The sequence below is a fragment of the Ambystoma mexicanum genome, chromosome 5q (genome assembly GCF_040938575.1).
Source record: "Ambystoma mexicanum isolate Mex_15411 chromosome 5q, UKY_AmexF1_1, whole genome shotgun sequence".
Lineage (NCBI taxonomy): Eukaryota > Metazoa > Chordata > Amphibia > Caudata > Ambystomatidae > Ambystoma > Ambystoma mexicanum.
Window position 1 is genome coordinate 405,705,382 of NC_090933.1, and position 144,179 is coordinate 405,849,560.

Here is a 144,179-nt window from a genome sequence, read left to right on the forward strand (position 1 = left end):
CTCCCTGGGGGCGCTCCCGTGCCCACCCGCCGGTAGTTGAGGTAACCCCCCGGGCCGTGCCAAAGGCGCCTCGCGCCCTCTAGGGAGACTTTCTTTGAATTGGAGACAATGTGCTAATTTCACCCAAAAGACACCAAAGGCTCTGGTGACAAAGAGGCGGCTAAGTGGATTACGACCCCCCCCCCCCCCCCCCCCGCGGCCGGGCCCGTCTCGCAGGCTGCGCGGCCCGCTCGCTGATTAGGGGCCCTAATGTCATCAGTGGGGCGGGCAGCGGGCCCCAGGCTGGGCTCCCCTCGGACCGCGGGCAGGGTCTCACAGAGGGGGAGGGGTGGGCTGCTGAGTGCTTCGGTTCATACGAATTAGACGCCACACGCGCTGGCTATTCATATGAAAACCACCCGTTATGTGATAGAACCCTCTGGCTATTAAGCGCGTTATAAATACGCAACTAAGACATATTCCTGTAACAGCGCCTCGATGCCCCCGGGCTGTGTCCGCGCTTTAAACATGCACATAAATAAATAATAAAATAAATAAATAAATGTGTCACTTCTACACATTGTCGACATTACACGTGTATCTATAATTACCTCTCCACGTGTATACCTATACATATATACGCGCATTGCAAGTAGTCAGATCATATTCCAGTAGAATATCATACTATAATGTGACGCATTTAATTAAATAATATACTATTTTGTATTTTATTATTTTAAAGTATATTGGTGTGCGCACGGGATAATGTTGCATTGCATAACGATCACCCTTTAGATCAGAACACGTGGGCTGGTTCGGCCACGGAACAGACCCGCGGCTCTTTTTCCGGGGGACGCAATCGCCGGCTTTTGCTCTGGTTCTCGGGTTCGCCGCAGAAGGCAAACGGCGCTAATAACTCGACCCCCTCCAAAAACGCAAATCGGAACGAAAACCGTGGAGGCGGCTGGTCTAAACCTCTCGCGGGTGTGCACAGATATTCTGAATTAAACGGGGAAGAAATCAGAACTCTCCAGAGGCAGGCGGGCCAATATTCAGGTCCATTTTTCCGAATTTGACACAATTCCCATTCTGCCTCGTGGCCCCAACCCCACCCTCCCCTTCCCTAAAAACCCACACAGGGATTCAAGCGCCGGCACTGGCCGTAAACCCCCTCCACCCCCCCCCCCCCCCCGCCCACACACACAAAAATGTACTCAAAACTGAGTGAATATTCATGGCAATCTATCAAATCTATCATTCGTACGACACGAACCCTATCCTGCCCCACGCTTTAATTTGATTTTACAGTCGTAAAAACCGACTTGGGCTACAGACGCTGGGGTCCACTTACAACCCCCCCACCCCAGCCCCCCATGCACACAGTCACACACTCTCAAATTCCAAACCCCAAAGCTCTCGTTGCCGCCTGCGTTGTGCCCGGCGCTGGGTGTCCGCGGACGGTGCCCTTGCTCACAGCCCTGGAGTCAGTCCCCCACTGCAGGCTGACCCCCGGGGGGGAGCCCAGATGTATCAGTGCCCCTTCACTTTCCCCGCTACGCGCCCTATCAGTTTGTACACGGATTGAGATCAACGTGGGCGCGGGGCTGAGGTGACGCAAGGCGCCCTTTCTCCTCTCTGTGGAGTGTGTGACGTGCCCCGGCCGCCACAGAGTCACCTCAGTAGCAGGCACTGCCAGGTGAGGCCACGGGTGGCACAGCCTGGCCCGTGTGTGTGTGTGTGTATGGAGTCGCGGAACTGTGGCCAGAAAACGGCCCTGTCAAGCGATTCCTGTCTGTGCGGATCATTCATAATTACACATCTCGAGGATGCAACACACACATTCGTGCCCGCCGGCGGCGGCCCCGGCTGCAGGGGTCCGGGGGCTTCCTTCCCAAGACTGTGCGACGGCGCAGACAGGCCATTGCGCCAATGGCGTGTACTTGGCAGTCAAGCGCCTGGAGGCCGCATTTGGCGCTGTTTAACAGTGCCCCCCCCCCGGGGCTTACCATTCCACACTCGCATCTTCCTTAGACAATTAACCGTTTGGGGGTCTTCTGCCACCAACCCAGCGCCTACCTCGCGAATCGACACATTCTGCGCGCATTCCGAGCCCAGACACGCATATGGCCTGTGACCTGCCGATCCCGCTTATATATGAGAAGTACCCTGGGATACAATGGCAGGGAGGGTGGGGGGAATACTACCCTACATTTAATGAGGGGCATTTTCAACCCGGGAGAGCGGGGCCCTTCGCGCATTGCAGTGTGGGCGCAGTTCCTTCTGTCTGAGTCGCTTAGCTCAATGATGCCTGCTATTAATACAAGCCCCCTCGCCCCCGACCCCCAATCTGTTTCACGGGTTCAGGGCAGCTTGAATTTTAAAATGAACAGTGTTCTTTTCGGGAAAATCTGTCTCGGGAAAGCCAACCTTACTGAAAGCGCAGGCTCCGATATGAGCCCTGCGCTGCCGCAGGCGCGGGCAGTGCCAGTGACGGGCAGGACTCAGGTTCAAAATCCAATATCTTTATTGCCAGGACCACTGACGCCGCATCCATGGAGCACCAACACATCGGATTTTATTCTGTCTCCACTTACATTCTTTTTAAATTGAAAGACTTTCAGCTGTGCAAACATTCACCCATTTAGGGGGAAAATACTATTATTCATTTTCTAGCTGAGACAAAAGGCCACGCGAAACTTTAAGCACTTGTGGCTGGAACGCTCCACGTTCGTTACAAGCAATATTTTTGAAAATGTTGCATTGTTTTATTTTATTTTGTTTTTCTGCGCACAAAGTACATTTTTACACACGTTTTATACATACACATATACAATACAAATCTAAACGAAACTAAAAATACAACTAGAATAAAAGAAACACAATTTGACACGTTGAAAACGCTGCTCTTCGAAACAGTGCCCTTTGTGCTGCAAAGCCGGACAGGTGCAGAGAAGGCGTGGTGTGTCCTGCAGTGTGTGCTTGTTAGATGGACCCACAGTCTCAGGGTACACAAGAACGCGCTCTCCAGCACTCTCAGGCGGAGCTATCCTTATTTATTTATTTTGTATTTCGGTGTACTATTTATCCTCATGAAAGGCCTTGTACACACATCCAACAAACCAGTGAGTAGCCTCTCAATGGAATAACGCATAATAGACATCTTTCCGGGCAGCAACATCACACCACATAAACCCTTCAAGATAGCGAAAACCACACCACTTATTTATTGTTCAGGAAGACCCCCCCCCCCCACCCCCTCCGCACCCCACCGGGAGCAGGCCAGACCTATCGATGCACCCCACTCATTATCAGGGGCACAGCCACACCTTCCAACGCCTGACGTGCGGCGCAATAGTCAGAGGTCATTTCATGGGTCCTGTACACAGGTGCACGTGTGAGAAGATGGGCTATTGTTATTGGTGGCGGTATAGCGCACCTCTACCATCAGCATGGCCGCGAGGCGCTGCACTGTACCGTTTTATGAGACGCTACCTTGAGAGCTCACGGCAACGCACACTGCAGACTTACCATGATGTATATCTTATATGCAAAATAAATACAAGTAAAAAATAAAATTAAAAAAAAACAAGTATTGCATAGAACTCAAACATGTTATTAACGTTGATTCGCAGGATGCAGGCACTTGGCCTTATTCAATTGAATTCGTTTGCAGATGACTGTTTTGGGGAATTTTAATGTGATATTTCCTTGTGCCCGTGGAAATTGATTGTGGGATATGATGTCTAGGGAAATGTGCCTCATTAAGACTTGGTCTATACATGTATTTTACTTCGAACTATATTTATTTATTTAGCATTCATGTGTGTATCATAATATCAAATTGTAAAGGTTGATTTTTTTTTATTTGATCAAACACAATTAAAAACACGTTTTCAATAGAAAGCCTATTGAGAAACGCTTTGTAGATCTGTCCCCCATAATTACCGGGGAGAGCAACATCCCAGCTGCAATGCTCATACATGTAGTAGACACATAGAAAGGCATTTGTACATTAAGTAACCAAACACCATAATCGTGATTCGGCAGCTTCGGGCTGTTTGCCCCTGTTCCTGGCCCGCTGCTATTTTATTCTCCCCTTGGTAAGTGGGGGTCACCTGTATGTATGGCTGGGCAGAATCAACCCTCAGTGCATTCCTCCGAACCCCACAAGATGGAAGGTAGGACATTAAGACCCAGAATCTGGAACATGTTCTGAAAGGGGCGACCTGGTGGCTGAGGATCCACAAGCTCTCACAGAGCGAGAATGTGGCCCAGAATCTGGAACAGGTTCTGCAAGGTGCAACATTGTGGCTCGGGATCCACAGGCTCTTGAAGGTATGACAGTGTGACTCAGACTCTGGAGCAGGGTCTGGAAGGTGCCACCTCCTGGCTCGGGATCCACAGGCTCTAGAAGGTATGACAGTGTGACTCAGACTCTGGAACAGGGTTTGGAAGGTGCCACCTCCTGGTTCAGGATCCACTGGCTTTAGAAGGTATGAGTGTGACTCAGAATCTGGAACAGGTTCTGGAAGGGGTGACTCGGTGGCAGAGGATCCACAAGCTCTCGAGGTGCAACAATGTGGCCAGAATCTGGAACAGGTTCTGCAAGGTGCAACATTGTGGCTCAGGATCCACAAGCTCTACAAGGTATGAAAGTGTGACTCAGGCTCTGGAACAGGTTCTGGAAGGTGCCACCTCCTGGCTCAGGATACACAGGCTCTAGAAGGTATGACAGTGTGACTCAGAATCTGGAACAGGTTCTGGAAGGGGCGACCTGGTGGCAGAGGATCCACAAGCTCTCAAGGTGCAACAATGTGGCCCAGGATCTGGAACATGTTCTGCAAGGTGCAACATCGTGGCTCAGGATCCACAGGCTTTTAGAAGGTATGACAGTGTGAATCTCACTCTGGAACAGGTTCTGGAAGGTGCCACTTCCTGGCTCAGGATCCACAGGCTCTAGAAGGTATGACAGTGTGGCTCAGAATCTGGAACAGGTTCTGGAAGGTGCCACCTCGGGGCTCAGGATCTACTGGCTCTAGAAGGTATGACAGTGTGACTCAGAATCTGGAACAGGTTCTGGAAGGGGCGACCTGGTGGCAGAGGATCCACAAGCTCTCAAGGTGCAACAATGTGGCCCAGGATCTGGAACATGTTCTGCAAGGTGCAACATCGTGGCTCAGGATCCACAGGCTCTAGAAGGTATGGCAGTGTGACTCTCACTCTGGAACAGGTTCTGATAGGTGCCACTTCCTGGCTCAGGATCCACAGGCTCCAGAAGGTATGACAGTGTTAATCAGAATCTGGAACGGGTTCTGGAAGGTTCTACCTCAGGGCTCAGGATCTACTGGCTCTAGAAGATATGACAGTGTGACTCAGAATCTGGAACAGGTTCTGGAAGGTGCAACACCATGACTCTGAATCTGCAGGCTTTAGGAAGTGCAACAATGTGGTTCTGAATCCGGCACCGATTGTTGAAGGTTCAACCTCATGGCTCAGGATTCACAGTTTCTAGAAGGCGCAACAATGTGGTTCAGAATCGTTCAGAATCTGGAACGGTTATTGGAAGCTACAACCTGGTGACTGAGAATCCACAAGCTCTAGGATGTGGGACATTCAGGCTAAGACTCTGGAACGAGTTCTGAAAGGTGAAGCATTGTGGCTCAGGATCACAGGCTCCAGGAGGGCTGTGACTAAGAATCCTGGACAGGTGACTCATGCGCCACAAATTCCAGGAGGTGTGACATTGTGGCTAAGAATCCTGGACACATCATGAAGTTGTGATATCTTGCCGCAGAATCACCACTTTCCAGAAGGTGGGACACTGTTCCTCTGACTCCTGTAGAGATTCTGGACAAAGAGACATTGTGGCTCAGAATGCTGGAGACATTGCGACTCAAAATATTGGGCAGGTTCTGGAAGGTGGGAGATTGTGGCCTAGGATCCCCAGGTTCTGGAAGCTTTGACATTGTGGCTCAGAATCCTGCAGAGCTACTGGAAGGTGGGGCATGGCTCAGAATATTGGCCAGGTCCAGGAAGTTGGAACATTGTGGCTCGGAATATTGGGAAGGTTCTGGAAGGAAGGGCATTGTGACTTAGGATCAACAGGTTCTTGAAGCTGGGGCATTCTGGCTCTGAATGTTGGAGAGGTTATGTATGGAGGGGCACTGTGGTCAGGGATCCACAGGTTCTGGACGCTGTGACATTGTGGCTCAGAATCCCGGAGAGCTACTGGAAGGTGGGACATTGTGGCTCAGAATATTGGGCAGGTTTTGGAAGGAGGTGAATTGCGGCTCAGGATCCACAGATTCTGGAATGTGGGATATGGCTCAGACTCCACTGGTTCCTGGAGATGGGCAACTGTGGTTTAGAATCGTGGACAGGTTCTGGAAGGTTGGACACCATTGCTCACAATCCTGGACAGATTGTATAAGTGGAACATTGTGGTGGAAAATGCTGGACAGTTCTGGAATAGGAGGGGTTGCGGCTCAAAATCCTGGACAAGCTCTGGAAAGTGTGAGTTTCATACGGCGCCATACACGAAGAAAGACGAAAAGCACTGCCCTGTAACAGAAAGACCACTCTCTGGAGATAAAGGTTAATGGACTTGTTTTGCACGGTTGAAAGTGACTTTGCACTGCTGAAAAGTGACTCTGCACTGCCGACACAAACCCTGATTCATGGAACTGTGCAAAGTGTATTTTTGCCGTGCATAGTCATTTTGTACTGCAAAAATTACCACTTGCACTAACTGTGCACTGCAAACATACACTTTACACGGTTCCATGAATCAGGGGTTGGGTTGGCAGTTTAAAGTCACTTTTCAGCAGTGCAAAGTCACTTTGAACCGGGCAAAAATTCCACGAAACGGGCCCAAAGGCTTGAATTTGAGCTAATTGGTCTAACCACAATCCTTGCTCATAAGTCTCTGAAATGGGGCAGAGCTACTAGTGATGACTACTGCGGGGCCACCTTGCATTTCTGACTTGGCTGAAAGGGCCATATATATATATAGAAGAGCGTATGTAATAGAAAAAATCTGAAATCAAATCAAACACATCAATTCACCACAATACAAACAATAATACATATCTAAAAATGCAGTAAAATCAAAAATTAGAGATGCAATTGTAAAGCTGAATTTGAACCCGTATCCATGGTGATGTATCCATTCATTGCTCATTAGTTTGGCCCCGCCAACTTGCCAACCTTTTGTCCCAGCCACCGTCTCTATAGATGTATATGTGCATTTCGGGGCCTTACAGTATTGAAAGCACCCTTCCTATGCGCGTGTAGTACAGCATATACGGTACGTGAATGGCGAGTCCTGGGAGTGCAGCCAGACACAGCTAAAGTGACAGAAACCCATAAATAAATGCGCAATGGAATAAGACGGGCGCATCCCGCCTCTGGTCGGATAAAAAGGGAAAGCTGCGAGTTCTGCCCTGATATTGCTGCCGGCCCCCCGTGTGACCCGGCCTGCCCCTCAGGTGAACCCTGCCTGGCATGGGGTGGCGCGGGCGCCTGTGGGCTGGCAGTGCCCCCTCCCCCGGTTCTGACTGCCAGCCTGCCTGTCTCCTAGCCTTGTGGGGGGTGAGGGGGGGGGCTGCTGCTGCACCCCCGCGGGGCCTGCTGGGCGCCCCTGGGCGAGGGAATCCAATCAGAGCTGCGGCGGCGGCGGCGGGAGGGGGCGGGAGGCGCCGCCCCTCCCTCCCATTGCCCTCCCTCCCTCCTCCCCCTGCCGCCAGGCTCTGCGCTCCCTTCCCCTCGGCTGTTAGTAGCCGCCTGCAGTCCCCGGCTCGCACTCCCAGCGCTCTCCGGCCGCGCCGCCGCTCTTCCGCACTGGGTGCCCCCCGAGCCGCCTCTGCCGCCTCTGCCGCCGCCCATGGCCCTGCTGCCGCTGCTGCCGCTGCTGCCCGCGCCCGCACAGGTCTGTTGGCCCCCTCTGGCTGCGGCGCGGGGTTATCTCTCCTCCGCGTAGCCTTATCTCCCCAGAGGGGCGGATTACACGCCTATCTGCTGCGAACCATTCCAATGTGGTTATCTGCGAGAGAAATGGGCCCGGGTGGGGTCTGCGGGGAAGGCTTTTGGCTCAGCAGACAGGACGTGTTTTTTTCTTTTTTTTCTCTTTATCATCTCTTTCGCGGATCTTGGCAGGTTCTGTCACTCGTGGGTCAGGATCTGCTGCTGCCTGTGCATCTCTGTTGGTGGTACCTGCTGGAATGGGTTACATGCCATTGGACCCCTCAGCCCAGGCGCCCCCCCTGCTCCTGTTCCACCTACCTTCACTCTGTCTATAAGCCCCCATCCAAAGCGCCAGTCCGTACCCTGCACCCAGCCTCCACTGCCTGTCAGCTGCCCTCCTGCCCCGTGCTCAGATACCCACGTCCCTTACTGCCAGCTCTCCCCCTCCCATGCCACTCTGTGACTGAAGTCATGAGCGTTGCCTGCTTCCTTCCCTCTGCCCAGCTCTCCCGTGCCCTGCCGGTGGTGCGCTTGCCCGCCCCAGACCTGCCAGCTGGCAGCCTATGGCCTGCATGACTTTTTCCACACCTGCGCCCTGTCTGCCCATTACCCCCTTGCCCTGTTCCCTTAGCACTCACTGCCTTGATTGCCCCTCCCCCGTTGCCATAACCTGCCCGTGGCCAGCTCTGCCACCCCCCCTGCCTGACCCCCCACTCGTGCCCATCACCCCGTGGCCCTGCCAGCAGGACCCACAGCCCTGACCGCCCCTCTATCCCCCCGCCCCCCCAGGCCCTGCCTGCGTTAGTCAGAGGTCTGGGCTTGCAGCGGAGTGTAAAGCTTCCGGGAGGCGCTGAGTACACGGCACGGCCTGGCACCGGCTTTCACCCAAGGTACACTTTCTTCCCACCTCCCTCTCTCCCTCCCTCCCTCCCTCTCTCTCTCCGGGCGCCTCCAGCGGTTCTCCGGCCCCTGCGGCCCGGCAGCGAGGAAGGAAGCCGGCCTTCAGCTGACTGCGCGTTTCCGTCTGTCCTGGAGGAAATGGGGGCCCGCACACGCATATGGGATTCAGCGGGACCCCACCACCCACAGTATCTATGTGATTAGCCCTCTCAGAATCTAGTGCAGGGTGCACTGAAAATCATGGACAGATGGCATTTGTTTAATCACAGTTTGTTTTCAGTTTGGAAATTGAGTTGGTGCAGCTTCAGCGGGAGAGAAGTGTTGATACACGTGTAAGCTTCTCTCTGGTCTCCCAGACAATATGGCAACATTTGGGAGTACTGGGAGGAAGCGGGTGCAGCACGAAGGGGGAAAGTTGCACCAATTCGCCGAGGACTAGTTCAGGGGGAGGAATAGGGCGCAGCCTTTTGGGGTGGGAGGGCGAGCAGGCATGACACTGGCACCAGGGAGAGGACCCCCCCCCCCCCATTGTCTGGTCCTGTTAATGACCTCTGCTGCCTGATCCCATTATCCCGCGCCCAGAGAGGGGAGACAGGCCTGATTAAAGCTGCCTTTTGTTTACACCAGTTGAAATGAAGCTCATTAGGAGGGGGGGCATTTGTCTAGGCCTGGGTGCTCTCATTTGGGCTATGTCTTCTGCAGCAGCAGTTTGCCTGTCTCGGAAGGTCCGTGCAGTGCAGCACTGTGGCATAGCGTTTTCGGTCAGTCCTAATACACGGCTGCTTGTGTACATGTTTAGACTGGGCTATCCCTGGTTTACTAACGTCCGCCTTTTCTTGTGTCTTTTTCTATAGGACTGAGCGGACTGCCCGTCGCCCCCTCCCGCCACCCCACCAGCTGGATGGACCTGAATGAAGTCAGCTGGTCTGTGGTGAAGAGGTTGCCCGCCAGCCCCTACTATCACCACTTCGCCAACAGCAGCAGGGAGCCGGACCACTCCTCTTCCTCCCCGTCCTCGTCCTCCTGCTGCTCCCAGGGCGACACCAGCTCCTCCAGGACCCCGCAGTTGGACACCGAGGGGGCCCTCCCGCCCTCCGCCGAGGGCCGCTCCGCGAGCACCCCGTACCTCCACTTCGGACCCGTGGCACCGCACCCCTCCACTGGGCTCAACTCGGAGGACATCCTCTTCTTCACGGACTTGGACCAGACCAACAAGCTGATCGTGTCCAGCCGGGGGCCGAGGCCGGGCCTCTACTCGGAGCAGGCCGAGGACATGTACCAGACGCTGGCCCTCTCGGCGGGCCAGGGCCCGGCCGCCTACGACGCCGGCGGTGGCAGCTTCATGCACTCCGCGGCCAGCTCCCCCGTCTACGTGCCCACCACCCGCGTGGGCTCCATGATCTCCGGCATCAACTACCTCCAGGGCGGCGGGGTGAGCCAGCCTGGACACCCGGGCAGCGGCTGGGCCCAGGCCGCCTCCGAGAGCTCGCCCTACAGCAGCGGGGGCAACCCACACGGGCCCGGACGCTTCGCCTACTCCCCCAGCCCGCCCATGGCCAACGGCGCCCCCAGGGACGGTGGCTACGGCGCCGGCTTGGGCGTCAGCCCCAGGGACCAGTACAGCTCTCTGGCGCGGCCCCTGAACGGCTCCTATGCCAGCCCTTACAGCCCGTACATGGGCCCGCAGCTGAGTGCGGCCTGGCCCACGGGACACTTCGAGAACTCCATGCTACACAGCCTGCAGAACCGGGCGCCCATGCCCGTGCGGGGCCCCGGAGGAGGTAAGCACGCCGAGTATGCATGGGCGACTGACTGGCACAGGGTGCACGCTGCTTCTCTCTCTCCAGGTGTTGCCATGCTTGACAGAAAAGTGACAGTTCTGGGGACATAGTATGATTATCTGGGGCAGTAGTGTGCATTCTAGTGCCAGGTTACATGTCTAGTGGTATTTCTTTCTCACGTGTAGCGCTTGTATTATTCTAACTGACTATTGACGCATTTACGAATTGCTGTGGTTCTGCGGCAGTTACACGAGCTGCCCGAGTTCTGATGCATTTTTATTCTCAGACAGAATTGATGGAAGTTTTGTTCCACTCGACTGGCGAGTCTTAGCAAAGTCCTGGCACTCTGGCACGTACTTAGTAGACTGAACACATAAATACACACCATTGTTTCTGAACTACACCCACTTTATTGTGGGCCCCGGCCGCTTCTTACTTAAACAATGAACGCAGCAGCGCCGCTGTTTAATTTAATTTAAACATTGAGGGCCCGATTCATGGAATATTTACCGGTTTGCACTGCTGAAAAGTGACTTTGCACTTCCGACACAAACCCCGATTCATGGAACCTTGCCGATTCATGGAACCTTGCAAAGTGTATTTTTGCAGTGCAAAGTCAGCGCATGGTCATTTTTGCAGTACAAAAATACACTTTGCACGGTTCCATGAATCAGGGTTTGTGTTGGCAGTGCACAGTCACTTTTCAGCAGTGCAAAGTCATCTTGAACCGGCAAATATTCCATGAATCCGGCCCTTAGTTTCGGGGTAAACAACTTTAGCAGATGGAACGCTTCCACGGACCTTGTAATAAGTGACTTGCTGCTATAAAACATCACATACGCCATTTCCCATTTACGCCTGAAAACGACAGGTTGAAAAGCTCGAGATGCCTTCACCTTTTCTGCAAATACCTGAAATAAATGCTACCGCCTCAGTGTGAGGTCGGTGCTTATGTGTGGGTAGGCTCAGACAGGGATAACAGCACACAGGCGGTGGCGTGGGTAACACGGTGGCTGAGAAACGCATATCTCCTTATGTCACTTGTTGCCAGAAACTCTTTCAGAAGTACTTGGAGCGTCACATTGTCCACAACGTTTGTGGCGAATAGCGCGTTCAAATGCACACGAGCTACATGTCATTGCTTACAAATACCAGTTGCACGTTGCATTCGCTCATCAAACTGGCACCCAATCTCGTCCTGAAGTCACCCACACTACTCAAATAGTCCAGCCATTCGAGAAATGGCAAATCTAACAGTCCGAGCCCACCTTTAGGCGATTGTAGTTAAAGAAAACGATGTGTACGGGTCCGCGAACACAGCCCGGATTGCGGGGCGCGCTCTGTGTCATGTTATTTTTAGTTGCGCGTATAGCGTGGATGCAATCCAGGACTTTTGGGGTCTCGGGGTTAGAATAGAGGCACAAGTCTTTGTTTATCCCTAAACTAAGCTACTTTCCGATTACATAGTGTACCGGCCAGCTACTTATAGCGCCGCCTCTCCGCCGTGGTGCAACCGCGTTCCCTTTTTCCTTCTTCGCCCCACTCGTCTCTGACAGCCTGTAGAGATAGCCGTGCACGTTTGTGCTTTACGGCGCTTTGAAAGCGCCCCTCTTCCCCAGAAAAAGCAGTGCTCTTTTGTGCGTTATTGTTCTTCATTCTAGGGGTCATGCTGCCGTTTTGGGGGGTAACATGTGCTTTACAAATTATAATAAATACATTACAATTATAAATAATATCACGTCATGCTTCGTTCCGGATTCCCAAGGCTTCCAAGCGCTGCAATAATGGCTCTTGTCGTTTCCCAGTGTAATTGTTCTCTGTATCAGAAAGCACCCCAGTGGTGCCATTGGAATGTCGTGAGAGGCTGCATGCTTTCTACTGCCCCTTACAGTGGCTAGACACCACTTTTCAGCTTAATGAATCCGATGGGATCGTCCACCCACAAAACCGAGAAAGCCAGTCACTGTCCAAGATGATAGCCGCAGTGAACATCTATGGGAACGGTTTAGATTTTTGGAATTTCAGGGTCAATGTGTTGCCTCGTTCATTATTATGAAAATCCGATTGGTTGAGAGCAGCCCTGGTTGTAAGCCAGCCAGATAACGTTCAAGGCCAGAATGAATTTGGTTGAATAGTAGTTTAAACCGTTGACCAACGTACAGGTTTGAGCCATGGGAGAAAGGGAGGACAACTCCTAGCACAGTGGGACCTGCAAGCCTTGGGTCGGCACTTGGTAGCCATCGATTGTTATGTAATGTGAAAAGGTTCTTGTACCGTGCACTGTTGCCTCCTGCCTGGTCTCTTGGCGCTCTGGCGGATCTGTAATGCAAGGAGGATGCGGGGATTTGTAGATGGACCGAGCGGGGGAAGAGCATGTGAGCTGTGATGTGCTGTTGGTAGCTTCAGGTTGGAGAAACCAGCCTCTGAGCGTAGGCGCTTTTTCGGTTGTTAGGCATCATGTGGTGTTGACGTAAGAATGTGTATGGTTTGTTTCTTTGTCAGGGAATTGACACATGGTAGCAATTGATCAGTGCATGGTAGCTATGAGTTGTTGCATGGTAGCCACGGGCCAGTGCATGGGAAGCAGGGATTAGCGTATCCTAGCCAAAGAGCAGTGCATAGAAGCCCTGGATTGCCGCATGGTAATAACAGCATGCCAACAAAGAAGACTCCACAAATTGCACTTGACCTCTGGTAAAGTCAAACGTCATCTCAATCTCCTAAATTAGAGCATGCTAGCCATGGATTGATGCATAGTAGCCATGTGCCAGCACATGGTATGTATGGTTTTCTGCATGGAAGGCATGGGTCAGCACATGGTAGACATGGGTCACAATGGCATGGCAATTGGAGCAATGTAGCTATGGATCGGTGCATGGTAGAGATTGATCAGTTCATGGTAGCCGTGGGTGTGATCATGATAGGCATGAATCGGCGCATGCTAGCCATGGATTGGTACCTATTATTCACGGATCGGCACATGTTAATTGGAACATGGTAGCCATGGATCGGGCCAGTGAAGTCATGGATCAGTGCATTGGTAGATATGAGTATGTGTATGGTAGTGATGGTTGGTGCCATGAAGGCATCAATCAGTGTATGATTGCCATAGATTGTTGCATGGAAGCCACTGATCGGCACATGGTATTTGGAGCAGGGTAGCCATGGGTCTGGTCAATGTAGCCATGGATCTGTGCATGCAGTCATGGATTGGGGCATTGTAGCAATGGATCAGTGCATTGGGAGCTATGAGAATGTGTATGGTAGAGATTGGCTGGTGCCATGAAGGCATCAATAGGTGCATGATAGACACTGATCGGCACATGGTAATTGGAGCATGGTAGCCATGGATCGGGCCAGTGAAATCATGGGTTGGTGCCCGGTAGTCGTAGTCATTTAGATTTTTGAGTTACCTATGAAAGAGTAGCAAGGTTCGAGGAAGAGACCTTCCCCGGCCAGTCTTTATCTGAACATGGCTTTAGGTTTATATAAGCGCCCTGATGTTACTGTGACCGCATTGTTGTCAACCTTTGGAACACGTAAGAAGGCAAGACTCTGCTGCCAGCTATCTGTACCTGTCCCACAGCTTAAACACAGATGATGGATGGGCAGGGGGACAGACGCCCCCCAGAGGTGGGCTGTGGACGCCTCCCTGGGTGCAGCGAGATAAAGGTTTCAGGGGTCAGAGGCCGCGCGTCTCTCAGCTCGGCGTGGTGGTAGGCCTTTCCAGTGCCGGATCAAGGGAGGGCTGCGCGCCCGCGATCCTGACCCCCATAAACAGGTTCCAGTGCTGCGTGGAAGGCAGCAAGACTCGCTGGACTAATGTTCAGGATAGGTGGGGGGGAGTGGCTACCCACAAAGAGGTCAGAATATGCTTTGACTTTGGAATACATGTGCCGTGACCTCACTGTCTCTGTATCCTTAGGACGTCTTGTGACCTCACTATTAATAGAACATCCTGCGACCTCATTAATGACAAGGACCTACCTGCGCACTAGTAACGCACTCTTACTGTGACCTTACATGCCATTGCGTCCTCACGGGCCAATGCGACCTCACGTTTTACTCTGGCCCTGTTACCACACTAGTCGTGACTATGGCCCCACTGCTCGCTGTGATTTCACTACGGTCGTGGACACAGACAGTGACTTCACTAGTCACAGTGTCCTCTTTAGTGGTAGAGGACTCAATAGGGGCTGTGACCTCACATTTTACTGTGCCGTCCTATAACCAGTGACTATGACCCCTTGGTTACCGCGACGCACCCGTGGTTGTGGACTCGGTGGTCGATGTGACCTCACAAGTCACTGGGCCATATTCGTGGTATTTTTTCCACGGTGCAAAATGATTTTGCACTGCCAACGAACAACCTGATTCATGGAACAGTGCAAAGTGTCTTTTTTCCGGGTAAAGTTTTTGCCGGGCAAAAATACACTTTGCACAGTTCCATGAATTAGGGTGGAGCAGTTCAACGTGTTTTTTAGCAACGCAAAATGACGTTGCACGGCAAAAATACACTTTGCACAGTTCCATGAATCGGAGTTTGAGTTGGAAGTGCAACTCACTTTTCAGCTGTGCAAAAAATTCAATGAATCGGGCCCACTGTGTCCTCACGGGTGACTGTGAACTGTTCAACTCGGTGGTCGTTGAGAAACGAGTGTTCTCTGCAGTAGGAATACTAAAAACCGTACCCATTAAAAAACAAAACACAGCGGCTAAAATAAAAAACGCACCTGGCTACTTTGAAAACAACGGCAAAGAAGTGAAATTGGAAAATAGAGGAAGTGGATTGTGAACACGGAAAGCAAGCCTTGATGCTGAGTTGTTCATGGGCGGTGAAGTGGAAGGCAACAGGCTCCACTGAAAGTGGGCCTACTAACCCGTTTACTGGCTGTCGGGAAAGTACATCTAGGATTGAAAGTCAATTCACCCCTCACCCCCTTCCAAAACATAGGCAGATTATTATGGAAAATGTTTCGTAAAGTTTTGCCAAATCGGACGCATGCGAAAGAGGGATGCACAATTGTTCAAAATACACTAGTCGTTAAATTAATTAGTACGGCGCCCATACTATGGCCAGGCCCTCGAAGACAGGGCTAGCGACATAGTACATATGACTAGTGGCATAGTACATATGTCAGACTGGTGTTTGGGGTTTCCAGGAATTGCTGAATTATCTTGGTTGCCCGCGGTTACCCAGGCGTGAGGCTCCGTGATATATCCTTTCGGGGCTGCCAGACAGTGCTTGATGTGTTAGACGCCATTGAAACGCGTCATTAAGGCCCACCAGGGGCGAGACTGTTCCAAAGGGGATGTGTAGAGAAAGTCTGCTGAAATGGTAAGGGCCGCGGGCCGCATGTCTCTAGTATTGGCCCCAGGGTGACACATTCGCGGTGACCTTTCAGCGTTTCCGCCGACGCTGAGAGTTTACTTTCCCGCGTCCTTTTCACCGGAAGTGGCGCGAGCCTCGTTGTTGAAGTCTTTGCGCGAGTTCTTCCCCTGACCTACTCGCGCGCTACCAGGAAGCCCCGGGCTCGTTTCCCGAGGCATGGGCGTAATTTGAGGGGGTGGGGGGGCTGGAACTGAAGCGAACCCCACGGGACGCCATGTTCAGTTCCCCGGCTCCCCCGCCACCTCGCCCGTTGCCTCGCGCTCACTGGCCGTGACATGGCGTCCTGTAGGGTTCAGTTCCAGGCCGCGCGCTTCACGGCGGAATACGCGGTGTGTGCTGCGCCTCCCCGCCAGTATCCCTCCGCGGGGCCGCCAGTATCCCTCCGCGGGGCCTGTAAACGACGCACTTGCCTCCACAGACTCCTCACATTCAGGTTAAAACACCGAAGAGCGCCTTGCTGTTCCATGTTTTGCTGTTCTGGCATATGTTCTCAAGAAAATCAGAAGAAAATTAATCTTAAGGGAAAGGATAGAATTATTGGCTGTCTGTAATAGTTTTAAGAGTCACCTGTTGGGTTGCATTTGTGAACTCCGAATCCATGGTAATTCTGTTGAATTAGCTCCACACAGATGCAATCATACTCACTCATACATGTATTCGTCTGTAAGATGCTGCCACGTGGTTCATGCCCAGAACCTAGTGCGGCCTTCATCTGGGTTCTATCAAATTGGAAGAGGTAGTAATTGTGTACCTCAGATGCGTCAGGCTACATCCACAGAGTTCTAAAAAGAAGTAGAGGGCCAACATTGCCTACTTTACGAGAGCAAAAAGTGAGGCAGCCGTTTTCCATTCATTTATCAGCCATGGACCCCATGCTGGTGGAAAAGCTGCCATAGGAAACAATGGATAGTGACATGTTTTTTCCACCAGCTTGGCGTCCACGGCCTACACAGCTTCTGGTGGTATGTTGTACCTCTAGTTCTTTATTAGAACTCTATGGATACACCTTACTCTGGTGTTTCCGGTCAGAGCGTGCGCAGCCCTGTGGCCCAGTGGCTGACGTCATGAACCAGAAAGACATGGGCCCAACGGGGGCGCCTCATCTTGGTGTATTCAATCCAGCGCTGCCTGGTGGTTTCGCAGACATTTCGCCCAATCTTGGTGGTTTAAAGGGGAAGTCCTCCACGATGTTCTATTAGCAGCCCTGTGATGGCACTACCATTCCCAGTCACCTCTGCCAGAGTTTCTGTGTACCAGTGTGCATCACACCTACATATTATACATAGTACATTCCCAAATATCTATAACACATCACACAAGCCATGTCAAAGTGCAATACAAATATAACATGCTGTTCTTTTCAAATAAATTATACATCGCTTATACCTGGCCTGTTGAGAATATAGAGAAAGACCAGCAATAAACAATTACACATTCAGTAGACTTGAGGGCATGATTCACAAACGTGTTTTACAATGGCGCAATACCGTTGGAAAACGCTTTGCAAATCAGTCCCGAATTTTAAAATTGAATGGCACATTTTCAACAACAGTGCGTATGGTCATCACGCAACCCCATTAAAGGCAATAAATAAACACGTGTTTAAGCACATTGACATAGATGAGTAAATCGTAATGACAGAAGTGAATACGCAGGGTGTGCAGTTTAGTAAGACAGGGCGGTCGGGGCACATGGAGATTCAAAATGCACAGAATTAAACAAAGGGGTGGGTGGGCATGGTAAGGGAGCGTTGGTGATGACGATAAAGTCTGTGCTCATATATGTACATATACTCCACACACACACATTCAATTAGATATGAGAAAACCCTTTTAAATGTAAAAAAGTGAAGCTTAATCTAAAAATAAAATAAGGTCTTTAAAGAGTTAGAATAAAAGCTTTAAGGCACAAATACTCACTGCATATCCCTAGAAATTCAACCATGAAACTCGAAGTATAAACGCTCAATCCATAGCACTACACATCCAACCTTAACATTTGCTTCTTCGAGTATTAGACAGGTTACAGAAATACCATTGTTGAAGTGAGTGTTAAGGTTGGGTTTGTAGTGGTATGGACTGAGCGTTTATACTTCGAGTTTCACGGTTGAATTTGTAGGGATATGCAGTGAGTATTTTTACCTTAAAACTGTTATTCCCAATCTTTGTAGTCTTTATTTTTTGTTAGATTAACCTCAATTCTTTATTTTAAACGTTTTTTTTTAATGTTTTATGTGTATAGCTATAATCACTGACTTATTATATGTGTATGCCAGGAAAGCCCCACAGAAGCTATCATACAGCGGTACTTCCCACGATGTCGGTGGTTAATATAGGGAAGATTTAAGCAAGAAATCAACACCATAATGCTTGCCTCCCTGCTCTCTAAGTGAGTGCTTTATTGGTGGCGGAGATTAGTGGGATGGCAGAGGCCTTATGCAAGCTAGACACTGAGGCACCACTATTGGCTGATTGGAAATAGTTTAATGAATTACAGGAGTCTCGGGGACAGAGATAAGGCAGCTCATATCCAGTAGATAGTCCTATGAGGCGCCCCCGCTCCCACACACCAAAGGCCCGTCTGGTAGTTAGCGGTGTGTGGTCCCTTAAACTGGGAGAACAGTTCACAAAGGGAGGTTGTGCGTGTTTTTGGCCTACTGAACGTTGATCAATAAGTGTGGAACCACGCTACAGCTGCAGGCTGGGTTCCCGAAGATCTTATGATATGAGGGTTTTTTACTGCCTAAATTTGGCGTAAAAGATTTTTTATGGTGTAAAAAAAGTCATTCCTAATTCCAAAGTGAGTATTTTTTTAGGCATGTCGACACTTATTTTAACTCTTAACAGATAATGTTTAGTATTTTGCGCCTAGTAGTTTAGGATGTTGAAAAGATATATCTTTGCCTTAGAGTTCCTCTTCAGACGAGGCCGTACTACGAGTACAGCTCCTTCCTGTGGCACTGCCCGGCTGGCACCATTGATCAGAGCGTATAATGCAGAGCTGCGCGGCTGGAAGCATCCTGGGCTCCTAGGCATCCGAAGTTTCCTAGGTCTGGCTGAGAGTAGGGATTCACTGTCAGCTTTAAGGGAGTACACGTGGCTGGGATGGTGGCTACCCGTAGGGCTGGTGACTGGCAGACACTGGTCAGTATTTGTATTACTCCGCCTTGGGCGCTTTGCTTCACGCCCTAGCTTACTCTGGCTACCAGGAAAAAGTGCTCTGAATGTTTTGCTCTTTGGTGGGCCGACAAGACACGAGTACCACAGAAATGTCACTCAATTAATGTCATCCGCTATTTTAAAGCAAATCTCGATGTCCACCCTCAGTGCCAACTTTTCGGCTGATCTTTAGGAATGCAAAACGTGTGTTGGTCTAGAAGAAAATATATTCTGTGCAGGTGATGGGGCCATCTAATGGGCATTTGTATAGCGCCTTTCACCCCTGGTATGGTCCGAACGCACTGTAGGTTGGACGCTCTTGGTGGGGGTGTAGTCCAGGTATGGGAAATTCGTCAGAGAGAAATAGAGTGCGTGTGTGGCCTTGGCCAGTATGGAGGTTGGTAGGGGTGGCCACGTGCCTGCTAGTCACCCATGTACAGCAGGCATGTGGGTGGGTGCGGAGAGGTAGCTCCTAGAGTATGTGAGCAGCAGGCAGACTTTCATCGCGGGGGTAGCTGCATTCTAGTGCCACAGGTGTTGTGCAAAGAAACTCGTGTCATCAATGTGTATTGCCCCGTGCAGCACGCGCACGAAGAGCATTGTGGTGGCACAGTCCGGTTCGGTGTCAGGGCCCCCACGGGGAATGTGCTAGAAGCATATTTCCATGCCACAACTTGGAGTGGAGGATATTTGCATATTTCTTGGTCGCTCTGCAATGGTTGCTGGGACTAGGGGCACAGCTCTCATCGCCGGTGGCTGTTCCGTGGAATATGTGGACTGGGTTTGCCTTTCTCGGACGGGATCATGTTTGGTGTGTGTTATTCGCTGTTACTGTGACCCGTCACACACAAAAACACCCCACGTGTTCGGCACTCCTAACACCTGAATGGCCTTCTGCCTTAATGGATGGCGGGGAGGGGGGTGGGGGGCATGGCGTGGCTGTTGGGCCAGTTGTAAAGGAGGCCCTCCGTTTGTTGGAAGTGTGTGGGGGAGGCTGATTCGGATACGCTGTGGCACCCTTCTGTAATGGCTCAGGTGGACGATAAATCTAAACTGTACAGAGTCATTGCCTATAGTTATGATTCATTCGAACGTTTCCATCCAGCACATGTTGGTGTTTACATGGAGCTGGGACGGGTTCTTAATCACCATTGCCAATGGGAAGGGGAAGAACGCGTGCTGAACTCGGTCCTTTTCACTCATTATCCGGGTCGCCTCCAGTGAACACATTATTCTCACTGGCTCCTCTTGGTATTAAATAAAGCCTCTTCAAAGAGAACCCCCCCCCCCCCCCCCCGCCGCTCTCCTTGCTTCTTTATGCATGCAAACGGGGCATAATTTACCAAGGCGTTTTTCAAAGGGGAACGAACCTCCCATTGAAGAACGCGTTGTGAATCCGTCGTGCGGGCTTTTGGGACAGGTCTGAGCCCCTTGGGGCCGCAGAAGCATTGCACTGAGCAGAGTTCGCGGGTGCACTGCACGGGGCTGGCCTGCAGAGCCCAGGACCGGTCTGTAAGGAAATGCGGGGTTGGGGCCACCATCAGGGCTACTGACTGCTTCCCACTCAATGCCCAGGCACCAGTCCGCGGACCGGGAACCCTGCTGGGCGCGGGGCACGCTTTGTGGGGGTCACGTGCCGCCACAAATGTACACTTATCGCGGTATTATGTGGAGACGCGGCGTCCTGTGCCACGTTATGAGCTCCTGGCGCACTTTTCAGGCATTGACAGATTCACTTAAATGCCGCATTTGGCTGTGAGACGGGAACTTCCATCTGGATGAGGGAATATAGACACACTTTGTGCGAGGGTCCCTGCGTGCTTGCGGTGAAAGGGCACTCCGATAAAATGCCCCGGTCGCCGGGCAGGGGCCCCTTGAAACCCAGCCCCGGCTCTTGTCCATAATCCTCCACACACGGTCCTTTGGGTGGCCGCTCAGTGCAAACACAGCATGTTTGGTTCGCCAGTTAATCTTTGCAGAAAGTCCATTTTCACGTCGTTTAGTTTACGACGCAATTGTTAAGAATTACATGGCACAGCGCCGAACCCTCCACGGGTTTATGGCGTTATTTATGCCCTGGGTTCGCCATCACCTGGCGCCCCGCGAGGGTGGGCTGCGGGCAGCTGGCAGTGACTGTTTAACCCGGTGTCCTTGAGGTGTGTCTGTTTGTGTGCCGTGGGGGCGGGGCGCGCGGGGTCACAGCAGAGTCCAGGGCAGGGCGCTCACCCTGGAGGAGTACTTCGGTCACCTCTGAAACATGTCTCTGAAACCTGCAGGCCCAAGGTGTGTTTTAGCCCCTCCAATGCTTATCTGTTCTGTGTTATATTGTTATGGTGTCGCTCTGGGAAGTGGGACTGCATCCCGCACACGCACCCACAATGTCGAGGTATTGTGTGTTATACTTGACAGTGTGTTTTATTTATGGCATAAAACGGCAATGGAGGAGCTTGTAATATGCATTTAGGGCCGATTCAGGGATTTTCTTTGTACGGACCAAAGTGAATTTGCACTGCTGAAAAGTGACTCTGCACTGCCGACACAAACCCTGATTCATGGAAATGTGCAAAGTGCATTTTTGCTGTGCAAAGTCCGAGCATAGACATTTAGGGCCTACTTCACAGAAGCATTTCATAGTGGCAAACCCCATTGGAAAACGCTCTGTGAATCAGGGCTCAATTTTTGCAGCGCAAAATGACTGCGCAAAGTCACTTTGGACCGTGCAGAAAATTCCCTGAATCCGAGCCCTCTATGACTAGATAGATGTTGCGTTGTGACCCAAAGTTCCGTGCATGACATCAGCCATGACCTCACAGCCATTCATTCACCACTACAATGGACATTACTTAGCACGTAAGAAAGGATGTTTTATGGAATACGCGAATGCACACGTAATCTCCTCTTTCTGCTCTAAGCAGTCGGGTCGGGGTGTATATTCGGTGGCTGTCACGGCGTGGCCTCGCGTTGCAGCACCTCTTGCGCGCTTGACAGTGCTGTAGATACCGTTTCATGGCACTCGGCGTATTGCCCAGGGAGGATGAAAGGCTGAGTCACGCTGTGGGGAAATGCCCTGCTAAAGCCTAGCCCACTCAGCTGTCTGTCCTTACAGCTCCCGCGGTCCATCGTAATAGGGCTTGGTGGATACGCTTGATAGCTCTCGGCGTATTGCCCAGTGAGGATAAAAGGCTGAGCCACGTTGTGGGGGAGATGTCTCGTTAGAGCTAGCCCACCCGGCTGTCTGCCCTTACATAGGGTGACCAGACAGTCCGGGGAAATCGCCCTCCGTCCCGGGAGTTTTTTCATTTTTGAAACCCCGTCCGGGGTTTGCATGTTTGGGGGGGGCTACGGTAATTAAAACCGTAATTATTTTTCACAACACTTTCAGAATTATGAAGTTGGAGGTTTGACTCGAACCCCCAACCTCTCAGGTACAAAGCAGAACACTTACTGACTGTGGGAAATTGTTGTACAGCAAGCCAAGTAATATCAATTAGAGCTAACGCTCGTTTTGAATTAACATGCCACGATTCACAAACAAAACTACACAAATTAGATTATATACAGTTTATAGAAAGGAGAAGTGCTGGAAATATGGTTGGGGGTGGTTGTGGGAGCGTGTTGGGGGAGGGGCGGTAATTGGTGGGCTGCGATGGGGTAGTCCCTCTTTTATGTTGTTGGCCATCCCGGTTTTCTGTTTTGAAAATCTGGTCACCCTACCCTTACAGCTCCCGCAGTCCCTCGTAATCGGGCTTTGTGGATACCGTTTAATAGCACTCGGCGTATTAGCCAGCGAGGATAAAAGTCGGAGTCGCGTTGGGGGGGTGGGGGGGAGGGGGGAGGGAGGATGCCCTGTTAGAGCCCAGCCCACCCGGTTTTCTGTCCTACAGCTACCGCGGTCCCCCGTAATAGGGCTTGGTGGGTGCTGGGAATAAACCTACTGCAGACGCACGGCTCCGACATCACAACAAGAGCATAGCTAGCTATTTAAAAAAAAAAAGTCAAAAAAAGGGTATGTTCGGAATGCGGGAAGCCCTAGAGCCCCCCTCCCTCCCAGTACGAACATTTAGGGGTAAAGGGAGTGTCGGCCTGAGCTGCCTCTGAAATCCACGTGTACTGCTCCTCGAGGGAAGCCTGGTTCTGCTTTTAAAGAACACCCGCGTTATTTATTGACGGGATCCGTTGGCGCGTAAAGACAATAACGCGAACAAAGAGAGAGAAACCTCGCGGAAACGGCCCTTCCTATCAAGAAATGAATGCGCCGGGCTCACGGCCACCGCGGTGCCCCACAGCGCCCTCGGGGAGGAGTGACCGGCACGGAGGCGAGTCCCACCGAGCGCCACCCGTGGCTCCCCGGGGCCTCTCGGCGCTGGACACCGTTTCCGCCGCATTAGAGGGATTCATATCCCGCACGTCTCAGGGAATCCCCTACGCGGACGCGCGCCTCCATCAGAAAAGCCCGATATGCGTTTACGTCGCGGCCGGGTCCCTTGGGTGTGTTATAGTAAAGAAGGGGCGTCCGCCCGTTCGATGTTGACATTACATCCATGGCTGCCCCCATCAATAAAGACATTAAATGATCAGGGCAGGGCTCACATGGGGGGGCGGGGAATAGATGGATCGATGGCTACATAAATGGCCATATAGGTAGATTGATATATTCCTAGATCCATCGATGCATGCACAGATCGGTAGATAGGCACTGGTTGATAGCTGCCGATATGTCCCTGGGTTGAGACATCGATACGTATACGCTGACTGGACTGATATAGCTGGATAGCGGCACACACGGATCGCGGGTATGGGTGCACGGGCTGCATGCTGTGATTGGCCCCCGGCTGCCTCGCGGGGGCGCGGCGTGACATGCGTGCCACGCCGAGTCTGCCCGCTGGGTCTGCTCGGGCCGTCCTGGGATGGGGGGCAGGGGAGAGGAGCCCGCCCCCTCCCCGCTCACGCGGCCGCTGGGCGCTTTTCTGATCGGCTGCGCGGCTCTCCACGCACTGCGCGTACACTGCGCGTATAGAATCCTATTCCTTGCCCTGCCCTAGGCGTACGCAATCGGGTACTTTGAACATTTTGTGGTGTGTTGGGATTGTCAGTCTGAGGGTCCGAAAAATTGCATTTCTGAAACAAAACGAATTGCCAACAGTCTCGACATTTTCAAGTTCGTTGATTCTTTGCACTATTTAGATTTTGAAATTGCTTAATTTCATAAACTATTTATTTGTAAACATTGACTATTTTGTAATTATGAACTGATTTATTTTTCACGAATTGTTTATCTAGAAATGGAACCGCATTCTTCAGTTGTTTATTTTAAATTATAAATTTCCGTTTTTTACACCGTTTTATTTTTTTTTAGCAATTTTTGTGTGGCGAAAAAGTTTCAGAAAACGACGATGATTTAAAAAAATCCAATGCGCATTTTTCTTAGTATGTGGTTTCTTGCCGGGTGCTGCGATGTGTCGTTTAATGCCCCTAATTGAAGTTTGTACTTAGTTCGTTCATAAAATGAAATAGCTCCGAAAGGGGGGCACTTTCATCGGCAATATGCAGGCAGCCCGCAGTCCCGGGTTCAACTCCTAGTTTGGGATTAACCCACTACACTTCCAAGGATGTCACATTAAATTGATAGTCACAACGATTATAGCGCTTAGAAACAAGATCAAGCTGGTATTAAAGCGTGTCACCCGTTCTTTTGTTAGTTTCGTCTTGTTAGGGGTCTGAGTGTGTGTATTCTTTAAAGTGCCCCCTGCCAGTTATTGGTTTAATGTATTTTGGTTTGTGGTAGATGTGTGTCTGGAGTTTCTTAACTGTGTGGACCTACCTGTTGTAATCAAAGCACAGTCTGATGCAGTTGTGTATAGTTTCTTGATTGTGTTGACATTTTGGTATTTTGTGTCTTTGTGCTGTCTGGAAGTTTTGTCAGTCACATTTGACCAAACCCACCACAGTCATTCACTGCTTCTGCCCCCTCTCTGCACCTGCAGGCTTTTGAGCCCGACACCCTGTCTCCCGCCACCCACCATAGTGCCCTGAAGCAGTCATCCGATAGGGTCGGTGCTTTATAAAAGCTTAGAGTGAAATGAATTTTGTATGTGGACTTCAGTGTAATTGTGCTGTATACTTTGTGTTGCCTGTGGCACTGGATTGACTTTTTGTTGTCTGCCTGCTCTTATGCTGTCATCTTCTCGTTGCTTTTTTAAAGTGCCCGCATCTTGTGAAATCTTTTATAAAAACAGTAATGCAGTTGTACATCTGTATTGTCTGTGGTGTGTCTGTGTCACTTCGTGTGCACTTCGTGTGCTTTTTGTGCATTTGGGCTGGACTGTGAGTTTCAATACAACGTTTTCTGCATTCTTAGATCTGTGCATTGTTGTTATTATTAACATAACTTAAAATAACATGGTTGGTTGGCCTATGCTGACGATTTGATGATCTTAGACTGTGGAATGGTCCAATCGGTTGCCAAGATTGATAGAGTCTCCAAGAATAGACAGTGGCCCGCAATATGGAGATTACTAATGCAAAATCTAAAGCGATATCATCTAATAAATCAGGCAGATTGGCCAAATGTTCCTGGTGCATCAAAAAAATATAAAAGTAGACCAGGTTAGACAAGTGACCAATCGGGGATTCACTCTCTACAATCACATATCACTTTAAAGTTACAAAACGGCTCGTAGCAAAAAAGAAGGTCAGTTTCAGATATGCAAAGTTTTCTATGTTGCCGTTCATCAGATGTTACAAAATGTTGGTGATCTCGGCAATTTGATGTGGTTTGGAGTTTGCGGATCATGGCCTTATTAAGAAATGGAATAACTGAGGCCTAGTGTGGCGAGGAGTTCTCTCTCTCTCTCTCTCTCTCTCTCTCTCTCTCTCTCTCTCTCTCTCTCTCTCCCTCTCCCTCTCTCTCTCTCTCTCTCTCTCTCTCTCTCTCTCTGTAAATATACACAAGCTCGCACTCGTACCCTGGTCCGCTGCGATCACATGGAATAGGATGCAGACTTATCAAAATAATCGATACTACCAGAGATTTTTTATAGGAAAGCTTGCCCTAGAAGCAGAAAAGGGTACATCTCAAGTCACCCATGAGTGTATGCAGGATTGCGCTCCTATCCTAGGAGCACCGGGGTAGAAGTCGAACTGTTAATCAGGAATCGGGTGAAAGCAAAAAACAGTCGATGAGAGCTGGAATGGGGTGTGAGGAGAGATTGGTTCTTGAAGTTTCATTTGTATAAGGACATTGCAAAAGAACCGAAAAAGGTTGATGGTCTTCCCCAGCACTTACCTAGTTCCCCAACCTCACCTGGAGAAATCAGTCCTTTAGGTCAAAGTTATTGCCCAACCAAGACATTCTAAGGGCCTAATTCACAGAACGTTTAGTGCGCAGCAAAGTGACTTTGCACTGCAAAAGGACTCTATGCACCACGCTAAATGGGCCTAATTCACAAAAAAGCACCCTATGCTACAAGCTACTTTTTTTGTGAATTAGGCAAATTTTAGCGCAGTGCAAAGTCACTTTGCTCCACGCGAAACGTTCTGTGAAGTAGGCCCCCAGTATCCGGGCTCGAGAAACCAGTGTAGTAAGCAAATAGGTTTTGGATATTGATAAATGCTCAGGCCTTTTTGGTTAGAAATATGCGAAACGGTCAATATAAAATGGAAATATTTTAAGTATGATAATGTAATGAACATTATTGTAGGTACATTTTAAGACTCGTATGAAGACATACATGTGTTTTGTTGTTTTTATTGTTAAGGTTTCATTTTAACTTGTGAACAATAAAATGGGACCCATGCAATACAACGTGCAGCTGTAGGTCTCGTTTTCTTTATGTGCTTTGTTTGTTAGAGGGGAGTTGTGTGCCTTTGTTGCCAGTTTATATACAGGGCCTGATATACATGGGAAAGTCCCATTTAAAACAAGTTTCTAAATCAGGCCCAGAGTGTGCCTTGTCTGTGCCATTGGACCTGCTTCACAAAGCGGCCGTCAAATGAGCGTTCCCATTGGAGAACGCTTTGTGAATGTATTGTGTGCGTGCTTTTCAGGATTATTGTATGTGTGTTTATGCGCGTGTGTGCGGTCAAGGGCACAGGTGTGTTTTTTTAGTTCATTGTGTTGTGATGCGTAGCAAGAGATGCTCAGCGTGAGGTGCCTGGCTCGCCACTATGCTGTGTTCTGTGCACGCCTCTCATTGGTACTGGAGTGACCCCGTTTTTTTCCCTTGCTCCCCAGAGCTCTTGGACGACCTGTCGGAGAGCCGAGAGTGTGTGAACTGCGGGTCCATCCAGACGCCCCTCTGGAGAAGGGATGGCACCGGGCACTACCTATGCAACGCCTGCGGTCTCTACAGCAAGATGAACGGCCTCAGCAGGCCGCTTATCAAACCCCAGAAGCGAGTGGTGAGTACCTACACAGCTGGGAAGCGGGGTGTGTGAGTGGGGGGGGGGCTGGTGGGGGTGCACATGAAACTTACAGGTTACCTTCACTGGCGAGTCGCGACCAGGTACTGTCACGTGCACGCCAGGGGTGGGGCGGGGGGCATCATGGCAGACAGGGCACCGCCTGAGAGTCTCATATCATGTAAAGTTTTACCCACTGCTAAACAGTACAGCAAATTCACTCTGCAGCGTTGTTGGCGCTTGCGTGAAGCACTGTGTGCCGCGGCAAAACGTGCACAGAGTGAACCGGAAGTGCACGCAGTGCAAACTGCGTCACTGTTTCTGCCTCAGGCGCAGCCCGGGACTCTGGTAGGCGACCGAGGCGCAGCTGTCAATCATCGCGAGGTTGTGCTGATGAAACGTGGGCTGATGGCAGCAGTGACTTAACAAAATTATGTATGTCTTTTTACTACAATTTAAAAAAAGAGTATTTGATTTTAGGAGCACTTTCACCAAACTTTAGAGACCATAAGCTGAAAAGAAAAACACAATTGGAGGTTTCTCTTTTTACGCAGCCCTGCTTGAATAACAAGCAACCCCTGCCCCAAAAAACATTTTTGGTGATGTCTCTTTGGGTTTTCAGACCTAAGACACGTTATTCACTAGGCAATCTCCTTTTAGAGCAAAAATTCAATAATACTAAGATCTTGCAGGGGCCACGTAGACCACCCCCGCGCCGCTCCTCTGCAACCAAAATGAGTGTTAGTGCAACAGAGGTATCTTTCCTGCATAAGGCATGGAGCTTTCATTCAATTTATTTAAACAATGTTCTCCCGACTAACCCCGTCCCTTTTACAACGTAGCGAAAATCACCTGTGTTCATGTCCATCAGATAGCTTAGTTGACTAAGCGCTTACTGCAGAGATCTGTGTTCCCTTTTGATGTCAGAGATCTCATTCCCAGTAAGAGCGACACAGCTTTTCATCCTTCATAAATTAAAATATACAGTAGCACATAACTGGTTAATTATAACAGCTGTAATCTGCAGTACGGGGACGCGATGGCAGCAAGGGATATGCAAGGACAATGTGTCATTATTGACCAAGACCTTAATCTTTTAGGCCTTTGGGACAGGCATCTGGGCATATTTCGCTTTATTGAGTATTGTGGGGGCCTATAGCATTTAGGGTCTCTGTGAGGAACGGCAGTCCGCCGGCCGCGCCCCCAGAATGCAGGAACGCGCGCCCCAGTGCTCGCCCCCGCGCGCCCAGAGGCATTTGCTGCCAGCAGTCGGTAGGAAGGAGATGTGAGTTGGGCCCAAGCGCCTTGTCTGCCACCTCGGGCCGAGACACGGCGCTGTCTGCCGGTGTTTGTTGTCTTGCCGCAAAGTCGCGAAGGGAAGCGGCACGCACAGCGGCGTGTTTATTAAATTACCACGCAGCGCCCGGGTCAATCAGCGTGACCCCGGCTGCTAGCGAGCCATTGGCCTAATTAGGCCTCTAATTAAGAGCGCATTGTGTGTGCTGATGTGAAAAGTGCGCACTTCCCGGGCAGCCCCCCTTCCTTCAAAAAGGAGGCCGAAGGGCACTGCACCCTGAGCGCGCCCCGCGGCCCCGCGGCCTGATGTGGGGCGCATCTGAATACACACTGCAAATGTGTATCGGCACAGAGGCCAGGAGGCACCGCAGGGTCACCTTCATTGTCACACAAGAGTGAAGGCTGCGGCGCCATGCTAGGCAGGCTGAAATAAAAAGCGACTGACGGACAGTAGACAGGCACGCACTGACCCATCCACACACAGGGCAGGGCACTGATAGAAGTCTGGCAGGCAGACAGGGACAGACGAACACACACGTCCATAAGGCCACCATGACAGAATGCTGCTAGACATAGAATGCAAAGGTAAACACAGGGAGAGGCTAGCGGAGCTCTACCCGGTGTGAATTGCTCTGGGTAGCATTTTAGTTCATAGTTTTTTTAGCTCTTCTCTATTATTACAGATGGGTGAGGGGTTCTAGCCATTTCAACATCTGGTTTGACCCCGCCCCTGAAATACAACACTGCAGTCCAAACTGCTAAACACGTCACTCTTTTCATGGGCACGGAACCAGCCAGTAGGCGTGGCTGAAACTGTTGCTGGAGGAGGCATTTCCAACCATCACATTTTGCTTTTCTGAGCGTTTGGGGGCATGCCTCGACCTATAGCGAACCTTTCATCTCCAGATGTCATTGCCTGCAACTCCCATCATCCTTCACCAGTGACTATGCTGAGTGGGGCTGACAGGAGTTGTGTTGCAGTTCATACCACCTGCAGCGTGGCTGCTGGTCTCCTAGACATTGGCCATGTTTGCCGTGTTGAGGCCCTCAAACTAGGCTCCACTGAGGGGGTCAAAAAGGCTTCCTTTTATTTTACTGCACATAGGTTAATGTTGATGTTAAAGGTTTTTATACCGTGCAAAGGTGTCCCTTGCCTGCTCTCTCTGCGCTCTGGCGGTGCTGTGAAAAAGGAGGGGAGGTAGATAGCTTAGTGGGAGGAGCAGGAGAAAGATGTGCTGTTGGCAGCTTCAGTTGGGATGCACCCTTCACTGCGCTTGGGCGCGAGATTCGGGAGGTGGATGTCATGTGGTGTTGTGTGTGCTATGTGTTGTTGCAGTGTTGTGAAGGGTGTGCGGTTTGCTGTGCTGAGGAGGTCTGGTTGGTTTAGGTGTATGCGGAGGGTTGATTGTTAGTAACACTTTGGGTTGTTAGTGGTTGTGGCTGATCTTCTTCAGATTTTCCGGTTTATTGGTTGTATCTTCCCTTCTTCTTTGTGCTCTTTCTAGTTGTATCAGTAAAGTCACCTCTGAGTGAAGGGTTCTTGCGCTACTCTGCTACTCTGTCTGTTGCCTGAATTTTGAGTGCAGTCCGTATTTCTGTCTAAATGCTTGTTCTTAGCCCAGAGAGTGATCAGCGGGGCAGGGAGTTTGTTAACTGGATTCCCTAGGGTGGTTAAGTTCTAGTGGGGGCGTAGTTAGTGTTTGGTCAAGTTCCCTCTTGTTGGCGTTACTCGTGGTATGCCTGGGGGGTGACCCTCCCTTTCCCATTTCCATCCCTGGGTTTTCCTTGGCCTGCGTCCCTGGCCTTACCGTTTCTGGCTTATCACTCTGTCTTTTCTGGGGCTTTATGTTGGATGGGCAGGTTTGTGGAGGGGTGGGGTGCTTCTCTTTCCGGTCCTATCCCTCAATCTTGTTTTTCCTGTGCTTGGTTTCGGGAGGTGTGCAGGTGTCGTTCAGCCAGCTTCATTGTACTCAGAGTTGACGAGCCAGGTTTTCAGCAGTTTCCTGAATTTTGTATGGTTCAAATTTCTCTCGGAATGGAGTTCCATAGATCTGTAGCTAAGCAGGAGAATGCTGAGCTGTTCAGTTTTTTCTTCCAGTACCATTTGGGTTCAAGACGGATGTCGTTGCACGATCTCAGGGTTCTAGCTGGTTTGTAGATGGAGAATTTCTTTTGAATAAGAGTTGTGCCTTTGCAGTTCCCACTAGACTGCTTCCCTTTTGTGTTGGGGTCATGCCTTTTTAAGTAGCCTCCAAAAAGATGAAGCAATGCCTATTGGAGGGTGGGGGGGGGTTGGCTTACATCAATAAAAGTCCCATGACTGTGCTACATCCAGGGTATAAAAAACATAGGACAGTGGTATGCTACATTTTTAATGAAAGGCTTTCCTCTTCAGAAAAGGTCTTACACTATTATATGGTAATAGAAAGGCACAGAGTGATTTAGATTTAGAACCACACCACAACTCTTCTCACCTCAAAGAAAACTATACAATTTCAGTCTAGAAGCCGCCATGATGTCGCACCATCACCAACTAAACTTCCTTACCGACCTGTTCTTCTGCTAAGGTCTCCCCAGGGTTGGAGAGCACCAGACAGAAAGGAATATTGACTGCATGCAGGCCTCGTGTGCTTAGAGTGGCTGTCTGTGGAAGCGGTCTGGAAACTGTGCGCGTCCCCTTTTATCATTCTTACTATATGGCCCACATTGAAGATGTGGAGCAATTCATTATGGAGTGTCCTAAATATTTACATCGACGGAGGAAGTGGCAAAGCCAGGCTGGAAGGGGCGTGCTTCTGTTTTTACCCGGGGGTGGCGGGGGGGGCAGCCCGGCACAGTTCTATGCGTGCTCCTCATATGAGAAGGAGGCCCTGACATTACATTCTGTGCAGTAAACATGCTCATTGTCTCTGCCTGGAATCTATCCCAGACCATTTCAGGATCATAGAAATGGTTCTGGCTGAATAGAAATATTGATTGCTCTATTATATCTTGTCAAGACATGCGTCCAAAATACGAGACGCCTTTATCTGTTTGACTGTGTGGGTATCATCTATATATAAGAATAATTATTTTATTGATTGTACATATTTGACATAACGCAGACAGCAAGGGTACTACTCACTGAGCAAATAGCGCTCACATTTGATGAATGATGCAAAATGCATTGTCTTGCGCTTAGTGTACGGCAATCAATGGCCACACTTCTCTGCATCTCACCTTGCGCTTCTGGGAATTCCTGCCAGGAGTGTCTACACAAAATGGACATCTTGATGAAGCGACATTAAGACAACTGGTTACTGAGCAAGCACGCCATTCCACGAAAGCTCACAAGTATGTAAAAGAAATGACTGTGTTAGCCTAATCAACTCGTTTTATTCTGGATCGACATTTTATTGAACCCTTGGCTAACACTGTACAAGCGAAATACATATATATTTCATTTTCACTGAACAAACTTTAGTTAAGTGACAGTTAAGGTGATCAGATTTAATGCAACGAAACCCTTGAAATTCCGTGGGGAGTGCTGATCAGCTTAACTTCACGTCCCCCCTCTTGATGACTACTGGGTTCTAATGATGTGTTATTTATATAGCGCTTACGCCTACGCGCTTTACATAGAACACATATACACCCAATCTCACCCAACGAAGACGGTACTCATTTATCAACCTCAGAAGGATGAAAGGCTGACTTTGCCTTGCAGGGATTTGAATCTGCAGATCACACACAAATCGCAGCAGTGTGCGCTCCACCCACTGAGCTGTCTTGCCAGCTTCTCATTTTGTTTGTCATTGTGAATCCCACCTGTTATGTATGTGCTCATGGGCTTTGCAACAGGGCAGGGCCCCGAGTCAAACTTTTCATCACATCCCACATCCGCTGAATTTCAAGGGTCATGTTGTGTTAAATCTGATCACCTTAACTGTCCCCTAATTAACGTTTTTTCAGTGAATTTGAAAGGTTTTGTTATACCATAGTTTATCCAAAGCCACTAGCCATGGCCTTTGGCCACAGCCTTTGGCCACAGCCTTTGGACAGTGTCCACTTTGCATGTTCCACCAATAGGTTTCTTTACAAGCCGTAGCCTTCGGCTGTGGCCACTGTACATGTTCCACCTATAGGTTTCCTCAGGAACCACTAGCCATGGCATTCGGACCTGTCCACTTTACATGTTGCACCAATACATTTATTCGGGGCCCACTAGCCATAGACTTTGCCCATGGCCAGTACACCAATAGGTTTCACTTTACACGCTCCAGCTATAACATTTCTTTTTTTTTTTTAACTCTTTTCCCATTCCTTCTGTATTTCGCTTGTCCTATGCCCGCGGTTATCCATAATTAACTACTCATAATCGCGGTTATCCCTGGGTCGAACTGTGGTTATCCGTAAACATTTGGAAAATCCCAAACTCTTCCCTGCCCTCACAGGCACTCACCAAGTGCCCCCTCCTCTTGCCATTGCCCCCCTACTCACCTCGTGTTTTTTTCCCTCTTTAGCCCCGACCATTAACCCGTCACTCTTGTTTCGTGTGACGCACTTTCATTCCAGCTCATGCCTTCCGTTGTAGCCGCGGTTATCTTGCAGGATTCCCGCAAGATAACCGCGGTTATACAAAAGCGGTCGAAATGTAACTCTGTCCCCATGACCTCCCCCAACTCCCCAATTTCACACAGTGTCCTCTTTCCCCCTCCCCACCTCTAGCCTGATGCAATTCCATCCTTTTTTCATTTCTGAAAAGCCTCTCTGCTGGAATTCACCAAGGAAGATTTAGCTATATTTTAACAACTACCAGACGGAATAACCCCAGACTACCCCCAGGAAACAAGGTCAATGCTTCGTGCTCAAGTTGTTTCTTATTTGGTCCAATCCCATCCAGCGGTTTTTGCCCTGCGCTGCGCAGAAATGTGGACCTTTTATCTATGGGAACATGAATGGGAGTAAAAGGAAAACAGCGTTTTTTTTGCTTTAATAACATTTTCATTTTGTAGCGAATGTTTCCCAAAATGTCCAGTCTTGGAAGTGGGGGGGGGGGGGAGTTTGTCGGGACAAATATGTCCTGCAAGTCAAAAGTTATTAGTAATAACATTTTCAGGTTTCCAAGGAATTAGCTACGCACCTTAACTATAGTGCAGCCGCTGCACTATAATATATATATATATATATCAAATATATAGTGTAGGAGCACTATGCATAATTGCACTTTCCATCAGAAATTGAAATGGTATTTTCTTTTGTAACATTTGAAATCCTGGCATATTGGTCACCAATGTTTACCTAAAATGCAGTCCTGTTTGTAGACTTTTAGCAAGATTGCTGCAGGTTTTTATATTTTAAAATGATGTTGCCGGGTTTCTCTTTGCCATGGACTTTACTTGGGAACCCTCGGGGCACATTTTCCCCGCACCAGCATGTTTCACCATTTCACACACACATGGGTCATGCGCTGAACTGGCGCTCTCTTCAAACATTGAACAAATGTGTAGCCATTTTAGGGCCAAAAATGCTCCCAATCATGTTTTGAGAATCCCTCATTCTTTCGGATATTTAGGTTTGCCGTCCGCCAACAAGGAGAAGTGCAAAGTAGCAGAGAACACCCCCTCCCCCCCCCGCTTGCACAGAGGCGCGCAATGTACACGGACGCAATCATTACCTTATTTCTGTTTGGCCTTCGCTTTCCTTAGGCAAGAACATGCAGAACACCGTGGGCATATGTTGGACACTTTCCATTACATATACAGTGTTACACACACGCAAACTTTCACTTTCCATTCTATTTTTGTTCCTTTTAATCAATGTGACAAACAAGAATTCTTTGCTCCCTTTTGGCTTTATTACACTTTGCACCCACATGACACAGCTGTGCACGCGTCCTTTCATTACTGTTATCAAGCGCATGGACACCGTTGCTGTACCCCAGACTTTATTCTTTGCAAGGGATTTTGCACAGAATCCATTTCATGGCACATTTCTTGGAATCAACTGCCCCATTTGCCACCACTTTCTTTCACTTACCTCTTTACTTTCTGTTTTACGCACAAGAGTTAACCATACCATAGGGCCTGGTTTACAAAAATATTTGCACACAGGAAAACATGTTTATAAATCTGGTCCATATACTTTTATATTACCTTAAAACATCCCTGAATAGTCAGAAAGATATTATAGTAATTGTTAGTATTAATTAGGGTGTTCATCCTGCGCCAGCTCGCCGCCTCCAGTAGTCTCCGCGCGCGTAATCCTTGCCCGAGTCAAGGTGCATTAGGTCCGGCCCAGGGACAGAAGGGTCTTGGTCTGCGCAGGATGCACTAACCACAAAATGGAGTATTCCCAGAAGAAGGAGGAGCGTAGACGTCACATCAGGTGAGGAGTATGAGAATCTGTGAAAGGTGGAGATTGGTGCAACATATATGCAAAGTGCGTATCCTAGGTATATTGTGAGCACGGTTGACCAGGGCCCTCCCAATGGATGGGCCATGTCTTTTTAAAAGGTCTAGATAACTAGGCTGCTCAAGGCAGAGGTCGCATGTCCTAGGTATTTGTGTTGCTTGGTTCTGTACCGTTTTACTGACAAGAATTCTCTCAAATTAATTTACTTTGCGGGAATTCTGCAGACAAAACTCATTGATTTTTAAAAAATGATTTGGGGTGTTCCCCTGCCCAAGCCCCCCTTTCCCTACACTAATTATCCTTCCTCAAGCAGCTCCTCACCCTTTCACCCTCTTTCATCTCCTCTATTTTTTTCCAATGAGTTTTCAGGAGAATTTTTTGGAATTAAATACTTCGAAATCATTCCTGTGGGCAAAAGGACAGCATACGGTGTTGCTTATAAGGTCAAATAAAGGATGAAGGGCAGGGGCGCATGTGCAGAACAGAGTAGGAGGCGATCTGGCATTTGTTCGGCGCACATCCGTCTACGTGCACATCAGCACTCTTTCATTCACATTCTCATTGTGTGAAACACACGTGCATGATCGCACATCGTTTCAGAATTCCGATTGTGTTACCATTCTCACACACATGATGCACGGCTTGCTTGCTTACTGCTATCACACGTGTGCCTTATACACGGATGTTTTAATTGATATGATTCCAGTAGATATCACACAGAACCCCGTTCGCGAGGAATGCCTTTCAAATGTCAGCAGCGTTTTGCCCAATTTTAAAATGCGCGCAGGTCACGCGATGAACTGGTGCACACTGCAGTGCATACCCTGTGCAGTGTGTGTCTGTCACTTTACCGAAAACAGCTTCAAAAGCTTCGACTTTTATTTGGGGAATTGGTCATTTATTTAGAGCTGTGTCCCCGCTCCCCCCACACAAAAACGGATGTGTATATTCAATGGGCCTCATTTAGAGCGTGTATTTCAATGGGATGGCGCCGCCATTGTGAAACAGAGCGCAATGCCTCCGTGGACGTGTCCGTTCCCACAAACTAACATGTTAACATTCATACAATTTTAGAGTACTCATTTGTATTTTTCATTCAATATCCTAAAAGAAACATGTTCACAGCACACCTTAGACAGCTCTCAGACAGACGTATGTGCTCACACATATATGCTTTCATTCACTTTTCATTATATGTTGGTCTCTTTTATTTACTATGTGGCACTTGTATGCATGACAAAAAACATACCATTTGGCTCTTTGTGTGTTCTCACACATATGACTGGAAGCAGTTGTGAACATGTTGTCTGATTTGCATTGTCACACACCTGAATATTATGTGAAAGAATACACACACAGAAAACACAGACACTTGATTTACAGAGCGTTTTCAATAGGATGTAACCATTGAAAAAGGCTTTGGTAAATCAGGCCATGTCTCTGTCTCCCACAAGCACATGCCAACACAAGTGCATACACAGAGACGCCCAACAGGGCTTGAACTCTGCACTGCATGTTACAATGCTGCACTTAATCTTTTGTTTTGTGACGTAATGTGAAGTGCTCCTATATGGTGCAACATCTGCTTTTCCCCAAAACTCTTGGTGCATGGAATGAGCTCCCGTTAGCTACAAAAAAAACCGATCCAATCACTTGACCTTTAGGAAGGCCATTAAGACCTACTTGTTCTAGTAGACTGGTTATGGTTCGTTCCTTGCCCTCTAGCGGCAAGATACCCTTGGGTGACCGTGCGCTGTAAAAGTTCCCCTAAAATAACATAACATGGTTCTCCAAGAGAGGGGCAGGGGGATTGGAGAAGCACAAGGGGATTATATGAAAGCTGAGGTGTTGATGGATGCAGGCCGAAAGTACCCGGCTTGTGTTTTTCTGGGGTGCATAGAGTGGTTTGTGATGGTAACACTTGGTTGTTAGTGTATATCGGGAGACAGCCCGGAATCGATTATTAACTGGAAGAGTCACTGGGCTGGAACTAGTGTTTGTGTGTGGCAGGGGGTAGAGGGGTTGCCAAGCCACGCAGAGAGTGCTCCCCCCGAGTCTTTAGGGGGTCAGCGTGGTGGGATACCAGGGGCATTAGGCTGCAGTATGCATGGGTCTCAGTGCTTATTTTGTTCCCCATTTCTTTTACCCTTAAATTAATCACCAACATTGTTCAGTATTGAGTCTGCCCTTAGTTTCATTGGTATTTTTAAAACAAGGCTATGCGTTGTTGTTTTGCGGGCATTGTCGACTTGCATTAGTATTGCCCAATATATGAGACTTTTAAGTGACAATTGACTACTTCTTTTTATGCTGGAGAGGGTTTGAAATTGAGGGGTGCTGGGAGCTATTTAGCTCCTGCTTCTAGCCTAGGAGAGCTTGGTTAGCTTGAAAGCAACAGCTACCAGGAGCTACTTTTGGCTCCCCAGACGGTTGGGTCCTTACAACAATGCATACATGTCACCATCTTGGAGTATTTGGGAATGGGACTAAAGAAGAATTAGGACACATCTATTACCCATTTAAACATATTGAATCATTTATAAAGGTGCGCCTCTCATTAAGAAGCCAGATTTGCCGTGTGCTGGGTATTCGCTCCTAACTCCCCAGCGGAAGCTAGTGCCTACTGGGTGCTGCCTTAAACCCAGGAGCTGGTTTTAGCCCTTCGTCACCGGATTTTAATTTCGAACCGTGCTGGATAATTACATGTTTCTAGGAGGGGCGGCAGATACTGAGATTAAGAGTAGACCCATGCATTTATTTTTTCTTGATGTACATAGATTTCGATGCCGGCATGCAGGCGGATGCTGAAATGCGGAGCTCTGCCTAGTGCAAGCTGCTAGAGTGACAGTGCGCGCGGCAGGCCGCTGCCTCGATGAATGGAACAGAGAGCGCTTTCATGACCTTCCTGTGTACGAGGCTGGGCTTCACGTATGATCCCTGGCTCGCGCTCTCAGAAAGCTCTTTGTTACACGGCGGTTCCTGATACAAACCCGCCCGTACCTTGGCTTCAAACTCCAGAGGTTAGGTCATAAATGGCTCGTTTACAACACGGACCTTTGCTACCGCACGTTAAAGTTCACGTTGGCACGCTGGGAGGAACGGCATGACGTCACACGCCAGCGTGGCCCTTAATCGGCAGTTTCTTTCCAAGTTTCAAATTGAGGGGATATTCGATCGAATGTTGTACATGTTATAACGTAGAATAGGTGTCTATGGATATTTGCACAGTCACATTACTCATATCGTGAGTGTCAAACCAAAGGCAGCCCGGCAGCGACCCTCCCGTGTGCAGGAGCGTTAGTTGGATCAGTTCCCGTCAACAAAAAGGGAAATACTGCCCCACGCAGCTCTAGCTTTGGCAGCATTGGCGCGCTACTAAATGGCCATATTTCCATTGCTCTTGTCCGCATCGTGCCTCCTCGCTGAAAATGAACTGCGACAGAGGGAGCGCCTTCGGGTACCTGTTTTGTGTGGTTGGGGACCACTGCAGCTGCCGCGCCCCATTAGTTATGTTGTGTTGCTATGCTTTGGTGGTGCATTGCATCGCCCCCTAGTACTTTCAGGGCAGCGTTCCATGTCACGTCATATCAAACAGTGACAGTGATCTGACCTTCATACTAATTAAACCAAACGGCAGATGGGCAGCTTACGACATTTTGCGATTTTTTAGTGGCCTTTCTGAACATGTCTAGCCTATTTGATACATTTTATGTTTTCCGTTTTGTTATGCATGCACACAATTGCTGTACGCTGGATGGTGTGCATATAGTGCAGTATTGGGGCGTGCATTTAATTTAGCTGTTCAGCCTTTTTCCAAGTGCTTTATTTGAGTGGAGCGATAGCCTGACCAGGGAGCAGGACATAATGGTAATAGTCTCCGAGCAGTTCACGCAAGACTTACATCGGGTACCACGAGGGTGGCAAGCGTACAGTTTGCAGAAGATGTGAGATTACATGATGGCCCCAGTGTGTACGGAGGCCATTGACTTCCTGGATACTCTTCCTGTTTTAATATCGGCTGTCATTTTGTATCAAGATTTACATCTCTATGTGATGACGTCATTGCCATGCCAATTAAGTAAAGCAATGCATTGATTTTTTGTCAGAATCTGACCATATGGGTCTTATGTTGAAAATAATTTATATTTCTCTAACCCACGGGGATAGAATAGATTTTCTGAAATGCAATATATGGATGGTCTGTGTACCATGTAGGGATGGGCTATTCAATAGTGACATCCAATCAGGTTGCCAGGATATCACAATTAGCACATGGAGGTTGTTATTGACTTCCTGTCTGCCAATTAGAAAGTTCGGAATGCAGCCAGTAACTGCTGGTATTTAATGCACTCCAAACATTCCTGCCTCAGAAGCAGACAGGAATATAACACAACACATTTCTCTGCATTCAAGAAACAGCCAGACAATTTCCCAGCCGCATTTCTTCTTCCTAGACTTTGGGGGACACATTTCCAATAGGCGCATTTTAATGCAAACACCCTGAAACAGTGACAAAGGCTCTCACTTTCGTATCGAGCAACCGTTTATTTGTACATTTTACCGAATGCAAGCCCATGTTAAGACAGTGGCTGCTCAACTAATCTTACAATTAAAATGTGTACATTATAATGACAAACTTGGATTTTAACATTACATTATAAAATCATATTTGCTTTATTAACAGGGTTTGGGCCTGATTTACAAAAGCCTTCTTCAATGGCACAGTCCCATTGGAAAACGTTTTGCAAACCAGGCCCTTTGTCTCTTCAGTTTACTCACTATCACAATAACATGTTATACTTCTGAGCCACAACACGAAAACCTACATTGCTAATGCCGCTATTTGCTAATAGGATTTAGACCTTGGGAGGGGTCACCAGTTCTTGGGATTATGACCCTTGCACAACGCATGGCCCTTACTTTGCCTCAGGTCATTATCTCATGATAATGACCCATCCCTCAGTCTATGTAGCAATATTAATATATGTATGAGAAAGGGACGACGATAGGAGGTAGCGTGTAAATTGTAGACTATCAACCCAGGAGGTCCTGAACTCTAGTCCTGGCTTCACCACCCGGCTCAATGGTGGAATCCGGGGCAATTTACTCTATTTGCCATCGCCCCTGTTCCAATAATTGCTAAATGTGTGAGCGATTAGAAACAATCCAGCTCCAGTTAAGAAATTAATCAATAACTGTAATTTACAGGTGTGCTATGTTTTGTTAGGTCAAGAGTTGACCAAGGTCTGGATACCCCTGGCGGGGCCATAATAGACCACTCACCGGACAAGCCTTGCACCAGTCATCACTGTGGGGGGTCTGCCAGTGCCAAGGCCTGTCCGGAGAGCGGCGTGTTATGCCCCCGCCGGGGGTATCCAGACCTTGGTCTGCGAGTGATTAGGGAAAGGACAAGATAGGATTTCATATCTAATGGAGGGTGATTTCGAGGTGGGGGTCTCAGCGGGTACATTATTTCCAACTCATCCACCACAGGCGTTGCGCGGTGGCGTAAGGAAGAATAAGGGAAACGCCCATGTGTTCTGGGAGACTAGCTCAAGCTGGTATTTGTTTCCTGGGCCCTTTGTACACACTCCCCACGTGTCAAGCTTTTCAGTGCAAACAAACAAGAACACATTTTGAGTTGCTGTCCCCCTCCCTTTAGGTCGCTCGCCCACCCAAGGACAGTTCAGATTTCGATAAGCGGAAGACTCATGTTTATCAGATTTTGTTTTCCCCAAAAGCTGCTCTCTGTAGTTTGTCAGGAGTTGGCACCCATGAGCCAAACCAAGCAGACACAACAGTGCTCCACAGGGCTCTGATACAGAACTGCATTGCAATAGCATGGCTGGAAATGAAGGAGAGCCCGCCTCCTGCTCCCTACACTCAAATGGTATGCAAACTATATTGTCCCCAAATGCACGTCATATGTGTGATAACGGTCCACCAGCTATAGATCAGAATTCAGAATTCAGTTTCCCTGTTATCCGTTTTTTTAGTGGTTTTTACACATAAATACAGATAGAAATAATTATGTTTCCTTTCATCGTTTATTTGTAAAAATTGACAAAAGCACGAATGCAGGTCCCTTGCTCACCTCTCCAAGTTACCAATCACGTCTCGCAGGCGGCCAATGTCTGCACAATGAAACACGACAGAGAGGAGCAGAACGATATGTGGAGACCTTTAAATTGCTACAGCTTTGCTGCCCAGAGCAGCAATTGCAGGAGCAGCCGATTGATTTTAATGTAAAAATGGGTTATGGCTCGGGGTGCAGGAGCCCAGGGGAACCCAGTCCTGTGAGCACCCAATAAAGGCCTCGAAGCGTTAACATGAAGGGCCCGATTCAGGGAATATTTGCCCTATTCAAAGTGACTCTGCACTGCCGACACAACCCCTGATTCATGGAACCGTGCAAAGTGCATTTTTGCGGTGCAAAGTCCGGGCAAAGATATTTTCTACAGCAAAAATGACTATGCACTGACTTTGCACTGCAAAATTACACTTTGCACGGTTCCATGAATCAGGGTTTGTGTCGGCAGCGCAAAGTCACTTTTCAGCAGTGCAAATTCACTTTGAAATGGGCAAATATTGCATGAATCGGGCACATCATGTTGAAAAATACAAGTGGCAGCTTAATTTTTTTACAAAGAAAAAAATAAATATGGGTAAATGCACATAAAATGAACAAACAACAAATCTGATTAAATATATAGAAAAAAAATAAATACCATACAATCGAGAGCAGTATATGCCAGTCAATGAGGATTTTTTTGGCCATAAAGCACAAGTCCTCTTGCCAAACGCTGTGCCCCGAAGGCCCATGTGACATGTGTTCATTTGTAAAGTGCAACATTCACCATTTCCATTTGGTGGTGACTACCGGCACGGAAGTCGGGGTTTTTTTCTCTCGCTATCCTTACAATGTGCTTGACGGGAGAACATTATTCTGTATAATACCAAACGAAGTAGTCTACCAGGGCCTTTGTGTCCGAAACGCTGCCAATTGCCTTGTGAAAAATGCAGCCATATGCATGCTACTGCACCCAGGTGCTTTAACTGATTGTGGAAGGTGACGGCGCGTGGGGGGTGGGTCTATTTTCATCTATTTCCTGTCACTATTTGTCCACTGACATCACTGCTAGGGGGTGATAATATAATTGGACAGATGTGCTGTCACGTCCAGACACGTGCAACCTATTTATTGTATACTAATAATGAAGCGGTTGGATTGTTCATTGTGTAACAGGAGTAGTAATAAATCATTTTTAAAAAATGGTTTTGCTCCTAGAAACATTCACGCATTATAAATAGATGCCTTTCCCTGGGCAAGTTTATTTTTGTGTCGTGAAAACTGTTGTTTGCGCCAGAAAGCTCAGTTAGAGCAGAGCGTCATATAGCCCGGGACATCTGCGCGGACTTCCTTCGAAATTGCATGAACATGTAATAGAAAGCGATGACTAGGTGAGGTCGACGAAGGGGCCACGAAGCCGCCGGCATATGGCGCTGCATAAGACGCCACCCATCATACATAGCATACGGTGGGGGTTCTCAAAGGAACGTGTTTGGACCCACACCTTGCCCCTAGAATGAGGTGTCCCCCGTTCCATAGTTACGAGTGCAGACTTCCGCCTGTGCCACTTATCAGAGGTGCCCACGCCTGCGCTGTCCGCAATGGACCCATGGGTCACTCTCGCACCCGAGGGCGGTTATTGGCCAATCGCAGATCTTAGCACACGCGTGTTCATCAAAGGATTGAGGTTAAAGCTCAACTTGTCTAATTTTAGCAAAGCCATTATGCAAGAATTAGACAAAGCAATGATTCATTCAGTGTGCTTTTCTGGAGGGATGCAAATTAAGCTGCTGCACAAACTCCCCCCCCCCCTTTTATTGATTCTAAAGCAGCACACTTAAGCCCCGATTTATTCTACACATCTCCCTCTTCTCATCTCTGCTTTCAGTGCGTTCACCTCGCGCCCTCCACTCCTGCACCCCCTTCGTACCACTATCATTTCCCGTCTCTCTCCCCAGACTTACCTTTCCCGCAGCACCTCATCCCTGCCCGACTCACACTTGTGCATCATGTGTGTCGCACTTCACCCAATGGGGGAAGAGCGAAGATTCAGCCAATCAGGTTTCTGTCTGACTCTTAAATAACAGCATCAGGCACACGCCGATTGGATGAATAATCATGTCATTCTTTTCATACCATTACCTCTTCCCCCTCCCATCACCCATTTACATTTTTTTGCCAAAACCTTAAGGCCTCAAGACTGTGACCTAAGCTTCAATGCCCTAGTAATTACTTTTGAAAGTGTCATAATGTGTACACATTAGGCTTTGCACACTAGTACGTTAGACTAGACCCGGGCCGAAGTCTTTTTACCATGTCTCTTCTTAATGTAACATTATGCATAGGTTTTGTATGTGTTCATCCAAGCTATTTGCTTGACCCTTATGACAAAAGGGTATTGGCTGATCACCCGAAGAAGGGCTCATTCTTTGAGCCACTGGACACCTGCTCTGTGAGACTTGTCTCTGTTTCCTCTTTTGTGTGTTGTGTGTATAGGTTCCTCTGCAGACATTTTTAAGCCTTACTTGTATTTACCTCGGGTTTTGAGATAGTGTGTCAGCCCTTCAGAACAAGATGTAGATTCAACAACATTACCTAAGTATGGCCTGCATATATACTAGCTACCCCACAGAAAGCCATTCTGTCTGGCGCTGAACCAGGGCGGGTGTCGATTTCCTCTATCTGAGGCGGGGGGGGGGGGGGGGGGGTAGATCGAGTAGCTGTACAATTAATACAATATGGGTTTTTTTTTTTGCTACCCACTTCGAGAAAGCTCCAAAGTTGTTTCTTTCCACCTGGATTGACTGTGGTACTTGGTGCTGCATGCTGCCCGCCGCCATGTTATATTCTGGTGACTAGTGGTGCCATGGCTATTGCACCTTTGTATCCCACTATAGCAGACACAGAGGTATCCTTGAAGGAAAGGAGGTTCTCTGCCAGGGATAGTGAATGGGACGGAAGCCATGCACTCGCTGAGGATCTGGTGACAGCCACCGGGTGGGGGAGCTCTTCTTCCCCTTCAAGTGGGGGTAGGCACTCCGGCGGGAATGAGGGAGTGGCATGGAGATGTGGTGAGCCAGACTGGGCGGGCAGATGATAAGTAGAGTGAGAAGATGGGGAGATTGTGGTGATCGCGTGATATGATGGGGAGGTAACATGAAATACGCATTTGGGGGATATCCCCTCTGTTCCAATCAATTGTTTAGATTACATTTAATTTATCGGTAATGTATACAGCACTTTATGCCGGACCCCTCCATCTTCTACTTGAGGACAACTGCACATAATGCCATGCAGGTTTCATCATATGAATACACGGGCCCCATAACATATCACACACATGCCAAGAATGGGGCAAAATGCATGTAGATATTGTTTACTCACCCCAAAACACAGGGAAGGACTTCATGCCACTTATGTGTAAGAAAGCCCCTCATCTTTCTGCTGTGGGAAAGAAGACTTTTCCTTTAATCAGAGGACAAGGGCAGCTGTGCTGGGCGGGTCAGAGTCATTTGCCCAGAGGGAGACAGCATGAAACATCAAGAGCATTTCATTCTTAATGACTGGCTAAAAAAATAAAAATGTTCACTGGCATGCAGTTAGTTATTTAATTGTGTACATTCAAAACTCTGTTGATCTTCTAAATCTTAAAGGGGATCCCACCGGCTCATTTTCTATAAATGATATTTATGTCTAAACAGGGGCCTTTTTCATGGCTCTCAAAGATGCAACCCAGCGGTGATGAACCTTGGTGGGAATTGTGTGTAGTGTACCCCCCCTCTTAAGAAGGAAGGATTTCCTTCATAACCACTCTGTGATGCCCTGAGCATCAGATGTGGCATGAGGGGTTGGGGGAGCGGGGAGGGGGCGGGGGGGACTATGAGCCATCGACCAGTGTGCCCATCCACTGCACGGGAATCACATGTTGGGTGTCTACGAGGCTATCGACCATCCCTGCATATACAATGGCAAACACTATTAAGTACTGGTTGTTTTGAGATAATTAGAGTGGCTAACCAGGGCTATAGCAGATTATTTTCTCTATGCTTTTCTTAATGTTGGGCAGTGTGAAGCAGCAGCACCGCTGCATAGGTCAGACACGAATAACCTATGCCATAAAATAACCATTTAATCCTGTAGGTATTTGTTCACAAATCAAAACCAGCATGAACCCGTCTTAGATCATTTTGGGGACAAAGAATGTTACAAATGATTTAAGTAATGTTTCTCACTATCCAGCAATTTCTCAGGGCAGCATTTTCCATCAATGCTTAGCTTGTCTGTGTCATTACATGAGGGGACAGGTCTTCTTAACCGATCCAGTCCAAAGACGCCACAAAAGTCTCAGTCTGATGCCGAAACTCTATGCGGCGCCCCCTTTGCAGTAGCCGAGCAACCCCACATCTCCATGCAGGTCCCACCTCAGTTCCCTAAACCAATGCAGTTTGGCTAAGCTTGACTCTGGGGAACGAATAAACTAAAAGTAGATCAGCGGCAAGACGAGACAGGGATCGGACACGCGTAAACATTACAATACGCGGCATAGCTGGGTATAGCCATTCCAAATCAATGGGTGGGGTTGAAATGGAATCTCCTGTTGTACAGCTGCTTGCTTCTCTAGAAATCAAGCTCTTGCATCCTTTTCTGTCTCAACATTGCATTGCATGTACACAGATTTGCGAGCCACTGCTTTAGAAGTCCCATTGATTGAATCCCAGGGATCTGCAAGCGAGCCATCTATGGAGATCTGATGGCCTCTGGGAGTTATTTAATTATGTATTCCAATGCGCGCCTGTATTCGAATCATTATGTTTTCGTAAGGTGCAACATCGATCTTAAGGAAGATCAAGAAGGCCTTTGATTAACAGTCATGCATTTGTCTCCTCTCCTTTTATTCTGTAGCCTTCCTCGAGGCGGATCGGCTTGTTATGCTCCAACTGTCATACGTCCACGACCACCCTATGGCGTCGGAACGCAGAAGGGGAGCCAGTATGCAACGCCTGTGGACTTTACATGAAATTACATGGGGTAAGAGCTGCCACCTGCATGGCATTGTAGATGCCAGTGTTGTCCATCGGCTGAGGCAGGGGCATCGGATTGGGAATGGAAATCTGCCAATGTTGGGTGTTTTTTAATGTATAAAAAGTGCCGTGTAGCCAGCAATCTTTGGAAACGTCCTTTATTCAGACCTGGGAAGGCACGAGCAATTTCACCTTGCCTTGAACTTCTCAGGAGTTCCTTTTAATTTTGGCTCCTGGGTGGTGCTTGAACACCACCTGGCGTGAGCCAAAACCTATGCAGTGGAGTATGGCCAGACGGAGAAATGACAATCACGGGCGGATACACATTTGTAATGCTTTGGCCAGGCTCCCGCTTCCCTAGACTCGATGTCATTGATTGCCACACCTTGAAGCGATGATCCAGAGGTGTCTAATGAAAATGCATTCACATTATTTACATGATGTGACAAGGTGCATCATAGCCCGAGGTCAGGTCATTTGTGTCGCTGAGGTGCTTTCAGATAGACAGAATGCCTTAGAGGAAACTGTCTTAGCAACACCGCTTGCATGAGGTGCAAGCTGTCTCAGGGTCATAGGTGAGAGTAGCAATGCAGCGGAACCCACCCGCGTCCGCATTGCACAAGAGGGGAGTCCAGCATGGCTGCTTTCTCCTCCGGCCTTGCAAGCTGCCGCTTCAATCTTAAGGCAACAGCCAAAACTGAGATCCTTGCCAATTCTTTTTAAAAGTTATTGCTGTTATTCTTATTCGTGCTTCCCGGGCCACTCAGCTCTCAGCGCTGTCCCTAGGGTTTGAGGTTGGTCAGACTTTCTCAAGATTGCAAGGAACAAACACAGCACAGCATGTTGGCAGTACTAAGATTACCCTCTTCATAGCTGCAAGACTCGTATAGCGCATCCTGGCAGGTGAAAAATGGAGTTGTTGGGTGACCTTGAGTACGATATGCTTTCTACAAGGGGTGAACGTCATTGAATGCATTCATTTGCCAGGGAGTGCTATGTAGTATGCGCTAGACCAAGCAGTGCGCTCTTGAAGGCCTCCTTGGGCATAGACCTACATTATTGCAAAGCTACACACATTCCACACTGGGACGGGCTCACATGGCTGTGCGCTTCTGGTGCATTCATTTACTGCAGTGTTGAAGGTTTGGCCGGCATTAGTGCATTATCCATGGCTACAGTTTGAATGTCTGGCAAGAGAAAGTTATGGCACACCAAAACATAAAAGTGCATTGTATTATTTTGGTAGTAGATGGAGGTGACCTGGTCAAATGCAGTAGGAAGATGGGGGCTAGAAAAGGAAAGACGTGTCTGCAGGCATAACATCTAAACGAGGCTGTGCAGCAAGGGAATGAGATTATTAAGCATAATGAGATAATGGCAACATATTAAAAAGAAGTGACATGGACTTACTCAGGAGCCAAAACCTTTTGTTTTTTATTTGAGCATTAGCTTTCCATTTGGTGCATATGGTAAAAATTGCACTGGCCATTTATATCACGCCTAGTGCCGCAGTCCTCCAGCTTCTAAGCGCAGGACCGGGTATCAAAACCATGTTGCATGGCATCGGTGTACAGTCTTTATGACGAGTCTTTTATGAAGACATGCTTTCATACCGAAACTTTTATAACGAAAACACATCATGAGACTATGTTTGGGTGGGTTAAAGGGTTAAATCTTTTCGGGAAACGGTTGGGGTGGGTTTTTAGGGGTGGTAAATTGGGGTTTTGGGGGTAGCCCCCAAAAAATGTAAAATAAATGTTATGTTTTTTTTCGTTATAAAGGTTTCGGTATATGTCCATTCCGTATAAAGGGGTCGTTATAAAGACATGTAACCCATGGCATCGTCTTGTTCCGCTCACGCCCTACCGGAGAGCCACCTTTCCAAAGAGCCCATAGGAAGCAACGGCATTGTAGTCTTGTGATTAGCTTCTTATATTAATATGGAGATGTTTGTTGTGCAGGTGCCCAGGCCGCTCGCTATGAAAAAAGAAGGAATCCAAACGAGAAAGCGGAAACCGAAGAACCTGAATAAATCCAAGGGCTCCTCGGGTAAGTCAGACGCCCTTGAGGAGGTGCCGCCGTGCCGCGGTGCGGAACGATGGCGCAGGCATGTTTCTAACTTCTTACCACCGCTCTTGCAGGCAGCAACAACTCCGTTCCTATGACTCCAACTTCCACGTCGTCCACAAACTCCGATGACTGCGGGAAGAACGCGTCGCCGACCACACAAAGTACAGCCTCCGGGGTAGGTGTCGCCGCGATATCTGTCTCCCGGATCTCCAGATATGCAAGGTTATCGCCGCTGTAATCTTATCTAGCCATGTACTTATCTAAACAAATGTTTTGGTTTTGTGATCAGATAGGAGGTGCCATTTACAAGCACAGAGAGTGGCACACTTAAGTGGTGCGCAAATCTTGGAGAAGGGCCTTTATGGATACACAACACTAAATCTGACGTCACACAATAGGATTGCTTCCCTGCGCATGCTATCAGTAAATTCTGTTCCCTTCCCGTCGCCCTTCTTCTTTCGCTCACATTCGTGGTGGCCCATGCTTCTCAAATAGCGGCGCTTTTGCTCCCTGCCTTCTCATCTTTATTTTAGTTTGGATTTTTGTAGCTTGCCCAAATTGTAGTAAGTACATTCCTGGAGGAGAAGAAAATCACAGTGCTAAAATACAAGGTGGACGTGTGAAAGTCAATTGGCCTTTTAAGGGCGCTCCAAGTAGCCCTGCTTTAGGTTTGCAGTGGAATCTGCTGAAGGGCAGTGCAGTTCGGATTTCTAGGGGGCTAGGGCTAGTTTGGGTAAGTGAAAGGCAAGGGAGCGGTCGCCATGATGATTTCCATGGAACTTTGGAAGACTGAGCAGGTTCAGGGAGGCCGATCTGCGCTTCCTGGGCGGGGCATATTTCTTTGTGTTGGACGTGGGGTGGATCGAATGTCAGTTGGAAAAGCTTTTGGGGAGGATTGTGAGGATGCAACTTGCCAATGAAAAAGTTCAACCCAGGTCATAATTCAGTAGGAGTGCAGACATCTAAACACACGGAAGTGGCGTGTGTATCATTCCACATTCTCCCCTGTGCTTCCTGCTTCTCTCTAGCAGAAGCAAAAACTACTATAAGAAATACTGTTAATACCAGGTCCTTAGTTCCATCTCAAATCAGGGCCATCTCTTAACTGTCCTCTAGGTGTCGCTGTTACAATATGATCTGCCTACTTCCTTTACCAAATGGCGGAAGGAGTTCACCTTGTTTAATTAGTTGATATTTTTTTTCTGGTTGACGTATTTTAAGAACATTTAATGCAACACAGTCTAATTGTGCAGCCACACCCCCTTCTTACGTGAGCTCTGAGCCCACTCAGGGAGTCAGTTTAGCCTGTTCACCTTTGCTGGGTACTATGAACACATAGAATTCAATCGTGCTAGCATGACGCAGTACACTCTCACCGGGTCATAAAATCTAAACAAGGTTAGGGACGTGCAAATGGTTCTTTGTACGCAACACTTGACAAATTAGACATGAATGTGTTGGTGGTGCCAGCAGACCTGGCAACTGCGCCTTTGTGTTAGTGTCTGAGCCATTGGCCTTTGAATGTGGACCACGTGTTCCTTGTTCGTGGGTGTTAATTTGCAGGACACGTGACTGCTTCCTTGTGTTTGGACCTCTCTTGGGGTTCGTGTCTCCAGTGGGAGTCTGCTTTTGTGTGAATTCGATGGCAGCAATGAGCTTTATTGGTGAGCCAGCGTGTGCTCTGATCACTGCCTGCAGGGGAAGTAGCAGCTGTCGGTTGCCGGGGTCCTTCCTTCCTGTGCCCAGCGCATGCTTTCAACCTGTTGTGAGGCCACCGGAGATTGGCAGTAGCCAAACATCACTCGGGCAATGGATAGGCATGTGTTGCTTCTCCACCCCTGACCCGCCCAACCAGAGGTAGTAGAAATACGGCACTGGAAATATTGTTACCCGGGTGGCATGTGCAATACTTTAACTTGCGCAGATTTAGAAAATGGTGTTTGACAACCATTTCAGTAGGAAGTTAAATGATAATAATAATAATAATAATAATAATAATTTGGCGTTTATATAGCGCCACGAACCCTCAGGTATCTGAGCGCTGCTTATTATTACCCACGGTGTGTGGTGCTCATTTATCGACCTCGGAAGGATGAAAGGCTGAGCGCTTTACTCGCTTTGCCACTTGACCGGCTGTGATCAATCTACTTGATCACCGGCTTATGTCTTTAAACCACATCTGCCTGATGCTCTAATTGATTGGCTCCATTGTGTATTGTTGTGTTTATCAATCCCGGGATGACCCTCTCAATGTTTTTACCCTGGGGTCCATCCTTTGGTTTCTAGTAGATTTAGAAAATACATTTTACATCGAGTCCCGCTATGGGAGGGCTTCAAACATGATTTTTCAGCAAGCGCCAGGGATTCCCATACACATTACTTTTGATGAGTAGCCATCGTTTTAATGTCATCTTTCTAAGGCGATCCGTAACATCAGACAGGAACACGGGAGTCACTGGGACGGCAGTAGATATGACAGCAGAGTTGCTTGTGAACCAGATGCCAGCATTTAGTGTGTGGCAGTACAGTGGTTTAATACACACATCCTTACAGTTCAGGCTGTGTGTAGGTATCTTACAAGCCAGCATTCTGATGCAATGCAATACATTATAATACACTAAGATAATTGCCAAAGCTGGATTATACATATTATAGCTATTTTTTAGCCTGCATCCACCTGGGTTTGTTGTATATGGACTATATAGCCAGACACTCGGGGCTTGGTCTTCTGTGTGCCTTATTTTGGGGATCCGCCGGGTATGCTGCTGCTTTTTCTGCTGTTTTGCAGTTCCCACCCAACAGGATTGCCATCTTTTGCTCATTGTCTACCCGCAGGAAATCTTAGATTTTTGTTGAACCGTCTCTAAGGTAGCATCTCCTGATGGCGTCATACTTGCTGCAGTGAATAAGGAAGTCCGTTTTATCACCGATAAATGTCCTGTGACTTTCAGTGCCTTGTGGCGTGGAATTCCCTTTTCATAATTTTCCTCAAGACTGATTTGGCCTATAATAGTTTTTTTCCTTGCCTATCTGGGACTGATAAGTCCTCCTTTCACTTCCACGAGGCAGGTCAAGAATTTCAAGTATCTTCTTTCTATTTCTAGGAGGAGTGGGTTCCTTGCAAGTCCTAACCCGCGGGCATTGTTTGGTACATGTCTGTGGACTTTGAGTAACTCTTTACATGCTTTCAGTGGATTTGTCCCATTTTGGTGGTCTCGATTTTGGGTTGTTCACCATTTTTGTATCCTAGGTTGGAGGCCACTAGCATGTTGTCTGTCATGGTGTTTCCATACAGCAGCTGCTTCTCAGTCCTGTGCTGCCACCCAACACTTTTGAGTTCACTGGTGGCTGAGCCAATATTTTGATGCGTTAGCATTTAACTCCCTGACAGTGGTCATACATGTGGAAGCCTTTAGTGGGCTGTGCCACAGCAATGTGCGTGTTTGCCACTCCCTATGTGCTGCCATGTGTTGCATTGTGGAGCACAAGGAATCTGCGGAGAGTTACTGCGCTGCTGCAGATCAGTTTAGTCAGGAATTGAGTTCCGGTGCTGGATCGCATCCACCTCCCGCAGTCTGAAGACCGACCAGGGTTAAAAATAAACAAAATGGAACCGCTCACCACAAGGATGGGAGATTTACTGAACACCAAAGAGAGATCGACGCATTTCGAACTTGCAGGGGCTTTCTCAAGTTGCTGGGGGCCATTGGGGCTTTGTGCTGTTACATTGTATCTGGATACCTGCATCTTTTTTGGTTTGTTCATTTTGACCGGCATGTTGTTGCCTGACTGTTGCTTTGCCATGTCAATTCTTAACTTTTTGCCGTCCTGTCACCTATTTCGGGCTTATATTATAATGTTTTCAGGGCTCTGTTGTTTGGACTGATGTTGTCTTAGATGCACTTTTTAGTGAGGTTTTGGGGACACTAAGTTGCCCCCCACCCCCGCTTCCCCGTGTTCATTGAGTCTAGGGAACACGCCCCTGATCCCTTGGTGCGCGCTTATTGCACGCCAGATAATGGTCGCTGCTGACCGCCCTGGCACATGTTTCGTTGTTACTGTGTCTATGGTGAACAGGTTCTGCGGGGAGTACTCTGCATGGGTAATTCTTTTGTTTATGTGAGTACCTGTGCTCCCTGGTGTTTTTGGTGCCTGCTATGTGGTTATGCTTGCGCTTAGTGGCGAATGCACCATTTGGTACCACTGTAGGGTGATTTGTGTTTCCAAATACAGTGGAAAAAAAAACAGAAAATGCCATCGCATCATAAGATACATTGAACATAAAACGAATGGAAGGGCTGTATAGGCACCTTTCTAAAGTAGGAATCCGTTTGATGACCCAGCAAACAGTAGAATGCAGTTGCATGTGCAGGATCTCCTTCCTGAATATGCATGCAGCAGATGTACATATAATGGAAACATCTGCACATTCACTGGGAACAACGAGCTCATCCCTCCTGAGGAGCCCGGCATTTCGGCCATGTTAGAATGGTAAAACGCCATCAAAGGGACACAAGTCCGAGGCAAGGCGCGTGAGCAAGCAGAAGACCTCCTGATTGGAAGGGAGCCACAGAACCGAGTAGGAGGCATACGAATGCAAAGGACAAGGAGCAGAAAAGGGTCCCTCTCGTGACAGAGAGAGATCTATAGCCAGACTCTCTTACTGCAAAGAGTGAGACATGCTCTGCGTGCTTCCAGGTAGGCCACGCATGGTCCTAGATGGCCTCCCTCCATGGCCTCTGCTTTGAGTGTCCTATTGGGGCTTCCTCCTGGCTGCAGCCATCTACAGAATGAAGGAAGAGCCGAAAGAGTCCAGTGTCTCACTGCCAGACACACTAAACTGCAGTGTAACGGGCCGATGAGGATTGCACACCGCCTTTGCGTGATCGGATTAGACATTCGGAGCTACTGAGAGCATTTCTGTATATTGTCCTCTATAGACTGCACTGTATATTGTCCTCTATATACTCCACACTGTATATCGTCCTCTATAGACTCTGCACTGTATACTCTATAGACTGCACTGTATATTGTCCTCTATAGACTCTTCACTGTCTATCATCCTCTATAGACTCCACACTGAATATTGGCCCTCTATAGACTCTGCACTGTATATTGTCCTCTATAGACTCTGCACTGTATCCTCAATAGACTCTGCACTGTATATTGTCCTCTATAGACTCTGCAATGTATATCGTCCTCTAAAGACTCCACACGTATATTGCCCTCTATACACTCTGCACTGTATATTGTCCTCTATAGGCTGCACTGTATATTGTCCTCTATAGACTCCACACTGTATATCGTCCTCTATAGACTCGGCACTGTATCTTCTATAGACTCTGCACTGTATATTGTCCTCTATAGACTCCGCACTGTATATCATCCTCTATAGACTCTGCACTGTATCTTCTATAGACTCTGCACTGTATATTGTCCTCTATAGACTCCGCACTGTATCCTCTATAGACTCTGCACTATATATCGTCCTCTATGGACTCCGCACTATATATCATCCTCTATAGACTCCACACTGTATATTGCCCTCTATAGACTCCACAGTGTATCCTCTATAGACTCTGCACTGTATATCGTCCTCTATAGACTCTGCACTGTATATTGTCCTCTATAGACTCTGCACTGTATATCGTCCTCTATAGACTCTGCACTGTATCCTATATAGACTTTGCACTATATATCGTCCTCTATGTACTCCGCACTATATATCATCCTCTATAGACTCCGCACTGTATATTGTCCTCTATAGACTCCACAGTGTATCCTCTATAGACTCTGCACTGTATATCGTCCTCTATAGACTCTGCACTATTTGGGAATGAGGATTTGTGTCTCATTTGGTTGCAGCCATGTTGCACAGGTCCTAGATTTAGATCTGTTGTGGTAGTGATAGTGCATTTCTTAGCAACTAAGATGTGTGATGGCGACTATTACACCTTCATGTGAAGGAAAATAAATACAGGAATAGCAGTGAAACCATCAAAAGGGATGATGGGAGAGGCGGATGGGTGAAGAAGCAGTGGAGGTCTCATGGCCCCTTGGTGTGATGTTGGACTCCATGGTAAGGCACTGGGTTCCGTGCCACCGCATTGTCTGCCCTCCTGGTCGCTGTTGCCAGACACTCTGCAACAGGTGCTCTGCTGCATGGGAGGGCAGGCATACGTCTCCTTTCAGCTATGCGGGGCACCCGGAGGGAGGACCAACACAGGCTGAGACCTCTGCTGCCACTGAGGGTGCGGGCTCCTGGCTTTGCCCTTATTTATTTATTCAGGCTAGGGATTTCCACAGCACTTTACGCGCTTCACAAAGAGTGATCATTATTTGTCGGCCAATAATGTAAGCTCTCAGTATAGTTGTTAGCCTAGTGCCTTCATTCCATGCTTATTTTTTTCACATAGAAAAATATATTAAATTAAGCAATAAGAAACAAGAATGGGTGCGTTTGTGCATGTAGCAAGAACAGAGTTAGTTGCAAAATGTGCACGAAATGCAAAGTGCAAAGACTGAAAAGGGACCAAGATGACAAAGTAAAAAATGACACTGTTGGCTCCACCTGACAACGATCAGATGGCCGGGTGCTCTGAGCCAACCGCCATGAGCAAACAGGACGAGGGCATTATGCGCGAGCCGCACAGGGACGCAAATCACGCCACAGCATGGCGAACTCATGGGTGGTGCAAAGGCCACAGGGGGGTCTGTGGACAGTGTCGCGGGCGACATATCTTCGGACAGTTACACTCGCCCTATGCGGTTCTGTTGGCTGAGCGAAGGCTGCTGGCGCTAGACAGCTGCAGTTAGCACAGTGCAATACGATTGGCTCTTCTTCTGCAAACCTCTGCTGGGTCTGCACTAGGTGAGCAGTGGGCCCCAGGAAAGACTGCATCTTCTTGCGATTATATCGAGAAGGGAATCATTTATTTATCTGCATTTACTTCTCCATTTATTCCAGTTTGGGATTTGCTAGGATGTGGACGGACGCAGCATGCAAAGCCTGCCACAATCCTCCTCCCTTACGCTGAGTTCCCTTCTATAGGAACCTATCCACACGTTGTGTGCGCATTCCACTCTTAAATGGGGGCGGGGGGCTCTGCCATTGTAAGAGTGACAGGAAAGATCGCCCCCACCCCAACTCCATCCTTCTTCGAGGAATTGGCCCAGGTCGATGCTTTCCAGTGCATGAACCTACCGCTGGAAGAAGGAGGAGCTTTGAGGACCCTCGCCACTCTCTTCAGGCTTTGAGGGCGCAGGAGGATACAGGATGCAGCCCACCCACACTACAACTAGCATTAGAAGTCCCCCTGGCACTATTGCACCCTCCAAAAGACCCTTCTGTATTTCTGAGGGGGGGTGACTGTGGGGCAGCGCCTTTGGGCCAACATGCCCACCTTACAAACTCATCTTCGCCACAAACACAATCACCACTTTAGACATGGCATATCTGAAACCGAGTGGCCGCAGCGGTGGCCCGCGAGGAGCACCGCTGCGCGCATACTGGCAGTGAAGCGCAAGGGTAGGATGATTACGGGACCCATCCTGGGAAAAGCAGAGGGTCCTCTGCATGGAAGCAGGTGCTACCTTGGGAGGTGACTGCGCGCTCAGTCTGGAAATTGGTGGGTTGCTACTATTAGACGTAATAGTGCTATTCATGGCAGGCGTCTCATCAAAGGAAATACTGGCATTGGCATGAAACATGTGCATGAAAACTACAGAAAAAGATGAACATGTAGAATGCAAAACAAAACAGTAACTAAGTCTGAAAAAAGAAAATGTAAAGGAAGAAGTGGAATTAGACATATAGCTTACCTGTGCCACACATATATGACTCTACTGCACCTGGAAAATGCAATCACGCGTGCCCTCTTAAGCAGTTCATGAGGCTTGATGTATGTCCATTATGGACCTGGTGCAATCCAGAAACTACACCAGTTTATTTTGCCTCGTTCGGGTCGGATTCACCGAGCGTTTTCCGATGGGACTGCGCGATTATAAAGCGCTTCTGTGAGTCAGGCCCTTTCTATCTCTGGATTTGCTCCCTTTGGCTACTCATGCGTTCTTCGTCACTGCCACACAGCAGGGGCACCCTCATTATGCACCCCTTTGATCTTGTCTGACTTCCATGCAGGAGCCAACACAGTACTCAAGAGTGCAAAACGTGCCCTACATTGACTCCTGCCAAGGAGGAGGTGCGAATGGCTGGGGTCACTGGAAGTAACTTCCTGTTTTGCTTCTAGCGGGCTGGTGCACTTCCATGATCAAGCCGGAACTCGTTAAGCAGTTAGGTGCATTTTAAGATGCGCTGCACTTTTAGTTACCAGGAAGCCATCCTATTGTATGACCCATTTGTGGAAACTGTGGCAACTAGGCTTTGTGTTCACAGCACATGCTTATCGTACAGCAAGTATCACATTTTACTTGGTGTTGGGTTTCTTTGCTTTTCTGCTTTTCAATGGTACGTGAGGGGGTTTCTGAAGTCCCAAGAAGGAGCACGAATATGTGACGGCATTTGCAGTAAGCTCGATTGCTTAGTCACTCACTCACTCAGTGCTGTGGGAGTTGAGCCTGTCGTTGTTACTCCACCTAGGGTGACTGTCAGCACACATTAGCACCTGATTTGTCCCCCATATCCAATCATAGGGCTCAGAATACAGGTTTTACTTCCACCCTGGCTCCTCTAGTCATGCATAGAACTGGTAAAGGGACTTCGAGGGCACCGCTCTCCATTCTGCACGGCGGCCATGTTGTTTGAAGTCGCTTTTTTTATTTTTTTTACCGAGGCAACAGATCGCGCTCAATATGCAAGCCATTTACTTCGCCAGAAAATAGAGTCATATCGCCTGAGACATCATGCCGTGGTGCTAATAGGTACAAGCTCCTGGCCAGTGGGTTTTCCTGGCTGGTAACGGTGCTGGCAATGTTGCTGAAGGCCCCTGCTTCACTCAGACGCTGCTGCAAGCCTGGAAAGGCTGGCTGCAAGCTCCTGGATTTTTGCTTAAGGCAAACATTCGAGAAGTCTAACCCGGCAACTGCGGCGGAAACAGCAGGGGGGTGATATGCTGTCCCCTGGCACACGTTACAAGAGTGGAAACCTTCATCAGAGGGAAACTGGGAAAAGTAGGACGTTTTGATGAGAAGCATGCATTCTCGTGTAGGGAAGCGCCCAAAGAAGAGACCAAGTTGGCAAGTAGGTGTTAGTGACCAAGGGGACTCCATGGTGCCAACGGTCACGTAACCTTCCTGCCGCCTTGCCTTGTTTCGTTGTTCTATCTTGGGCGCTGGTCTGCCCTACACAGGCATCTCCAAAGGCCTTTCAGCCGAAGCCTAAAACCACGGCAGCAGAAAAGTTGGCAGGGCTGGCAGGGAGGAGGCGGGATAAGGGCGGATGTGAGGCACCACCAGTGAGGACTTATCAGCCGAGCCTGGGCGCCGCACAGCACTGGCTGGCACCGCGCACTGATTTTGTTGTTTGCCCTGTGACAGATTTATCAAGCGGGCAGGTCCCAGGTGGAGGCCCTGCCGAGTGCCACACACACCCTCACAGGCCAGCACACACATGTGCAGTGAATCAGGCCGGTCCATATCACGGGGAGACAGCTCCTTGGAATACGTTATTCGTGACTCACAGTTCCTTCATCCAAGAGAAACAGAGGCTATCAGCCCGCCATTGCTGTGGAAGCAGGCCTGAGCCTTCCAAAGTCGGGGATAGTTTTTTTAAACACTAAGAGCCCGATTCATGGAATATTTGCCCGGTTCAAAGTGAATTGGCACTGCTGAAAAGTGACTTCGCACTGCCGACACAAACCCCGATTCATGGAACTGTGCAAAGTGTATTTTTGCCATGCAAAGTCCGTGCAAAGTCATTTTGAATTGCACACATGACTTTGTGCACTGCAAAAATACACTTTGCACCACTCTGTGAATTAGGACCGGTGGAATGTGTTTTTGGCAGGGCAAAGTCACTTTGGTCCGTGCTAAACGTTCATGAAGTAGGCCCTTAATCCCTGTCCTGAGAATTACTAGGAGCCCGTGCTTGCCTGCGCACGATGGCGGAAAAACTCTTTCCCAGACGTTTTGATGTAATTATATATAACACCTGTTTAATAAAAAGACATGATCTGTAAAACACATATTTAATGAAGGTGCTTGTGTGCCGTATCCTTCTGGAATTGTAAATACCCTATTGCATACTAGTAATCACTGCTTCACCCTTGCGCACCACATCCCACAGTACACTGCCGCTGCTGGCCTCTAGGAGCTATCCTCCCTTACTGGCCATCATTATGCTCCTTATATGGATTCCTTACTATCTCACACTCTTACTTCTGCACCCCCAAGCATTGGCCCTTCATCATCACTCCTGGTCTACGGTCGCCACAGTCCATCCATGGGCCCCACCCAGTCCCTCAGCTCTTATGCGCACACTCGCTAGTGGGGTCCCCCCGCTGACATTACCGGATATTCCTATGCACATCCGATTGCTGGGCACCACATTGTTCCGCACAACCGTTCCCAGGCTTTATGCAGCACATTGGGCCCCACACTGTCCCACGGGGACACTGCAGCGCACTCCATCGCATAGCCCCACAATGTCTCATGGGGCACTGCTGATGGGCCCTATATGGCACACTCCAGCACGCATCCACATAGTGTCCTACAGTATCACTGCTGGTATCTACCTGGCACTGCCCCCCTCCACATTAGTGAGCGGCATACTGACACAGCGCGCCACTGTTGGCTTCTATTTGGCACTCTTCCTTTACTGAGCAGCAAGCTCCCCCGCAGTGCCACTGCTGGGCACTACATGGGCCACTCCCACACAATCCCCTGGTGCCACTGCTGTGCCAGGCCCCATATGGCGCACTCCATCCCATAGCCCCACAATATCCCACAGTGCCACACACTCCAGCCCTGAACGACCCATTGCCACACAGAGCCACTGCTGGCTCCTATTTGGCACACTTACACCACTAAACCACATGCTAGCGTACAGTGCCACTGCTGGGTATTATATGGCATAGTCCAATCGCTGCACGGCACACCATTCCACACTACACCTGCTGGGCTGTGTACACTACACCCAGTCTGCTCTCCTCACCGTGAACTTTGATTCTATTGGAGGTGATTGCTGGTGCGCAGCTGCTCGGACCTTGATGCTGAAATCATATTATGGTATTCCTTTCTTTGTTGTTTATTTGTACTTTTAATGTATTTGCACTTTTAATTAAGAGCGTATCAAGCACACACTACTAACTAAATGATTGTGTGCAATGTATTTTCTATAAATAGAATGGACTATAAGATCCTTGTCTTGGTGACCAGGGATTCGGGAAGTGAGTACATATGTCCATGGATTATCGGTACTTCTGATAGGCTGTTGAAGTTGACATGCTAGCTCACCGGGCCAATGGGCCGGCTGCAGACAGCATTATGTATCTTTTCAATCCCACCAGTGGGCTCGCACCTAATCCTTGCTCGAAGGCCAGCAGAAGTCCGCAATAGATAAACCCAACACGTTATTATTAATATGGCGAACAGTTTATATGGGCGGAAAAAGCTATAATATTAATAGCATAGCACTACCTGTCTCATAAGGCAGTTTTCGAAAGCTAGATAAATGCGGGGTCAAACTGGGGTATAACATTTGCTCTGGCAACGCTGAATGGCATTCTGTTTCACTGGTATACAAGGGGGTGTTTTTAGTAAAATGTGTTGCAATTAGAGCATTTTAAAGAATATTTCTTCAGTAACAATGGTCAAAAGTACCAGGTGTGAGGTGAGGTAAATGATCAGAGTGGACGCCTTTGGTCAAAAAAACGGGCCCACACTATCGTAGTAGTCCTGCACCTCAGGCATTGCCCTACTGCCCCTTTGGCCAGTCCGAGTCCGGCTAAATGGCAACCCAGTGCCACGCCTCTTGTGTCTGGCCTGGGTAAGGGCGAGTCTGTGCCCGAGGCATTGGGGCACTGAGGACCTCTGGCACACACAGCGTGCAGCAGGCTTTGCCATCTGGGCTGACAAACCGCAGAATAACCCGGCCCAACAGCAGCCGCGTACCATTCTGGATGTTTCCATCTTCTCTCCACCCCCGTGGAGCAGATAAGCTTCAAACGATGCGCCCCACCCTCGCGCTCTGCCCGGCTGCAGGGAGGGCAGCATCCTCTAGTTCAATGCCAAGGGAAAAACAGGTCGGGCGGGGATCTATTTTTGTCACGCCACCTAAAAAACAAACGGTTCATCTTCGAAATCTTGCCGTGTTTTGTAAACCTAGTCAAGTCGGCATCGCCGGTGGCGCGCACATCAAGCGATGGTTCTGGAATCAGCACGAGCAGGTGCAGAGGGAGGGGCGCTGGAAAATCACACTCACCGGTGTTATTTCCACCAGGAACCCACTTGCTTAAAATGTGCACATTTTACTAGCCTGTTTACAAAGAACAGTTCCCAACACGAAATAGGTTTGAAGTCCTGCCATCCGGTCAATGGGTCTGCTAGTTTAATAACGTGGGGGTTCGTTCACCATGCCATGGACGTAACTTTGGGCCTTCCAAGGGCCCCCCTTCGGCGCCGAGACCCTGGGGCCCCTGCACATATGCTGCCTTGATGCTCTCTCTGTTTACTGCGCCTGTCTGAGCCTAGCAACATGCTACAGTATCTGAAAGCGCTCAGGCCAACGGGAACGGTGGCAAACCCCAGTTTCAGAAACCCCCAGCCTGGGCCACCTGGCGCTAGCTCAGCATTGTCTGTTGGGCGGCCGGCACAGACATCTTGTGGTCTTGGGTGGCCGGCACACAAATCTTGTCTTGGGTGGCCGGCACAGACATCTTGTGGTCTTGGGCAACCAGCACAGACATCTTGTGGTCTTCTGTCGGTTTCCTGGCACTTGTATTTTGCCCTTTATCGCCATGATCTCCATAAGAAACTATCAGCCCTCTCCCCCCAATTTGAAGTTTTTCTTCCGTTAAGGGAGATCTTCATTGTAGTAAAAACCATATAATATAATATAATAATGAGACAGTAATATGATAATGAGAGCTCTTTCTCAATATGTCAAGAGGCATCGTGTGCAACACAGTGGGTGAAGCTTGTCTGTGAGGTGACAAGTTATTGCTATTTGTTAGCGCACATACGCCACCCTAATGAAATTGGAACACTGATATATGTCCCAATTTCTCAGCGATCTCTTATTGTTCTTGATATCCCCGGGTAGCTTGGATTCCCTCCCTGGTGGCGAGGCGAGATATCATCGCATTGTTGTCGTGTTGCTGAAGCCAGTGTAGAAAGGGGGAAATATGAACCCACTCATATAATATGAGGTCACATCCGTGGTATCACAGATTGTGGAACTTAACGAGTGACCCAACCAGAGGCATAGAAAGGGTAGGGCCTGAGCCGGCAAGGCCCACCCAAAATCTGGACATGCCCTCTCAGCAGCGCTGTGTGAGCATGCACTGATGTTGACGTCACTGCAGTGTGCCCAACTACATTAGCTTCAAGCCCCACTTGTTAGACAATCCTGGTTACGCCTCTGGACCCAACATTCTCCTGTCTCCACAGTTTCATTTCTAGATGTATGGAGATATAGCAACACAAACCACATTATGTACAATGATGTCATATTATACAAAGACAAGTAGGACCCCTTCACCAGCTATTAACTATAGCTGGGCCAATTAGAATGCTCAGAATGCTGTATTTCACTCATTATATAAATCGCATTTGCACCCGGGGGACATCGCTCAGCCAATCAGGTGGCTGGAACAGTGGCCGAGAATACACAATCCCCGCCCGCTGTACCCTGCCCCGGGTGTTTTCTTTTGTTCCTTTTTTTCTTTCGAGAGGCAACAATGAGCCTCTCGCTGTTGCCTACCCACCCCCTCTACTTACCTGCGGAAATGGAGCCTTGCACTCCGGTCCCGGAGCTCCTCCTGTCTAGCCGCCACCACAGATATGGAAAAGGACCCTATTGCCTTTTCCATATGGCGGCAGACATCTTTTTTAAAACTTTGTTTTTTTCTTTTTTCTTTGGGAGGTCGGCCGCGCTAGCAGAGCGGATCTCCCGACGAAAAATTGTGAAAGCCATTTGCACCCTGGACGAACCCCGGGGTGCGAATGGCTTTCATGCCCTGCCAGTCGGGCAGACATGGCCTTTAATGACCCTCCTGGTAGGGCATGAAAGTCATATTCCTCGCATTCCAAATTGCTCTGTCACTGCCTCCAATCCTGCCCCCCTAACCACCGTCTGCTCAATCCACTGCCTGTGCCAATTCCCCACCCGCATCTACCGCTACCCCTACACTTAGCCTTTGAGTATAGCACTACGCTCCTGCAATCCTTTTTCTGTCAGACAGCACAGGAAAACTGTTTCACGTCCAAATGGTTGACTAGGTCAACTCGCTCGGTGGCCATCTTGGATTCGGGTCAATTCTTCATTGCATTGTCATAGCCATTGAGCATTATTTGATTGGTGGCCACCTTTCATTAGTTTTCATATGAATGCACGATTTGACACTTGTTTTTCTCCTTCAAATAGGGTACACAAAGGAGAAAATAGAGAGACATATCACATATGCCGATAGCCTTCTACACCTTGGGGAGGAGGAGTTATGATCACTATGGATAATGCCCTTCCCAACTTATTGCCCCGGGTCATACATTAACTTTGGGGTGGGCATTATTCTACAGTATGCCCCCTCAGTTTACAAGGCTTAGATAGCCAAGGATTCCGCTTGTTCACTTACATACCAAATACACCCGCCTAAGTGGCCACAGACAAGTCATCTTATACACATTGGACACTTACCTGGGCCATTTCAGCACTTTTGTCCGGATGGTTAATTTTACTCTCTTTTACTTTGCATCCCAACCATGCTTTGGGGAATATTTGTAAAAGAGCTGCGGTGCGACAAGTTGCAGATTGCACTGCCACCAGTTATTATAAGTCAGAGACTATATAAAAAGAAAAAAACTCCTTCCTTCCTTCCTTCCTTCCTTCCTTCCTTCCTTCCTTCCTTCCTTCCTTCCTTCCTTCCTTCCTTCCTTCCTTCCTTCCTTCCTTCCTTCCTTCCTTCCTTCCTTCCTTCCTTTCCCTTCCTTCCTTCCTTCCTTCCTTCCTTCCTTCCTTCCTTCCTTCCTTCCTTCCTCTCTCGTTTCCTTCCTTCCTTCCTTCCTTCCTTCCTTCCTTCCTTCCTTCCTTCCTTCCTTCCTTCCTTCCTTCCTTCCTTCCTTCCTTCCTTCCTTCCTTCCTTCCTTCCTTCTTTCCTCTCTCGTTTCTTTCCTTCCTTCCTTCCTTCCTTCCTTCCTTCCTTCCTTCCTTCCTTCCTTCCTTCCTTCCTTCCTTCCTTCCTTCCTTCCTTCCTTCCTTCCTTCTTTCCTCTCTCGTTTCTTTCCTTCCTTCCTTCCTTCCTTCCTTCCTTCCTTCCTTCCTTCCTTCCTTCCTTCCTTCCTTCCTTCCTTCCTTCCTTCCTTCCTTCCTTCCTTCCTTCCTTCCTTCCTTCCTTCCTTCCTTCCTTCCTTCCTTCTTCCTCCCCCCACCAGTCCTCTGTGTTTCTTCATCATCTCTGGATCCATCTCTTCTTCAGTATTCAGCCTTAGGCAAAATGTTTGGTGACCTACCTTTATTTTCAAATATCCCTGTTATATTGTTACACTTTGTTTATTTGTTCACATTTGTCTCTCACTTCTATAAGGACATTACAATTGAAATGAATCTGTTGTGTGTGTATTAAAGTCATGCACATAAAACTGATGGCACACTTCTTGGTTTTTTTTTCATCTAGGTAAGTTCATCAGTGATGTCCGCCCATCCACAGAGCACGACCAGCCCAGAAAACCATGCACTCAAGTATGAAGTTCAAGATGGTCTGTACGGAGGCGTGAGCTTGGCCTCCACAGCGGAAGTTTCAGCGTCTGTGAGGCAGGACCCATGGTGTGCCCTGGCTCTGGCTTGATCTTTGAAAACAAACTTTTGATTGGTGCAGAGCACTGTAGCCTTCGCCTCCTTACGTCAAGCAATACAAGCGGCCGCATGGGCAGAAGAACATTCCTCTGGCACTGTGGGGTTTCATGCTCTCAGACTGAAATCAATGTGCACATTCTCATCTATGCAAAATCCTGAGGCAAATGGGCCTTTATGAGGGTGCATCAGGGCAACACCGACAGAAATCGAAAGAGCCTAGTCGCCCTTCTTGGATCCCTGACGGACACCAAAGACGCTGCATCATTTCATATTTCCTATTCATTTCCTTCGGTTATTTTCAAAACTTCTTTATAGTGAAGGGTTTCTGCATCCCACCATCCAGATGCCCCCCAGTATGTTCTGCCCTCTGCAACAGATGATTGATTGCCGCACCACATAGACCATACTACTGAGATTGCTGCACTCCCTTCCACCGCATCCTCCCGTTGGACAAAAGACTCACTGTCTGACCTCTGTGCACAGCCAACACCGGTCACGCCCTCTGCATGACACCACCACAAGCATGATGGCTGCCTAGAAACGTCAGCAGACCGCATCTCCTCTGGAACCCCATCCATGAGTCCAGCCTTCTGCACGCATCCTTAGGCCCACTGCAGCACGGCCATTCTGGTAAAGCGCAAAATCCTCCCCCGCTGCATCACAGAGCGTCACTTCCTTTCGTATTTGCATATTTTACAACGCCCCCAAGGCTCCATTGTACAATGAATTTAGATCATCAGTGAGCTACAGATTGCGAGAAGCAAATCTCCTTGTGCATAAACAATTTCAGAGATCTTGTCCTCAAAGCTTTCTTTTTTAAACTTGATCATGGATTCAGCAAGCTCAGGGCCAGCTACTGGCAATGCCAGTCACGGCTCAGAAAGAAGAGGACAGGACTTCCTGGCAGCGATGAGAGTTCGTCAGTGGGAACCAAGCTAGGGCAGCTTTTCTGAGGAACAGATCTGGATTTGTCTTGGGTTAAAATTGCTCGAACGAGGCCTATGGGGCTCGTCGCCATTTTGTCTTCCCCCAGCATTGCCACTGCTGCAAAAGGTATGGGAGACCCGAGAGCGGACTCGCGCGTGGGCGCTTTCCCAACTGGTACCAACTCTTTTGTGGCTCAGTTTTTCCGAACGTCCTCGCGTTCTTCACTAAGCTGTCATCGGTCAGAAAATGTTAAACAGGGTAGCAAACAGATACTTTTCTTCCATATAATATTTGTTCCAAGTGCAATTTGTGCTGCAGCAATCAGTGTTAAATCCTTTGCATAAGATTTAACCACTTTTTTTGTAATGAATGTAAACAGTTTAACTTAATGGTACTATAATAATTTAAAAAAATAAAAGCTGTGGGGGGCATCCCTGTGAGTATCATGTCTGGCAAAAAAAACAAAAAAAAAATCTCACCCCGCCGCCGTTTCCAATTGTTAGTTTTTTTTGTTGTAAGAACAAATCTTCTCTCAGGAAAATTGTCTTTATCCATTTTTCAAATGGGGTTTTGTACAAACAAATACACCTGATTCCCCACTCTTTTGCTGTTGGATAACTATGTGCCAGAAAGCTGAAAAAAGCTGAAACAAAACTGTACTACCTAGCTGATAAATATGTAAATACTTCTTAAGATATTGGCGCATCTCTGGTGTTTTATTGGTTGCAATCTGTATAGATTGACTGACCCTTCACTCGGTTGGTTACTTTTTTTTAAAAATGGGATGTCATTTGAAAGTTATTTCATCAGAGTTTTAAAAATAAATGGTTATTGTTTTTTTTCTGTACAACCGTGGTTCTTCCTTCTTGTTTTCCCATTCTATTCTGGCAAACACGTTATTTGCTAAGAAAAAGGACAAAGAAAGTGTTAAGAACAAGGGACATTACATTTGCTTATGATTGTGAGCAAGGGACCGTTACCCGGGTTGTGTTAGAAGGGCATTTGTTAGCTTGCCACCGCCAGGCATGCCGCCTTGTAGCGCTGTGTGAAGTCGGCTGGTGCGTGCATGCGGCAGTTGATACGAAAGTAGAGCGCTAACTCAACTCCAGAGTCAGTTCAGTGTGTCACGCCACCAAACCCTTGTAGCACGGAGAGGTAAGTGGGGGGACACAGTGGTATTTATCAGCCGCCACACAGAAAAGGTACACCAACTTTGTTCTGTGCATTCTTGTTATAGCACAGCATGCCACGCCATCCAATTCCTGTGGTAGTGCCTCGTGCCACTCCATTTTAACATTGCATGCCACTCCTTCTCATTCTTGATATAACACTGCACGCCACTCCATCTCATTCCTGTGGTAGTGCCTCATGCTACTCCATTTTAACACTGCACGCCACTCCATCTCATTCATGGCATAACACTGCATGCCACCCCATCTCATTCCTGTGGTAGTGCCTCATGCTACTCCATTTTAACATTGCACGCCACTCCATCTCATTCTTGATATAACACTGCATGCCACTCCATCTCATTCCTGTGGTAGTGCCTCATGCTACTCCATTTTAACACTGCACGCCACTCCATCTCATTCATGGCATAACACTGCATGCCACTCCATCTCATTCCTGCGGTAGTGCCTCATGCTACTCCATTTTAACACTGCACGCCACTCCATCTCATTCATGGCATAACGCTGCATGCCACTCCATCTCATTCCTGCGGTAGTGCCTCATGCTACTCCATTTTAACACTGCACGCCACTCCATCTCATTCATGGCATAACACTGCATGCCACCCCATCTCATTCCTGTGGTAGTGCCTCATGCTACTCCATTTTAACATTGCATGCCACTCCATCTCATTCTTGATATAACGCTGCATGCCACTCCATCTCATTCCTGTGGTAGTGCCTCATGCTACTCCATTTTAACACTGCACGCCACTCCATCTCATTCATGGCATAACGCTGCATGCCACTCCATCTCATTCCTGCGGTAGTGCCTCATGCTACTCCATTTTAACACTGCACACCACTCCATCTCATTCATGGCATAACGCTGCATGCCACTCCATCTCATTCCTGCGGTAGTGCCTCATGCTACTCCATTTTAACACTGCACGCCACACCATCTCATTCATGGCATAACACTGCACGCCACACCATCTCATTCATGGCATAACGCTGCATGCCACTCCATCTCATTCCTGTGGTAGTGCCACATGCTACTCCATTTTAACACTGCACGCCACACCATCTCATTCATGGCATAACACTGCATGCCACACCATCTCATTCATGGCATAACACTGCACGCCACACCATCTCATTCATGGCATAACACTGCACGCCACACCATCTCATTCATGGCATAACACTGCACGCCACACCATCTCATTCATGGCATAACACTGCACGCCACACCATCTCATTCATGGCATAACACTGCACGCCACACCATCTCATTCATGGCATAACACTGCATGCTACTCCATCTCATTCATGTGCTAGAACTTCATGTCACTTTATCCCAACCATGTTACAGCGCTTCATGGCACTCCACCATGTCACTCAGTCTCACTCATGTTTGGGCACCTAATGCCACACACACTATCTAATTCATATATTAACATTGAATGCCACTGTGTCTCATTCATGTTATAGGGCTACTCGCCACTTCGCCTAATGCATTTAATTGCACTGCATGCCAGTCCATCTGATTCATGTGCTAGTGCCTCATGCCACTCCATCTGATTCATGTGCTAGTGCCTCGTGCCACTCCATCTGATTCATGTGCTAGTGCCTCATGCCACTCCATCTGATTCATGTGCTAGTGCCTCGTGCCACTCCATCTGATTCATGTGCTAGTGCCTCATGCCACTCCATCTGATTCATGTGCTAGTGCCTCATGCCACTCCATCTGATTCATGTGCTAGTGCCTCATGCCACTCCATCTGATTCATGTGCTAGTGCCTCGTGCCACTCCATCTGATTCATGTGCTAGTGCCTCATGCCACTCCATCTGATTCATGTGCTAGTGCCTCATGCCACTCCATCTCTTTCAGAATAAAGCATCGCATGCCACTCCACCTCATTCATGTTACAGCGCTGCATGCCACTCCATTTCATTCATGTGATAACACTGCTCGCCAGTCCGTCTCATTCGTGTTGTGGTGCCACAAGTCACGCAATCTCATCCATGTCCTAGAACTGCATGCCAGCCCATCTAATTCACATCATCGAACTTCATATCCTGCTGTCTCATTCATGCAGAGCAGTGCATGCTGCTGCATCAGGTTCATGTTGTAGCACTGCATGCCACTCCACCTCATTCATGTTACAGCGCTGCATGCCGCTCCATCCCATCCATGTGATGTGATCTCATTGAGGTGACTCGCCTGCTACTCCATCGCTTACTGCAGCTGCACACCTGGACTCCTTTTCTCCCCTCTTTATTTGCCCCCCACCCCTCGGGCATTGCAATGGGATCTGCTTTATATTACACATGCCCCCTAGTCCCTGGTGAAGAGCACAGGCCTCATTTTCCAACTACAGTAAGGAAAACCCTGTTCGTTTCCCCTTTTCCTCTGCTAAAACAATGCAATGTGTTACAGTGTTCTGGGGGGAGGACCGGCGCTCTAACTCAATAACACTGCCTGAATCTGGGGCCCGAGTCAACAAGGGTGTACCACAATTCTTTCCTTATAGATCGTTGTGGCAGTTTGATATTACCCAACTCTTCACTAGAATAAACACCTAAGCACCTGCTGTCCATTTGGTTTTAGAGGAACAAATGACCAAATTGGGCCATATTATGCCATGCAAGGGGTATTTGACCCCATGCTCCAGATGCCACAAGGTTTGCCTTGGAAAATGGTTCCCACCTACAAGAAGATCCCTTATATGCAAGTACAAGGACAGCATTCAGTTGACCCCATGACCCCTGCGGGCTTCCTGCTGTTTATGAATGAAGGGAGTGTGGGATGCTTCAGCATTCCTGCTTAGGAGTGACACAAGCCAAAAGTCCGAAGCAGTCACCAGAACAGCATTTGCAGTGGTTTTTCTTGCTCTCATGCTTCCAAAGGTTTGTCCACTTTCCACCCCTTTTTCCTCTACACACATGGATGGTACCAGACTTCTGACCAGATCCTAGTTTTGTTCCCACTGACAGTGAGAAATAAACAAAATAAGTCACAAGAATACTGTTATTAATTTTAATTAATTAATTAATTGTTTACATTTATAGAGCGCACAAAGCCCAAGGGCATCCAGGCGCTATGACATGACCAGTTCCTTACGAGATAGTACAAGCATAGTTAACATACATTGTGATTAGATTGACAGTTCCTGTGGTGGTGATCGTCAGTTGAGGTTAGGTGACCAGCAATGTTTTTAGAGCTTTCGGAATGACCAATACGAATGTTCGGCTCGCAAGGCGGGCGGGAGAATGTTCCAGTGCTTGGCCGCAATGGCCGGGAAACTGGAGCCTCCAGCTTTGGCCCGTTTAAAATTGGGCTGGGTGACTCAGTGGGGATAGGCAGCCCTGGTGGTTTGGAGGAGGATGCTTTGTTAAGTGTTTGGGATAGATAAGGGGGGCATCTTTGGCAAGCATTTGTGTTTGATGGAGAAAGTTTTGAAGAGAATTTGTTCACAAACAGGGAGACAGTGGGCTTTTTTTCTCTTGCTTCAGTGAAGTGTTGAATTTTAGGGATATTCAGTGCTGCTCTAAGTGCGTTGTTTTGAATAACCTGCAATTTCCAAATGTTGCTGTTTCTAGTGCCTGCAAAGAGGGCATTGCAGTAGTGGAGCCGAGATCCTACGGTTTCTCGGGCTGTGGTAAGGCAGCTCTCCGGCGATAGGAAGGATCTGGTTGCATTGATAAGCTTGGTAGTGCAGGCAGTGGAGGAGGCAATGGCGCTGACATTCTGTGAAGGTAAAGGGTAGTGTCAAGATGAACCCAAGGGTTTTCACAGATGCGGAGACAGAGATCGGGATTCCGTCAATGTTGAAGGTTGAGTATTGGGGGTAAAGCCCTTGATAACCGTGGGGGGCCCCACCAGGAGGATCTCAATCTTCTCGTTATTCATACATAGACAGTGAGTGGCCATCCAGGCCTGGATGGTCGAATACACAGAATTAAGGAAAGAGGCGTCTTTAAGGTAGTTGCCAGTGAGTGGGAGTAGGATTTGCATGTCATGCGCGTAGTTTGTATAACATACACTGATAGAGTACAAAAGGGCAAATAGTGGAATCGTGAATGCGTTATATAAAGTAGGCGACACACAGGATCCTTGAGGAACTCATCAGGTGATGGGTTCTGGGGGGGGCACTGGAGTTCTCCAAGAACCCTCTAATGGATCGGTCACCTAAGAAGGAGGCGATCCAGACAGTGGACTCGGGAGAGAAGTTAGCCGAGGAGTATAGGTGCAGGCCTAGGATTTTGTGGTCCACTAGGTCAAACGCTGCTAATAGGTCGAGGAGAAGCAGCAAAGCAGGCTTGTCTTCATCTCTGATTTCATCAACCTGGATGTTCAGATCCAGAAATCCAGGCTCTGTCGTGTGGCCTGGACAGAACCCTGACTGGCATATACACAGGATATGGTTGGCTTCTAGATATCTTTGGATTTGCAGATTGGCTGCTCTATCCAGAATTGTTTAGCAAGAAAGGGACTGTTGTGATGTGGCAGTAGTTGGTGGGGATAGCGCGGTCCAGTGTGGGTTTTTTTATGAGAGGGAGTACCCAGGCTTCCTTGTGGTTAGTTGTGTCTGTGGAGAAGGAGGCGTTGATGAATGAGGTAATGAGGGGTGCAAGGATGTCAGTGCAGTCTTTGATAAGGCTTTCAGGACAGGTATCACCTTTACATTGGGATGGTTTAAGGCCTTTTAGGATAGTTAGGACTTTGTCTTCCAAGATGTCAGTGAAGTAAAACATAGGGAGGTCTGTAGGGCTGATGGTGGGAGGGGGTGAGGTAGTTGGTGAGGCTGGCGAGAGTTCGACCTTCGATAATTTGGTGCCAATTTTCTTATGCTGGGTTTCGATTTTGGTGAGCATGGGGTTTTTCATATTCGAGTACCACAACTCATCTTTGATTGTAGTGATTGGGGGAGAAGTGGGTGTTTCCAGTTCCCTGAGAATGTTAAATCTCACAGGTGTTGGATTTGGCATTGTCAAAGCAGTCATTTTATGTGGTGGATTTAGAAGAGAGGAAGGCTTTTTTTTAAAGGTTAGCTGCTGCAGAGAAGAGTAACTTCTTGGATGTGGATGATTCTTTCTTCCAGCTAGTTTCTGCTAATAGTTTACTGGCAGGGAGTGTTTGGAGTTCCGGGGTGAACCAGGAGTTTCTGTGAACAGATAAGTCAAGTAATAAGTCAATACAAGATGAAAAGACATACAGCTAAATAAATCTTTCTTCAGATTACATCATCAACAATTAAGTTCTACGGGCACAAGCCATTTATTTTATTTGCCGTCATGTAAGTTGACATGGATTTTGTGGGTACCTTTGCTGAATCCAGCATCTGTTTGCGTGTCAATATTTCCTTAAAGCATAGCCCACCCTGGTTTTTGGCCAGAATTACATATAGGATCAATGAAAGCTGTTTGTCTCTTAACACATAGATATGAATCCATGGCAGTGTTCGTGATTTGTCGAGAATCTCAGTACGGGGTGTATTCTATCTTCGAATCTCACAACCACCACTGGCAGTCTCTTGGAAAGAAAAACCATAGCTATATTCATGCAATGTTTCGGCCTCTTCCCTTGTGCCGCATGTCATAGGTTTTAAACTCTGCTCCTGGCCGGCACTCTGTCAGGTATTTATGTTACAAAGGCATTTGACTACCTGATCCTCCAGCCCAAAATGTTTTTGCTCATTTTCCCCACTTACCTATGGCACTTCCAAATTGAGCTGCCCCATGTCTCTCCCCCAGGCCTTTCAGGCTTATAACAGTAGATGCTCAATTGTGGTTCAAGATGTCTTGCATCAAATATTCTCTTAAGTGTAGGCTCCGGCAGTAGTAGATGCAGTCAGGAAGAGGCGGCCAATAAGAACCAAATGGGGCCAACTACCCGGTAAATGCTGGTGCCTGAGAAATACTCCTCGTATTCTGGAATTACAAATGCCACAGCCTTCTCCATCTTAGGCGCATGTGTGGCAGCCATCCCTACGCACAACTTGTAAATATAGTTGAATCATGATCCAGTGGAATCGGCAGGATATTCTCGGTGGCCTAGAACCCTCGGCTCTGCCGCTTACACGAATTGTGCATTCTGGAACTTCTGATCCCATCCTTTCTTTGGTTTGGTCATGACCATTTGCGTTTCATGTTTGTTTCCCCTGAGTTTTGGTTCAATTTTTGACCCATTGTTTTTCTGGGTTTGAGGAGGCACAGGTTCATTGTGGGGATCAGCTTCTAGATGAATTGATTAGATCTTTCCATCCTTTAGCTTCCAGACCTACTCCTTAGTTGCCCAGATTTGCCTCCTTTGTACTTTTCTTGTCTTGGTCCTTCACGGGAAGAAGATATCATTATTGTTGCGTTTTGGCCTCCTCTAGCAAGCCTCGTATGCCAATAGGTAGTTCAGTTAAAGGGACTGTGTATTCGTTGGGATCTTGAGGCAAAGTAACCATTTAACTTCAAACAGGGATCCACAACAGAATTAGGTTAACACCATCAATTAGTTAGCATGGAGTAGATTCCGTTTTTCCACTCTAATTAAACCAGTGTTACTGATAATTTTACTAGCATGCCCACAGCCTACTTGTAATCATTTATACGTTTTTCCATTTTTGTCAATCAATTGGAAAATCATGCCAATATTGTCCGGGTCTATGTAAAGGAGTGTCAAAATATGTTTCAATTATAAATTTAAGAAAACCCTCAAAACTCATTGTCATCTTCTTCAAGACAACAAAATATCTTAAGTGAACTGATACTGCGCATAACTACCGAATCCTCTAACAGTGTCAACAAGTGGATCTCAACACCAGGTTGACACACACGTGCGTTCGCCTAATCTCTGTCTGAATTATGTATCAATTTTGTGTCCAAAGGCACCTCTTTCTATTCTGTTCATAGCGCAGTCTTCAATTTAAAGCTAACAGGGATTACTGGAATAGCAATAGTTTTTGCTTTCCAAAGAAATGATCCCTCGGTGGCTTGATGTCTCACTTAACTTTTGTATCCGTGCCACATACTCAGCATATGTTTGGTTTCCTACCATCTTCCATTGTTTTCTAAAATGGCCAAAAGGTAACAGCTTCAACATCACAGAGACAATCCAGATGGGGAACCCGGCCAAGACTCATGATATCGTTATCCACTGTTAAGTACAGGTGTGGAACTGCATACTCTACCTGCCTCCCCCAAGCGGATGTATGTGCAGAATGATTTATTTATATCATCTACCTCGCGAATTGTTTCTATTACCGTGCCTTTTGTATTACAACAATAAAAGATTAACACATGCACCAATTTAATACCAACAAAGTGTAAAAGTTCACTTTTGAACAAACCCCTCATCACATATAAATCTGGCTTCTTACATGAGTCATACTTTAGCAGATTCATTGATGATGAGGAGACACTGTCACCCGGCATGCAGTATGGGCCAAGTTGAATCATTCTTTCTGAATTATGATGAGCCAAGCAACTAGAAGGAACTCCTCATCCTCACAGCCCTCTGTCTTACATGAAGCACTATTCAGTCCTGCACTACAAATCCCACTATACTCTGCTGCGGTGTTGTGGTTACTGGTCCCTTAGCTACGCATTCACTCCCAGCAGCTTCACACTCTCCTCAGTAGTCACTAAAAATTGGTCCCAAACCGAGGAGGATTTAACAGCTGACCGCCCATGCTTTCCCATGTGTCTTCTTAGCCAGGGCATATGCACTGGGGGCAGCCATCTTCAGATTCTGATTCTGTGTTATCACTATGTCACACTTGATTGACTCTGCACTCTACCCTGCCAGCTGACACGGTTTCTCATCCTATTTTGAATCTCGATTTTCCATGTTCTGAAGATGAACCACCAGCCCTTCCACTCCAGCCTTCTTTCTTTCTTTCTTTCTTTCTTTCTTTCTTTCTTTCTTTCTTTCTTTCTTTCTTTCTTTCTTTCTTTCTTTCTTTCTTTCTTTCTTTCTTTCTTTCTTTCTTTCTTTCTTTCCCTCTCGCACTCTCTCGCACTCTCTTTCGTTCTTTATTTCTCTCTCACGCTCTTTATTTTTTTTTATCCTTCATTTATTCTTTCATTTGTCCTTCATTCTTTCTTTATTTCTTTCAATCTTTCTTTGTTTCTTGGATTTCAATGGTCAGGGTAGTTAGCATATGTGAAAGCCAAAAATGAAATCGGCCATACGCTTTGAAGAAAAGATGGACTGTACACACCTTTCGGGAATTTCGCGAGTGGAGGCAGAGAGTTTCATAGGGATGAGCCATGTGATTGAATAACCCCCTTCCCCAATTGTTTACATCTAACCTGGCGTTATTCAGGGGTTCATGGGAGTTCAAACTTAGGCTTCCGTTTGGGAGGGTGTGGTGTAGCACTTTTGAAAGTTAGTAAGAGACGCAGCAATGAAAGCCTTTCCCACCAGGGAAAAAGTTTGAAAGTTCATTGACAGGCAGCCCAAGGAGTAGCAGCAGCTGTATCATAATGTGACCCACCCTTTCAAGGCCAAGGATGAGTCTGTACATGAAATTCTGGGAAAAGTTGTATCTGGTGGATGTCAATGTAAGAAAAAAATCACAGCCAAGTCAATGGTGATCGGGAGAGGGCGCGGTATCCTTGGGGCAATCCACTGGGGGAGATGAAAGAAGATGGGACTGATTCACAAAACCTTTTCAGATATTAGTGTAACCTGATTCATGAAGGGCGTACAACTGAGATTCCAAAAAACATATGTTTGTGAAAAGAGTGTACATCTTGGCTGAAGCTTTGCCAAGTGGTACATTGTCCGCCATCGATCTCTATTGGTCCGGGCGAGGCCCTGAATTTTAGGGTATACTGGGAGGGAGGGTGTCAGTAGAATTAACAAAATGTGTAGCTTACTTGATTTTCACAAAAGTGTCTTCAAGCTGCCAAAATCTCCTGTTGTTTAACTTACACCTAACAATTACCGGGGCAAGTGTGGTGTGAGAATTGTGAAAATGAAAATATGTGTATGAAAATGACTGGTGGATGGAGTAAGTGGACATGTATGCAAAAATAAGATTACTGTGTTAGAGAAAAAGAGTTTTGGCATATGACTTTCACTTGAGACGTTGCTGTCAAAATATCCGCCAGTGTCGGGTTGTCTGGCAGTTTTCAGGCATAAGTGTGCCTTCTTAGTGAATCAGACAGAAGTTCTGCATGTTTTGTCCCTGATGTAATTTACACCATATGTATGCAAAACGTAAAACAAGGTATAGCATCCACCCGAAAATTGTATGTTTTAGTCACATTGTTGAACTGGAGATTGAAGAAAAACTTAAGATCAAATATAACCCCTACAATGCAAACAAAGCCAGATGGCACTGCAGAAGTGACCAAGGATAGTGGGCAAACAGCCAGGAATTATGAGGAGTTCGGGGTTCCAAATGATATCATCTTTGTTCTGGAGCTGCTGAGGCACAGGCTGTTTATCCACACCCGTTGTTGATTATCAAGAAGGCAGTCTATGATTGGTGTTCAGTTGGCGTACATATGAAAGACAATTGTTATTGGCAAGGAATGAGATGAGGGGCAGCATGAAGGACTGCAAAATTGGGCAACTTCAATCTAGCCAACATTGTGAGCCTGCATATTACATTGTTTCAATTTTACGAAATTGGTACATTTTGGGAAATTAAAAATTAAAAAAAATAAGGCGCATGTGTGACAAGAACTTCAGAAAAAAACTTGTTTAAACCTTTTTAAACAATAATTACTATGCATCTAAATATCAATAATTTTAAAAGAACTATTCAATTATTTAAAAACATAAACAATTTCTTTAATTAAAGGTGGCATTCAATTCAAGAAAAAAATAATTCTAATTCAAACAAAATCATTATAGTATGTCTAATAATTAAACATGATATATATTTGATAAATGTATACATATTTTTAAACTATTTATTTAAAACAATATATTACCCTTCAGTAGGATGACACAACACTCAAAGACAAGCGTATTAAAATTAAACAAATTCAAGTGATCTGTATGAACAATAAACCCAGTATGATGTATTTTCCTATAACTGTAGAGCCACTTTGATACTATTTTTAGAACAATAAGCAAGTAAACCGGCATAACAACTTTTTCACTGTCAATGGTTTAAATGTTTATTTTTGGAAAAATTTAGTAAAAGATTTAATGATTTCTTTAAATAATAGACTATGGGCCTCATTACGACCCTGGCGGAGAACCATGGTGCAATTTGCACCATGGTCCATGGCGCAAAGCTGCCAACTCCGCCATGGGGTATAATCCGACCTTGGCGGGGCGGTAAGTCCCCAATCCCCATTTACCCTTCCCCATTCCTATTTTTGCCCCATAGGGTATAATGGGAGTGGGGAAGGCGTTAATTACGCCACCGTAAATTACGGTGGCGTAATTAACGACAAGTCCCGTAGCGCCATGGATTTTTCCGCCTGCAAAAAGCAGGCGTAAAAATCACCATGGCGCTACGGGAACTCGTAGTCGGGCGGAAAGGTACGCCATGGGTTACGCCGGCGTAAACCCCTTTCTGCCAGGGTCGTAATGAGGGCCTATGTCATGTTTATTGTTTTTCCACTTTATACTTCTTTGTTATTTTAATATGCTTGTATTGGAAGTCTGTCCATTATTTTTATAAACAATTTATATTTTCATGTTTTAAATAATTAAAACATTTAAGAACATTCTTTAAAGTTTCTTTCTACTATATATAATATCAATGTCTTTTATGATTATATGTTTGTATTTTAATGAGCTTGTGTGTTGAGATCTGAGGGGACCACCGCAAGCACCCCTTTCCTGCAAGAAAGGGAAGGACAACAGTCCCCGATCCGGGGAGACTTTCCTCCTGAGAACTCAGCCTGCAAAATACAAGATGTTTATTGCAAGGCCCTGTCTCAGGTGAAGAGGCAGGTATATCTCAGTAACCAGGGGGAGGTGTAGGAAATGGAAATAACTGGGAAACACTGATGAAATACACTAGTTGAAAATCCTGAATGTAAGCAAAAACCTCCACCTCCTCCTTGTAGTTCTGCTACCTGTTTCCAAAGGAAAAGTGGCTGAAACACCTATCTGTAATCCTGCTAGTTGAAAGTACATAAGTCAGGGGTACCCGCCCGATGCAGATGCCAGCGGGCATACAATATTCAGAGAAGCAAAAGCAGGGACCTGACCCAAATGGAACGAGAAAAAAGCTAAGGGAGTCTAATTCCAGAAAGAACAGAATTCCAATAGAGCAGTAAATCCAAGTGGTTCAGCAAAAACCCATAACCAATCCAAAGGCAGAAACAGGGTCATAATCTAGGTTAATTCAGTTCCATGTACACAGCAGACAAGAGTGTCCAAAAGGCAACCCAGAAACAAAACAAAAAAAGTCCAAAACATCCTACCAATACGCAGCAAAGCAGTAGTGAGAACGAAAGCCAATCCAGGATGAAAAAGCAGAAGTTAGGGAACAGAGGGAACAATCCAATGGAAGAAAATGCCACTCAGAACAAAAAGCACAGTTGAGGAGCGTGGATTGCTTAATGAGAGCTACATTTATGCAGCAGAATTGCATGATGCAATGTGCTTGTGTCGGTCTGTGAGACAGGCATGGTAACATGAGAAATGACACAGAGGTATAGTTCTAAACAAACTTTATTTATGTTCAGGATGGTGTAACGCCTAACTTGCCCTATTCTATAGTGGGATTCCCCTGCCTAAAGAAACTAAGAAAAGTCTGTGTCTGCAAGTCCAAAATAAAATTCTGTCTGTGTCAAAACCTATGCTTTCCTCACAACTATAACAAAACATGTTTTGGGAATCTTCTCAACAAAATGTAAGTGTTCAAAAAGTAAAGACTAGGCTACATTCAGCTTGAGTTCTTCTTGGGTTCCCTATCTCAGGTTCAATATAGTTCCAATAGAGGGTCAATTCCATAGTGTTTGTTCAAGTTCTGAAATTACCTTCTCCAGCATGGGGTCTGGCATGGATTCACATGCTCATGAATATTCCCCGTCGTCAGACTGGGAATCCTCGGTAAAGAAAAAATCAGTTTCGTTTCTGAACTGTCTTTCTACTAGTAACCAATCACTGGTCTCTGGGTCATACTGCCCCCAGTCAATGACTGCCCCCTACCTAAGCCCTTCCTCTGGCAGCCATCTTCAGATTTTTACCAGACGTTCAAGTGTTGGGAGTCCTCATGCTATAGCTATCGAGCTTTTACTGCGTTTTGTGATTTTTCAAAGAGTTTAATCTAATTTTTTAGGTCAATCGAGCCTCAAGCTCCACCGTTTCTACTTCCGATCAACGGGGACCCGTTTCAGAATTTTCTATGCCCCTCAAGGGTGAAGGTTTTGTCGAGTTACGCTTCTTGGAGGATTCCAGAAGACCGTGAGGCCTCTCGGAGGCTTCCATTTCCAGATGGCTCTCCGCTGCATCATGCACTGTCACCGGTTGGCAAACCGACCGTTGCCCGGCCGTCCGAGAGCCCATTTGACCAGAGCGATCGCTGCCACCATGGCGTTCCTACCTCGTGTGCCCCTGCTGGACATCTGCAGGGCTGCTACGTGGAGGTCGATGCACACCTTACGAGATTCTACTGCGTTGACAGGGATTCCAGGGAGGAGTCCAGAGTCGGCCAGGCAGTGCAGCGCAACCTGTTCGCCTGAAGGTGGGCCTGGTGAGGTGGTAAGAGATGCTTAATGTTGAGTGATGAAATGCCTAATGTTGAGCCTTGCCACCCCCCGTGGTTGTGCATGTGTGTACTGCTATGTATTCTTATATTCATTGACAAAGTGAAGAGCCGCAGAGGGGTAGGAGGGAGGGTTTGCATGTGAATCCATGCCAGACCCCATGCTGGAGAAGGAACAAGTTACTTACCTGTAACTGTTGTTCTCCAGCATGGGTCTGGAATGGATTCACATGCAAACCCTCCCTCCTACCCCTCTGCGGCTCTTCACTTGGTCCTACTGCCACTTTGCGTGCTACCAAATCTGAAGATGGCTGCCAGAGGAGGAGCTTAGGTAGGGGGCAGTCATTGGCTGGGGGCAGTATGACCCAGAGACCAGTGATTGGTTACTAGTAGAAAGACAGTTCAGAAACGAAACTGAAACTGTTTTTTTTTCTTTACCGAGGATTCCCAGCCTGACGGCGGGGAATATTCATGAGCATGTGAATCCATGCCAGACCCATGCTGGAGAACAACAGTTACAGGTAAGTAACTTGTTCCTTCTCTGAGTTTGAATGTACCAGAATCCACACAAAGAAGACGTCTTGGGATTCCCTTCCCCAAGTTGAAATGTATCACAGTTCACACCAAAGGAGTTCCTGGGACTTCCATCCCCAAGACAGGGTTCTCAGGTTGTTTGACTCTCAAGGTTCTCTTCCCCAAGATTTTAGCATAACAATCAGGTTGGTTTCATCGGGTCAAAGTCCAAAAGAAAAACATAACTCTCAGGATTCCCTTCCCTAAGATTTAACATGACACTCAGGTTGGTTTCATCTGGTCAAATTTCAAAAGAAAGCACTGGGTCCATAGGTTGCTTAATTAGCAACTTTCTTTCAGTTCAGTATTCAATATGTGTAGGGGTTTCTCATGCTCACTCCAAAGCATCATAGTGTATTCAGTTAGCAGATTTCTTTCAGTTTGGTATTTAATATGGGTAGCATTTACTTAAATTAGTGGATTGTTACTTATTTCTGTTCCCTTGGGAGTGCTCAGGCCTCTCCCGTGTCTTCTGACACTTACTAGTTCTGCGCAGCTCCTCCCAGCGGCTTTCGGCAAACAGTAAACCAACTGCCAGCTTGCTGGGCACGTCTCCACACACACACCAGCTTCTCTGCTCTGCTGCACATGTAGTCCACATCCCTGGCGTCTTCCGTAGCTCCAGCTGCACCCGGGCTTAGGCACGGACAGCTCGTCTCGCTCGTCTGCTGCAAAGCAGTGCCTGCTGCCAGCCTTCCAATAAGAGGGCTCACAGTCCCTCTTGAAGTTCTCCCGGGATCGTCGCCGGCATCTCTGCTTCCTGGCCTGACTCATAACATTTTACCGGCACCTAGCTTCCTAGTGCCACTGGGACATTACAAGTACCAGCGGACCGGGAAGCTAGATGCCGGAAAATGTTAGTCCCCATTCCCATGGAGTCCAATAGGGGAATGGGTTCACGGAAGCATCAGCACCGTTACTAATGGTGCCGATGCTTCTGTGATGAGTCTGCCTACTGGAGCCGCTGTGCCCAACAAGGTCAGACCTGTAGGCTGCAGCGGCCCGGCAGGCAAACTCGTAGTGTGGCAGCCTGGAAACAAGAGTGCCAGTGAGCTTACCAGCACCCTTGTTTCCAGACTGCCACACTCTTAATGAGGCCCATTGGCATTGTTTTAAAAAAAAGTTCCTATGAAAAGAATTTTTGTAATGACCTAGAAAGCCTTCATTTTCAAGCACTTGGGAGCAGCCATTTTGTAAGCTGACTCAGTTTCATGTGTGAAAGTTAATGCAGTGCTATGGCAGCAGCAATCAAGCAAAAGCCCCCCACTGGGAGCTTTTGCACATTGCTGCTGGAGAGCAAAGCTGTTTTCAGCATGCAGCTTTGATCCGTGTCTGCTCCAGAGAGTCGTTTGCCTGGGAGTGCTTGTTTCAAATGCTACAGAGTTCAAGAAAGAATAAAGTAATTTTATCCTGAATCTACTTAGCAGGGGCCCCATCCACCAGCGCAACGCACAGTACTTAGCTATCTGCATCTGTGCTGACACGATGACCCATTGCATTGAAACTACCTCTCTCAGGAGCAAGCTGTATGGCACTGGTCATGGGTTTATGGTTTCAGGATGTGTCAGACTACGAGTGCTGGGCTGCAGTTAAGGTGTCCTCACAGCCTGGCACATTGCCTCACCTCTGCTCAGGCAAGCGAGTGCAACATCCAGAGGCAATGTACCTACAGTCCTTGGCATCTCCGCAGAAACTGTTAGTAGGGGAAGCCACTTTGTGCCAATTTCAATGTTGAGTGCAATAATGATAACGCTTTTGAGAGAGAGGTTTGGTCTGGGAAAGAAAATGTACATAGTCTTGCAGGCATAAATTATACCAAAAATAGAGTTGCCTCTGGGATCAAGCATATACACTGTGAACATGTGTATAAGGTTAGCAACTGAGCCATGACCCCATCTCCAGAAAGCAGGACATATAGATTATATCAATGCAAATTAGAAAGATCACATGAGGGGGAGCACATACTGAGTTTTGGGTGAATGAGTGAGGCATTGCTTTGTATTGTTTTCAACTGAGGCACATATCCCTTACAAAAAGTAACAGAGAGAAATTGGGCATGACTAAAAATTGAAGCCCCATAATTTTAAAGTTATATCTGTTTATTTTGTGCCAGAGTCTCACAACAAACGTGAAACTGGAAAATTGACTTGTGTTCTGCCATTTTTGTACGTACCACTGCATTAACGGGGAAATTTGCTCAAAAATGTTATTGTCCTGATCGTTCGGGCATGTATTTCTAAGCATACTGTAATCATCTTACCATTTTTTGCTATGCGTCTTACCTTAGTTTTCCTCACTTTTACACATGCGAAAAGAACGGGTTGGGTGCAGCCATCTTGTGGTAATCTTATCCGTTGCTGCATTGCCCTAAGTTCAAGTGCCTCGCAGCAAGAATACAGATCGCCCGCCCCTGAGGCTGACATCACTAGACGCGTATGGCCCTTTTCACAACGCCAAAGCACGTCTCATGTCAATGTTCTCTGTGCGCAAGCTATTGACGTGTCTCCATGGAAATGCCAGGATGACTCTTTCCTCAACAAATATAAACAGACACTTTCTGATCAGACAACATTGGAGTTGCTTTTTCAGTCGTTTCACTGTATTTTGTTTTGAATGCCCGTGACCTATTTCTGCCCTTTTCAGCTATCTTCCTAGTACAAAGACCCTGCGAACGGGTACTTACACTAGCAGAACTGATTTCAATCGTTACTTGCATTTTGTTTAAATATTTGTCATATAATGGCAACAATACAGCCCTACCAGTACGAGCCTGAGTAGTCCGAGGAGGAACTAATGGAAAGAGAAAGATGGGGAAATGATGGGTCATCGGCCGATAGTTGGGAAGATGAATCACTGCAGCATGAGCCTGAGCCTAGTCGCATGATGACGTTTCAACCTGGTGTACCTGCAATCGTTGCGAGGTCATACCAACCTAGGTGGAGAACTGCTGCTGCAGAGAAAACTCTGGATGCTCAGCATACATAGCTGAAGAAGACACACCACTGCTATGTGTTACTGAACTGCATGACTCCAGGGCAGGCTGCCTCACAAGGTCTGTGTGAGTATTATGATGGTGCTTATGCACAGACTTTGTGTTTGCCCTCACAATCTGAGTAACGAGTAAGTATACTATAGGTGTGATATCATTTTGACCACTGAGACGAGTACCATTTCATGTTTTTCTCATACATTGTCGTAACTTAGATCGATCACTGTCAAATTAATTTAGTCCGTAAATTGAATACATTACTGTCACTTTGAGTGTTCATCGCTTACATGTCTTTCACTTTCAACTGAAAAACAATATTTCTCTTTGGCCCAAACCGTTCTGGCTTGAATGGGTGTTCACTTTTGTAATGTGTCGAGACTTCAAAGCCCAAGTTCATTTTACCAACTTTTTTAAGGGCAACTATGCCATAGAATTTAGGATGCGTTTTCAAGTTAGGTGGTATACTTTTCAGGCTCATACAGTTAAAATATGTATGTTTCTCTTTCACAGGTGGTACAGGCTGGTGGCCTACCGTTCGTTTAAATGGTGGCTTTATGGGAGGCTTGGATTCCGCACTCGACGAGTAATTGTTGGAGCCATTCGCACGAAGTTCCTCAGTGACAGCGGACAGCAGAGGGGATTTTCACACACTGTGCTGCAACCTCAAGTATACAATGTGTAGTTTGTTTGTGCCATCAACATCACCAAATTAAATTAAATACAAATGAGCCTATACAAATAGTTGTTTGAATTTTCCAGTGAGTCAATAACACGCTCAATCAGGAAAGAATGGTTGGTGTCCTTTTGTGCTCACCTCATCCCCATCCATCCCCCCTCCAGTATCCACCCTTACGGTACTGGGTGGGAAAGGCCAAAGTGCCAAACACCATGTACAAAGCAAAGTGAATCTCCAGACTCTCCTCTTCAAAACCCAGCCCCAGCAAACAACACATGTTTGTGTCCCTTCAGCAGTGTTCCGTGCCATTGGCACTCAGCTCATGCCCATCCATCCCCCATCCAGTATCAATAGCAGTTCACACCTATGGCTGTATGCTCCCAAGGGGGCTGGGTGGGTGGGAACACTCTAGTTGCCAAACACCATTTACACTTCAAAGGGATCTCTCCAGACCCATTATCTCCAGACTCCCCTGTTCAAGTGCATCCATCCCCCTCCCTCACTCCCCAGTATTGATGGCAGTTTGCACCTAAGACCATGCAATCGAAAGGCAGCTGGGTAGGTGTGGACGCACAAGGTGCCACAAGCACTTGCATAGCTAGCCTTTGTGTAGCATAGAAAATTTACATTACGCCTCATACAAAATTATGCAGACTCTTGGTTTGTGTGTTGGCAATAGAAGTCAGTGGCTTTTATTAAACATAACAATAATAAACCAAACAAGATTAGTGTGTTTGTCAGAAATCAACAGGTTTGCATCGTTATCATAGTTCTGTACTTTTTGTGCTCTGCGACCGTGAAACAGGAACTGGTCCTCCTTAGCTCACCAATTGCCCCGATTGTGGGCTCTCAGGTCTGTGTGCTGGGGACCTACATCTTGTCTGTGAGCTCTCTTACACTTGCTGGCAGCTTCCTTCCAGGCCCATTATATCCGTTGTCCACATGGCCATGCCAGATCCAGTTTCTCCTAACTCCCCCCTTCAAGACCCTGTCCCTGCAATCAGCATATGCTTTTGTCCATTGAGCAGCGTTCCGGGCCGTTTGTGCTCAACCTCATCCCCATCCAATCACCTCGCTAATATCAATGACAGTTGACACCTATGCACAGAGTGGTAATGGGCATAAGGTTGTCTCGGGCACCGATGAAAATGTGGCACACAGATCAAAATCACTATTCATTCCCTTTCGGGCACCATTTGAATATTACCCAAAGGTGAGTATTTTGCTGAAAAGGTGATGCAAATTGTGCATTTAAAATGATATATATTCAGCATAAATGTTCACTATTACTAGCCGCTTATTAAAGTAACTCATCAAACTGGCAGACATGGCCCAAAAAAGTAGGCCACTTTCATTAACAAAAAGAGACCCACACAAGCATTTTGCGTTTGTGTTTCAACCCTGCACCCTATTGCCCTATAGGCTGTACGAGCAGGCCTATGCCTGTGAGCTCGCAAGGGGGTGGGTGGGTGTGGCAGATGTGAAACATTGGCATCAAGGCTCAGTGGGTGTCAACAAACATGTCACACATTCATATACACACCCACTTTTCTAAGCTTTTATAAACACCTTGACATTTACCAGAAAAATATCTCTGAGATCTACAAGGTATATCGTCATCGAGCTACCTGTTCCCCAGATACCTGTTCAAAGGCTACCTGCTCCCCTGCTTGCTGAATTGGCTCATTTGTTCATCCAAGTAAGGGCAGATCACCTATTTATTTGTTTATGTTCATCGCTCACTGCTCTGAAAGTCTCTATAGATTTCTGCCTAATGTACACAGTATTGTAATGTTCATTTATCTCAAAGACTTCACCATTATCGAATGTTTGATGTACTCGGATCTCGGTAAATAGCACATTGCATCACTGTCCATTGTAACAGAATGGAATGTTTCATGGTCCATGTTTGCAAGCATGTTTTCTTTTGATGCTTGAAAGTTCATTCAATGGACGAGTAACACGTTACAATTTGCGGTATAGCAATCAGTTCTGTAAGAAAGTTATCGCAGTGTTCATTCGACTAGGTTGCACAGGTTTTCTTTCATTATTTAAAACAAACTTTGCAGACAAAGCTATGTTATAATTCCTGTATCCACATTCATACAGTATTATTTGTCATAATTATTTACATGTTTTTATACAGATTTTGGGGACTTTTCAAGAATGCCTCCATGCATCCTTATCGGTTGCCCTTCTGTGAGCGAAGCCAAAACTCAGGGCACAGTCCTGCATACATTCCCGAAGGATATTGATTTAATAAGAAGATGGTTTACAAATTGCGGCTTTCCAGTAGACAAGATTGAAAGTAGAGCCCAGGCCATCTTGGACGACGTGAGTGCCAATAGTTTCTGCCTCTGCAGCCTGCACTTTACAGACGATATGTACGAACAATCAAAGTACACAAGCGTCGACCCAGAATTCTTCGTAAATCGTAAATTGCTTCCAAATGCAATCCCGACTCAATATTGGCACACACTGTCTCAGGTGAGTAATGGACGATGATTTTGCTAGGTTTGTTGGTATGTAGGATGATGATCTGCATAAATAAGTATTCTGTATGATCTCTCGATTTATTTAAAGAAGTGTATTGAAAAGGTTACTTCATGAACAGGTTAGAGCTTTCTGTGTTACATCAAAGTTGTACTACTCAAGTTTCCATAGTTACCAGATCAAACAGAATTTTAAAATGTTGCACTTTAGTATACTTCATCTATCCCCACTTTCGGGAACCTATAATAAATCAGTGAATTGTGAGCCTTAGTAAAAACTACAATATTGCCCTTTAAAAGTCACATAATGTTTTCAAAATGTGTTGTTTGACATATCCTTCTTTACGTAGCGCACACTGATGGAAGCACAGACCCTCACCAGTGACGAAACCACTGACACATCTAGTATCCCAATGGTGAGCCCTACCAACATGCACAAAGTGATATTTTAGAGCGCTGGATGTGGCCATATTTCCAATACTAATTTACCTTTTCCATTGTACGATTTTCTGACGATGTACTGGAAATGAAGGAGCAGGATTCTGCATCAATTACTTTTCCGGAGTCAACATCAACCTCACTCGCCTATCAAGTGATTATATTGTACTAGTCCTTCATATGCGGATGAACTGGGTGCATGTGTGATGCTTGGAGTTTCAACATATTTAAAATTATAACATATAGTATTGGTTATTTACACAAAGTGGCTTGTATGGTTGTCTCTCTGGATGCACCATCACCTGCATCTCATTTTTTCAGTTTCATTTCGGTTTTTCATCCATATCAAAACAAGTACAGTGTCATAGGGGGATGCTGGCACTTTGACTACAATCACTTCCTCCTTTGCAACAGGTCCAGAGTATGAGGTATGCGTACTTACAGTTCCCTTGCTAGAATGAAAGTAAATCCTACAAAGGATATACTTTGAGACTGAAATGCATGTAACTTTGCACTGTTTCAAACGTTTCTGATTTTGGCTCTAACATTACACTTCCTCCCTAATGCAGAATAGATTACAAAGCAAACATTGCAAAGAAAACTACTTTTGAAGGTGACATTACTATCACTATGTTTTGCAGGGTGATATCAGATCAAGTCCATGTGTCAGCTCTGAAGGTTATCAGGTGAAATCTGAAATATATATTATGATCAATTCACGTATACTGTTTTTGAGGGTATGTTCATACGAATGTTGTATTTGTGTTGCAACAACAAACCTTCTAGTATATGGTTCATAATCATTTTAGACTACTTGGTGCGCAAGATCTCTGTGTGATGAAAGATTGAAATTTTTAATACGATTGACATTTTATTTTTTTAAATAATTATTCTATTCAAGGAATGTACTCAAAATGTGGAATTAGAAGAGGCACATGGACCAGAGGTATCCATAACTTAATATTAAATACAATTGGGCATCACATAGCATAGGAATACATTTCTATAATGTTGTACTGTTTGTTTTCAAGTCCGTCAAGTTGGTTCTGTTTGTAGATACATACATATGTGTGTTTGCGTGGAAATGAAATCTGCTTGATTTAAACCATATAAATATGTGTTTTCCAGCTTGATGTTGCAGTCAGCAGAGAGAAGGCCACGGTTTCAAAGCAAAATAAGAAAACAAGGGTGAAGAATGCACCAGTTTGTTTTGGAGAACCTTTTAACAGATGTTTTATTCATATTAGGTTTTTAGTTGGGAAATCGTATCTGCTGTATCCGTGCTATTCATTGAGAATGTTTTTCTATACACCTGTTAGAGACCCAGAAGGAAGAGGAGTATAAAGACTCAGACAACAACTGAAATCAAAGATGTTGCTTGCACAATGGATTTCACAATGGAGCAGCTACTATTTGAGGTGCAGCATGGTCCTGTCAATGTTCAGACTCATGAAGTATATGTTCAGTGGCCGGAAAATGAATGGAATCTCACCTGCGTTCCGTATAAGGTTACGATGGAGCATTGCTACTTTGTGCAAACCCAACCAGATGAAACTGAAGACAATGAAGATGCATTGCAATTGCTCGCAGACCCTTTGACACAATCTACACCTTCTAAAAATGTTGCACCCAAGAAACATTCAATGTTACCTGTTTCTCCAATTCATGTGGAAATATCACAGCCTGAACTAATAGAGACTGGAGCTTCAATGCAATTGACTGAGGAATTTGCTCAAGATTTTGACTGCAATTGCCTAGTTTGGAGGAATTGTCCACCACCGTCGAGTCACAAAACACAGTACTGCAGGACGATTGGCTATTAAAGGAGCAAAAATACATTGTATTTGACATCTGCCTGCTAGAGATTGTACAAACGCTGGCATGTGTACATACATCAAGAGGGATCATATGCAGGGAGCCATTGGTGAATGTGTCTCGTGTATTACAAGGCACCAACCTGAAAATCCAGGCCAGCTGTTACCACCTCCATAAAACATTTTCATGGCCTGCTCAACAAATGCTCGGCAAAGTGCCTGCTGGAAATCTACTTTGTTCAGCAATTTCTGCTGGTGAGCGGATCGACTTTCATTAAGAATTCCAGTTTCTGTCAATTTGTGGGGCTTGAGTTCCTTGCTAAAACCCAGTACTACAAATATCAAATGGAATTTGTATTCTCTGCTATTAGTCATGCCCGGAAAATCAAAGTGATGTCAATGGACAGTACATTCTCTGCCAAACATTTCAGGCTAGCTGGCGACGGACAGTGTGACAGTCCAGGATTTTCCACCAAGTTCTGCACATACCACTTTCAATAAACAGAGATAATCGGGATGGGGAGATCCAAAACCAGAGACAAGTAGGTGCTAAACGTGTGTGTTTATTGTATAATCACACAGAAAGTGGTACGTGACTGCACAATTTATTTTACATTACTTCCGATAAGCACGAAAGGTGTTTTAGAGAGGACGGACAGAGTGGGTCACGCAGTGGTGACACAGGTGGGTGCAAACCTCTGGAATATCGAGGTCAGCATTACATTGAAAATACAAGTTTCCTCGCATATCGAGGAACAAAAACACAAGGTGCACACAACAATCTTGAAAGTGAACAGGTACAGGTAGTGATGCAGTTGTGATGAATGGTTCGACACAGGGGGTGACACAGGGTGTGTTTCGGCCAAAAAAGTGGCTGGGAAGTCGCCGTCTTTGTGCTGGCCTTCGTCAGGAAAGAGGCACCAGTAGTGGTGCTGTCCGTGGTGTCTGCCGCCGGAGGGGAGCAGGTGGGTGCTGTCGGGGAAGCCGCGAGGAGTGCGGGTTGACCGGTGCGGTGTATGGCACAAGGTGGAGGGCTATGATTGCCTTCGAGCCAACGTGGTCAAGAGTCTCACGAAGCAGGGGTGGGGCGTAAATGTACCCAAGTTGTGGTCTGGGTGGTACGCTGCCGTGCTGGACGTAGACTGGTGGGAGCCGGATGAGTCTCCCACCAGTCTACGTCCAGCACGGCAGCGTACCACCCAGACCACAACTTGGGTACATTTACGCCCCACCCCTGCTTCGTGAGACTCTTGACCACGTTGGCTCGAAGGCAATCATAGCCCTCCACCTTGTGCCATACACCGCACCGGTCAACCCGCACTCCTCGCGGCTTCCCCGACAGCACCCACCTGCTCCCCTCCGGCGGCAGACACCACGGACAGCACCACTACTGGTGCCTCTTTCCTGACGAAGGCCAGCACAAAGACGGCGACTTCCCAGCCACTTTTTTGGCCGAAACACACCCTGTGTCACCCCCTGTGTCGAACCATTCATCACAACTGCATCACTACCTGTACCTGTTCACTTTCAAGATTGTTGTGTGCACCTTGTGTTTTTGTTCCTCGATATGCGAGGAAACTTGTATTTTCAATGTAATGCTGACCTCGATATTCCAGAGGTTTGCACCCACCTGTGTCACCACTGCGTGACCCACTCTGTCCGTCCTCTCTAAAACACCTTTCGTGCTTATCGGAAGTAATGTAAAATAAATTGTGCAGTCACGTACCACTTTCTGTGTGATTATACAATAAACACACACGTTTAGCACCTACTTGTCTCTGGTTTTGGATCTCCCCATCCCGATTATCTCTGTTTATTATACGTATACCCACCTGGGTAAATCGGGACCTAGCCAGGTGCCCTAAAGATTTAAACATACCACTTTCAAGACATGGAAAGTAAAAAAATGATGAGTTTGTTGATCGTGCAGGTGTCTGAATGTACATCCTCTGTGGCCATGGAGAAACATGGTTTCATTAAATCCGTCCAACATCTGCAATCAAGGGGAATGCAAACAGACCTGATAGCCACTGTGGCATGTTGTCAGACAAGTCAATAAAAAAGTTACAGCTGCTGGTAAATAAAGGTTTGGAAAATATTTTAAAGTGGTGTCAGTCTATCAGCAACCATCTTTGGTGGAGCTCCAAAACTTGTGATGGATCTTTAGAAATTCTACTTGAAAAATGGCATTCATTGATCCACCATTGCTCCAACATACACTCATGGACAGAAAACTAAAATGTCCACGAATGTGCACATGGACCTTTATCGAAGGAGCAGGAACGCAAGAAGAAGTGGTTGGTGCCATGTTCCCCCCCCACACAAAGCACTTGAGAAGATTGTGTATGATAAAACACTCTCAAGAGACCTGAAGGGACTCACAGAATTCTGTCATACTGGAGATTTGCAGGTGTTCCATAATAGAGTACAGGCCCAAAAGGTTGCATTTCAGCATAGACGGTATACAGGCCAGAACAAGACCAGCTGTACTTGCACACAATAAGAATATTGGGAGGGAACAAGTGAAAACTACAGGAACATTCGGGATGCGTCGTTACCTCATGGCCTTCACAAAATCAGGCAAACAATGGGTGGCCAAGCCAATATAACAGGAAATGAAATTTGAATTTTTGAAAGATCTGACATTAACTGTGTTGGCCATGCATACTCATTGTATGGATCCTGATTTTGTTCCTAGGACACATACAATCCCACAAAAAATTGCAAAGGAGCCTTGTCCCCCAAAATCGGAAATTATTGAAAGGTTGACTTTGCTCACTATAACATTCTAGCTATGTTCCCCAAAGTTGGCACATTGTACAGAATCAATCAAATGCTATTACACTTCCAATTTAAATGGTAGTTAATGTATTCGAAAGTATTTATTTATGCCGATATAATCTGGTTTATGATGCATTAATGTAGATATTTTTACTTTCCTTCATTTATATTTCTTATCCACCTGTCTGTGGTTGCTATTGGTACTACTTTTCAAAAGAAAATTGCCCTAGCACTTTGGTGCTGCACTGCCCAGTTGGGCAGGAGAAGCCTGCTATGCAAACAGATATTTCCCATCTGTGAAAGGTACACTGAGGCTTGGTGTCTGAGAAACCCTCTGCTAGAGCAAAACCACATGCACACATGCAATCCATGGCACCTGCACTGGTGGCTTATGTTAGGTAAGATTTTCATAGTAATGATAAATCTTCCTGACCTGTGTCAACCCCAGAATTTCCAGAACGTTTAGCTTTACTGGTGGATTATTTTTTCTTATACCTCTGTGAGTGGGACACTTTTTACACAGTCAAAGAATATTTTAGTCTTTTTATGGTTCTGCTTTTGTGGGCTCTCCATAGCTCTTCGTAGTGTCCATAAAGTCTATTCCAATGTACCCCCTTTGACAACTTGTTGGCAATAAGTGCCTGTTGTTGCTAGGTTGCCCTAGGTGCTCCACTTTGAACTTTCCCTGGCTAACCTTGACAGAACTACAGTTCCCGAAGGATAAAAAGTATCTTTGGATCCCTTTTACATTTTATTAAGTGAGACCAGCACCCCCAACCTTAAGTGGAGTTCGAACACTTTAAAGGATGTGAATCGCCCACCTAGACTTCACTAGAGGATGCAAACTGTCTGCACATCATAAGAACCCATGCTCACACCTTTCTGCAAAGTATCTAAAAGGTTAGTATACTTACCCTGGATATCTTCTGCTATTCCGAAAGTATATCTAAGGATATTTTTCTCACCTGTTAATTGTTTGTTCCTCTTCCACAAAAGTAAGGTTGTTTGTTTCACTTTATTTTTTCTGTAAGGATAATTCTAAAAGTGTCCCCAACTGGGTTTTGCTTCCCCTGACTTGCTGTTAGCATGTCTAAAAAAAGTCTGCCTTAGGTTTTACCTACATACAATACCTTTGGTTCATTCATACAGAATAACACTGTGTTTTGCTTTGCATGGTCTGTTTTAGATAGACACAAAAAAAATCTTAGGTTACACTGGCCTTTCAGTTGCTTATAGTATCGGTTTTACTTACCTTGAGTGTAACTGTGTTATCCTAAAATAAGTTTGAGTTATTGCTTCCCTTAATCTGTGAACTGAAAATCAACTGTAATTGAATATTACACCCCAAGATCCAACTACTACGGATAGGGTGTACTACATGGTATTGGTGAAATTATATGATAGCATCAGGGAGGCTGTTCCAGAGGGAGGCCCCAGCTGAAGAAAGAGATCTACCACCAACTCATTGCTTGGAGAAGCAACTGACCCTGAGGGAGTTGAAGGTGGAGGAGTGAATCACTTGAGAATGAAGATATTTCTGAAGAGAAGGTTGGAGGTAGAGAGGCCCCCGGCCCCAGAAGGCCTTGAACTTGATCCTCACAGCCACTACGAGCCAATTAAGAGATTTCAGGGCTGGAGAGATATGATCCCTGGGCTTGAGGCCAAGGACAAGTCTTGCAGTCCTGTTCTGGATGAGTTGCAGAGGGCAGCGAGTTGAAGCTGGCAGATTTAGAAAGAGGCTGTTGCAGTAGTCCAGTCTAGATAGAACCAGAGCTCCAGAAACAGTGAGCTTCTGGGGGAAGGTGAGGACAGGAAAAATACCTCTGAGGAGGTGCAGTTGATAGTTTGACTTATTAGAGACATCAGAGATGTGAATTGAAGATGACTCTGAGGTTCTTAGCCTCATAGGTGGGAGTAGGAAGAGGGCCAAGGGAGGCCGGCCAGAGATTGACAGGAAAGGAAGGTGCAGGTGTGCCGATGGGGAGGATCTCTGTTTTACTGACATTAAGGCAGAGATCATTGGCAGTGCAACACTCCTGGATTGCAGACACACAGTCAGAGATGAGAGAGGGAGAAGGGGTGGCTGACGGGAGCCTGAAAACGAGTTGTGTGTCATCCCCAAAGCACTGACACTTGCAGCATTGAGCGGCAATGCATTGTGGGAGTAGTGCCAGTTATTGGTTGAACCACCAGGGAAAAAGGTTAGACCCCTGGGGAACACCACAGGTAGAGAGTGAGATAGAGGAAAGGAAGGACCCAAGTTGGACCTGGGAGGGTCGGTCGGAGAGGAAAGAGGTCAGCCAAGCTAGGGCTTGATCGGTGATAGCCAGGTTATCACGGAGACGGTTGAGCAGGATGGCATGGTAAACGAGAAAGTGAAGGGAGAAGGAGGAGAGGATGAGAGGTTGGACAGGATGTCCTGGGTTTCAGAGCTGAAATGAGAAGCCATAGCCATGCATAGGACCTTGGAGGGGCAGAAGAGGTTATATGCTTTGGTCTGTGTACCTTCAAGCATAGCATGTTTATATAAATGCAGTTATATATAATGTGATAGTACTTATTCCCCCCAAAATGTATCCTGCCCTACTCTTTTAAACCATTTATTTTTACAATACATGCTGTTTCTGTGTTTCTTTGGACCGTTTGAATTGCAATTTAATTTGTACTGATTATACAGCCCCCTCTCCCTCCTAAAACAAGCCTAGCAGCTTTGTCTACGCTAACCTGAACTCGGGTGGTGCAGCATTATACTAAGAATGGAGTATTGGACTGCCTAAGTTGAATCTTTTTACTAAACCCTCATTTGGACTTCAGAAAGACTGTCCTAACAGCCTCCCCGTAGCAGACGCAATAAGTCATTACAATAAGGTATATGTTTTATATATGTGCGAGGTGGAGGTGGGTCCCGTCGACAATACGTTTGATGAAAGGGTAATTGAAAGGGGTAAAAAGCATGTCCTCACAGACATGAAATATATTCCATGGCTCCAGTTGGCTATATGGATCAAGCCCTTGCATCACTTGACAGTTTCGGACTGGCACGACCTCTACCTTTTATGCACGGATATCCCATAAAGTTATTGAATGTTGGCTGGGTTAGCCTGTGCTCCCCAGCTATTCTCACCTTTTGAAAACTGATCTGCTGCCAAGGGCACAGCCTACTCGAATAGTGGGAACCAATTCTTCATCACCTCAGGCCCCTTCCCTACTTGCTACAGCCTTCCAAGGAAGAACTGCTTTTTGCTTCACCGGCGTGATAGTACACTGTCACGCACTACTGCAATGTTGAGCACAAGGGTCACCACTTCTCAGGGCTGGACTAGAAAGTTAGGGAACTACGAAAAATTGTGTAATGCTCCCAGCGTGTTAAGCAACCCTTCACTGTACAGGTTGTGGCTGTGTTTTCATTAATGTTTGCATTATGAAGCGTATTGTATACATCCAATATAGTAGAGTATTGTGTGTGGTAACTGTTTTCGCAAAACTAAAGTTTACTTGTATCTATTGGTCCTGTCGACAATAAATGTATAGATCTCTTTCATTTACACTTGTCTAAGAGTAATTTACATAGCTGTTTGTAACTGTCCTTGGTTTTCTAAACCACTTGCACGCATCAATGTCTTGTCCGATTTCATTTTTTTGTGGCATTCTTTCCCAAAATTTAAACCAGCTAGTCTCTGGCAAGTTGTCGAAAACCCTCAAAAAATGATAACATTTACTATATTGAAAGTGGGCATACGAAAATGTAGTTTCCATTTCTGCTATTTGTTGTTCGGAGCAGTTACTCAGCATGACATCGAGAGAATGGAAGTTCCTGACATAAGGTAAGTTAAACTATACTTATTATTTTTGCGATTCAAAACGGCATGTGTGCTGTATGCATAATATCAAATTCATCGACGTGCAAATGTGCAATTTGTCAAAAATAATGGACACATTACATTATGTTATGTTGAATTATATATATATACCGCGCACTATAAAAAACAAAGTGTGTCACTCGCGGTTTATCTGTCTATTAATGATTGTTATTTGTGCATAGTTTAAAGAGGAGTAAATAGAGGTTTGATTATTCATCGAAGACCCGCAATCACAACCTATATCTAGGCTATTGATATCTAAACCGCTTTGTCACCTGGAATATCCCTGTGTGCTGTCACCGTTGCACCCTTGTGCACTATAAAGTAGGGGTTCGTGGGAGGGGCGGGGGTTAAACATTTTCCGTGGGCACTTGTTTCGCTTTTCCTTCACTAATCTTCCCAGTTCCATTATAATGACATCTGTCTGTGGTTCACCATAAAACGTTACTATCTTTGTCCTTATTTTCTGCATCTGGATATCCATCCCATTGTGAGCTATACCCGCTTCACATCGTTAACCTATCATGCACGTCCTGGACTCAAATACTCCCCCATGTTGTCATGTGTGTGTTCATAATGTGTGGTTTGTGTTTTCGATTAGGTTTCATCCGGTTCTGAATTATACAGTAACTTGTTATATTCGATTACAAAATGGCTACTAAAATATATTTTTATTCTGTTATCTACAGAGATACATTGTATCGTTCTGCGTATGCCATAGTTTCCAGCTACCGTCGGATGGATTCTTCAATCAACATTGGCGGATAAGCGTAAACAGTGCTTATTGCATAACCGTTATGTGGGATGACCGACAGGGACCAGTATGCCCTTTGGCGGTACCAGTGATAAGGAGCAACCTGTCAGCGTTCACTATGTAACAACATGCTGAAGCGAAAGCGTTGCGCTTGAAAGTGCAAATAATCCATATCTTCTCACGAAAGGAACACCATGTGCGTAATTAGAAAGTTTGGCTGGTTTAACATAAGGACACAGAACAATTGGAGTACTGGGATTAATCGATCGTTGATTGCAATCGGCGTATCATGAGGAAGTTATAAAGAACATTCGAAGCATGTGATGTTCGCCAGCTATAACCAGTATGGCAAAAAAATTGTGTTCATTTCGTGTACTTAATATTCCCTTGTGAGCGTTCTTTGATAAACAAAAGCACTTGTTACATTGCAGACTATTGATGTTTTATAAAAAAAATCTGTTTTCCTATCCTATTTGGGAAAATAAAAAAAAGTTACATGCATTGGGATGATGTGTGTGTTTATCTTCCTGGTTCTGCGTTAAATGACGTTATGACATGGGTGATGACTGGGCACGTTTGGCTACGCTGGCCAGGAACGTCAAGAAAATAGGTGGAGCATATCATTTAGACTAGTGATGTCAGCCTCAGGGGTGGGCGATCTGTATTCTTACAGCGAGTGCACTTGAATTTAGGGTAATGCAGCAACGGATAAGATTAGCACAAAGATGGTCACGGCCAACCTGTTGTTTTCGCATCTAAAAGACAAAGGTAAACTTGCGGTATTACTCCTTTTGGACCTATCGGCAGCCTTTGATCTTGTCAACCACGAAATTCTCTGCCACCACCTCAAATCTGCGGCTCACTTCTCAGACAAAGCTACAACCTGGATTAGGTCCTTCCTAGACAACAGATCTATGCGCGTGTTCTCTCCACTAGCAGCCGCCCTACCAGCACCTGCCTCCTGTGGCGTGCCACAAGGATCGTGTGTTTCACCCACGTTATATAACGTGTTCAACAAACCCTTATTCAATATTCTGGACTATCTGGGTGTCACTTACACCAACTACACCGACGCCACCCAGATACTAATCCCTATCACAGGTGACCACACTGCTGACTCCCGCGCTTTCAATGCCATCTACCTGGTCATCCAAGCGTGGATGGCGCAACACAGACTTTGTCTAAATGATGAAAAGACAGAGCTCCTCATCCTAGGCTTGCCTCAAAAACTCACCAAGCTTGACCCTGCGTTCAAGTCCTTTACCATCGATGGGAATACTATCCCTATTGCTAAGGACACAAAAACCCTTGGGATCTACATTGACTCGACCTTATACCTGTCTAGACAAACCAATTCAGTCTCGTCCGCAGCGGCCTATACCTGCAAGCTTATTACAGCTTGCCTCCCTTTTCTCTCTACAGCCAACTGCGTGACCCTGGCTAGGACCCTTGTACTATCTAAGGTTGATTACTGTAACGCCCTGTACCTAGGCACTAATCGTTGTAACTTAAACAAGCTACAAATTGTCCAAAACAATGCGATCAGAGTGGCCCTTAACATACCGAGGCGCCAACATATAGCTGACACTAGACGCAACCTCCACTGGCTTTCAATCCCACACCGAATTTCTTTGAAATCCCTGACTCTTACCCATAAATGCCTCCACAACCAAGCCCCTTGCTATCTGGCCAACAGATTTGCCCTCAACAGTTCCACTAGACCCGGCTGAATGGCCCAAGCCAACTGCCTTGTCATCCCTCGTTTTAATCTCCAAAGATCAGGTGGAACCAGCTTCCCCATCATGGCAGCTAAACTATGGAACTCACTCCCCAATGAGATCAGAGCAGAACCCTCCTTCCTGAGATTCAAACACCTTACCAAAACTTGGTTGTCCTCCCAAGACATCTAACACTGGACTCACTGCTTAACTTGTACTCAGACTTACCTTGTATATACCTGCTTGTCCTCTTATTATTATTATTATTTTTGCTTGCATATTTTGTAATATACCTGTCATTCTGTAAGTACTGCCTGTTTGTATTTATCTTGCTGTAATTAAGTGATGCGCCCGGTAGCCCCTGGGCCTGGTGCGCTATATAAATAAATAAAATACAAATACAAATGTGTAAAAGTGGAGAAAACTAAGGTAAGATGCATAGGAAAAATTTTAAGATATATTACAGTATGCTTAAAAATACATTCCCGAATGATCGGGACAATAACAATTTTGAGTGAACCTCCCCTTTAACTTGTTTTCAGTGTTTTTAAAGTGCATAAGAATGCTTATTGCGGTTGTACACGCCACATCTTCGTGAAGTCCCCGTATGAGCGGTGTAAAGACAGATGACATTTTATGTTTGCTTGTGCAAACGCTGTTTTTGTCCAATTTCGAATACACATGTAGTGGGCACACATCTTCTATGAAATCATTGCTTATTTTGATGCTGTTCTTGTATGGCATGCTATATACAGATGCAGGTTTATTTTTTTGTTGTTGCAAAGTAGGCACTGTATGGTTGATCTGCTTCATTAATTACAATCCAAGTCGCTGTACATGTCCCTTCTGCGTGTGTCCCTTTTTTGGATTTCAAAATATCTGGGTGTTGCAGTCACTTAGCTTAATGATGGAAAGAAATGCTTGCCCAACAACTGTAATTATACATTTTATAAAGTATACATTAAAAAAATACTACCTAGATAATTAAGCATTTGGGAATCGACCATTGGAATCTTATGAAGATGCATGATGTGAACTCCTATGAAGATGCATGATGTGAACTCCCTACATATATCGGTAAATCATACACATGCACATGTGTCTAGGGCTTGCCCGAGCCGTTTCTGCCACTTCTAGGCGCTGTACAATGATTTACTATTACTCCTTTTTGGGGCGCGTGTACTATAAAGAGCCATTTCTACTGCGATTCCCTACTCTGCCAGTCCCACCTGTTTCCTTTCCAATGAGAGGTCGCCAGGATTTAAATCCCCTGAGACGCCATTCTAGAACTGTGAAAACATTGCCCGCGTGTTCTCGCACCCACATGGATTAATGTATTTCTATCCGGCTAGGCACGAGGTCCTCATCCCCCTTTTCAGCGCAGACTCAGTTCGGGGTGTCCGGCCCCCATGTTACAACAAATGCTCCCTCCGTGTGCACATTTTACACTCGAGAAAGCGTCCCATAATGTATCCTGAATAGCAATGTCCCACATTAGACATTCAGTCGTTCTAATGTTATCATCTAGTCATATTGTCTGTTGACGCAGTGTCTGTCCTGGGGACCGTGGTTCGAATCCCCAGCCTCGTACTTTTATTTTTCCCTCAAATACACGAAGGGCGAGGGGGCAGGCAGTGTCTTCCCTCTGAAAAAGTGGGCTAGCGTGGTCCCTCGACATGGGGTCACTTGGCAGGCATTATTGTCTTCCTTGGGCCTTGCAAACATGGGACAGCACCTGGGTCTTTCAGCTTTTTCAGTTGCAAAGGGCCCTCGAGCAGCGTCCTATGTTGGCAGTCTTATAACTAGAAACATACTCTTTTAATACAGACATTAAACGTGTGCAGCGCACATGTTGCAGGCTGCCTTTTCTGGCAGGAAGAAAAAATGGGCGGAACCCTCTTTTTTTTTTTTTTGGGGGGGCCTGACTCTAGAGGGTTGAGAGGTACAGAGATAAAGGGGAGTAGAGTCAACGGCTACCCAGGCCAAAGGCGTGACAGGGGGTCACAATACTCATTGCAGGAGAGCCAGGAGAGTACTAGCTCGAAAAAGAGATCACCGTAAGGTACAAAAAACAGGAAGGTTTATTTTAACAAGAAGACATATTTACAGAATTCTTTATATGTTGTGGCACATAATATATGCATACTGAAGTACATTTATAGTCTGCATATCGGTGGGTTAGTAATAAATAGTGACAAACTATTCCATGTATTGTTTACATTCACAATACATTGACATTGTCGACACATGCTCCTGTGCCAGCTCCTTCTCAGTTCGGCACAGATTCGGGTATCTGACTTCTGCAGACTGCCCCCCCAGCCGTAATAATCAACAGCTGGGAAAACAAGACCACTGCCATGGCGTCAACTTACTTGCACATGGATGACGCCCATCTTACTTAACCAAGTCTGACCACGACTTTATGTCCTGAAGACAGTTTCGGTACAACTTTGCAGCGCTGCTCCATTTCATCCAGCCACTGCCCTCTGCCATCAACCTACCGAACCATAAACACCAATTAATGTGTCAACAATGTTAATGTATTGTGAATGTAAACAATACATGGAATAGTTTGTGGATGTACATCGTTGGCCTCCAGTGGCACGCTGTGCCATGCTGTCCAGTGGGACATGGCACACAGTGAGTGCTTATAAACCCAGCTCTACGCCTGCTTCCTATGCCCCCCACACCCTGGGCAACAGGCCCGGCAGCAGAAGTGTTTGGGAGTTCTTTGGAGGCTCTGCCAAACTACATGAGTTGCCACTTACCATCTCCATGCCAAGAATCATGCTCTTCAGGGTCCTCAGGCAGGAGCTGAACCAGGTGAGCTCTCACCCCTATTCCCTGTGTCTAAAATGCTGGCAGCGAGGGTGAGGGTGGGTCACGACGCGGGCACCACAGTAGGGTGGCAAACAACGGTGAGACGGTATGATTGGCGATGTGGAGATCTATCCAAGAAAGGGTGCAATATGTCCACTCCTCTGTGCCTCCTCATCCACATATATCCCACTACAAAGGCTGTGCGTCTCATTCAGGCGACGAAATGGAATCAGCTTTGTTCCCCCTTCATTGCACGCACATGTGGTGCATAACAAGTTGAACTGCTAGCATGCTGAAAACTGCTCTGCTATCCGGCACCAATAAGAAAAAGCTCCCAGTAGGGGGCTTTTTCTTGATTGCTGCCACGAGAGCACAGCTTTAACTTTCCACATGAAACTGAGTCAGCTTACAAAATGACTGCTTCCAAGTGTTGAAAATGAAGGCTTTAACTGTCATTAAAAACATATTTTTTACTAGGAACTTTTTTTAAAACAATGCCAATGTATCTTTTTTATTATGGGCAACATTTTTAAAGCATAAGATTTTTGAGTGAGCTACCCCTTTAGCACTCGAACCGCAAGTCAACGCAGTAGTAAAGAAATGGTTCATTCACTTAACCAAGCGGATACTTCCCTTTTTGACATTCCCACATAGAACACTCAGTGTCATCTTTCTCTTCATGTTAAGAATAGACTACGCCAATAGCATCTATCGTGGAATTCCCAAAAAACGACACTGAATACAGAATGCAGCAGCAAGACTACTCCTCAGACTCACTAAGAGAGAACACATCACACCAGCAATGAGAACCCTACATTAGATTCCGGTCAAAACATGCGTTTTCTACCAAACGGTCTGTATAACACACAGAGCAATCGATGACCAAGGAGCAGAATTCATACAGGGAATATTTTGCATCTACAAACCAAACCGAACACTAAGGTCCAGCAACGACATTCACCTTGAATCGAAACAATACTCAAAGTGGAAATTTGGGGAACAGCGTTCTCCTGTATCGCAGCAAAACTTTGGAACTTGCTCCCAAAGGAAATAGGAACAACAGAAGATCTCCTAAAGTTCTGAGAATTGCTAAACATATGGCTCTTTAACTCATCGAGCTAAACAGGAAAAAGCAACAAAGGGAAACTGCCAACACATCACATCGGAAACACCAAACACAACTGAAATCTGATTAACTGAAACATGACCACCCAATGAAATAAAACATTCTACCACAAATCTCCATAGAATAGTATGAACTTGACAGATCAACATAACCATGGCACAAAAGGACAATCTCCACTAACCCTCCGTAAAACTCTCTGGTATCCTGCAGAGTCACCATCAAACAATGAACAAAACATGCTCATACCTCCGCCGGGGCAGAAACCTGAAACCATCACAAGCTGCACACATTCCACATCACCCAACAGGAAACTAAGCCAATTACACACAAATAGCCTATACACAATCTTACACCAAACACCCCATAACGTCTACCAACTAAAAACAAACCAGTACACAGTGACTGTTTTTTTACGAACGGAAGCTACCAACAGCACATGAAAGCTCTCTTGCGCTTTTCCCTCTCAATCCCACTAAGCCCTCCCAGCCCTCCTTCCTTTTTAGATCCAAGAGAGCATCCATAGGCCATGAGAATGCCAGCGGTGCCCGGTACAAATCACAGTGACATAACATAAATTGTCATGTATGAACACTGATCTTTCCCACCATAATTGTAGCTTGTAATTGGAACACAGCAAAAGGCCAAGCAACAAATTTGTTAAAAATCAATCTGAACATTCAGTCCAAAATAGTATTACATCCTCAACAAGCACAGAGCACCTGCTACAAACACCTCTTATTCAAAACCACACCCAGCACCTGTTGATCATACGCGCACTGCACACACAAGGGCTGTTTTGCATGTACAATTTAATTTTTTAATGTATGATTATTTTGCCCATTGCAGAATTATTTACGAAATGATTCTAGTTTTCTTTTTCCTTTTTTTTTATTGAATGATTTAGTTTGAAAACAAACTTTTTCACTCATGTTGACATTTCATGATTAAAAGTTGAACTTTAACTTACAGTACTATTAATTCTCGTATAATTAAACATTTTTCAATGTCTGTGTGTTCTGGACAAAACAGATCCAATAAGTCTCTATTCCATGCTATCTAGTTTTCAATATTCTTTTTATTGATGGTTTCCAATGTTACATTATACAACGTTGAAGGCATTGCAAGGTGTGCCAGGTCACATTACATGTCTACAGTACAAAGTCAGAGGAAAGAACAGCATGCACAGGTAGTTCTCTACTGCTCTGAAAGTACTGTAAAGTGGTGACTGCATTATCATCTCAGAGAACGTGGTCCAATGTCCACTATGGCTCATGCACTGTTGTTCGGTGGCTGACGTTGCTGGACTATAATCGAAGCAAAGAGGAAGAAAAGAGATAGGATGGGAAATCAGCAACGGAAGAGTGAGGCAAACATTATTGCACCCACTAAAAAGTATAGTTCATAGTTCAATGGCTAGGGTTACATCTTATGATAGGGATAAGACTGACATAGAGCAAATATTTCAATGCTTTAGGGCTGTCAGGTTTATAATTATGCTAAAATGCTGCCTGCCATGCGAGCATGGTAGGCAGCATTTAATTCTTAACGCTGTCTACCATGCCAGCATGGTAGGCAGCGTTTACTCATTTGCACGGCGGAGTGCCGTGTATGCTGCCTTTTGTCCTGCACAGTTGCGCTCTGTTGTGTAAATGACCAAAATTGGTCAGCAGGGAGCAGGGATCCGCCCACGTGTATGTCTGCACATAATAGCTCCCCGCCGCCAAATTACAAGATGGAGCAAAATGAGCGCCCCAGTGCTTTGTCACATTTGTGATGGCTACTATTAAGATGGCCTGTGAGTGGCTGGACCATTGTTTCCACTTTCCTGTTGTGGTATTTTAGCCACCGCCAGCACTGCATTCATGCATCTATGTGGTCTATGTGTGTGTTGAGAGAAGTCACATAGTTGTACCACTCAGAGACACATTCCGTGTATGGCTGCAGCTGTAGAAAATGGAGGAAACAAAATGACTGCCAGATTTACTGCTCTGTCTCTGAATGTTTACATGAATGGTGGAAACGCGTCCAGCACATATTAGGAGATCATTTCTTTTGAGTAATGTAAGAATGATTGCCTTGTAAAATGACCTCCAAAGGTAATTCCTCCAATCCCCAAGGAAGGGTTAAAAGTTATCGAAAAATTGTAAGATGTAATGCTGACAAACAACGCTATGACAATGGTCATTAATGTCCTTAAATATAATCCCAAATGATACGTATTCAAACACTGCAAGTGTGCAATCCAATTTAATAATGGTATCGGTCACTGCCGACAAGTGTTTCGACCTACGGTCCTCCTCAAGGCAACCTCTTCTGCCAGTGGGTTTCCCTGTTGTAAGCTTGTACTCTAAACTTATCCAATAAAAACTTGAACTTCCTGACAATTCTTTATTGTCGCCACACTAAGCGCAAGCCTAAGGAACTGAATGTGGTCTCCGGTACCTGTGCTGCCTGGTATAAAATAGCAGACAAAATGGGAGCTGAAATTCTATATTCGACCACTGATCCCAGCCCGCGTTTGGGCATGGGTTGAAGAGCACTCACGAGAAGGCATATATTGACCTTATATTGATGCCACTGGAGGGTTTTTTCGGGAAAAGGAAGGTGTCACCCCATTAGATATATTCATGTATTTTCACATCCGGAACAAATTCAGGGCACATTTGTCGACCTTTCCTGCACAACCTAAAGTTTTTGTGCTCTTGTACAATGTCATCAGCGCCCAGAAAGAGGGACGATTGGTCACACATAAATAAAGAAGACTTTTTGGATGAAATCCCGTGTGATGGGGATGTGCTTAGGAGGAGGTGCGAACAGCACCTAATGGCTGAGATCCCAGTAGAAGCAGGAGCATATATTACGGGACAGAAAAAAGGAGTATCACTCAGTGCCAGATACAAACTAATACACTTCAATGTTTTATGCGCCAGACATATCACACCCGGCTAAGGTCCATAAATGTTGAAGTATGGCAAAATTGCAAGAGGTGAACAGCTGAAGATTCAAACTTTGTGCATTTGGCCTGGGCATCTTCTTGGGTGGCAGAATTTTGAGAGGAAGTTTTTGATAAGGTATCCCATATCATGAAAGAGCTGATTGCTGCAAACACACTATTGGCCATACTGGGGCTCACTAAAGGTCTTCCGAAGCGTATGCGTAAACTGGTGGTGCTGGCCTGCAGGAGGGTGGCTCTAGCCTGGTGGAAAGGCCCCAAACCCAAGGTAACTGCCTGGATGCAGGACATTGCTTACTGTTCTGATCTAGACATCACCTTTATCTGAACCATGCCTCTACATGCCAGACTTCCAGACATATGGGGACGGTACGCGCAATATTTGTTAACCATATCCACGGATGATTCTTCTATGTTGGTGATAATCTGGATGACACACTGGAGGGAACTGCTTAATGGAGTTTGGTCTTGCATCACCTTGTTATTGAATGCTGGTATCTCTGGTCACTCAAAAGTTCTCGCTGTATGTTATATGAAATAAATACATTTTCTTTTTAAAGTTCAAAACTTGCATCATTAACGAAGTGGAACAGTTATAAAAAAGCTACTTCCTCTAAACCACATTCACTTCCTATGTCAATGATAGCGGTAAATCTCAAAATTGGCATTCTGAAACAGGAGACCAATATGCCAACCAAATTCCAAATGGCAATGTGCGGCACATTTTTACATGTGCAAAATTAAGCCGCGCACAGTCAGATATGGTCCATGCTTCTACGATCTACCTAAAAATAGTCATGATTGTAAGCCATTTTAGGCAGTGAAAAGGAGACCACATGACCACATGATAGGGCATTTCTTCGCTTTGGCAGCTAGCTTCAAATCTATGCAAACACAATTTTAAAACTCATCCTAGAAATCAAACCAAATCATTAAAAAATGTAAATAGGTGGGTAAACATGTGTTAACCCCACATATTCCTAGAAGGTAGTGTCCTACTCCCCCCCCACCACCCCTCTGCCCCGCCAGCACGATGTAGTGAAAATAGCTGCTCATGGGTGAGGAAGTTCCTTCTTGGCTCTTCACTCTTTGCAAAGACAGTTCACACCTTGTGCAGATGATAAGCCCTGTGAGTCCCTAAAATTAAATACATTCTACAAACCTGCTTTTGCCAAGCCGGTCAAGTGGCACAGCGAGTAGAGCGCTCGCTTTGACATCTGTGCAGAGCCTGCTGACGCAGGTTCGAATCCCGGCGGGGCCAAACTCAGCCTTTCATCCTTCCGAGGTCGATAAATGAGCACCACACACCGTGGGTAATAATAAGCAGCGCTCAGATACCTGAGGGTTCGTAGCGCTATATAAATGCTAAATTATTATTATTATTCCTTCAGGTGCTCTTTCACAGTGTTTTCTGGTGAGCTCTGGCAGAAATTAATACATAGTGTAATTTCATTTAATTGTATTCAATTTATAGAGCGCCTTTTGCCAAAGGCGCTGAACAATAAAAAATATCACAGTAGAAACAATGAGTACAGGTAAAAGTTACATCAGAAGGGAAAGAAGCCAGAGCATTTAAGAGACAAGAGAAGATAAAAGATAGGTTTTGAGGTTTGTTTGAAAGATACAAAGAGACGAGGCAGAACAAAGTCTTTGGGGAAGAGAGTTCCAGTGTTTGGGAGCCAGGAGAGTAAAAGAACGGAAATGAGATGAAGCACAGGGAGGCTTAGGAACAGATAGAAGATTTACATTGTGTGATCATAATGGCGCAAGGGGGCATCGCACGAGAGTAATGCGGAAAGATAGAGGGGGGTCAGAACATGAGTGCATTTGAAGACAATTTGAGAGAAAGTGGTAAAGGAGATGGGATTCAAAAGGAAGCAATGAAATTGAGAGTAGGAAGGATGTAATGGAAGACCGAGGGGGTAAAGAAAAAGGAGACGAATAGAGGAATTACAAATGAAAATAAAGGGGAAGACGGTGGGAAGCAGGAAGAAAAGAAAATGAACAACAGCCAATGCAGGAAAAGACAAGAGAGAAACGTAGAAGTTTTGTTGCATGAAAAGAAAGATAGGGGCAAGCACGATGAATGTTAAAAAGTGCGTAGCGACAACAGCAGGCGATTGATATATGAAGAGAAAAGGAGTGCAAAGAGTCAAAGATAATACCCAGGTTTATTTTTTATCTATTTATTTTATTTTTTGCATTTGATTATACGCCCAAACCCTGAGGTGTCAAGGCATAGGTTATAAGATTACAGTGATGCTTACTGGTTACAAGGAAATAGTGTTAGGTCAAGGCATTTGACATTGTGGTTACAGACATTCAGTCTCGGTTAACAGTGTTGTAGGCTTACAGTTATTCGAAACGTCATAGGCCACAGGAGGGTTAGAATTTATTGAAAAGCCAGGTTTTTAGTAGTTTCCTGAAGTGAGTGTGGGAGGGCTCATTCCTATGTTAGCAGCGAGTGAGTTACAGATTCTAGGTGCTGCTACAGGGAAGCTGGAGATACCTGTCCTTGTGTTGTTGAAGCGAGGAACGAGTAAGTGGGTGCTAGAGTTAGATCTGAGGGGTCTAGTAGATGTTTGTTTTACAAGTGAGACAGTGTTAAGATATAATGGGGCATTTTGGGTGATGCATTTGTGTGTGGTGGTGAGTGTTTTATGTAATATTCTGGCTTGTAGGGGCAACCAATGTACTTCCCTCCTAGTCTGTGATATGTGGTCCCTTTTTTGATGCCCAGTGCTGCTCTTAACACTTTGTTTTGCAGTAGTTGCAATTTTACTAGATTTTTCTTGGTTTGGTGGTGCCTAGCAGGAGTATGTTACAATAGTCAACCTTGGACATAATGAGGGCTCCTGCTAGCGTGATGCAGTTTTGAGGGGTAAGAAATTGTGAACCAAGGCAATGAGTTTAGCCGTGTAGGTGGTGGAAGAGGCGAGTGCGTTGATTTGTCTATTCATGGTGAGACTTGAATCTAAGTATACACCTAGGGTTTTGACTTGGTTTGAAATAGTTATGGGAGTACCATCTATAACAATGGAGGTATAATCCTGATGTAGACTCTTCAGGCGTGCAGGCGCGCCTACTATGAGGATCTCAATCTTTTTGTCGTTTAGGCATAGACTATTAGTTGCCATCAAATTTTGGATGAAAGAGTCAATTTTGTTTATGCGGATAGTGTCTAATTCTAGATTGCCAGTGATTGGGATGAATATTTGGGTATCATCCGCAAAGTTAGTATATATTACTCCCATGGCATCTAAAGCTGCAAAAAGAAGTTTTGTGTAGGCATTATAAAGGGTGGGGGAGAGGCAAGTAAAAGTGGTTGCATCATTAGAGAAGTGAACGTTTTTTCATAGTGCTAGGCAAAGTTTGCATGGTCTACTAGATCGAACACAGCGTACAGATCGAGTAATAGTGCGATACAAAGGTTTCCTGAGTCTCTGATGGCATCCATCTGATTTTTTAAATCAAGTAATGCTGTCTCTGTGCTGTGTTTGGGTCGAAAGACAGACTGTCTATCACCTAACAGTTGATTGTTTTCTAGGTAGGTTTGTACTTGGCTGTATGCAATTTTGTCGATTATTTTGAGGAGGAATGGTACTGTGGTAATGGGTCTTTAGTTAGTGGGAATAGTGGGGTCTAGTGTGGGTTTTTCGAGTAGGGGCGTGACCCAGGCTTCTTTAATATTAGAGGGGATGGAGTTGGTGCTGAAGGATGTGTTTATAAAATTGGTAATAATGGGTACTAGCGTGGGAGCACAGGTCTTAACTAGTTTTGCGGTAAAGCTGTCTCCTTTACAGTTAGAAGGTTTGAGGGACCCAATAGTCTTAGGTACTTGGGCTTGGGTGACTGAAGTAAAATTGAATTGAGATGGTGGTACTATATTTGTCAGTCAAGGCAATAGTGGTGGATTTGGCCGTATGCGCTAGTAACTTTCTTTTCATTACGATTTTATCTTGGAGTGAGTTGATTTTGGGGCTAGGGCATACAGGATGGTAGTACACCATGCTTTACTTGCGATAGCTCGGCTAGGCAGTGGGATGGGTGTTTTCAGTTACCTAAGTATAGAGAACAATTCTTTACTGTTAGAGGCAGCATTGGTAATATGCAAATTCAGGGAAGTGGCTTTCTGGGTAATCACTGCAAGTTTATATTTGTGTGTGATTAGTTGGAGCTCTTTTTTGGACTCATTGTAGGGTTTTTTCAATTTAAGTGTTCTAGAGCTCTTTTATTTCTTCTAAGTTCAATGAGTTTGTCAATGAACCAGGCGTGGCTATGTTTAGATCTGGGCAGTTTATACTTACGTGGGGCTACTTCATCGATGGAGGTTTTCAAGAAGGTGTGGTATAGGAGAGAGATGCTGTCAGGGGTAGTATTTGTTATAGGCTGTACATTGAGTAATTTGTTTAGTATTGGGGTCAGGTTTTCTGGTGTGAGTTTACGTGAGTTTCTCACTAAAATGGGAATGGGCGGAGGAGATCTTGGGCTTTGGTAGTGGATATGTTGATGATCAGTTCAAGATATCTCTAGAATGTCTTCAAGGGATCCATTAGTATTAAGTGTTATGATCCAATCTCAAATTCTGCCTTTTGTATGGGTCAGTGCTTTGACGATTTGGGAGAACTGCATTTCTTGTAATGCCTTATGTAAGAGCGTGGCTTTGTGATCTCGTAGATTGTTAAAGCCCAAATTAATGTCTCCTAGTAGGATGATTTTGATCTTGGGTTTGAGGAGGGGGGTAATAAGTAAGGGGATATCTATGTCTGGATGGTTAGTGGAACTCAGTGCTCTGTAGTCTATGAGGAAGTTAATAGTTGTTTTAGGATCAGTAGTTAGTTTTAGGTCTAGGGGTGCATATCCATCGACTGTCTCGGTTTTACAGGCTCTGAACTGTACATAAGTTTTGCCAATGATGGCTACACCTCCTCCCGTTGTCTCTGGGTGGTCAGTTCTGAAAAAGTTTCAGTCATTATTAAGAAGTCTAGTTGGTATTCCAGGATAAGGTCATGGATGTTGATGGCATGTGCACCTAGGGACTGCACGTTCAGTAGGGCACCTTTCCAGTAAGTATTGGGGGGAGACATATGTAGTGTATGTGGGGAGGGTGGAGATGAATGGCTTATATTGTCAGGCTGCGTTTTGGAATGGGAATACTGGATTTTAGGTTGCAGTGTGGTAGCTAGGGAGGTAACCTTGCAGGACAAGGATTTGTAAGCAGATGGTGAAAAGAGAAGAAAGGACCAGGGAAAGGAGAGAGGGAGCGTGGGGTGGGAGAAATAGTAGAGTCAGGAAAGAACAGAACCTCTGTCTTTGAGGGATTAAGATGTAGGAAAAGGGAGGACATCCAGTTCTGAATAGCTGACCCAGTTCTGACCCAGTTCTGAATAGCTGAAAGACAGTTAACAGTAGAGTGAAGAACAGAATCAAAAGAGGAAAAGGAGAAAAGGATCTGGGTGTCTTCGGCATACAAATGAAAAGAGAGATGTAAAGAAGAGATGAGGGCACAAAGGGGAGCAGTGTAAAGGGAGAAAAAAAGAGGCCCCTTGAGGGACACCATAAAGAAGAGGGAGTGAAGGAGAAGAATGACCAGCTCAGGTTATGGACGTAGCGAAAGGTGGGAACTGAACCATTTGAGAGCAGACCCTGAGATCCCCAAGGTGGAAAGAGAGGAAATAAAGAGAGAGTGATCCGTATTGTCCAACGCTGGAGACATGTCAAGAAGAATAAGGGAAGAGGACAGTTTGGAGTGGCAGGCTGTGAGGAGAGAATTTGAGACATGTAGAAGAGCAGTCTCTGTAGAGTGAGGATGGAGGAGAGAATGTAGGTACAGATAACGGGTTACATGGGCATATGGAGCCTGTTCAAGAATTTTAGAGAGGAAAGGCAGGAGAGAAATAGGGTGGAAATTAGCAGGAATAGATGAGTCAAGAGACAGTTGTTTCAAGATAGGAAGAATAGTAAGGGTACATAAATATTGCATATTCAGGATTGCAGTGCAGCTGCATTCCACATCCTACCTCGACCCCCCCCTTTCAATGTCAGCGTGCCTCTATTCACCTTCCTCCAGCTGCTGCACAACTATGTTTCAAGGTACAGTGCACCCATCTTTGTGGGGCACTTTTAGGAATCCACACTTGTATCTTTCCTGCTCCTCTTCTTATAGACATTCCTGTAATGAACCCCCAACCGGGCTTCAGTATCTTTCTGAAGCTGAAGTTATGGAGCTGCATCAACACCAGGTGAGGGGGAGCAGTGGAGATGCAGGGGGGAATTCATAGTCGAGCAGTGGTTGTGTGCACTGCAGGAGAGGGGTTGGAGGCCTGTTGAAGACACATTGGTAAACTTCTAGGAAAATTGATCAAGGATAATGATCCCTTCCCCGACCGTGAGACAAATGCTGTTCATTGCTGTCTTGGACAAAAGTCCCAGCAGACCAACGGGGCACAGCATCTAAGCAATGTATAGTGAGGCTTTGTGGCAACTCTCAGCCTGCCATCGAACATACTAAATAAGATGAAATGAAATGTCTGCTTGGACTTTCACTACTCAGCCAGCTCTTTCTCCAAAACAAAGGTTAAGCCACTCATGACGCTTAGCACTTCACTTAAAATGGTGAGTGGAATCCACAGACTACACCAATTCCCTGATCCTTGTTGCACATGGTGTACATTGCACCTATCTGAGAGAGAGAGAGAGAGAGAGAGAGAGAGAGAGAGAGAGAGAAATAGAGAGACTGGAAGAGAGAGGAAGAAGGATAGACAGAGAGAGCTTTCACAGTAGCAGAACCGTTCCTTTGCCTTCTGAGGCCTTGTCATGCTTTGCTATGACTTCTAGGGCTGTGTTATGCCGTTCATTCCCTGTCATGCCTTTTTATGCGTTGCTATATGTGGCATCAAGATTGTCTGCGCCCTTCACCAACCTCCCCATCGTGGTGTCGACTGACCGCCCCCCCCCAAATTAACACACTCAAATTCGATGTTTTTACACACAATACACATACCAACACATGGTAATTGAACAATCCTCCCAACTTACATACCACAGCTTAGGCCAAAGCATCCTAGAACCACGGGCACATGATCCTTCCCTCTGAACAGAACAGACTCTATGCTTTAGACCCAGGGCACATGGACACAGACCTGCACACAGAACTCAGGCTACTTCCGGGCTGCACTCATAAACACAACAGCAGGGCTATTTTCCATTTTTCCCATTCGCCTCCCTATCTACCCTCTCCCTTTTAGTTCCACCAGAGGGTCTGTACACCATGCAAATGGTAACAGAGCATGGTATAAAAGCCGACAGTATAATACAACAAAACCTCAGAATTGGCCCAAGTGCACTTCACACAGAACAGGACACCACCATTGCAGTTCTAAAGAACAACCTTCCCTGAAGGATTGCAGCTAGTGCCCCTTCCTGGCTTCGAATTCATTTACAGTGAAAAGTGCTGGCACTTTTAAGACTTACACCTGGTAACCCCCTTTTCTCAGAGGGAACTGTTTCACAAGGCCAGTGCCTCACCCGCGCATCACTTCATGCTGTGCATTCAGTCTTCTAGATGTGGACCATTTGGGAGTTCCAGAAGGTACCTCTGGTCAAAGACTATATGGAGATCCCGCTAGAGCGAACACACCCAACACCCCTCCTTTGCCCTACAGGGCAAGCAGATAGCTCTACACAAAGCGCACTCATCTCTGATCAGGAGGAGCTTCGGCTGGGACAAGGGTTTGTTACTCCTCCAGGCTGACTCATGCCTTCACAGTTCAGAGTTACTTAATGAGTAACACTTGTTACCAAGCGCACTGAAACTGGAACTTCCAATATGAAGCGCTGTGTAAAATACCCACCAAATATTATAACAATTGTTATCGCCTGGCCATACAGACAAAGAATTAAAATAAATGTGTCAGGCAAGTTCTCCACCGGTTGAAACCGGACTGCCGATGTTTCGGTGATCAGCTTGTCTCCTATATCCAGGATTGATTTCCTTAAATCAAGGGTTGCCATGGCATCCCTTCCTTTGAGATCCTTCTGACAGGCCCAGTTCTTCATCCCGGTTCTTCTTTGAATACACTGGATCAGAGGAACACATCCACTTCCTTTTCTTTTAATGTCACCCTATAAATTCTCATGGTTCTCTATAAAATGTTGCCGATATTTGAGTTGATGTTTACTGCTTCATGCAGAACTAGGTCTGCTCACACCCTTCAAGTACTGCCCCATTTGAATGGTGAAAGTAGAGTAGACCCACTAAAGATATAATTAGTGGGGGTGGAGATGATAATAGACATCTCTGTCATCATCATCTCGTTCAATCATGGCTGACCATGCAATATCGCCAACAAAGGCGAAATAAGAACTTCCTGTAAAGGATAATCATGGCCTTCATAACCACAGCTTTCAAATGCATGTCAGTAGTTGCTAGTAGTTGGTACTCTAGTACATCTCAGGGAATCATCTGTATAGGCCAGACTCTGGTTCTAAAAATTCAAAAGTGTTCCCTGTGAAGAGCCCTTCCCTAGCTCAGAGTCCCCTTGAGAAATAAATCTTTCAATGCTGTCTGAGGTAGCAACAGAACAGATATACAGCGGGGGTAGGATACAGAGGGACACAGAGGAGGGGGTACAGCTGTACAGGGTGGTGGGAGGAGAGGGGCGGGCGACGGCTTGCAAGTCATGATGCACGGGTTGGGGGGCAGGGTTGACGTGATGACCTAGGTGTTGAGGAGGAGAGACTCCTTGAAGAGGTGGAAGATGTGTTGCAACCTTGATTCCTGAAATATGGTTGCTGTTTCGTCAAAGTATTGCAGCCCGCAAGTCACTGACCTACACTAATGTAATCGCTTTCAGGTAGTTTCAGGGGGCTAATTTCAAAATACTGGAATTATTTCTTGCAATTTAATTCAAACAGAGACTCTCTGGCCGAATGTAAACCCACTTAGAATCAACAGAAAAATAGAAAAAATTAAAATGAAACTGTTTTATAGCACGCTTCATGCTGGACTCCAGCCCCTAACTGGTTCTAGAACCCATGCTGCTGGACACTGTCTTGTTTCAGAGCTGAGCGCTTTGCCGCTGAGATAGCCTCCCGGCAGGGTCGGACTGGGCCATACAATTGTCTCGGGCACCAATGAAAAAATGGCCCATAGTTGCAAATGACAATTCATTCCTTTTGTGGCACTGTTTGAATAGTACCAAGGTGGAGTTTCTTTGGTAAAGTGTGATGCCAATTGTGCATTTTAAAGAATATTTATTCAGCAACACTGGTCATAACAACTAGCCTCAGAGTGAATTAACTCATCAAACTGGTCCAAATTGGCCCAAAAAGTGGCCCACTTTGACCCATAAAACTGCCCAACATCAGCATTTTGTGTATTTGGTTCGGCCATGGGCCTATTGCCCTATAGGCCAGTCCGAGCCTACCTCCCGGCCCAAAATGGTTGCTAACGTATTATTCCATTCAGTTGCTAAATCAGGATGTCCACAGAGCCGCTATAGACACATAATTTGGACTCCACCCACCCATACTGTTAACAAGTAGCAGGGATGTCAATTGAGGCATGTGGTGCACATGTGAGCAAACAAAAGGCCTTCATCTTGTGAGACTCCCTCATGCCCTTCCTTCTCATTTTGTTTCAGCCTTAATCTCCCGGTGTGTACTTTGCGCTGTTCAAAAGTGCAGTTACTGATAGTGATATCGCAAGTCATAAAATACACTTAACACAACTAAATATTAATTAATATTGAACCTCGTTGTCAACTATTGCAGAAAAGAAGCAGGGAGCTTGAAAAAAGGAAATCTTTATTTCATGTCATAATTCCACAGTGTAATTGTACAGCTTGTTATGGTTTTATGTCTTAAGTACAACACTGTTAGAAACACGTACACACGTCACGTGGATACAATAGTGTACCAACCCTAAACGTAGACTATTATGGAAGATCACATTATATACAGTCACCTGGCACACAAGTCTGGAATAAATCAAGCCATTAAAAACTACTATTTAAAAAATGTAGGCATCAATATAAGTGGCGGAAATGGTAAACTGGAGCGATTTCTGAATAATTCCAGTTTTACAACTCTACTTGTGTTTCGAGGCACACATATCCAAAAGCTGCCCTCTCTAACATGGAGGTGAATCCTCCATTAAAAGTGGCGAGAAAGTTGCTGGCAGAATTAGGATATGCAGTGAGTCAGGAAATCCCCAGTGGTGTCCAATGAGAATTTAACATACACTTGCAATTTTTAAGATTCACCACTAGTGCCGCAGATAACGTTAATGGAGTTTGCCACTATTAGCACTGCTAATACCAGCAGACCTCTAGCAAAGGAGTTTGTATTTATGCTTAGATCGAGCGATTGGGGGTAGCGCTTATCATCCTTATGAGAAAATGCTCAATGCCTTTTCAGGGTTTTATCTTCTCTAATATAATGGCCTCAGCTTAAAAAGTTTGATTCATATATCTGTTCCTCCAGTAGGCCTATTCAAACGTTAGCTCTAGAAATTTTGATCACCTGACCTTTAGGGGGATTTGAAAAGTTTGAACTTCAGTGAAACTTGTTGAGAATTTCAACCGAGTTGGATCTCATGGCCTATGAAAGGGCCATTTGGTTGGAGTTTGTTTCCAGCGTTGGGTAGCTTTCTGAGGGCAGGAGGTTGTTGCAGGAGGCAGGCTGTAAGGACAGTTAGAGAAGGCTGAATAACTGGAGTGGAATTGGAGCAGATGAGTAGGAACAAGGGTAGGTAAATGTAGTGAGAGACTGGGGACTTAGTCAGAGGTAGGCTTAGGGTAGGTTTGACTTATGCTGTGGGACACATCCAGGGTTTTAAGTTGGTGAGCAACACAAGTGCCTTCTAGTAAACCTAAGGAGTGTGTAGCCATAAGAGTGAGAGCTCTTTGGGTGACCATGAGAGACACATCCATGCAACTTTGATTTTGTAGGACACCTACAGAAGTCTGAAGAAAACAACAGACAAGGCAGCATAAAATCAATCAATCAATTGGTTTCTTCTAGAGCGCGCTTTCGCCAAAGGCATTATGACGCTTACACCGAGGGAACGCGGAGAACATAGATAACAGAAGGAAGGGAACCTCCTATGTAAAACAAAGGTCTTGAGCTCCTTCCTGAATGATGCAAAGTCATCATTATTTCTTAAATGTACGGGCAGAGATTTCCATAGCTTGGGGCCAGCCACAGAGAAGGCTCTTCCACCCAGCTCTTTTGTACCTAGGCACACACAAAAGAGAGGTAATTGTGGATCTTAAAGTTCAACTAGGATTATAACTATGAAGTTTCTCTTGAATGGCTAGGCATCCTTTGTCATTTCAGGCACGATGAATCATGCACAATGACTTGAACTTGACCCTTGCTTCAATAGGAAACCAGTGTAATGATTGCCGCGCCCTGGTTACTCCTCTTCCAAAAGGGACATGTTTCGCCAGGCGCACTGTTGCGTTTTGCAGCACTTGCAAGCGATGGAGGAGATAAGATGGCAGAGCCAAATAGATCACATTGCAATAATCAATGCTACTGTTGATACCTGCTGTCACAATCTGAGCATGAAACATCTCAGGTACAAGGGGAAGAACTTCCCATTGATCAGCCTTTTTGCCTCTGTAGCCTATGAGCCTTTGCTTTTGCTTTTCACCCTGTTGCACCTGTGAGTATCACAAGCTTTCTAATTTCTGTACTGTCTCTCCACACTGTGCTACTGACCTATAATGCATTCACTCCTGCTCCTCCTGCTGCTCCTCCTACTCACCTCTTCCTACGCTTCATCCAAACATGCTACAACTTCTTCCTTTCCTAACCCCATTATAAAACTCACAACTCGAAGCTCCCACTTCTCCATCTCTCTTCCACCTCCTTCCAACAAATAAAGCCAACGAGCTAACCATACCTCCTCTAATACCTATCCACTGCGCCTCTCTTCCTCTGAGACTCAAATTCTGTACTCTTCCTTACCTCATTATCTGAACATTGCACTCTGGAGTGCTCAGTCGGTGTGCAACACAACGTCCTTTATCACTGACTACTTTCACTTTAGCTCTCCCCCCACGACCTTCTTGATATCGATGAAACCTGGATTTCTTCATCTGACACTGCCACTCTGGCAGCCATAGACGCCTCCAGACTATCCTTCAATTCACTCTTCTTGACTGACTGGCAGAAGTGCAGGTGTCAGACACCTACTCTCTTCACACTTCAATACTTCACAAATCTCCAATGCCACATCCTCTCCTACCTCTTTTGAATTTACCATCACTACTATTGCTCTGCCTCACTCGGGTCACATCATCTCCATCTATCGCCCTTCTGTTCCCACTGGACCATTCTTTGATGATCTTGGGCAACTTCCTGATTCTCTTTCCACTAAATATCGGAAATGTACAAAAAGAACAGAACAAAATGCTGAATGCTCGTTTTGTGCCCATTCGGCATGAAAGAAAATCCTGAATCCCATAATGCCGATCAGGGGAGCAGGTTTTACAGGGGTGTCCGCCGCTCCCCTTGTTCACCATTATAGGATTCAGGGTTTATGGGGGTGTCCCCCGCTTCCATTACATGGAAAGCAGGGGACAATTGACAGTTTCATGCAGTCGGCATTTTCGGGATACATAGTTTACTGCTTCACTGTATCCTGCCTCGCTCTTTTCAGCTTTGGGATTTCAATGTATATCTTAAACATCACCTCATTCACTTAGGTGAGTTCAACCTTCTCTCCACAACCACTTCTCAAAAATCTGAACTGTACTCTTTTCATATTGACCACACTCTCCACTTTATCCATAAACTACCTACCCACACAGGGGGTAACTCTTTGGATCTCTTATTCATCTCCACCTCCCTTTCAATCACTAATGTTACTGTCTCATCATCCATGTCTGATCACTCAATTGTTTCCACCACCATCTTCTTTCCGTCCTCTGAACCTTCCTCACCAATTGCTTTGCCTGTTACTAAAAGGAAAAGTAAACCTTCTGCCATTCCTACCTTTCTCTCTGACATACAGTTCCTACTCTCCTTCTTCACACCTGATGTCTCTTCCACCAACACTGCCTTCTCCAGCTTCCAGTGCCTACTGTATGACTCATTCTTCTCTCACTTCCCACTGCTTAGTTTCATGCCTAAGTCTCAGCATTCTCAAGCCTGGGTCACCCCATTTATGCTGTGATGCTGGAAATGCCTTATGGAAGGACAGGGCCTCCTAGTCCTTGTCCTACCACTTTTGTGTGTGTGTTATCCCTATGTTGTCTGACGCTGAGGTCCAGCTGGAACTCTGGCATTGTAGCTCTTCATTTTATCTTTTGGTGAACAACACTCATGGGGTAATCCTATGGCACCCATGGGTGGGGGTACAGCCTTGTACCCCTTATGTGTGTTTTTGGGCACCTGTGTGTTGTCCACAGAGCACTGTATGTCCTGGTAATAGCTACATGCTGACTTGGCAGTGGCTCTGAGTGTCTTCCATTTTAGGACACCCAGGCCCTACTATCAGAATCAATTAATTCCTCATAGAAGGCAAGATGGCCCCTGTGGTCTTGTGGTTTCTATTGCATTTTACCTTGTTCCCCAAAGTCCTGGGAAGCTCTGTCTCAGTTCCCTTCTTCCTGAGTGGCTGTTGGGTGGAAACACCATATATGTCTCTGTTCCCTTTCCTCCTGACGGGCTGTTGGGTGGAAATACCATATATGGCTCTGGTGCTCCCTCCTGTCAGACTGGCCAGAGCCTTCCCAGAGGCTGTGTGCAGTGGGTACACCCTAGGGGTGGGACCTGTATGGATGGAGTCTGAAGTCAAATCACATTCTTTGTTATGGGTGTCTGGTTTCTGTGTATGTGACACAATGAATGAGACTGAGACAGCCCTGACTGAAACTGACACGAATGCAGTGTAGTGTGCTGAAAGGCCGGGTACTTACCCCCAATACGCATCCTTTGTTATGGATAGCTGCGTGGAGTGAATGGCCTGAATGCCTATGAGCAGCAATGTAGACCAAGGCCAAGAAGCCTATGGTGGGGGTTGCACATCCTTACTCTAGATCAAAGTCTAGAAAAACATTATATGTAGGTATTGCTACCTTGTTCCGTTATTAATTAATCTGTTATAAATAACGTTACTGACTCTGATATGCCATTAAAAAAACAGCAGCGTTTTTATTTCAATGAATACTCCACTTGGTAGCCTTTGACAAAAAATGCTAAAATTGCCAATGTATTTTGACAACTTGTCCCTCATCAGGGCAAATAGCTATATAAACTGGCTTAGTTGTTTTAGCTGGTAAAACATGAGCAGCGCACATCCAAGTGCCCCGCTTCTATATCTTCATAATCGCAAAAATACGTGTTCCAGAAGCATAGTTCAAAGTAGCTCAATCAACTAAACATCTATCCTTTTTCAGCTATGAAACCTTCATCTGCAATGCTTGCACTTCTTTACATGGCACTCTTTGAGTTTGCCCCAGAGTTCCTTGAAGAGCTTGCACGAAACATAAGCAGGGCTTGGGCTCCCACAGCTTCCGCCAGAGACGTTCATCTCGCAGCCAGCATCAACCCTCTCCCACCCTTCTCACCTCGAACCTCCTTTCGTCACCAGTGTTATACCAATTTTACATGGCTAGCATAGCAGCCGGCCTCTGGAGGCGCTCAGTGCCTGATGCTGCCTGGAAACGTAAAAGGAGCATTTGGTCAATGCCTGAATGCCTGTGAGTCTGATTGGATGCCTGCCTGCATGAATGCCCTTCTGCATGATTGACTGACTGAGCCTGGCTCAGCCACAGTGAATTGCGGAACAGATGTGTAAATCTGGGGACCTCTAACTTACCAATTTGTTCAGAAGCTGATCTTGAAACTGAAGTTGTTCAGAAGCTGAAGTCGAAGCTGAAGCAAGAAGAATCTTTTCCTTGAAGCCCAGCTGGACGAGAAGTATGGGGCTGCATTTCTTTGTGTAATCCAAAAGCTGCCATGTTCTTCCAAGGACAGATCCAGAGAGGACCTGCAAAGAAGACCTCTCCCTGAGCTATGAGGGACCATTGTGCAAACTGCTGATCTTCATCCGAGGTACCCTGGAAGCCGGTGCTGTGTGCCTGCCGTCCAGACAAGGGGTCTTTGTGAGTCCCAAAGAGGAGTGCCCAGACATCTCGAATCGAAGAAATCCATTGGTGTCACTCAGGGTCAGGAGGTGCGTTTCATGACTGCTGAAAGCCGTTGCTGTCTACCTCCCAGAAGAGGGGATACCCTGGCATAGTGCTGCTGGACACCCAGAGCTGCAAAAGTTCCAAACTGCCTGAAAACTTTTCAAGGGACATCTTTGCCATCATCACTGACCACATTTCCCCGCCGGAGAGAGTCCAGAGTTGCTGAGTACAGAGGAAGGCCCATCTGTGAGGTTCCCGCCAGCAGAAGTTAATGAAGACGTCCCGAGGGTCCAGACTTGGTGAAAGTCCGAGGTCCAATCCATTGGTCAAGTCCAGGTCTCCAGAAGCCTTCCAGAGGTCTGTCAGAAAATCGCAATATTACGAAACCAACACCAAAGTGACCTATGCACTCGTCGCTGCCAGAAATCATTGAAGGGTCTCTGGGGTCTTATGATATGACATGATAGGTTATTTATAATGCGCTTAATGCCTAGAGGTTTCTAAGTGCGGACCCGCGGATCAAACCTATGCTGCTCTGTGTCATCTTGCTTCCAAGGCAAGCGCGTTGCCGCTGAGCTATCCTCCCTTACTCTCATCTGCCAAGCCTTTAAGCACACAGCAAGTTTCATCTTCACAGGTCTTCTAAAGTCAGAGAAATCGTCGACCAAACAAGAGCACTGCGAAGTGTGAAACTACTGCACTTAAGAATGACTTTGGTTCAATTTTTCTTCTTGGACCCAGCATCCCAGTTGCTCCTTCTTCCAAGGGGGGGTCCATCCTCGGAGACAATCATCGAGTGAAACCGGGAAACTCTGCCACTTCGCCTGCGAAGGCAGCAAAGGTACTGTGACGAGGAAGAGCATCTTCTAGCCTCAGGAATCATCCAGGGGTCCCAGATTTGTCTTATATCATGCTCATCTGCGATCTCTGAGGTACTTTGGGGTGGTAGAACCTTTTAAAAGAAAGCAGAAGGTTATTGAACATTATTGGACTGGGTAGTAAAAGATAAGTTAAGTTACTCCCTAACATTTCTATTACAGGTCGCCCAGTTGAGAGATCTTCACACAGAATTGTTTGTCTAGTCTAGAGAAAACATTCTGCCACTTTTCACAACTAACCTGCCTTTCTTCCCTGTTGTATCCTGTTACACCCCACGTAAGAATTCACTGCCTGTTTAAAAATGTCTGCAGTTGGTGCATCTATATCTGAATTTAAGTATTGTGTGGTACCACTAGAGTGTATATATTTGCCATTCTTTGAATAAGTATTTCCAAGTACAAAGTGTTATTATTTAAATATATATATTCCTAAATCTTATTTTATATAAAGAAGCTGTGTTATCACCTACCATAGTGTGTGGACATTCCTTTGTGTGGGCTTTGGGGATTCACTGTACTTAACCAGCCTGCATCACCTCCTGAAACTTAAGCCTGGCTGCTTGTCCGTTGCTACCAAATTGAGAGCCCTGGCTGGGGTGTTCTGTGCTTTTACCCTACCATATAGAGGGCAGAAGTACAGATACCCCCTTCCAACCCTTTACACATACACTCTCTCCACACAGAAATGCGCCGGCTGCAGCGCAAATGGAGGCATACCCACTCACACGAGGACCTGCAACTCTACCTCTATGCCCTGAACTCTCTCAAATGCACTCTTGATAGAGCGAAAAGGGAATTCAACCTAACCCTCATTGACTCTGACTCTAACCATAATCACCGGCTACAGGGAACCCTAAACTCACTCCCTATGCCACCCAAAGTCTGTGACTATCAACTCCACGCTGACAGCTAATGATCTAGCTGAATACTTCGCTGCAAACATTTCCAAAATTAGAGTCTCTCTCCTGACGTTCCTCACACTTCCTCCCCCTACATTTTACACTCAGCCTAATCTACCCTCATCCTCTGCCTCTATCTCCCACTTTATTCACACTAACTGACAACATTTTATCTCTACTGATGAAGGCTAACCCCTCTTGTGCCCCATCACCACCTCTTACTCCTCAGCTATTCAATCCTATTACCCCTTTAGTGGCCTCTCACCTCATTGAACTTTTCAACCTGCCCTTCAACTCAGCTTGCTTTCCCTCTGTTTTCAAAACAGTCACGGTCATCCTTCTCCTAAAAAAAGCAAGAGACTGACCCAAATCTACCGGCAAACTTTCCCCCTGTGTCTCTCCTTCCACACTGCTCTAAAGTGCTTGAAAGGGTTGTGTTCAACCATATTACCAATTTCTTAGACATCCCCAACTTTTGCCACCCCCTACAAGGAGCTTCTGCTCCTGTCACTTAACGGGAAACTGCTCTTATGAATTTGTCCAACTTCTTGCTTCTGCTAAGCACTCAGACCAATCCTCTATCCTAATTCTCCTCAGCCTGTCCACTGTTTTTGACGCTGGTGATCACTCTGATCACTGTATCACTCTCTTTATTCTTGGGATTCGCTCGGATTGATTCCTTCTTTGCACCTCGATAATTTTCTGTCTCCTGGAGCAATAACTCCTCTCATCTGACTCTAACTGTTGGTGTTGCACAAGGCTCTGTCTTGGATCTGCTCCTCTTTACACTCTACACATCCGCTCTTGGGGCACTAGTCTCCTCCTTTGGGTTCTCATACTAGCTCTTCGCGAACAACACTTAAATCTTCTTCTTCTCTTTTCATGAACTTTCCTCTGATCTCGCTATCAAAATTTCAAACTGTCTCCTTGCCATTAAATATTGGATGGCTTTGCACTCTCTGATGTTAACCCTTACAAAAACAGAGGTGCTCTTCTTCCCTGCCAAAGGCTCTCTCTCATTTGTTCCTCTGCCTATCCAGTTCCCACCTGACACTCTCCCCTACTCTTGTTCAGCTTGAAACCTCAGCTTCATCTAAGACACTTCTCACACCTTCTCTTCTTTCATCTATAAAACGGGAACAGCAGCTTGCCTCAACCTCACAAATATCAGGAAAATCAGTCACCGCCTTCCTTTCAACACTGCCAAGCATCTCTTAATTTATTTATTGGACATTTGTAAGGCACCTATACACAAGTGTTTCCAGGCACCACAAGGCAAAAATGGGAGAGGGGGGAGCATAGGAAAAACAACAGTAACGGTCATACTAGACCTTGTGACGTTCTTACAGTGCAAGTGCAAAGACACAAAGAGCAGGGCAGGGTGGAGGAGATGGGACAGAGCTGGGACGGGGATGAGGGAGGGGGTGAAGTGCAGGAAGGGGAGCACAGGTGGCCAAGCAAGTGCTCAGCGGATCCATGAAGGCAAAGTGCCAGGAGGAAAGGGGAAGAAAGTGTGATGAAAGGGGTGGACCAGCATCAGGTTAGTCCGGGATGGGTGCCCAAGGGCAAGTGCTAGTTAGAGATGCTGGGGGAGACTGGTCAAGGAGGGCCTGGCCCCTGTAAGACTCATTAAGACTCATAAGGGACCATGCGCCAGTCACAGCGGCTTAGTGTCATTAGCAAGGGAGGGGGAGAGGGAAGGAGGAGGAGAGGGGAAAGTCTTGAGAAGTTTCTGGAACTTAAGGAGATCCGATTCAAGTATGAGGGGGCAGGGAGGCCATTCCAGAGGGTGGCTCCTACTGAGGAAAGGGATCTACCGCCCACTCTCTGCTTGGAGTAATGTCTGACCTGCAGAGAGTTGGAGCTAGAGGGCGAAGAACTATAGCAGGGAGGTATTTAGGGTGGGAAAGCTGGATGTAGAGGACCCAGGCCCCAGACAGCCTTGTGGATGATGGAGAGGATCTTGAATTTGACCCTTCCGATCACCGGGAACCAGTGAAGAGATTTTAGGGCTGGAGAGATGCGGTCCAGGAGCTTGAGGCCAAGGATGAGTCTTGCAGCCCTATTCTTGATTAGTTGAAGATGGCAAAGGGAGGAAAGAGGTAGATTAAGGAAAAGGCTTTTGCAGTGGTCCAGCCTAGAGAGAACCAGAGCTCTGGAGACATTGAGCTTCTGGGGAAAGGTGAGCAAAGGGGGAATACCTCTGAGAAGATGGAGCTGAAAGTTGGACTTCTTGGCAAGGTCTGTGATGTGCAGAGAGAAGGAGAGGGGGGGAGTCAAAGATGACTCCAAGGTTTTTAGCCTCACCAGAGGGTGAAAGAAGGTGACCCAAGGAGGGTGGCCAAATGGTGGAGGGGGGGGAATAGGGGGCAGGCATCCCGATGAGAAGGATGTCTGTCTTACTTGCATTAAGGCAGAGATCATTAGCAGAGCCCCACGCCTGGATAGCAGTCAGACTGCAAGGTATGAGAAAGGAAGGAGAGACAGTAGATGATGGAAGCTTAAAGGAGAGCTTTGCGTCATCACCATATCACTGGAAGTGAGGAGAGAAGGAGGTGATCAAGTGGGCTAGAGGGGCAAGGTAGATGTTGAAGAGCATTGGAAATAGGATAGAGCCTTGAGGGACGCCACAGGCGGAGAGTGAGGTGGAGGAGAGGAAAGGGGCCAATTGCACTTGGGATTGTTGGTTTGAGAGGAAGGAGGTCAGCCATGCCAGTGCCCTGTCTGTGATGCCTAGGGTATCACAGAGACGACTTAAGAGGATGGCATGATTGACCATATCAAAAGGAGAATAAAGATTGAGAAGGATCAGAACAGAGGGAGAGTTAGAGTCCAGGTTTGAGAGAAGGTGTCATGACCACTGTGAGGGGGCACAAGTTGTGCCACAAGCAGGCTCCCACCAGAACCCTGAGGGCCTTAAAACCACTGCAAAAGGGCTCCTGGAGCCAGTCCTGGCGCCTTTGCCACCAGGCTCATATGTAGAAAGGAAGGGCTATTCAAACTAGGTCCGATTTACGTGGGTGGGGGAGCCTTCCCCCCCAACACCAGGACCCCAGGAAGAAGTGGAGCCCCCAGACGCCCCCACCGCCCGCAACGAGCAACGTGACCCTATATTGAAATTTGCCTGCTTTTTGGCTTACATTTATCTGCATTCGCATCCGACCTTGCGAAAATGCAAATTTTGTTATTTTGAGCACAGAATACCCCAAATAGGCTGTGGCTCCATTGCCCACCATTACACGCAATGCGGTCAATGGCCGCCGCCTTGATCGACTCGCCGGCACCAGCAACAAGCCTAGGAGCACCCGTAGCCAGTGATTGGCTGCTCCTGTAATCACCTGCCCCTGCAGCTCACCGATAGGTGGCAGGCGCAGAGCAAGCCTAAGGGCCTGTCTGTGGCCAAAATCCACAGTAGGAGCCGTCGCCGCCGTGCTAGGAGGAGAGGCTGGAGCCTTCTCCCGCCACCACCAGGACCCCAGGAAGAAGTGGAGCCCCCAGACGCCCCCACCGCCTGCAACGAGCAACGTGACCCTTTATTGAAATTTGCCTGCTTTTTGGCTTACATTTATCTGCATTCGCATCCGACCTTTGCGAAAATGCAAATTTCGTTATTTTGAGCACAGGATACCCCCAAATAGGCTGTGGCTCCATTGCCCGCCATTACACGCAATGCGGTCAATGGCCGCCGCCTTGATCGACTCGCCGGCACCAGCAACAAGCCTAGGAGCACCCGTAGCCAGTGATTGGCTGCTCCTGTAATCACCCGCCCCTGCAGCTCACCGATAGGCGGCAGCCGAAGGGCAAGCCTAAGGGCCTGTCTGCGCCTGTCCGTGTCAGGCAGTAAGGAGTTGAGCAGCCTGTAAGTACTTTTCTGCACTATACTCCAGCTACTATCCACCTATATTGACCCTGCCTCAGACTATTTGTGTACGGCCACCGTCACTATCTACACTCCTCCCCGCTTTTCAGTATGCTAACAGTCATCTGTCTATATATACTGCTCTGTCTCCCTACCCTTGGATGGTCTATAGTCAACTGCTATACAGCATATTAAGTAACCACCATTGTACTGCATGCATTGTTCCACACCATATATATGCCTCTTTTATGAACCACTCTGCTACGCGGCCCAACAAGCCGACTAACGCGATGTTAGCACTTCTGTCAAACCTGTATGGCCGATCCGGCTTCCCAGTTGCTGCCCATGCATGCAACTTCAATTTATGCCACTCTGTAAGTAGATATGCCTCTCAGCCATCAAGATATTCTCAAATCTAGGTGTTGTGCCTCCCAGCAATCGTGTTATTCTCAATGCTAGGTGTTGTGCATATCTAGATATTGTCATACTCTCAAATCTAGGTGTTGTGCCTCCCAGCCATCGTGTTATTCTTAAGTCTAGGTGTTGTGCATTTTTAGATATTGTTATACTCTCAAATCTAGGTGCTGTGCTTTTAACCATTGTGATACTCTCAACTCTAGGTGTTGTGCATTTTAGACACTGGGTCACTCTCAAATCTAGATGCCGTGCTTTTAGCCACTGTGTTACTCTCAATTCTAAGTGTTGCGCATTTTAGCTATTGTGATATTCTCAAATTAGGTGTTGTGCTCCTAGCCAATTTGATACAAAAATCTATGTGGGCTAGATCACCTTACCTCACCATAGGGAACATCCTCCCTGTACGACCACTACCCACCCAACTAAGTGTTAGCTCCGCATAATGTCTAGCCTATCTAGCTTCTACTGCATTATGGCTACTGCTACACTCCTTGCCACCTGTAATCAGGTCAGCCACACAGAGACCCCACTACATGCACTCGGACCCTTCTTACCTATATCAACAGACATAGTTACTAACACTCATGTCCACACTTACTCAAAATACCAAGTTCTGCTAGGACCACTAGCTTACACCTCTCGGCCTAGTTCCACGTACGATAGAAACAACAAACTACGTGCCAGACTTAACAAATTTCACGAGACACCCAGACGACTCCTCCCTCCTACAATACGTGAGATGAAACGTCATAATGGTAAGGAATGCAACGCTTCCAATAACACCCCAGCCGCGAAAAGTACTCCTAATCTAACACATCCCAAAGAGGAAACCAAGGATCACTCCTACAAAGGAGCGCTTCTCAATGCCAGGTCACTAGTTGCACATGCCCTTGATATAGCTGATCTAATAACTGAGGCGAACTTGGACTTTATTGCAATAACCGAAACTTGGTTACATAAGGCAGCAGGACCTTCACTTATGCTAGCCATCCCTGACGGTTACACTATATGTAGGCAAGACAGAGAGGGCACCCGCGGAGGCGGAATTGCCATCATTTCCAAATCGAGTCTCTCGCTAAGACTAGCCCCTGCCCAAACTCTTCAATCATGTGAAGTTCTCACAGCAAAACTCCTCATAAACAATAATCAATCCCTAACCATTCACCTAATCTATAGACCTCCAGGTCTGCTCGGGACTTTCGAAGAGGATCTGCACAAGCTACTAACCTTTAATGCTAAAACCACCTCACAATTGCTGGTACTAGGGGATTTTAACTTAGGATTTAATGACCAAGCAGATGCGCACGCCGCGACTATTGCCCACGCTATCAACTCCCTAGGATTCTCCCAAAAAGTCAACAACCCAACCCACACGAAAGGCAGAATACTAGACTGGGTCGCTGACTCAAATTGTACAGCAGTTATCTCATCTATCTCAGCATTATCATGGACGGACCATTCACTAGTGTCCTTTAACCTACTAACCTCCCGACCATCCTCTACAGCCGTCCCCATGGCACTGTCATGCCCAACAAGAAATAAAAAGAATATGACAATAGACAATGTCATACCAGCCATTCTTCCAACATTAAATGCACTGCCTGACAACTTAGACCCTAGCATATTAGTGGATGAGTATAATAAAATTATGACTGATACTATGGACAGAATTGCCCCACTTAAGATGAGTACAAGCAAACCTAAAGCCCATCTAAATAAATGGTTTACTCCTGAACTCAAGGCCCTACGCCTCACAAAGAGAAAACATGAATCTAACTGGAAACTACACCCAACTGCTGAGAACAAGGACAACCTAACATCTATTTCCCGACAATACAAAAATGCAGTTTGTTTGGCTAAGAGGAATTCATACAATGATCGTATCGCCAATTCCAATTCTAGCATGAAGGAACTCTTTTCCATACTGAAGGAACTTGAGTCACCCATTGCCATACCAGACACCTGTACTAAAGATCAGACCTGGTGTACAGATATCCAACATGCTCTAACCAACAAAATCAACACCCTCCAAATAAAATTCAACTGAAAAAAGATTCGATCAACCTTCCTACTCTACCACCACCCAAGGCTACCAACAAACCCCAGTCTAGCAAATTCTCCTTCACAAAAACTACCACACTAGAGATAGAAAAAATAATCCTCACCCTCAAACCATCGAATTGCAAAGGTGATATCTGCCCAGCACAGCTAATTAAAGACGCCGCTAGAGATTTATCACCGTTTATTTCCAAACTTGTCAACTCATCCTTCTCACAGGCATCATCCCAGCTAATTTAAAAAAATCCTGGGTGCTCCCGTTGCTCAAAAAGCAAACTCTTGACCCTCTCATCCCTACTAACTACCGGCCAATTACGACAGTTCCATTTCTGTTGAAAATTCTGGATAAAGGGGCCTATACGCAAATTCAAAAATACCTTGAATTGCATAAACTACTAGGTTCTAGACAATCTGGCTTCCGCCCACTACATGGAACGGAAACAGCCCATATCGATTTAAAGACCCAAATAGACGATTTGAGAGATCAAGGTAAGACAGCCCTCCTCCTCCTCCTACTAGATCTCTTAGCTGCGTTTGACCTTGTGGAACACAAGGTCCTCTGCAGACACCTGGACTCTGCTGCTCACTTCTCCACCCAAGCTATCAGTTGGATAGAATCCTTTCTGAGTGAGAGAACTATGAGAGTTTTTTCCCCATCGGCAGCAGCAGACCCTATACCCATATCCTGTGGAGTCCCTCAGGGTTCCTGCGTCTCCCCGACTCTATACAATATATTCACCAAACCTCTGTTCGATGATCTGGACAATCTTGGTATCACCTACACTAACTATGCAGATGATACACAGATTCTCCTTCCACTTTCTGGGGATCATAGCAGGGACAGGGAGTTGGTGAATAGAGTGTATCTTATCATTCAGGCATGGATGGCCACTCATGGTCTCTGCCTGAATGATAAGACAGAGTTGATCATTCTGGGTACACAAGCCAATATTAACAAATTAGGCCCGGACTACTCAGCTTTCAGTATAGATGGAAATGCTATCAAAGTCTCGAGGGAAGTAAAAACACTCGGTTTTTACCTTGATTCTACCCTGTCCTTCACCAAACAGGTGAACTCCCTAGCTTCCACTACTGCCTACACTTGTAAATTGATAAGAGCAGGCAAGCCCTTCCTGTCCAATACCAGTTGCCTAATCTTGGCTAGAGCCTTAATATTTTCCCGACTCGACTATTGCAATGCCCTTTACAGCGGTGCCAACAAAGCCACTACCCAAAGACTTCAAACCTTACAAAATAATGCTCTTAGAGCTGCATTAGGCATAAAGAAGAGGGAGCATATCTCCTCTATTAGGCGGCAGCACAAATGGCTATCCACGGATAATAAAATCCACCTAAAAATTATCTATTTGACCCATAAGGCCCTAAATAATGCTGCTCCTAGTTACTTGACGGACAAAATAAAAAGAAAAACATCTACTAGACCCATGAGACTCGCCAACTCCAATTGCCTGGTAGTACCTAGATTTAGACTCGCTAAAATCGGAGGCGTAAGCTTCCCTGTGAGAGCTGCCAACTTGTGGAATGCTTTGCCACCTAACCTAAGAGTAGACCAACCCTTCCCACACTTCAGAAGGAACTTCATTAAACACATTAACGCTAACAACGTCTAGACACCTGCCCTACTTAATGCACTCAGATGTGTTGTAACCCTATGTTTATAACTGCCAACTCTGTATATTGCCAACTGCACATTCATGTAAATACTGCAACCGGTAATTGTATATTCATGTAATATTGTAATTTTGTAATTTGATTCATGTAACATTGTAACTTTGTAAGTCTTGCATATACCTGTTGCTGCGCCCAGTAACCTATGGGTCTGGAGCGCATTATAAATAAATAAACAAACAAACAAACAAACATGGGCCTTTAAATCCAACATGGAAGCACCCACACAGTCCAGTTCTAAGAACCAAGCCACGCGGTCTAGTGTTTTGGGTGTGGCAGGCCTGGAACTACTTTCCCTGATACTACTTTACCTGGGCTATATAAACCACACCCTGACTGCAGAACACACTTCGTGTTATTCTGCAAAAAGCAGCGTGACGCTCACCGTGTCCAGCTCCTGGTCTTCAGCATCTTCCTGTAATCCTGCAAGAACAAGAACAAGATTATTCTGTCTTACCTGAGAAAACACCATCCAGCACTCAGCATCTCAACTGGGCTGCAATCTGTGGAAACCGAGAGAAGAAGAAACCTCACTCACCTGTGAGTACTAGCTTAAGTACTTCTGGCGAACCGCTACCACAGCTGCTGTTCGAACATTGCGACCTGCAATAACGAGAAAGGGAAAAACAATATTAGAACGCGCACTTCCAAAACATCGAAGTCCATCAGCCTTACCTGAATTCCATTGCGCTATGCCACGCTTCCATCCGGAGCACCACAGCAACACCTGCAAAGGAAAAGAGACATATTCAGGTTCACTTTCAATATGAAACAACCGCACAGCGCTGTACTTACCTTAACGGATTCTGGGGGTCTGTTTTACATCGCGCTCTCATCCACTCACAGCACCACAGCGGCCTGTGAGGAGAAGAAGAAGAAAACACAGGTTAGCTTTATAAGACAATAAAGGCGCTGCGCTTCGCGCTTTCTCTTACCTAGAAACGTGCTTCTCCATCCGGCACGCCAGCATCAAGACCTTCGCACCTGAAAAGAAGGAGATAAAGACATTAACGAATTCCCACCATAAACAGAACAAAGACTTACAATTAACAAACCTACCTGCCTACCAGCAGATTCGGGGTCACAGCAGGCCTGGTCCCAAGGAAGGCGTACTGCACCAGTGAAGCAACTCAGGCAGCTCGCCAACAAACGTCAAGTGCCTCTGAACAAGAAACGCAGGACGGATAGCTCACCCTACAAATAACTAAGGTGAGACAAGAACCCAGTGGGAAGGGAATCGGTCAGAGGGAGGCGGGAGATTCACCCATTAGAGACAGTTATCACAAATCCTCCCTTCTGTAATTGCAGATTCATTATTCAGCACTAGGCAACTACGCATCCAGGGTTCCAGATCTCAGAGCCTTCCAGACGCCCCCAGGGATATCAGGTGAGCGTAACAGCAGGTCTTCACAGGTGTTAAGGAGAGCAGTTTACATGCCTCTGGATGCTCTGAAGCCAGACTGGTGGTCATGGAGGCAGCCAGCCGATTCAGTGGGCAGTTGGGGGATGACCAACTTCTCCATGTGTTTGCCCAAGAAAGCGGTGATAGAGATAGGGTGATAGTTAGCCGAGCATGAAGGGTCTGCAGATGGCTTTTTTAGGAGAGAGTGCACAAGAGAGTGCGTGAAGGGTTGAGGGAAAGGGCCAGTGGCAAAGGAGTGGTTGCAGAGGTCAGCCAAAGAAGGGGCGAGAGAGGAGATGTTGTCCTTGATAGTTCTAGAAGAGCAGCGGAGCACCTGATTGGAGGAGACTTTCATAGAGCGGTCTACTCTAGAGACCTGATCCGGTGCAATGGGTGAGAAGGAGGAGAGAGTGGGGGACAGAGGAGCCAAGGGAGGAAAGAGAAAGCATTGGGGGTGGGGAGTGGGGTAGATGACAGTGAGTGCTGTATGTCCTGAGTTTTGGTTGAGAATTGGGCGGGAAGTGTAGTGCACAGGGCCTGGGAGGGAATAGGAGAGGAGGAAGCTCCAGTGGGATTGGCAAGTTCCTTGCAGATTTGGAAAAGTTCTGCTGTGTTATTAGTTGCCCCAGAGATGCAGGCTTGGACATGAGCCCTCTTGATATGATATGATATGATATGGCATTTATAATGCGCCTATACACAAGTGTTTCTTCTTGGAGTAGATGGCTAGACGATATTGCCTTTGGAGCAGGCGGCAGGCCAGTTTGTCAAAGGACGTGTTTGAAATCTGCTGCTTCTGCTCGCCAGCTTTGCACTTGCGTTTCAAGGCTGCCAAGTCGGAGTCATACCAAGAGTTGCATTTGGAGGCAGGCTTCATGCGGATCCTCATGACAGGGGCAAGGATGTCCAGAATGTTAGAGATGGGGAGATGGAGGTTAGCCAGGGCAGTCGGTAGGAGAGTCAAAAGTAGGGAAGGGAGGAGGGATGAAGTTGGCGACAAATGCAGCGACTGACACATACGTCATCGGTCAAATGACGGAGAAGGAGACTGGCAATGCAGGTAGAGGCATTGTCTGGGGGCCAGGGAGCTCAAGATGGGAGGAGAGTAGTGAGTGGTCGGACCAGGAAAGAGGAGTAGTTAGAGGGTTGAAGAGAGGGCTATCTGAAGAGATGAGAGAATCCAAGGTGTGTCCAGCAGAGTGGGCTGGACCAGAGGGAAGAATTGTGAGGGGTAGAGAGTCACGGAGGTCACAAAAGAGTATAGTGGCCCAATCCAGAGAATCAAGATGGATGTTAAAGTCCCCAAGGAAGAGAAGTTTGGGGGAGGAGGCCAGGAGAGAGGAGGAGAGGTCCGCTCATTCCGAGAGGAAAAGGGGGGTAGGTATGGGGGGCCTGTAGATAGTGGCAAGAGTGAGGGAGAGGGTAGAAGAAACAGGCAGCCTGCAGGTGAGGCATTCAAAGGAGGAATAGGATGGAGTAGGCCAACTCTGGCTCCAGACCGGTTGATCCCGGGATTGGTTAACAACTTGTAGCCCTCGAGAAGAAGGGTGTCAAAAGCAGTGACAGAGCTGGCCTTGAACCATGTCTCAGTGAGAGCAAGGACGTCAGGGTCAAAGTCTTTAAGAAGGAGACAGATGTCAGATGAGTGCTTCACGGCAGAGCGAGAATTGAGGGTAGCTAAGTGAAGCTGATGGTCCCCTTTAAAAGTTTCCCAAGGGGGGTACAGTGGTGAGCTACCACCACCAGATAGGTTTGGGAAATAGGGTGGAGGGAAGACAGTGGCGTGGGAGGAGGTGGGGGGGTTGAAAAGAGATGGTAAATGCTTGTCAAACAGGAGGGGTGTTGGGCTGTGAGCCCTGGGACATAACAGTTCCATTATGATAGACTTTGATGATGCACCTGGTTGATGAGAAGTGAGTCAAGAGCACTTCCCATCTGGTCACCATTAATGGGTGAGGAAGAGAAAGGGAGCAGACAGAGATCATATGGGGAGTCCATAAGTCAGGAGAAGGAGTGACAAAGAGAATGTCAGTCACAGTCTTCCTGGAGGAAACATTGACGTAGGTGTCTATTATGGGCAGGCCTGGGTTCGAGACCAGGAGAGCCTTCCTAAATGTCTTTCTTCCAGATTTCGAGAGAGCGGGAGGATAGGTGATGGAGAAAGCAGTTTGAATAGATAAGAGAGATGGAGAGAACCATAGGGACAGAGGTGAGGGGAGTCAGGGACAGAGGAGGACGACGGACATAAATTGCACTGTGCATGACAGAACTCACCAGGTGGCCTAGCAGCCGAACAGAGCAGAAAAAAACAGCACTAGTAACAGGATCCCAGTGAGGGCAGCAGAGTTATAGGTACACAAATTGAGTTTGAGGTAGACAGAAATATAGCACTTCATTTAACACAGAAAAATGCTGGGAACACTTTCTCGAAAACTTTCAAGGTTCAATTGTACCCTAGATTCAATTTTTAAAGCAGAGCACTAAAATGCAGCACAAAAACATACATTGCGCAGGTTCAAGGCACATGAGATTCAGATTATAAGTGGGTGCAGAGACTACAAAGGCAACAGAAGATGGTACCAGAAAGGCAGGGTGAGGTGCAGCAATGGTAAAGAGTTTGACTTTCTGCTAACCAGTTAACAAAGCAAACATTTGAATGCAGCAACAGATTGTAAGTAGAAACAGTTTTAGGCCATCAGGACAAAAGTTAGCATTTGAATGTGGCAATGTTAGAAGTCCAGGAGTGAGTGATTCGCATGGTGCTGATGAGGAGAGAAAAGTTCAGGATCATGGTAGCTTAGAAGAGATTAACTGTGCAGGGGCAGTGCAGTCAGGAAAGGCGCCAAGGCACAAGGGACAGCGGTAGCCTTATGAGTTATTTGGCAGGTATTTAAGGCAGGTGCCCTAGGCAAGATACGCAGTGTGAAGTAGATGGGAGAAGCATGGAAAGGGGCGTGGGACAGGAAGAGGCTGCAAGGCTGTGGGTAGTGAGGCTTTGTGCTATGAGCAGGTGTGCAAATGTTTTGCCAGGTATGTGGGAAACAACATGAGGATCCCCAGACCGCCGTAGTTTTGTAGAGGGGATGGGCCCTCTCAGGCCCGGACAGGGCCAGACAGGGGAAGGCAAGACCATTTTAGGTGGCCCTTTGAGGGGGGCGGTGCTCGCCTGCCAGCTTCTGGGTCTTCAAATTCATAAACAAATGCCCAGCCAATCAGGTGCGGTCTTGGAGGGAAGCTGAGATTTATTTTTATTTCTTTATTTTATTGTTCATTTATAACGCGCTTAATACCAACGAGTGGTTACTAAGCGCGGGATCGGGATTTAAACCTGTGTTGCGCTGCGTTGTCATGCTGGAAGGCCTGAGCTGGTGTCCCGAAGTAAGTACCATGCTGTCGTCACAGCCTCAGGTGGCAAGATGGTGTAAGGCCAGGCTTCCGGTGAAAGAGGCCACTCTTGTCTTTTCTAAACTGGACTATTGTAACAGCATCCTCTTTGGTCTCTGCAACTATTTATTTATTTGCATAATTTTTTTTTAAAGCGCTCACACAGCCCAGGGGCATCGAGGCGCTGTTACAGAATTTGTTTTTGTTGTTGTCTTAGTTGCATATTTATAACGCGCTTAAATACCCTGAGGTTTCTAAACGCGACCCAGGAATCAAACCTGTGTTGCTTCGTGTCGTCTTGCTTCCAAGGCGAGCATGTTGCCACTGAGCTATCCTATGCTTTCTGTCCTCTGAACAAGCTCATTAACTTCGCTACCTGGACTCTCTTTGAACTCCCTCACTTCTCACCTACTTCAATGTACCCCCACCAGGCTGGATTACTGACGATGCAAAAGAGGGCAAGATTAAAATGTCTTCTTCTGGTTCACAAATCTATCCACAGTAAGGCACCACTGTATCTATCCTACTCTATCCAACTCTTCAAGCCTTCTCCTAGTCTCTGCTCTGCCTCCTCGACAACCCTTATGGCCTCTCGCCCTTCCTGTGCTTCCTCTTGCTTCCGCTGTATCTATCCTACTCTATCCAACTCTTCAAGCCTTCTCCTAGTCTCTGCTCTGCCTCCTCGACAACCCTTATGGCCTCTCGCCCTTCCTGTGCTTCCTCTTGCTTCCGCTCTTCTCTCTTCTTCCTCCACTTACATGGAATTTTCTTCCCCTGGACATCTGAGAAACAGTACACGGATTTGATCAAGACCAAACTAAAAGCCTACCTCCTTGTCTCTGAGTTGCCCTCTTAACCTACCTCTCATCTGCCTGCTAGCTAATATTTTTCTGTCACCTCTAACCTGCCTCTGTCTCTCACTTCCTCGACCTCCATTCTAGCACTTCACCCATCATGTTCACGCCCCGAGCACAGCTGGCCATACCGCCTGCACTTAAAAATATCCAAAGTTGGTTGTCCTTAATCTATGTATGTATTGCCCCGGGTGACTGTATCATTTACACTCCTCCACAAGCTGGTCATAATTCCCCTCAAACGTAACCCATTGTAAGAAGCTCACTGCTTCCCATCAAATCTGATTTATTATTATTGTGATCTGCTAGTCAAATTAGGGGTGCGTTTCTCAAATTATGCTGATGACACCCAGCTTATTATTGACCTTATTGGAGACTATGATAAAGATTGTGAGAGGATTACTGGGATCTAATGTGTTTAAACACTGCCAAAACCGAGTTGTTGGTGTTTGGCTCTTCTCAAGCTCATGCCAAACTTGAAAGCAGGTATTCGGAATTCTCCATTCACATGCATTCTATCAGTACAGTGTCTAAAATTAAAACCTTAGGGGTTGTTTTAGAGGCATCATTGAGCTCAGATGCCCAAGTGCACAATATTACTAGTAAAACACAGTACCACTTAAGACTTCTTGGGTTAGTAAAACCATACGTCTCAGAAGCAAATTGCACAACGATAGTCAGGACACTTATCATGCCTAGGATTGACTATTGCAGTGCGCTATTAGCAGGTGTGAGTAAGAGCTGTCTGAAGAAACTTCAAGTCCTGCAAAATGACAAAGTGCGTATTGTAAAAAACATTCCAAGACGGGAGTCTATATCGCCTCATCGAAGAAAGTTGCACTGGCAATCTGAAAAGGCTAGAATTTGCTTCAAGGTCTGCACCATCCTGCATAAATGCATCTATGGGGAAGCAACTAGGTACTTAAAGAGGCTATTATTGCCTCCAGCCCTAAGAGAACGATTAGATCTAGCGTTTGACTGGTCCGAAATCTAAACAGGAAAGAGGCTTGGGCAGATCTTTCCCTGCGCAGGCAGCTATAATGTGGAATACTCTCCCCAAGGATCTTCGAGTAGACAGTAATCTCTTTTCTTTTAGGAAGCGACTAAAAACGACACTGTTCGAATAACTCCTGGAATTAAACTCGGACTGTATCTGTTTTCTGTTGTTTTTTCCGTCATGCAGCCTGATGCCTGCGGGCTCTGGCGCTATGTAAATAAATAAATTAATAATCTAGTGTACCTTGGTTTGAGATCAAAAGAGCATTGTTGCCCCAGTATATGAATAAATAAATAAAATAAGGAGGAGCAGAGAATCCCTGACGACAGCTTGTGTGAGTCTGATGCACGATTTTCTTATGAGAAAGTCACAGAGACTCAGTGAGGGGGCAGCTACTAGTCAGTGTCCGTCTTTTAAATGCGTGGATGAGACATTTGTCATCAGGTACATACTCATGAGGAGAACAGAGAATCCCTGAAGACAGCTAGTGCTAAACTAACTCTTGAGTGATTTTTGTTGGAGAAGGTAGCAGAGATTCAGGAATCCAGGAGATATCAACCAGTGTCCATCTCTGGTGGTAAATAGATGAGACACATGCCAGCGAGTGGCACTCAGGCGGAGGAGCAGAGAATCCCTGAGGGTAGCTAGTGCAAGACTCACCCTGCCATGATTATTTGAGGGAGAAAGAAGCAGAGATTTGGGGAGATGGGAGATACCAGTCAGTGTTTGTATCCTGAAGTTGGTGGACAAGTCACATGCCAATGGTTAAGACCTGGGAAGAGAAACAGGAGGAGCAGAGACTGGCAAAGAAGCCGTAATGGCACCTGGTGCGAGAACCATGCTCATGACGTTTTTATGGGACAACTTGCAGAGATTTCGTGAGGCCAGAGGTACCAGACAGTGTCTGTCTCTTGAAGTGAGCCATGAGACAGGTTCCTTAGGGTGACACTTGGGAGGAGGAGCAGAGTCCCTGAGGGAAACTAGTGCAAGACTCACTTCATGCTAAATATTTGTATAAGGAGCAGCGATTGAGTGAAGTGGGAGATTCCAGCCAGTGTCCGTCTCTTGGAGTGAGTGGATGAGATTGTGCCATTGAATCACACTTCGGAGGAGGAGCAGGAATAGCAGAAAACCAGCTTGTGTGAGACGTACCCTCATGCAATTTTTGAAAGTATCAGAGATTCAGAGACTGAGGCTCGAGATACCATTCAGTAAGTGTATGAAACATTGGGACAACATGTCGGCACCCACATGAGACATCAGCAGCAGACGGAGACGTATTGCTTGTTGTATTTTCATATCTGCATCAGCCCTTGATGTGTGCCCTGGGGATGCAAGAATTGCATGTGATCAAATGAAGATATCATCCAACGTCACCCCTGTAACAAGTCATTCCATAGTACATGCACCAGTACAAGCACATGCACATGTTTTGCACCACAATGTTCAACATCCATCCAGATTTACAGAGGCTATTTCACTTTCAGTTCCTTCCACTATCTCAGTGGAAGAAGGAGGAGGGTGTAGATCTTATCTACTGAAGATCAGGGAAGAACAACACACTATGGCTGAACATCCAGAGGAGATTGAACATTCCAGGCGTCCATCTCAACAGCCCCAATCCACTAATAAGTAAGAGTGATGATAATGATGATGATGAAGATGACATGGATGAACACCAAGACAAATCTTATGATCAATCTGAGCCCAGACAGGTTTGTGCGTTGCTGAGTAGCAGAATGATACTGAGGAGGATGAAAATTACAGTACAGATAAAGAGGCTGTATTAGGAATAGAAGCTCATGACCTTCTGTGTACAGTTTCTTTGGGAAACAGCCTTTCTGTCACAGATTCAAAATGATATCAATTAATTACATGTCTTTTAGAACTCTACCACCACCAGAAGAATCACGCCCAAATGAGCGCAGCCTGTGTGTGGTTAGTCCACAATCAAAGTGAAATGGCAACTTTTAAAACAGAATAAAAAGCAAACAAACCTGGAAACCTGAACACTCTGTCACAAAACGGTGTCCAGAGAGAAGGCAGGGACCAACTTAGGTATCACATCCAAGTAGCCCCATTTGATGCAGCTCCATGAACAGACATGGCCATAAGCCTAAAGATTTCAAGTGCATCCCTCCCCATACCATCAGTCATACCATTGACAGTAATCCATAGGCAAGACAAAATGTTTGGTGGTATCTTCGTGATAATACCACTTAGAGATCACCATTCAGTATTACTTTTACCACCGCTTGGTCCGGCGGTATCACCACTGGCAGTATTAACTCCAGTGGTAATATCGCTGGATTACAATTGGCGGTTTGGTGGTGTAAATCCCCATTTCATAGAGACCATAGGACTCCATTGGGGATTTTTGGCAGTATTATCACTAGCTGAATTACCAGGTGGTAATACCACCGATTTTAGTAGGTAAAGTGGAGGAGCTAACTCTGTAGCTCCTCCACTTTACCTCCAAAAATAGGCAGTATTATCACCCAGTGATTCCGCCGGCCGTAGTACAATCTTGAAGTTTGGTTGGTGAGGGGAAAATTGAGGTATCGGAATTACCGCTGCTTTTTTCCTGCACCGCCAAACTTGGAATGAGGCCCACGGACTGGTGTTTGAGCTTAAGGAGCTTTCTTCTTATTCTTTAAGATTGGTATTGACAGAAAATAAATAATTCAGTGACTTGTAAGAAATCCAACTTAAACTCCCCTCAGGTCATCTCAGACTGGCCATCTCTGTTTCTTCCCAAAGCTCCTTCAAAAAGTTTCTTGAGAAAGATTTAACAGTCACAGCAAACAAATGCCCGCGTCTGGAATGGTCAAGGCGGTTTCTCCTTCCATTGGAATCTAATCAAACACAATACTGGTTATCTCTGTTTGTAGAGAGTACACGATTGCAGTCCAAAAGTTTTAGTTTTTGAAGCAGTTCACACTATTGAAGTTCCCCTTGTAAAGTTCACAATATTTCAGGGCACCTGCGGGTCACTCATAGTCTCCAGGACTAGGAGTCTATTCCAGACAGTAGTCAGATTTGTTTCTAGTTACTGGTGGAATATGACAACCTCCAATCTCCTTGCAGGACCTGCACACATTGCTGGGTCTCAGTCACAAGTTGCATATACAGGTGGAGTTGCTCTTTCACTCTTAGAATGGGCCAATGGGTTTTTCTGTCCCAGTATTATCATAGTGGAGTATAAGAGGGACTTATCACCTCTCTTTCATAGATTCCTAACTTCTACCCCCTGAAACACCTTTCTATTCCTCTTCTGGCCCTCCTGATCTTCCTTGACGCCACACCACAAATACATTCCTCGTCCCCCCTTCGGTGTGACCTTATGATCAGTGTTTCACCTCTAGGCCCTGCCTTGGGCTAAGGATTCCCTCTCATTCCTTGCTGCTCGTGCTAATGTGATGAGCCAGGAATAAGACACAGACACAGGGGATTCCTGGTTTTGCCCAAAGACTTTAATAAAATGAAAAGGGTTTGGGAAATGCCTCTCTGTCCTGCCTCTATGAGGCGTTTCCCTATCTAAAACAAAACTAAGGGTCTTTCCAATGTCAAGATGTCCAAAGCAAAATGCCCTGTGTCCAAATTACTATTCTGGCCCTCACATTCTCAAAATCAACTCTAAGGTGAAATGGACAAATGTCTTTGGCTTTAACTAGTGTACAAATGTTCAAAAAGGAAATATGTAACTACAACACAATGGTTCCACAAGGATAGAGTTCATTTTTCCAGAGGGTAGTTCCCTTCCCATGGATTTCTCTTCACTCTGGTTTATACTTTCAAGATAATCAGTTCCTTACGTTTCTCTTGATAAACAACCCAACTGGTATTCAAAACAACTTAGCTAGTAGTCTTTGTCTTGGTAGGATACCTGATATACACTCCTGCCAGGCTTTGTCTCCTTTTTACTATGTTGCAGCACAGCCTTTTGCTAGTCCTGGTGTTTTCTTCTCAGGATTTCCTTAGGTGATGTATTTTTTTTAAACTGTCCAACTTGACCTTTCCTAGTATGCTTCCTTGCCAGGGCTTTCTTATATGAACACACTTACAGTTTGCATCTGCCTGGTATACTCTCCTGCCAGGGCTTTCTTATATGAACACACTTGCAACTTATATCTTCATGGTATACTCTCCTGCCAGGACATTTCTCATATGTATGCTCTCGTCACTTTAATCTGCCTAGTATAATCTGCTGCCAGGGCTTTTCTAATATGTGCACTACAAACATTTACAAACTTGATAGTCTCTTATATTTATCTTGTTCTGTTTCGAATCTGCCTGCTATTATATCCTGAGAGGGCTTTTCTTATAAGTACACTGCATACTGGTACAAACTTGACAGTCTACTATATTTATTCTGTTCTGTCTCTTAAGGAAATATTCACTTGCTCGTTCTTTCTCATATACTTCATTCACTGTCATTTGCTTTTACCAGGGTTGCCAATACATCCCCTTGTCCCTGCTTCCCTTGGGTGTACTCGCTGGCTCTTGGTGGCGTGTTTAGGTTCTCCCACGGCAATCCTGTGGCGGCTCTTCGGCTTTCTGCTCCCTATCGCTGCCTCTACTTCACAGCTTCTTTGCCTCCCGCAGATCCCACTCGTCTGTTCTGTGTCCCTCCAGGCTTCAGCGGTGTGGAGGCTGCCTTTCGGTACCTGCGAACGCTTAGAAGCCTTTCTTCTGCTTCTGGTGTCCTCTGCAGTCAGCTCTTCTCGGCCTCTTTGGTTAGCCGGTTGGCCCCACTGACCTTTCACCAGCCCTGCAGTTCACTGGTCGACACCGAGAGGACTAGGGTTCCCCAGCTAGCATCTCCTTGTCAGGTGGTTCATCAGTTTAAATCTTCCAGAATCAATCCTGTTCCTGCAACAACTAGAGTACAGCTTGTTCTCTTGGCCTCCATTGATCTTCTTTACTCAGCACATCTTCTTCGTTACAGTGTTTTCATGTTTAAGGAAAGGAAAGTCAGTTCTTGATGACTTGTATGAAAAGTCTGGGAAGGCGTTCTCAGTAGTCTTGAAAGGCAAGTCAGGTTTCGACCACTTGCATACAAAGTATGGGAAAGGGTTTTCAGTAGCTCTCCTAGGTGGGTGAGGGGATGTATGACAATGTGCCATTAATGCATGGGAAAAGGAGCAGGAATCCTCAAAAGTAAAAAGGAATACCATGCCTTGTCCGATGATGTCATGTCACATCCTGAGGTCGCCCCCCCCCCCATGTGATCCTCCCTCATAAAGCCACCCGCAGGATCAGGATCAGGTAGCCGCGGCCACTCCCTGGCCACATGGGGAGAGGTCACTGCCGAGAAAGAAGTGATAACACCATCAGCTTCATCACACTAGCTACCACTTCGCTAGCCATGTTGTGGTTTTCCTTGGTTTACCACCACCTCCTGATTTCTTCCTTTTACTACCACTTGATGTCCTCCTGCTGCTGCCTTCTGATATCATCCTCCTGTCACCTTCTGATGTCATCCTCCAACCACCTCTGAATGCCTCCTCATACCATCACCTGATATCTCCCTACTACCATCTCCTGATGGCTTCTTCCTACTACCTTCTGTCTTCCTCTTACTATCTCCTGATAACTCCATACGACCATCTCCTGTTATCTTCCTCCTCCCAACTTTTGACGTCTCATCTACCCATCCTGTCTTTAGCCCCTCTTGGTTTACCAAATGTCTTCACATGTGCTCCAAACAGTGGTTGTCTCACAGCTTGAAGAAGCCGGTCTATAATCTTGGATCACTTGTCTTTGTGAGTCTGCATCTCTGTGCCAGCGTTCGAGGACCCAAGTATCCATTTTTGTAGCAGGATCCACAGTGAGGGTTGTCATTGTTTTCAAATTGAATGATAACTTCTGTTAAGGTTTGGGCCTGTATCCTGTGGTATTGCAGTCCCCCTGGAAAGGCCATGGAGGGTCGATAGCACTTTTGTCTGGCATGTGATTGTTTACTGGCTGGGCTAAATTAGGGTGAATAGAGAAACTTCCGTATACCACCCAAATGCCCGGCCCCCTTCATCACTGCACTAGAAGCCCCCAGAAAAAGGCAGGGGGCTTTCTCACACATCCGACAAGCAGCATACCACTGCCCACCCGCATACTGACCCCAGAAAATATGCAGCTTTCGTTGCTTGGAACTTCAAGCTCTACCCCCAGCACTACATCGAAGCATAGCAATGATCCCCATTTCATCAGTCCAGTGATGTGCAAGCCTTTGAGCGTGCACAAAATACCACAAGCCACACTACAGAAAACAGCAGTTTAATGCTGATCCAGTTTAATGCTAACCCGGTTTAATTGCTCTACTTATCTGTGCGCAACTCTGATGGCCTGGGAAGTTTGCAGCTGCTCTCTTTTCTATTTCAAGGCAGCACCAGATTAAAGCAGTTCATGGTCCAAAAAATCTACTTCACCATGGACATGTAGACTAGTGATCCTTCCTATACCAGCCAAGAGGGGTCCCGGAGTAACGCGAAGGGCAGAAGGTTTAGGCAATTTGGCATCATGCAATGTTGTGCATGCAAGGGTTTCAGTGCAAGGGCCACAGGAGAATTGATATCTGGGTGAAAGTGGAGGAAGAGGCACAGTGGATAAGGATTCATAATTTGTATTTGGGCTTTGTAGCAGCAAATAATAGACCGAGGCCCTCATTACAAGTCTGGCGGTCTGGTAGAAACGTGCCAGTAGCAGCATGTACCAGCACTATTGGCAGATCTCACAATTCCGAGCCAAAATGCTGGTAACACCGGCACTGATAGCAGCATATCCTGTACCACCAGTACCAGAGACACAGACATCAGAAGTCCTGGCAAACCCCTAGGCACATGCCAGAATCACCGGCACCACAGAGCCAGCATCCAATTATGAACATGGTAATACCAGTACCACCGGCATACAAATGCTGCTAGCACCAGAAAAACCATGCCGGAAACATTGGCATCACGGACCAGGCGGTAAATAGTCCCAAGTGGGGCCAAATAGGCCACAGCTGCACCAATGCCCCCCAGGTGCACCTAATACAACTAGGAACACTAGAAAAGGCCCACACCTACACCCAGAACACTCGACAAACATAACCATGCTGTCTCTCTCAGTGATAGCAATGGACATGGAGGCGCTGCATGCTGCAGTGCAGCTGAATGAGCTGGAGCAACACCAATGGCGGTAAGAGGCCAGGGAGAGGAAGAGGAGGAGTATGGCTGGAATGCAAGTGGTGAGGCAGTCATACCCCGCATTAGGGCCACACCCTGGTCCTTGACAGATGGGCAGATACATATCCTGTACCGGTTAAACTGGGAGACAATCCAAGACCTACTGGCCCGAATCAAGGGCAAATAGGGAGCAGGATCGGCATTTGGACAGCCATACCACCGCTGTTGAAGCTATTGTTGGCCTTAACTTGCTAGCCACAGGCACATTCCAGCACTCCATGGGACAGCTGCATGGCATATCGCAGCCGCCTTCTCCAGAGTGTTGGTACAGGTACTGAAGGGCCTCCTGCACCATGTGGGCCAGCACATCGCCCTCCCAACCACCCCGGCACAGGTCAATGCCACCAAGGCCCACTTCTACATGCTTGCAGGCATGCCAAATGTGCTTGAAGCATTGTACTGCACATATGTTGAGCTGGTGCCCTCGCACGCCACTGAGGAGGTGTACAGTAACGACAAGCAGTACCATTTTCTCATCATACAGATGACCTGCCACGGTTTCCAGGGTCAACCCACAACTCCATGGTTATGGGGAACAGCACCCAGCCAGCATACATGATGCGGCAAAGCAGACAAAGGACCTGGATGTTGGGTGAGTACATGGACAAGGAGACACACATTGATGCATGGTGCACAGTCCAAAGGGGGGGATCACACAAATGCATGACCCACAACCAACAAGCATCAGAGGGTACAACCAGTGCATGGCCAAAAGGCAGTCCACATAGCACGGGTGTAACACCAGACTGTTGCCGTCTCAGTCAGTGGCAAGTACATACATTAAACCTGAGGAATCAAACTGGCAACACACTACAGGTACCAGATGCAACACTGCCACTCCAACAAATCCATACCTGCAGTGCTCCGTCCCACCTAGGCCAATGAAGGCATGTTCTAGCAAGGTGCATACATGCACAGATAGTGCAGACCCCTCATTCACAGGCAACACCACTGATGTGCATCACCTGCCATGCATTCACACACTCAATGCAAAAGTCAAAGTGCCCTATGCAGTGCACCATTGACGTTTGTGTGATTGCCAGTGCACACTTGTGACTGCTATCCAACAAGTCCAGGGGTGTAAATCAGTGGGATAGGATGGGAGATGGACAATACGTCTATGGAGTGCTGTTGCCAGCTAATGTAATGACAAAAAAGTAATGTATATACTGTGCCTACTGTGCATGTGTGCCCTCATGCCGCATTTATG

The 144,179-nt window shown here is 46.5% G+C and overlaps 1 protein-coding gene across 1 annotated transcript; it reads left to right on the top strand.

Annotated features, from left to right (window-relative positions):
- Positions 1-7,776: 7,776 nt before the first annotated feature.
- Positions 7,777-66,160, top strand: GATA6 (GATA binding protein 6). The gene is made up of 7 exons (XM_069620892.1): positions 7,777-7,906; positions 9,696-10,622; positions 27,406-27,572; positions 46,234-46,359; positions 48,314-48,401; positions 48,494-48,597; positions 64,211-66,160. Exons 2-7 carry the CDS (start codon positions 9,743-9,745, stop codon positions 64,379-64,381), a joined length of 1,536 nt encoding a protein of 511 aa, XP_069476993.1. The 5' UTR covers positions 7,777-7,906; positions 9,696-9,742; the 3' UTR covers positions 64,382-66,160.
- Positions 66,161-144,179: the final 78,019 nt, after the last annotated feature.

Excerpts from the sequence above, each read along its gene's own strand:
- GATA6 (XM_069620892.1), top strand. The coding sequence starts at position 9,743 with ATGGACCTGAATGAAGTCAGCTGGTCTGTGGTGAAGAGGTTGCCCGCC. Across the intron at positions 46,360-48,313 it reads TTTACATGAAATTACATGGG|GTGCCCAGGCCGCTCGCTAT; the intron begins GTAAGAGCTGCC and ends TTTGTTGTGCAG. Across the intron at positions 48,598-64,210 it reads CACAAAGTACAGCCTCCGGG|GTAAGTTCATCAGTGATGTC; the intron begins GTAGGTGTCGCC and ends TTTTTCATCTAG.